General features: G+C 36.2%; 1 protein-coding gene across 1 annotated transcript; it reads left to right on the top strand.

The window, feature by feature from the left end:
• Nucleotides 1-37685: 37685 nt before the first annotated feature.
• On the top strand, nucleotides 37686-120449 carry LOC114357162 (swi5-dependent recombination DNA repair protein 1 homolog). Its single transcript, XM_028310660.1, has 3 exons — nucleotides 37686-37802; nucleotides 43036-43400; nucleotides 120143-120449. The coding sequence occupies exons 1-3, from the start codon at nucleotides 37686-37688 to the stop codon at nucleotides 120447-120449; spliced, it is 789 nt and encodes a 262-aa protein (XP_028166461.1).
• The last annotated feature ends 23730 nt before the right edge of the window (nucleotides 120450-144179 follow it).

Below are 144179 nucleotides of genomic sequence, written 5' to 3'. Positions count from 1 at the left end.
ATGCAACATTTATGTCGGAACACGATTAAAAAAAATATGAAAACAGCGTTTTTCACTTACGTGATTATAGACGACATTAGCCCAACGGAGAAGACGTTGGACTGGCCGACTCGAGATCCGAGGAACGCTGGTTCAACCACTCCACCGTTTGACTATTGTGGTGAACCTACTCGTAACACAAGCTTTGGGAATAACGGGACTATATCGCATAACTCAGTGCAGTTTAAATCTTGAGTGAATTACTTAACTTTTGTCTAGCTCTTCAAAGTTACTATCATAATTTCAGCCATAGGATGCCCACTGCTGATGAAAGTTATGCTAATTAATATTAATTTACGCTTGACGCTGAAAAGGTTTATTTACTGCCCAATACTTCATTTTGATTCCTTAGTGAGTCCTTATTTTCCATACCACACCGGCAAAACGTATAATGGAAACAGACCCCGGGAAGCGCACGGCAGCAAATGGTATACATGCGCGTATTTACATTTCATTTGCCAGCCTTTATTTCCTTACAAATGGATCTTGGGAGAGACATGCTGCGTCTTAGAACAGATGAGATGAACTATCTTTGGAATTGAACGAGTGTTATGTAGCTAATATTCGTGCAGCTACTTTGTTCTTGGTCTAGTGGAACTTGTGTTTAAGTGAAATACACTTGAATGAAAACTAAAATTTTGAGGCAAAAGTAATACGTTGATCGTAACAATAGTAAAGTTTTTGGACGATGTATTCATAAAATTTCACCTATTTATTGAAGTACTAGCGGCCGCCCACGACTTCGTACGCGTGAACCCCGTTTTACCCCCTTAGGGGTTGAATTTTGCAAATTTTGCCGTGAAAACTATCCTTGGATTTCAACGAACATTTAAAAAAAAGAATAAATAAAATTGTTAAAATTGGTCCAGGTGTTGTTGAGTTATGCGCTTACCAACATTTTGCAATTCATTTTTATATTAAAGATGTAATACTGGTAATACTAGCGACGCCTTGGTTTCGCACCTTTATCTTGATTTTGCTCTAGCTTTTGCTGAAAACTGTATTAAAATCAATTGTGTGCTATGTAAAGATAACCTAACCATCGAAACCATTGCATAGAAATGTTCTCGCAAAATATGTGCAAACGCGCTTAAAATAATACAAAAATGGAATACCAAAACCATCTGTTTTCTCCATTTCCATGGTTCAGTCTTAGAATATTCTTAGAAAGTCTATTCCTGTTAAGGTAACCAGGCATTAGGATAGAACAGGACATTTCGAACGCTTGTTCGCCATAATCAGTCTGATTAAAATTAATGCGAAAATTGGTAACGACGGATAGATTTTATTTTTACTCTTACATGCGAAAACTCCTGATAGATTTTGATGAAGCTTTATGTTGTTTAATGTTATAAATCAAAATAATAATGAGTCTTCTATTTATTGGAATCCACGTAGCCAAAAGCCCAAAACCGAGTAATATAATTAAACTTAATACAAAATCAGTGATCAGCACAACTAAGTAACCCTAGAAGGGTTTCACCATAGTAGCCAAATCTCTGGCTAAACTGACTGACCAGTCCAGCATCCCGGTAAGACCTGGCTTCAATAACTGACCAGTCTGGTATCCCGGTAAGATCTGGCAACCCTACTCGCAATTCCCCGGGGAATATTCCAGAATGCGCTCGTTCCACGATTTACTCCCGCTCAGATAGCGCTCAAGTGAATCGAGTGGACCCGGAGATCTTAGATAACAATGCAATTTACACAAATACACCCGGATCTTGTTTAAGGCAGACTGTACTTTTAAACTGTCTCCTAAATACTCGGCTGACTGTATTAACGAGAGCTGGACCTGAATTTACATCACAAAAGACAGGGGTTAAAATTAAAATAATTGTTAAAGGAATGACAGTCTAATTTGAAGAGCCCTTTTAAGTTTGTTTATGTATTTTTGGCAATATCCACAATTTCCACAATTTATTGAAATCCGGACCAAATTTCTTAACGTACCTACTAGGTACTCGTAGACTTCAATGTGCTTCTTAGATACATTTCTTCTACCATCACCTTAACATTTCAAATAAAAGTGTCTCACAAGAATATCATGTAATCCAGTAAAGGCGAGTAAGACTGTAGTTTCTACATATAATCCGTTCAAGTCGCCCCCCATTCCTAGCTACATTGACAGCTCGATTCGCTCGTAACGCGGGTGTGACGTTTCGCTTACCGACGGAGGCGCAAATGTCGCGACTTTGCAAGCGTCATGTTCCGCACGCCAGCCGTATGCCAAGCGGACAAATTGAGTGTGTGGGGCAGGGGCGGACTTGGATGGTATTGGATAAATAAAAAGTTAAAAAGAGAGAAAAATATTTTTTTGGCACAAAATACACCATAAATCAATTTAACATTAAAAAAGAGAAAATTAATGCACCAAAAGGAGACCCGTGCTCAGTATATCCTGGCCGCTCTGAGAACACATCAGGACACTGATTTTCAGCAGGTGACTCGGGCACTGGGAGCCTATCTATCTAACTTAAATTACCTTCAAACGAAGTTTTATTTTGAATTTTAATGACTTCATACAATCAATTGGGTGAGTTCACCAATATACGTTGATCATGCTCCTCAGTAATAATATTTCTTGATCGCGAGAACAAAACATCGCAAGTAGATATTTGTTTTGTATTTATTAATCTCTACTTTCTATTGTGTTCGTTTCTGACTGTTGTGGACGCCCTCTGCCCCATCTAAGGGACATAGGACCATAAGTCAAGTAAGTCAATCTCTACTTTCGCAATACGGCCCTGGCACGACGACGTGAGACGTGACGCGACGTGGGCCTAGATTGAATGGAATTCGAGATTTTGTGATTATTTTCAGTTTGATGTTTGGAATTTCAGGTGCACTTCAGTAACTAACTCACGTTCTATTAAATATTGGTATAAAATCGATGAAAGTCGAGTTAAAGTTTTTATTGTTGTCAATTCTGGTGTAGGACTACAAGGTCTCACGTACCGAAAAGAGCAGCGTAGGACGTTCACCCACAAGGTGGACCCACGACTTCTTTAATGTATCAGGAAGGCGCTGGATGCAGGCCGCTACCAACCGGCCGTTGTGGAAATCTTTGGGGGAGGCCTAAGGCTGAAAAGATAATGGTGATGATGTAGTCAATAACTACTACTAGCGCCCAAATTACGAAGTACTTGCTTGATAAAGAAGTGGTAGAGTAAGGAGAAAAAAATTACCGCTGTGCATTGTTTGCTCTTAGAAAATAATGCGCAACCTTCAAAATGAGCTGTTAATATTAATCAGCTTCTTATAGCGCCAAATAGCCGTGCCCTAATACAAAATAAGAGGAATCCGATCCAAGCCGTGTCCGCCTGACGTTTATGAGGGTCGGCAACTCGGGAGGAGGTAATTTGATCCTCTATAAAACAGTGGCCTTAAATTATTACCTTGCTCGCTAATATCTTAGTCACTTTAGATTTTGTTGTGGATATTAATTTTGATAGTGCTTGTACAATGTTAATGAGATGGTACGTTTAAAAATAGATCGTAGAGAGAGTCGTTTTTAGTCCGTGGGTTTTCTTTATTAACCTTTGAAATGGTATTTTCAGTTAATAAGAACTTTAAAGCCTTTGAAATTTCGCTTAAAAAATGCTCTTTCGGTTCGTTAGGTTTCTTTGACTGAATCTCGGAGCTAATTTTATTTAGGTAAAAAGGTAGAATACTTACCTAATATTTCATTTATAATATTTGTACCAAAATACATTTGCGTTGGTTTAGGCGGTTGCTTAGACAGTTTAGGCATTTTTAAATAAACAGAATCTTTAACATAATAAAATTAGTATAGACAACAAAAATCACCGACCTCTTAAAGGTACTTAGCAGTAAGGCGCTGGATGCATGTCGCTACCGACTGGTCAATTGAAATTGAATTGAAATAATAATAATAACGAAAAAAAAATCTGGAAATCATTGGAGGAAGCCCATGTTGAAATGATGAAGATTATGAGGATGAGATCATAACAAAATTAAATTAGTATAGTTTCATTCATATGCTTAAAAGTTTTACTCATAAAGTGTCGTCCCTATTTCGCAGCACTAAAATTGTTCTCAGGTAGTTCAGACTTAACATTGGGTTATAAATTCTTCCTCGAAGTATAAAATTGGAACTCGTTCATAAAAGTTGTCTGCCCGTTGTAGTAGAGATACGCTGGATTTTATGTGTGTCGCAAATAAAGTTCCAAGCCAAAACTATCTTGTTTACATTTATTTGAGTAAGAATTGCATTTTTATGGTGAGCCATTAAAATGCGCTTGCAATCAAATAGGTAGAGCACATCAAGGTAAACGCAGCGGCCTTATTCAGTTGTAATGGCGGGGGTTTGGCAACAAAATGTATCTAAGATGTCCTGCCGTGTGACATACATTTAAAAAATTCGGAATTTGTATACACTTTATCAATACTCACCTAATACACTTATTGCGTCTAAATCCATATCATAATTTTGCGACGATTTAACTCCTTCACAAAAACTTTACTATGTATGTACGTACAAGTATTACACAATAACGACACATAAAAGACCATTAACCATTTTCATTCATAAAAATTTATACGCGGGCAAAGTCGCATGAAAAAGTTAAAAATAAAAACATTAAAAAATCATTCATACTTTCCATTCATCCACCCTCCACAGAGTCTCAACATTCGACTTGTCCACAATGTGTGTGAAACCCGTGAAACCTTTGGAGTATTAAGTGAAACCGGAACGTATTGTCATCTGCTGTGCCCTACCGGATACATTCCTCGGGCAATTTTTAATAAAAATAATTTATACTATCTATTGCTTGGAATTGGGAGGAAACAGCAACGGAAGGAGGGCGTCTAGCATTGTCGGCGTGTACCGTTGAGTGCCGATCCTTGTTCGCACCTACACGACGCACTACGAACGTGTCAACGTGAGAGCGAGATATTCACTATTTTAAGGGTTAAGTAAATTTAATAACAATGCTTTAATCATTGCTATGTGACGACATTTGAAGTAGGTATTAAATTATAATACAGTGTTGTCTACTTATGTTTGTATAGTGTTTACTAGCCGCCGCCCGCGACTCCGTACGCGTGGATCCCGTTTTACCCCCTTACGGCCGGTTCACACATGTCTCCGTTTTACTGTTCCGTTTTATCGTGTACGTTTTTTTTTCGTCGATGTATGTATTACTGTATACAGAATACTGTGTCATGTGTGAAGTCGCTCATACAACTACATACGCCATCGACGAAAAAAAACGTAGGTACACGATAAAACGGAACAGTAAAATGGAGACATGTGTGAACCGGCCGTTCGGGGTTGAATTTTGCAAAATCCCGACTTAGTGAGCACCTACGTTCCTAAAGAAACCCCCATGCAAAATTTGAGATTCCTAGCGCTTGTAATTTCTGAGATTTCGCTTTTATAGATATAGATTACCCTCAATCAGTGTTTTACATCTTAAGCTGACTGCATAGAAAACGTTGTCCAGTCAGCGTCAATTAGGCGTGACACTCAATGTGGCCAAAAAGTTGACAACACAATCTAATTCCAATAATTATAACAAAGACGCGTTGCAAACTTATTGGCTACTTTGGGTGTCACGAATTATTTGACGCTGACTGTCCCAACATGCTGCTGACAAACATTTTCTAAACAATATATTATATTCATAAATGTCCGGCACCTGATGAAAATCGAACCTACATAAAATGTTGTAGTCAAAAATGATAACCTCTAGATCACCGAGTTGACAAAATGAAACAATAGAGTCATTCAGCGGATAAGTCGCATAATTTGATATTCCGCCAGAACAATGGATTATTAAAACCGCAAATAATGAAGTATTTGCGAAATAAATTGCTACAGAGGCTTGCCGAAGGATACGCGTTGTCAGTGCTCTTTGTGCGAATACAATAGATACTTCGGGCGAGATTTGCTGAAGCTCTGCGGTGGTTGCAAATATTTTTTACCTAACAAAGTCTGGTTTATCACATTTCCCCGTGAAATCTGCGGAGTTTTCAGCTGGATATTTCGTGATAGACTTTTTACGACCGTTTTGAACTGGTCGCCACAGGAACGTCTGTGTTTGTGTGGCCATTCAACGTTGATTTTGTTTGAATTCAAGGACTTTGATGTGAATGGCTAAACAAGCCGGTTTGGAGTGCACTGCTATTCAGAATTGACTGTCGCTAGTTTTGCAGTGAGAGAAAAATGAATAGAATTCAAATAGCCAGCGTTGGCTTGCGCTTCTTGGAAACTGTTACTGCTGTGCTTACATTGAATCTGTTCGAAGTAAGCCAGCAGTCTTGGTGGAATCTGTTGCTACTGGAAGTACTTACATTAAGTCTATTCAAAGCAATAAAGCTAACAGACGGCGTATCTGTATAGAACGAAGCTCAATACCATTGAGGTTTTTGATTGGTTGAATTTCAATAGTTAGACCAATCACAGGACATAGTCGAGTCTTTAGAGTAATTTTGTAATGCTTTCCACAAGTTAATTTAATGACTGATGACCTATGAGTAATAATCGGTAGGTAAGTCAATCATAAAGTTATCTGTTATCTACAATATTCATCATAAAAAGACACAAAGGTAGAAAATTCGTAAAGAGATCATGTAAACATGTTTTGTGGCGTTCTGACTCTCAAGAGTCTCTAACGCATTCATTACACAACAACACAAAACCGAGAGCACAATGGAATCAGAATCGCATTAAAATTTAATCAGAAGCACGGGAAATAAAATTTCACAGCTCTTTCATCTCGGGCGCGTAAGTCTTCGGCGATTACGCAACAGATTTGCATTCCCTCATTATTTAAACGTTTGGCGAGCATTTCTTGTACAGAATAAAGAACGTACAGCTTTATACATCTCTGTTTTGTAAGTATTTTTCTACCTACATTCTCAAAATACCATTATTTCGTAATTATTATCCGAAAAATAAACTATTTTTACGACTACGTGTTACCTAAGTAGCATCACGAAAGCGTCAAACATTATAGATTATTGAGAGTGATTAATATTTTTTGACGCGTTACGTTTATCATCATCATTGTGATTGGCTTCCAGAAACTGTTGAATTCGGCTCTCTTTCGTAAGAACGCTACAGTGAGTAAAGGGAGTCTGGGAGTTTTGTACTTCTCACTACCCTAACTAGGATATAAGTCTACAGTTACCTTTATTAAAAGATACGATTATTACCTAAGCGTATCATAGAGAAACACTCGGTGCCAAACTATTCCAAACTATCACGATCTTTCAGCCCACAAGAAATCACGTGCAAAGTTATTATAGCCATTGATTTGACTGACACTACTGGTGAATATGCTGTGGCACTCGGAAGTCCCGGCATATCGGAGGGCATGATGGACGGGGGATTCCCTGCAACTAAATTATTCGGAGGCACGTTCCGACTCGAGTATGGAGCTTCAGCTTTGTACTGAAATTTTAATTATACGTCACACTCGCCGGCCTCTACATGTTAATGTGAGCGAAATAAAAATTATCACACGTGCGCGACAATTGAGTTTAATCTGCAGTCTGCATAATAATGTTGATGTTTGAATAAAATCATCTGGTTTTAAAATGGGGAAAGACAACATGGTTTATAGACTTTTAGTTTGGATTCAGTTTGTCATTATTAAAATGAACCCATTCAAGTACGTACTTTCTGAGAGACACGATTAGATGAGCCTTGTAACGGATTTTTTTTGGGAGTAGGTAGTATACCGAATTTCGTGCTAACTGCTGCTTAAGTTAGAATAAATAAGCCGTATTGACGCACAGTTACACAAAATACTCTTTAAAATGATACAAGCTTCTGGGTCATTAGTATCTAGCGCTCATACCTGCTTTAATTTAACTTGGTATATAAATACTTGCCCGCAAATACAGCTAGGTAGGTCAAACAGTCCTTATAATATGATGTTTGAACAAAGAATTAAATGAATTCCAACTTTAGAACATTCTGGAATGTCTGACCCTGTAAAAGCCGCTCAGGAGGCTGCGTCGGGAGACGTTTGACAATGCGGGGCTTAGCATTAGTCAAAGGATGGTCAGTCGCCTTTGATGATGCATGTCTGTGTGGAACGGCTTCCTATTATGCCTTGCGTGAATTTATCTCTCTGCTCACATGGTATTTATACTAATTTACTGTTGGACAAACTTGACCTTCATTGGTTGGGTTTTTGTGGCGGTCAAGCTGTATCTGATCCTGGCTACACAGGAGTTGAAGTGGTGGGAACGAGAGGTGGGAATAGTCCCGTAATTACTGTTACTTATAAAATTGGGAGAGGCCTATGTTCAGCAGTGGACGTCCTCTAGCTGAAATTATGATGATGATGATGATGATGATGATGATGATGATGATAATAAAAGTACTAATGTACTTGGATGAAAGGAGACTTTTTCGACGCAATGTAATACATTTTCTTTGTCTCTTTTTATTTTATTTAGTAATTTAAAAATCATGATGACAAATTGTTACGTATTTGTAGTACTGAACGCCATGACATGACTGTTTGTTAAAAAAAATGTAAGTAGGCTCTATTAATACATTATGAAACGGGTAACGTTCAATTTGTTAATGAGATTAAATTAAGCTTCCAAAACGCTCGCATCCATCATTCTCAATTAAAATTCATCACCGAAGTTTGAAAACTTGAGCATGCTGTATAATTGCATAACCGAACTATGACGAAGTTTTTCTAATAACTGCCTCTTAGGTGGAGTTGGGTGCAAGTTGGCCAAACTTGCGGCAACTGTTGGCCGACCCACGTCCAAACTCAATAAGTTGGTCGCAAGTGGCGCCCCCTTGTTGTAGTTTGATGGTGCATGTTTGTTTGTTTTCCATGAAATTATCAAATCTGTGTGCGGCACGTTTTGATATTTAAATTATGCCGCAAGGGGTTCTCTGTAAAACGAGACATAATACTCTTACTTCATTATGGTATTTTTGACACAATTAAATATCCGTATATCCTACGTAAATATGTAGTAAGTTGTTTATGTTTTTTTTTTTTTTTTTTTTTTTTTTTTTTTTTTNTTACCGTCGCCCATAGATAGACACCCGCAGACCCAGGGGCGTTACAGGCGCGTTGCCGGCCTTTAAGGTAAAGATACGCTCTCCTCTTCAAGAGCTTGCAGGTCGTATCCGTCCGGAAACACCGCAGACGACAGTCCATTCCACAGTTTGGTTGTACGGGGCAGGAAGTTTCTAGAGAAACGTACTGTTGTGGACTGCCAACCATCTAAGTGATGGGGGTGGAAGTGCTGTCGGGTAGATCGGTGGCGAAAAGCGGCGGCAGGAATAAGTCCGGATAATTCTTCGGAGCACTCCCCGTGATACATGCGATAGAAGATGCACAGTGAGGATACATCTCTACGCAGCGCCAAGGGGTCAATGTTAGGATAATAGTAAAATATAACTCTGCTCGAGTTCAATTAAATGCTATATCTAAAGCTGAAAATCATCATCATCAGCCTCATAAATAAGTGACTTTTTTAAATAAACCAAAATTTCAACGCGGAAAACTGCAGAAATCTGTTACACAATCTCCACTTTACGTGTGCCTACTCGTACCTACACTAAATGTAGTTTAGACTGTGTAATTTCCGGAATAATTTCCTAACTGAATCCTATTCCGAACTACCTAATGCATTCGAACTCCATTTGCTCAACTTAATTCATTTTACACCAAGAAGTTTCATATTAAAATTAAACTGGCCATTTGTTAAAGTTGTATGAAAGTAGGAAATAAAAAAATCTGTGTAATGCTAACTTTTTTCCCGAAAACGTAACTGCCAGCAACATTTTTCTTAAAAAAGTATCACAAGAAATAAATCGTACGATCCATCATAAATCTGCGTGAACCGAACAATTTTAACAACCAATTCGAATTTGGAACGCAACGGAAAAGCGGGCACATTTTTCTTACAACGTTGTCAATCAGTCAAAGGCGCCTCCGCGTCGATTGGAACTCCCTTTCGACCACCTGAGCCCTACTACTCGTGAATGCAATAATGTGCTAACCGACAAATAAAATTGCTTACCATCGAAATGGAATAACGACATGTTAGAATATAACTGACGATTCTTTTAAGGGTGTGAGGTTTTTTGTTAGCACTTCGATTTGGTTGCCATGATTGGAATGATTGAAATTCATTATTTTTAGGTAAAAAGTGTAAGTTATTGGTATCTTCTTGAGCAATGGCCACATAATTTAGTTTAGGCATTTTCATTTATATTCTTCTTTATAATAGAACATTTTTCATTTTCCAGGAAATGATGAAAACCACAAAATGATTAGACTTAACAATGTTTTGCAGTATTCTTTTATGAGAATGGTTTCAGAATATTTCGTATATTCACTTGGCAAATTATGTTTCCTAAACTGCCGGGCGTTAAGGAGATTACGCCATAACATACTTCTGACATAACTTCCATTGAAAGTCTTAATGAAAAGGGTTAACCCAAAACAACTTATCACATTAAGACCACAACTGGCAGCGCCATTCCTACGGGGGCCCATCATGCCCCGTACCTGATATACGTAAACGTGGGTTGAAATTGTTCTCCGGAATTAGGGATGCGAGTTTTTAATCGAAATTTAAGAACAGTTTTACTGCTTCCTGAAAAAGTTTCAGGTAGTTGTTTGACAGGTAACGCCATCTAACAAAAACAGTTTGCAGTGACTTTATCTGCTAGGTGTCTATCCTAGACCTGTGAATTCAATGTTAATAATTAACGTAAAGTAACATAAAAGTAAGTACTAAGCTTTAAATTAACGTCTTGAATCTCGTAGTAAAAAGTGGAATACTCAGCATTTGAACCAGATTATCTGGGGGCACGGCAGTGCCCCCACCAAGTCGAGCAAAAAAGCGGCACGGCCGTACCATCCTTTTCTCGAAGCAATTCAGGCCATTTTCGACCGCCTGTAACTTCGTTGTGGATAAAACTAGAAGGCTGAATTTTCATTAGCTATGCAGGCATTGTAAAGACACGGTATATTTAAAATTTCATTCAATTTGAACCAGTAGTTTAAGAATTATAACGGGTCAAAGTTACTTAATTTTGTCACTCACTGACTGACTCACTGACTGACTCACCGATCATCAAAATTCTAAGCAGTGTTGCCAACAGCTACCAAAGGCTCGTAGCTAGCAATTTAACAGAAAGTTGCTAGATTGAGTATTTTTTTCTCCCTAAAAAGTAGCTAGAAGTAGCTGAATTGCGAAGTAAATAAAATACTAAAGAAATAAAATATTGCAGTTAATAATTCAGCTATAAACTGTAATCAACTTAACTTTAATACTGTGACTACTTAATTAACAAATAAAAGAAGACAATATTAGGCCAAAACCAGTCAAACGAGGGAATTCCCAAAGTTATTCCGCACCGATTAAGTGAGTCGTATCGTATATTGCTAATACTAATTTTGTTTGTCGGGGATGCCGCTACCTTAACTTTGTAAAAATATATCATAATCAATGGTTGCTAGAAAAAGTAGCTAAAAAGTTTAGCTACAAGTTAAAAAAAATTGTAGCTGCCTGACATCAAAAACTTGCTAAATCTAGCTATAAAGTAGCTAAGTTGGAAACACTGATTCTAAGGCACTTCTAGCAGACCTAGAAGCTTCAAATTTGGAATATAAGTAGTGTTTGGTGTATGAATCAAGGAAAAACTAAAATATTTGGGGGCACGGTAGTGCAACCGCCAAGTCGAGTAAAATTTTTCAATTTCGGTCCAGTTTTCTAGATACATAACTGCTGTCTACAAAATACAAAAAGAAATGAGATCCCATCAAAAACAATACTTGTCAATCACTCACTAAATAATTTAATTTACACGTGTTTTCATGCGATGGCCAAGTCAATATATTTATGTAAAACGTTAAAGATTTCCTGGCCTGGACTTGGTATTACATGGATCTCACAACTTTTTACCGTAGAACAACTGAGTTGCGAGACTTGGTTTTTTTGACAAGTATTGTTTTTGATGGGATAATTGTTTATGTTTAAGCTAATCAATTAACGATTAGTAAGTAGATGATGATTCAAACTGATTGAATCCTGTCCAGAATTTATTCTGATTTAAATAGATCTTTCTTTAACGCTTAATCGATTCTCAAAAATCGAATGGCAACGAGCATCCCTAACCTAAATTCGTTTGTTCGACCTGCCCGGTTGACTCGAGGCAAAGTAACGAACGTTACAATTGCTCCCATGACAATCGCAGTTTCGGGTTAACGTTGAGGACGCGATTGCAAGGGAAATTAGGCCAAACGTGTTCGGCACACTGGGATTTTGTTGTGATATTAGCATATTTAATAACGCCCAATCATAAAACTGAGTTTGAGTTGAATTTGGGATCGTTGTCAAATATTGCGGGGGCTGGGACTAGGGATGTCGTCTTGATTTTGCTGACCTCGATTTTGCGGGCCGGGGAATCTGTTTATTTTAAATATTAAATTTTGCCAACGCTAAAGCACAAGCTTGGCTTGTAATACGACTTTTTGAGCGAACGATAACACATTAATGTAAACCCTGTCATATCTTTCGTAAGTGCAATTTTCCCATGTTAGAGTCGCATGTGCTAGCAGACAAAAGAAAATTGTATACTACACAATTAGAAAAAATTGAAATAATTTTACCCTTCATAATTTATCAATGCAGGACAATGAAGAAACCAACGGATTACGAAAATAGAAAATTGAAAATGGAAAATGTGTAGGTAGGTAGGTAGGTACAATGTATTTGCTGTTACCTGTAACAACACTTTTGAATGCCAGTCTTTCAACATAGCCTTCATTTTAAACAAAAATAGCTTGATGCGCAATAAAACCTCTTTTACAATGTTAAGCTGATCTCATTTGCGATTCCAGAGTCCGCCGCTCGGTTCGTAAACTTTTATAGTTTCCTTAAACTTCACTTGAGGTCCAACTTTCATGAATTTAATCAATGCAGAACATTTTTGCAATAATTTTTATGAACTAACTTTTTAACTTTGGCATGAATATTTAAGGATTCGATGTATTCCTTGCGAAGTATCCAGACGTACTTAGCATACAGGTAAGTGGATGCTTGTTTACATTGTTTTGCAATAATATTGTATTAAGCAAACTTTGCCTACACGCTGTATTCATAAATAGATAAATAAGCAATATTGAGCATGTTTAATGAACTATGTAGTAACTTGATAATTTGTCATTGTCGAACGAATTCAATTTAATGATGATGCTATTTTTATTTCTATGTGCTATTAAAATGTGAGAAAATTAATAAAAGTAACTTTATGTCGAGCGTGATATGATATTTGGCCGACTGTATAAACTGCGTAAAATATAATTTAACTTTAATTGCGGAAACCTATCTGTAACCGACAGAAATTGCAAACACCTTTATAGCAAATTGTAATTTCTACAGCCGCAGCCTTTAATACTTGTTACGTAAATTGTGTTTACCTTGTTTCTTGCAGGCGGAACCCAACAATTATACTAAAAAGATCCTCCGGAGTAAATGTTTTGTGCCCCGGAGTGCCATTTTGTTTCTATAGAGCAAAGAAAGTGGGGCAAAATTATTTTGACCTTCTTTTTTATGTTAAAAGGTATTTTATAAATAAATGCATTCGATGAATTCCTGTGAAATAGTAGTTCGAAGAAAACACCAAAGTAGGTACAAAAGAGAAAAGGAAGTAATTGCATGGACTTTTAAATCACAAATAAAATGATGTACCTACTTAACTAAGACGTAGTAAGACGTTTACTGAAGGTACACGTCGTGATTCAGTGCTCAGACAGTTGGAGTCTCACAGTTTTCACAAAATGGACCGAGAGAAAAGATTACCATAAAATAACACAGAGCTTACAATTAAAATCGACATCATTCATGCTTTGGAAGGCATTTGAAATCATAAATCAAGTTACTGAAGTACTCGTAGAATAAACAAGCGGTCGTGCCTTTGTAGAAGCATTAAAACCCTTTCTCTGTAAACTGACTAATCGCAACAAATCTTAAATGAACCGACAGCGTCACCTCGGCGCTATTGTATAACTTTTTGCAACACCGGTCGACTGGGAAGTCGAAACTCGAGAACGACTATTAAACTTTACGAGCCGTGCTGTCAGCGTAAACTTTTTAATAAATTCATCCATCCAGCCGACATTACGTGCAGTCTTCTGGCGACAAAAGAGGCACCATTTGAAAGCCATTCCTCCATCTATCAGAGTGACACGCAATCAAACAATACAATAAAACTTCTCTACCGAAAAATACTTGAAAATAATTCCCCATTTAAATTCAGGAGGGTAGGGATGTTGAGACGCGCTAACAAAGGTTCTTCGGAGGTAATAACTGGGAGGTGTGGTGTATTGTGCCCTGGAAAAAGGTTGGAAGGGAACCAAACACCTACACCGGGAAGTTTAAAAGAAGCGTTTGTTTCACCGCTCCTTGTTTTATGTTAAAAAGTTTCATGAATATAACTTCGTTGACGGCGCATTGCTTAATTTATTTTTTTGGTTGGTCGTGCGTATGAAATTTCATTTGCGAGTGCGTTGCTGAACCGTTTGTTTGTATTAGGTTAGCATTTTTTAATATAATTATCATTTGCGAAAAGGTTTTTAGGTATTTTTTAATGGACGACAAGGGAATACTCGACAAAGCCGGATTGCGAGACATGGCAGGAATTTGTACACAATAAATGTATAGTCACACTTTTTAAAAGGGTAAATAAAACCAAGTTTGGAGCACCATCTTTGGAGTAATTTATAAACATTATTGTTGCTTTTTGTGCACTACATCTTAATTTTTTTCCAAACAGTACAAAGTTAAATTTTATTAAAATACGGTAATAGCCTTTAATGTATGTACTTTAGTGTTAGTTAAGTACTTTTATTATATTTTTCGTAACTTTATCAAAAAAGTTCATAGCTTCTCTTCATAGATTCATAGATTTAGTGCCAATCACAGGGTTCGAAAATATCCGATATTTATTATAAATATCAAAATATCGGATATTTATGATATATATCCGATATATATCAACTTTGATATATATCAATTTTGTATGAAAGCCATAGTATTATTTTATTGTATTATTCATGAATACTATTGCATATGTGTGACATAAACATGTTTTTAATGTTTTTAAAACTTAAAATCAGACAAATAAAGCAAAAACATAAAATTTCTTTTAAATCCGGCAAAATTTACAAAAAAAAAAAAAAATCTTATGTCAAAAAGTACAAATACAGTAACAAATTTTAAAAGTTGATATATATCATCAAAACCGGCTTGATATATATCGGATATATATCCGATATATATCTTGATATATATCCCTTGATATATATCCTCGAACCCTGGCCAATCATAAATAAAAGCTTCTTCGATCTCACGTTTACGTTACTATCCAATATTTACCACAATGTTTGTCCCCGACATCTACTTAGCGTATTAAACATACTCGTATAGACGTATAGACATACTCATATAGACGTATATACACAGGACGCAGATGCGCAGTGTCGTTACACTTCGGAACTCATAACCGTTATTGAACTCATCATCGCTGTCGTTACGGTGATCACTATGCTGCTGTGTTCCCTTTGCAACCTAATGTGGAAAATATAAAATATGAAGTTCTATAAACAATACCTACCCGGCGATAAATATTGCACATCGACCTTTAGAAAGAGGCAATCGGCTAATTTCGGTTTCGTAAAGCATTATCACTGTCGCACTTGAACAATGACAGACGATGACGTTTTGTCAAAGTGTAAACAAACTTTATTTTAAGTGAATTAAATTGCTAAAAACTTTTTATAGTCGTGAAAGAAAAGTGGTTCGCAATGTGTTAAAGTATTTGTCGAAGAGAAATACTAAGAGTTCGGACAATATTTTCATTGAATAATGTTTTGTCAATGACGTTCTGTCAATCGTATAGGTAGTGTGCGACAGAGATAACGCTCTACGAGCTGAAATTAACCGATTCTCTTTCCAAAGGTCGATATGCAATATTTATTATGTGTAATATCTAACCGTATTGAGGATGTGTATTCCTGTGCGTTTTACTTAGCGAAATTTAAATATTTAAATCTTAAAAAACCTGAAAAAAGCAATATTGTGTCAGGTAGAAGTTAATTATTATTAAGAAAGGCTTATTTTCAGAGCTTATTTCACGATGCATTACTTCGACTACTATTTATTTTGTTAATTGCACTCAGGGCTGATTTTTCAATCATCGGATAATAATTTTTAACTGAAGAATAAGTTTGACACATTGACAGTTTCAGCATGGGAAAATGACAAAATGACAAGTTTATTCTTCAGACAAAATATATCCGACGATTGAAAAATCGGCCCTAAATAATATATTGTGTGCAAAACTTTAGTAGCTGACTCGTTTTCAAGTTTTTGTTATGAGCTTTGGTTTTGTTCGTTATGGTATGTTGTAAGCTATGTTCTGTACAATTTAAATCTGATACAAATACTGAAAAATATTTTTCACTTCCTAACATAGCGAACACGTTACACTCCTAGTAAGTAACTACATTTGCTGGTTAAAATAGAGAGTATACCCGGTGCATAGTGGAGCAAGTCCTCACGTCGCATGCCTAAAGCCGTGGCATTACAGACAGCGATTATCGCTCTCGTATGCAGATCGCGATTGTTCACAGACGAGCTAGTTATTTTATATGAGTGCAGTCATGTAAAACTAAACTGATGTTAAATAAAAAGTTGGTTCTGAAAATGTAACATAATATTTTTAGTATGTTTTTTCTATCGTGAGGGCTGTATCAACTGGGATTATCAATAGAATGAGAGACTCTCCACTTAGGTACGTGTTCACTATTTATAAAATAAGATACATAAACAAAACATCTTTCATTGTTAACTTAGATTAACTCATTATTTTTAGGCTTGTCTCATGGCCAAAAGCTCTATGCAACTCTTCGAGACAACATTTGGCAAGTGTTGAGAAGAAGCGCTGTAAGAAACTCGGTTTATTCAAACTCAGTTATTAACTTTACACACGACATAACGACATAAGCACTTAACCAGTTCTAGGTTGTCACTAAAAATTTTTGTATTAAATTCGGAGGTGTATAAAATACCTACTTAGGCTGAGTTGCACCACCTAACTTTGACCGTAATTATAACGATAACCGGCTTTTTGGTATGGAGTTTGACGTTTGTCAAAGTTAAAGTAAGATGGTGCAACCCAGCCTTAGTTCTCGTATTTTCAATTCATAATGTTTTTTATACGAACATTTAATACATTTTTAAAGTAAAGAAACCACCAACTAAACTCATGCAAGTAACGTGAGGTTGGGAACGCGGCAGAAGTTAATAATGTGTTTGCTTTTAATTTCTGGAAAGTGTACTGAATATAAATTTAGGTTTCATTAAGATTTCGCGAACTAAGCAAATTGGTTTTATAGTTCACGAACGAAAATCATTTTACTTAATATTATTCTTTTGTTATAATCAGTAAGTACATTTTTGCTCAATTACTTTAATTATTTAATCAAAGGACCCATTGTAAGTAAAAATGAATTATACAATAAATTGTTCTTGAGTAGGTACTCGTATCTATTAACCTCTAAATGCCATTAACTTTGAAAATACATTATTATTATTATCGTCACAAATAGAAAATACATTTATATGGCATCTCGTTTATGAAATGTCCTAAGCTCTCTTTTACTGAAAACATATTGTGGATCGGAGTCCCGCGGGAAAGGTCTGCAATTAGATGGACCCGTAGGTAGGGACACAATAAAAATATAACAGTACATAGTAGGTTCATAAAATAAACGCACACATTTGAATTGAATAATTTAAATTGCTAAGCTAATTATTTACACATTTAAAAAGTGGAATAATATTAAATGTTATTCAAAAATTAGCCATTAAGATTGTATTAGATAAAATAGTTTTATGTCAATATAGCTGTGATAGCTAGTATTTTTAGCCGGCTATGCAATATTGTTCATTGAAGCTCCGCTCTTGGTTGTAGTGTGATGTTATAGCCTACCTCGATAGTTAAAATATCATATTTTCTGACATCCAATGAAACTGTAGGCTGATTAATGATGTTCAAACTAAGCCAGTCGTAGCATAATATGACGGTGTATGGGAGCCCGCGTACAAGGCAGCCAAGACCGGATTGGCTGCCTAGTGCGGGGGAGGCTCAAGTGAGCTGTCTGTATTTCCTTAGCTGTGGTCATAAACAAAAGCCGATTACACCGTGCAGTCATAGACCCTCTGCCTCGGAGATTAGATTCCGAATTGTTCTATCTATCAAACTTCTTACACTCAATTATTCAGGGGGCAATCAAAAGCAGTAAGCTAAAAAGCATCCAATGAAATATAATTTTATTGTCATGGGACGTGTCTGAGCCGGGATTATTGTCTAGAAAGAATAGCAATTTTTGCATCGATATTAGAGTCGTAGAGTTCTTGTTTATAAATGTGGGATGTTATCGGAATAACGGTACTTGGGTGCGTTATACATAAACCACATTATTTTATTACTTTTTTCCTTAATAATAAACTTATACGGATAGTGAAAATATGATTGAAATTGAAAATTGAAAACGATTTACCTACTTGCAAATTAAGTTATTAGAAGACTACAGCACATTTTGTTATCCACGCAATCTTAATGGTAAAAGTTCTTTAGTGAATAGTGTTTTTGCTTTGATACGTATGAATAAGTACAAAAGTTAGTATCGTTCGTTTCAGCCAAATGACGTCCACTGCTGGACAAAGGCCTCCTCCAAGGTTTTCCACAATGCACGGTTCTGCGTTGCCCGCATTCAGGCTCTTCCCGCGACCTTTACGAGATCGTCGGTCCACCTAGTATCTTCAATAGTAATTTATTCAAGGTTCAAACTATTTTCAAACATTACTTCACAAAACCTCACTCTCATCACTTGAACTCATTATTCTAACTACAAGAGTTCTGTTTCCATATTCCTTTAACAGTACACCTTCGCAAGACGCCGGTAAACATTGTGCCACCTTATGCGGTCCTAATAAATACGTTTTTGCAACAAAAATATAGTCGAATACGCAGCAGACTGTACACAAACGCTGTTCATGTAAATCTGCTATATTTTCACGATTCAAAGGAAAAATCTCAATCGTTGAAATGCAACTTGCTTGCCTGAAACTTCGTGTCACGACTGAAAAAACTGGTGTAGACGACGTTAAAATACTGCCTGGAAGTCGCTGTAGTGTGGTGATACGGTGGTATCGATGAAAGTGCCATAATTATAGTAGGTAGAACATTATGTCCTTTGTTTCTTTTAAAATCTTTAAACAATTACTTTAATACGATGTCATTGTAATGAAATAAAAATTCTTTTTAGTATTTAGAAACATGCTTTTGTATGTGTCTAGGTATTTTCTTATTATCTAATGGACAGAAATTAAAAAATTGACATCTAGCCTATTATCAGTACCCAAACAGCAAACATTAAAAAAATGCATTAACTAGGCTGAAAAGTGAAAACATCTCTAGTATTTGTATGTTATGCTACTTTTTGTAGAAAGTATTTTTCAATTCTTTGCCTGGAGGTCTCACTGGACAGTGCTCTTTATTCCGTGTACCTTTTTCAGAAGTGACGATTTTAGGCTGAATAAATATTTTGGTAAAATAATAGATTCTAGATAACTTTGTTTTACACCTTAGCAGAACTTTGTTTTACACTGTATAAATTAATAATATCGATATCGATTACGGTAATATTTTTAATAGCCGATAGTCGAGTATCGATGATTTGATGATGACAGCGCTACTTTCTACTAAAGCATTTGCATAGTTAAGCGGCTGACAAACATTTCATATTAATCTTAAAAAACAGCGAAACTCGCCAAGTATTTTCAGATGTTGCATTTTAAAATTGACTTGCCCTACTTTCTTGCTTTCCATTCCAAACCTGGAACACGACTGCGTTTTAATTCCAGCGAAACGTTCCAGGAAATGTATACTTTGGGATTTTTATTTTTAATTCTCTACGTAATACAGATTTTAGATCACGCTTGTCTTTGAAGGAAACTTTTAAAAGTAAATTAAAGGGGAATATTAAATGTAGCTGAGTGAACAAGAAATTTTAATACATTTTCGTTAATGTAATGATTCAATCTTTTACTATGTGCAATGCTTTTAATCAAATATAAAATATTATCTCTACAAATCATAAATATTAAAAAACAGGTAATTCTTAATGTAAAGTACGAGTATAGTTTACGGTTCGACGTCGAGATGGTTATAAATCAAAGTTCAGTATACCTACCATGAGTTTACGTGTGCTCGCTAGCGAGTACGTCAAAAATCTCTATGAAGATTTTGTTTTTTGAAAGTAGCCGCTAGGTTCGCTGCACAATATGTCATACAATTAATGTCATTTTTTTACGCAGTCGCTAGCGAGCACACCTAACGTAAACTCATGGTAGGCACACAGATACTGATAAACAGTGTGCCTACCATGAGTTTACGTTAGGTGAGCTCGCTAGCGAATACGTCAAGAAATTCTATGAAGATTTTATTTCTTGAAAGTAGCCACTAGGGGCGCTGCACAATATGTCATACATTTAAATGTCATTTTTTTACGCAGTCGCTAGCGAGCGCACCTAACGTAAACTCATGGTAGGCACACTGGTTTGTATTTGGTGCACCAAGAACTAGGGCACTATATTACATTATTGTGATCGAGTGCAACGGAAGATGGATGGAAACTGCATACAATGCGAGACTTGAGAAACTACTTTTGATATTTTAGTCCATTTAGAAAACAGGATATTTAGAAAATACCTACCATTTCCCAGACCGCGCTACTATCGTATCACATTAACGTTACTTTTTTTCAATAAAAACCGATGATCGAAAAGTTATCGTTGAAACAATGGGATTATTATTCAAATCCATTTTTAGGAATAGGTGTGCTGAATGTCAATGCGGCGCGATATTTCATGGCTCCCTCCTCTCTCTAGAGCATATTGAATCTGAAATAAACCGCTCGGAGGGTTGCCGGGTACAATGGCGAGTATGACAGCCTGGGCCTCCCAGGTGCCTCTGCGGTACCTTTTTATTATTTACACCGCATTTCAAGGAGTGTTTGCTTTGAGCTTTACTTTGATTTCGCGAAAGTGGCGAAATGTAAACGTGTGATCTGAATACGGGAGGTACTACATCCCTTTTTATGGTAAGTGCTTGCTGTGTTATGTTGGGGGGCAGATAGGTTCTTTTAATGGCCGTTTCAGTAGAGCTTTTGTCTTTATGGAGAGCTGTTCAAGGTCGGCTATTTCAGCAGTGTAAGTATCTTTTGTGTGCTCCCGGAGATAGTAATCTTGTGAATAGACTACCTCTGAAGCGAGGTACGTTTCCATAAATTTTGTAGGCTGTACTAAACGTTTTGTGTATGAGCTATGAAATAGTGAGTACCTATTGCGGTTAATAAAAAGAAACTTAGGCAGCTATAAAGTTTAATAGACCTAAATTAAGGGGAAAGTTACAATATACGAGCAAGTAATAATAATCATGTATATTCACTAAAATGTGTGTTCCTCGTCAAAATATTCGAATCCTATTTACGTTTAATCTGAATTGAAACACCAAACAACATTCATGAATAAACACTGACATGTTTATCTTACATTTCCGCAGACAGAACGAGGAACGTTTATACCTAAAACTGATGCTCGTAATTGAATGACGAATAAAGGTTGGCAGTGTTGGGTTTGATCCGCTCCAAACCCAATGAGCGCACACGGCGAATTACACCGAATTAGCGCGAAGTGAACACGAGAAATCGCACAGTTATTTACTACGAGTAACAACTCTCTGAAACACGATGTTAAATTCCAAATGAATAGGCCCCTGTAAGAGAGCATTAACTCAACTCCGCGTAAAGTACGGAAACGCGCTCCAACGCTTCGCAATTATTGTCAAAGAATATGGAAGCTAACAGAGAAATCGTTAAGGTATAATATGATTCTCGTAGAACTGAATTAAAAGATATTTGTTCGCTTGGCCTGGTCGGTCCACCAGGACCGGACTGATAAGCCAGAACTCACAGGTTCGGTAATTAATTTCTGTCGCCATGGGTCTTTTCTACGCATACTTCGCTGTCTGGTACCAATTTCATAACATTTTGATTTTTGTCGAGACAACAAATGGGATATGAAATGAAAGTTTCAGACAATGAGAGAAAAAGTAGAGCTAGGACTTGTCTGTAAATTGTTTTAAAAAATCTGGTATTATGTTATCTGCATTCATACAATTTTAGCAATTAGACACAACTTCATGTACTTAGAGAGAAATAGAGAGAGAGAGAGAAAGAGAATCTAGTCGTAGGCAAAAAAAGGCAAGTCAGTTCTGTCCAATGCTTGCTCTTTGTTTTAAAATCAACTCTCTCCCGGAATCTGCGGGCGGCGCACTCGGCCCGCGCTGTTCATTTGTCACTGGAATTACAAAAAGCCGCGGTCCGAGCGGCGCTGTCGTCGCTTTAATGAGTTTCACTTCGCAAATGACGTTTCTGTTACTCAAAAATAAACGGCAGTGATAATTAATGAAATGCTTTTAGGAGCCAGATGGTAGTTTGCAGTTGCCTGTTACGTAAGCGATTGTATTGTTACGACTGTTTGTGGTGGACTGAAATACGGCTTGCAACTTAAAAGTAACGTATTTTTTCGACTGTACCTACCCATGAATTGATGAATTTTAAATGAACAATTGAACAAGGTTGATGGTCATTTTTCACTACAACTTTTTTATGTACTTACGTGAAATTACATTACATTACGTAACATTACAGTATTCATTCAATAATTTAAATAGGTGTGACTTAAGTTTCAAATGAAATTGCTTTAAAGCGCACATTTAAACTTAGATTCTCCAATAATTACCAGGTAAATTCCCAAGTCATTTCAGAAGCGGGGTTCGAAACAGCTCCCAAAGGGCTTTCTCACGCCCTTCGACTTATCTATTTCCGATTAAAGACAGAAATAAATTTCTCCAAAGATACATCTGGAGAAACAAAGCGGAAAACTTCACAGATTAATTCGTTAGATAAAATTTCACGCCTGGGATGGCGTAAGTACTTTAGCGGACTCTTCGGATTCACACCGCGTTTATAGAGCTAGAAAGTGTAAGAGCTTGCAACACTTTTATATTTTCCCAATTTGTTTGTATACCCCTTGCCTCTCTAGATTTCTGTTTGTCTTTGATATGAATTTTTATACTTATCCTTTATGAAGTAGTCTTTATGTTCTTCTAGGACCGATATTTGACTGTTTACATAACAAATAAACATACAAACAAAGAGATTAGGAGAATTATTCGCGCTTAAAATTAGTAGATATAACCTAAGTAGGTATTATTATTTGACAAAACATAACATAACATATTTACGCACTAATCAAAAGATTTTAAGCGTCCATCGTTTCATCAATATTGCTATGATTTTTCACGGATCTAAAATGTTTTGAATAATTTCTCACTAGTGATGGAAATGGCAGGGTGTAAAAATATTTTGCCGCTGCAAAACTAGTCTGTAATCGTCAGTCACATTTCAAATAGATATTCTGTATTTTTCTTTTTCCAATGACAGAAATGAAATCGCTTTTGCCTCCATTGAATAAGGTAAAATATTTAATACTGATAAGTTGTTTAAAATAAATGTTACTAGGAATTAGATTTACATTTAGTCATCTGTGATAGCGTTTGCCATTAAATCTTGGTCCCTTTTTACAAAAAAGCTAATAATCTAATTTAGATTGTTTATTTAATGCACTAACGAACCAAAATACTCGTAGATTTACAACTTACTCTAAAAATATAAATTCAATATTATAAAGTGGATTGTAATGTCTACTTTTTAATTTGGCCCGCGAAGCCGTGGTCCCGTGGGCCGCGTCTTTTTTATGGCTTTCTTACAAAGCAAGCGCTTTAACGTCCACTAAGAAACATTTTATCTTTTCCTAGTTTGTCTTCCCAAAGAAAAGGGTTCATTTACTCTGTCACACACTCCTGATAAAAACTCAACCCGTTTCAACCTTATCTAGTTCTTCCGCCCTTCTGCTTTAATGGAGTGGGATGAAATTGAGATGTGGTAGAGAATAAAAATATAATGTAAAGGACAATTGGACTATCATAGTATTTTATTATAGAGGGATGGTCGCGGAATTAGTGGGGTGCCGGCGCCGGCCAGACGAATCTAATAGCGTATGAAGATTTTATGGTGTCATGATTTATTCTATACTGGTTTAATACTGAGGTTTGCGTGGTTTTTGATAAAAAATACTAACTCTGTTACCTTTACTCACTTAAATTATTACTCTCCTCTCAGGATGAAAGGCTACGACATCAATAAATGTAACTTATCACAAATTGTCAAAATGAAACTTTGATAATACTTTGTTTAGTAGTAGGTTTAAGATAAATTAACGATTGAGTATTGAGAGAAATATCGCTACTATCAGCCAAAATGTGACTGTCTAGATTCCCGTAAAATTACTATGGGAATTATACATAATATCAACTTCAATGTTAATTTGGATACTTAATCGGTATTAAAATAGTATCTTGAATGTTATGAGTTTTCTATAAATAAATAAATAAATAAAAACAAAAAAAAAACATATAGGCTATAAATTATGACGATCTGTGACAAAGTAAATTTCACGCGGGCGAAGCCGCGAGCGGAAAGCTTGTCTTCCATAATTGCTTCAGTAGTTCCAGGTAAATGATACTACACAAACAACTTATCTTCTTAGAAGTATGATGAAATGAGACAAGAAAAGCAAACGATCTCATGCGGCGAAAATAAGACTCGATTTTCAGTATTGAAATTGAAATGATGTTTTGCTTGAGTTCTACTTCTCTTATTTTTAATATTGTATTGTCTGGCCGAAGACAGATGTACCTATTTGCCACTTAAGTACAAAATCGAACGGAATTGGTTCCGTCCGGTAAAGTCTGAGTTTTTATCCCTAATGTATTTTCTACCGGGAACAAAGAGCAAAACGAAAGCTGTAATAAGAGAATGAAGATTGGATTTGCTTTGTCAGGAAACTATCAAAGGAAATAATAAAATAATCAGCTACACAAAGGATTAATGTTTCGATTGGTTTTTCAGTATTTTGTAGTCAGATACAGAGCCATTGTTATTAGTTACCGTGTTTTGTTTTAGAACTAGATAATGCATAGGAGTATGCAGTAGACGTTTCAAGACAAAAGGGACTGTAAGGTAAAATGTAACGCAATCGACTAAGTGAGAAGATGTACTGTCATTTATGAATGTTGTCATTTCTATATTTTTCAAAATTTTATTAATCAACACTAAGCATCCTATTGGAATTAATTACGAGTACCCATATTTTACTGGAAAGTGATTTTAGAAGTCCATTAAGCATGGCTATTTATGCGGAAATTTAAAAGTGGCGCCCAACGTGGTATTATTTAAAAACAGCTAGATCTAACTACACCATTAATAAACATGCTGACCACACAAAATCATTTATTAAAGTCAAAACAGTAAATTAATAATCATGTTTACTTATTCCGTTTGCGGAGCAATTGAGCGAGTTTGATGATTTTGTTACCGTGATTTAGATATTTTGCTTCGGGATGTTCACAACGAATTGAAATTACAGATGATTATCATAATTGAATAACATTACCTTATGAAAAGCCACGTGGATAAACAGGTATGTTTTTTTAAAATTGTGCATGCTTTAATTGTAGAGTTTCGAACAGAGCACATAATAATCAACTGAAATACAGGATTTACGTAAAAATTTAACAATCGAATTCAAAGATAACATAACAATTGCAATCGATATTATTTAAACAGTCAAGGCACTTTTTGGGTTAAGCCGAGATCAAAATTGTGAAATTATATTCTAGAGCTCTTACTGTGAAATATCAAGTGAAATTAATTAAACTTATTGTAACTTTGCTTGAGAATCAAGGCTTATAATACACCTCCCCAAGGTATTGTTCAATAGACAAAGCTATTGAAAAATGATGTTCATTATCTCACGCACTTGTACATCAAAATGAAAAAGTCCTTTTCAAAATCAATTACCCTGTCAAACGCAACGTCAAAATTAATCCTTACGAATTAGTGGGTCTACGTCAAAATATAACGGTGGGGGACCGTTGTCGTCAGGTCTCCATTTTGCAGAATGCCCGATAATGGTAGCAATTAAAATGTATGGAGGCTTTACTGCACTGCCCTGCGCGAATTAATTTATAGTCGGCCGAAATAACCCCCCCGCTTTTGCCGAGCCTCCCCTATTCCGGTAACCTGTTAAGGTTATGTTTTTATTACACGTGAAAGCATGGCAATCGGTTTTAATTACGAAGCGGGGATGACATCGAATAGCATAATGTTTAGATATGAGAAATGTGTTTTGATAAAGTTATTTATAGGTATTTACCTCGTTAATTGTATTTGATATTGAGTTATGTTTTGAACCTCATTTTCAGTTATCATAATGTGGTGTGGCTGAGGTTAAACGCGAGCTTAGTCGGAAGTTACATAAAAATTAGACTTGTAATTTTATTAAAAGTTTAATAAACTAAGATTATTTATTATATTATTATTAGCTGGTAGCTATTATGAAACATTGGTATCATATTTATTTAATAAATATTTTAACACCGACCCGACATGCACTTTCAGAATGAATCGATCAAATCCTGAAAATAATTTATGACAGACAATTTGTAAGACTATAATGTATTTTAGATGTTACATACTTCAATAAATCCACGATTTTCATAAAATGTTTAAGTGTCCGTGCAGTACACATAATTTTAGAATGTCATAGTCTGGTTTTGATAATAAACATCCTTCTCCAATTTCGCAAGTATAAAATGGTTACAAATTGCATTAATTCCAAAGCCTTCTAACCATGAAAGCCTGAACCCTCAACATTACCAATAAGACGAGGCCGCAGACAGCGTAGGGTGAATACACCCATTTTGGGCACTTGCCACCAGAGGGCAGCAATTAAAGCAATTGTGAAATACGTCCCAGCTGTATGGTAATCCCGTCCCATATCAATTTATTGTCACCCTAAACAGCCGTTTTGTCCGCACCTCCTGTCCTCCCAATTAGTGGCTGCGTCAATGCCCATAATGTCTCAATGCTTTCGATCTATTGGCAACGTTAATTCGTAATGGAAGTAATTAATGCAGTGAGTTCAGCGTGCATTTTTGGTTGAGGGCTTTGGTTGAAGGATTATTTGACTATTGGCTTCTGGGTTTTAGATTTTAAACGTTCCTACAGAAGTAGTCGTAAGCCATCTTGGTTTACAAAGGATTTGACAACTTTGTTTCTTTTATTTTTCAGTTTAGTGTGCTATGAAATAAGAAGTATATATCTACGGGACTTTTACACCAGCCGGGCTAGGATGAGCGCCGTGATAAAGTCTTAACGATGATTTTAGACGATAAAATGTATGGGCTTTCGCTTAAAAACGATAAAATGGCGCGATAAACGCTTATCACGGCGCGCATCCTAGACATACTGGACACTGCTTGATCATCAAATTGGTTTCGGATATTGGACTTGTGAGGAAATTAATCTACAGGTTATTTTCTAAAGCCTGGTCCGTGAGCACGTAGAATTTAGTCCAATGACCCCAAGCTACCCATATAATACCCAGCGATAAGGATAGGTAGCTTGGGGTCATTGGACAAAATTCTACGTGCTCACGGACCAGGCTTTACAGAAAAACCTACAAGGTTATGTCTAGCCACAAGTCTAGCTTAAAAGATGAATAGAAGTTGCAATATTAGGCTCAATCTAATTGAAGATTGAACCCACTGTATTTATTTTAATTACACTTCATTTCAGGCGTTTAGTCATACCCGATTGGGAATTGAGAGAGAAAACCTTAGAATCCAAAGCGCAATTAGGTATTGGATCTCCCGTTTGAATTACGCTTTAAACATCAATAAGTCGCCTATTTATCGTTTTATGAAAATCAAAGGCTTTTGCTTCAATGGCTGCAGTTACAAGGTTACATTTAAGTATACATTTAAATGACAAACTATAAGATTGCTAAAGCAGCAGAACTATAGTTAGACTATTTCAGCAAAAAAAGTCCAATATCTTGATGTGAGAAATAACAAAGAAACTTTATACCGATCCTTTAAAAGGAAGTCGTGGATGATTTTGGAGTACTTATATTAACAGTTTTTAGTGACTGAAAGTAGTCTTACACTCGCCAAGACCCCTTACATTACATGTACTCGTAAGATTTGGACTAAACTTACATAACATTTCGTTTTCAGTCATTGTATCCTTAAAACTATTGATGTTAATCTCCTTTATTATAAGCAGCAAAACACTCATCACTTAAAGTAATCAAACGCCTTCTAACTGAAACAACTAAATAGCTTAACGACAAATTGCAATATGAATGGAAAGCTAATGATAAATATTTTCATAGCGAGCCAATTAGGTCGGTTGCCACAGATAGGGGCCTTCGAAAGCGCCGTAATTCTATTAAATGATTAAATAATTCAGCCGAGTTCAAAGGAGATGCGCTTTACAAGTGGAACGAGGCAAATAGAAGCGGGGGAGGAAAAAACGCACGCATTAGTGCTGTTCGGTGATGCTAAGTATCGATGTTTCAAAACCAAAAACTAAAGTAAAACTTGATACTTATTTATAGAGCCTGCACATCAGTAGCCAACCTATTTTTAACTTGTTTTTTTTTGTTTAAATTAAATAAGAACCTTACGCTGCTAATTAAACCAATTGCTTCTGAATAGATTTAAGATTGTCGTTTTGGTAAAAACTCAGTAAAAAGTAATATCTATGAAAATAGAGCCCATATCTACTTATTTATAAAGCTCACTAGATAAAGCCAGTAACGAAAATTATGTGTACAAAAACTCACTTATACCTATTATAATTACTAACAAAAGGTAGCAATAGCAAGTGAAAGCTTCAAAAGTTGCTTATCTATTTGATACCTAAGTACAAATTATTTGCAAAGTAATCAAGAACATGTTGAGGTTTTCCACCTGTTAAGAGCTACCAGAAAAGTGCTCTGTGATGTAATTATTTGACAATAAATTGAAACTATCGATAGATCACTTGCACATCACTCAACTAAATCGCTGCGCAATGGCTTTTGAACGAAGGGTGCAATAAGGTGCACAAATTAGAGCAATTTAACTTTGGAACGTGTCACGTGACGTAATATAGTGCACCGGAAATGCAAGGCGGCGCTAATGTCGCTGCATAAATCATTCGGGCTTCGAAGGCTTCGTACGATTGCTTGCAATCAGGTAATTACATGTCAGGTGGTAGGTAATTTAGTGGGTAGGTGAGCGGTCAATTCTCCAACGCGGGGGTAAAACTGACAAATGTCTTTTGATCCAAATTGATACCTTTACCACAGCCTTTACGAGTGATATGCCAATTAGAGAAGAAAGAGTCAATTTGGTAATGTCATAAAAAAATATTAAAAATATGATCGCAAAGGAAGTTATTATACATGAAAATAAGCCTTCATCTTTTTGCTTATTTGTATAAAACGTTACGACTTGGAATACAAGTTTATTCCATTTAGAACTGTACTAATATTAGTGGAACCTAGGAGTATTTCTTCAAATTTAATCTCTGAGATGATTTAACGAATGATCTTTCAGAGGGCGTATTTTTCAGCAAAAAGGGTTATGGCAGGTGAAGTTGATTAAAAAATCCCACAAAAATAACCGGATATCTTTTAGGTCGGGCACGGTAATAATATTTGGTTCAACCCCCTTTGATTTCGGTTCGCCACCGCCGGCGGGAGATTTCCAAAGTAATTAGGCGAAATTTTTCTTTCGAATTATGGCGCAAACATCCCATTGAGCTGCAGATAAAAGATTTTTATCTTTTACGATCGCCGATGTAAATAACAAACTCATTCCTTTCGATTTTACGAGAAAATGGGAAATGATTCCAGTAATTTGGAGCGGCGATTAGGAATTGACCGAAAAACATCGGTTTAAAAGTTCAAGATGAATCTCGTTAATGTTGTTTATTTCGGAAATGCGTTTTGAATTAGAGACCATTATAAACATATTCCTAGAAGTCTATGAAGAACTAAAATAATCTCTCTTAAGAATACATGTTTTTACGTAGTTTTATTCGTAATCAACTTGACCTTACCTAATTACTTTCAAAGAAAAGTAATGTATTAGTAGATCATAAATTAAAGTCAAGCTCAAGTCGAAAGTTAAATGGGAAAGAACATCTCCGTCTGAGAAGTTCAGTAAAAATCGAATTAATTCAGAAACCACTTGGATCGGCATCGGTCGGTCCAAGTTCGAATTGCCATTGTGTAACCTAAATACTTTAGTTTTGTAACATTGACTATCGATTTATTTATTTTGACTAGGAATGATTTAATTTGTCTTAAATGACATCACTATTTCTAAACTTAAATAGGTATTAACAGAAAAATATTTACAACAAGATTATATTGTAGGTAATTGATATTTGTAACCTGCGTTTTTCCTGTAAATTAGTAATTTTATCAAAATAAGATATTTTTTCATACTTAACTCAATGTATGCAAAAGTGCCCTTTGGATTTACAATGCCCCAACCACCAATTTCAAGACACTGCACGTACAGTCAAAATCACATCAGACTTCGCATTTTTGTTGAAAAATAGCTTGTATTACAACGAAATAAGACGCCACTATGTTTAGCTTGATGTGCTGTCGTCGTTACGATAAATCGTCGCTTATTTAATGAGTTTCCTCTGTCGTTAAGCGTCCGTCCCCTGCAATAACCTACCGTGACGCTATCATGGTGGCGTTATACAAAATGGCCTGAAACATATGTGACGAGATCTTGAGATATGAGTGGTAAATCTACCTACCTATATCTACATAGATAGAAAATGCTTTTGTATATTAGGCACGAAGAGCACCTATTTGTCGCTACGTTGAGTACAGTCTAAAAAAATTGGTGAAAACTTGGAACCTTCTGCAATTATAATTGCAACAAAGTTTCTTTAAAACTGATGTAGGTAAACGTGTTACAGAGTGGACTGTATAAAAACCTATGAAGATTCAGAGCTGATGGAAACTGGGAGCTTTCTTATGTGTCATAATAATTAAGTAGCTTATGGTAAAATATTGTTTATTTGTGAAAGCAATAAAAATATTATTTATTTATTTAGGAGAATTAACAGAACTGTTTTAATAGCAAGAGTACCTAAAGTGACTACTGCCTAAAAAAGGGGACAAGATTTTCCGTATTTTGATTTAAAAAGTAAGCCGAATGACAGCAAAATTAAACAATCCACGACTTCACGAGTTAATGGCAATAGACAATATTGCGTGCTAGAAGACACGATAATTATTATATTAAACTCTAAACCTGTTTGTCTATTTGTAAAACGAAAATGAAATATAAAAAGGCTTCTAATAAAACTGTATGGAAGTTAATAACTGGGTTGATTGACGTTAGTTTTAGAGTCAAAGGAATATCACGAAGTTTCCAACTTTGCTTTCGACACTTGCATTATGGATGTAAATATTTGATGGAGTTCCTTCGGTTGTTCGTTTGTTGCTGTCACATTAAGAATGTAATTGTAGGGCCTAGGCAAACGTCGAAGTTCAACCGTCTTTATTTAAGGGATGGCAAGGAAAAACTGTTATTAAGTATACGTATACAAGGCTTATTTTCCTTTTCTTAAGATTTAATTATTGTATTTTTAGGACCTAAGAGAGTAAATAGTCCTGAAAACAATTATGTGATAAGTATGTAATTAAGGAAACACGTGTAGAAGTAAATTAATTTGAATTATCCTACGCAACCTCGTGTAAGTTTCACTACCGAATTGCTCGAAAGTATTTAACAAAAACTACAAAATAATGTTTCTCTTAAAAATGTTTCATGATTTTCCCAGTTTGTACTAAGTACTAGTATTAGTACTATGTACCTAAGAAGTGTGATAATAGATTAATACACATTGAAGTAGGTAATTAAACAGAAAATCGTACTGTTAATGTGAAAAAAAAAATCCTTTTTACGCTACAAACAGGAAAATTCTGGATTTCAGTTTCAACACGCTAAGCGATTTTACTGCCATTGTATTTAATCATTAAAATACAGAGCTTAACGACACGATCATCATTAAAAGATTATGATAACTTACCCAATTATGAATAATAAAAACTAATAAACATTTTACTGCCTGGGGTTGACAAAATTAGCATTATAGCAACCGTTAAATTCCAATGGGAAGTGACTATTCGACTTAGAATTTCCCTTCTGTGATGAATAGAATTCGCTCAAAGGGCCCCAAAGAAATATCATTAATGAAATCAAAGACAAAACACGCCTTCCAGGGCAAAAAGCTCTGATTAATGAAGTATGAGGGAATTCCTATTTGTAGGTAATAAATAGGGGTCTAATACGATATCACTCGACATTTTATTTGAGTTTTATTAAGTGAGTGGTATGGTAGTATTCTACTTCTTATGAAATCGTCGTGATTATAATTATGTTACATTTTAATCTGATCACTTTAGTTAGCTTCGTCGTTTAAACCAAATATATCGGCCAAAGGTCCCAAGGATTTCCACAATAACTATTCCTGCGATGACCGCATCATGGTGCTTCCCGTGACCTTTACTAGATCGTCGGTCCAGCGAGTTAAGTAAAATCGTATAAAAGACATTTAAGACGTTTTAATAACATACCTACTTTTTATATTTCTAATTTATAAACGAACATTAGTATTATTAAAACAAAGTTTTCTAAACTAAAAAATGTTTTAACGCACACGAAATATTTCGAATGCCACAGCAATAAGCCCCTTTCCAGACAGGCTGGGAAAGTGACAAGATCCTTCAAAGGCGGCTCCCGCCTTGATTAATTCGAGGGCCCTCCAACCCAGATTAAAAGTCGCCAAACCACCTCCTTCAAGAATGTATGAGCTTATTATGAATTATTAATTCAGAAGAAATTCAAAGAATGCCTTTATTACAATTAATTTGCTTTAATAGTCTTCGAGGGTATTGCTAATTTAATGCTAATGAAATGACTTAAAAGTTTCATTAATATTTGATATTGTCGTAAAAAAGTCTCGTTAGAAACTTGATTGGGATGGAATGTTTCATTTAGAAACATAAAAGGTATGAAATAATTACATTTACTAAGAATCCAATATAATAAAGAAAATCTCCCAATATTGTGGATCGTCGTGATACTAGTAGAGATAGAACTAAGAAAAAGATTTACTATGACTTACTATTTAAGGATTTAAACATTGGCTCTTTAATCATTATGTTTTTGGGCATATAACAGGAGTAAAAATGAGTCAACTATAGCTGTGTACATTGTCGTTGTAAGCAAAGACCTAAAATATCATAAATTAAACCATTAGCCAAACAATAACACAATATCCCAAACAATAGAGCACTCAGTACAGCCATTGTTAATCGCCACGTAAATCTTTCATGTCGTAATTGATCACTCAATTTTATGCAACGCAGCGTTGTCGATAAAACTATTAAAAACATATATTATGACGGCATAAAGTCCGTTGTAAGCCTTTAATCGAGTAATAAAATAAATTGTGACCGCGGTCCCGGCGGCCTCGCAACAAAATGTCAATTTTAATTTCATACGATAACAGCAACAATATGTTTACAGGGCAACCTGAAATGGCGGATAATTGAGGCGCACTGCTGATGCAAATGTTGTTAGTTATGACGAGTTACTTACTCACATTCGAAATGAAACTTTTTCATACTATAAAGCTTGTTTTTCTAAAAAACTCTGTGGCCTTAACAACTGTTGATTTTATAGTTCCTTACGACAAAGCAGCATAAATTACTTATTGCGCTGCGTATCTACTGCATGCTGTGCCAGTTTGTACTTGAATACATTACGGTCACAAAATGATAAATGATCTACAAGACGTGTTTCAATAGTTTGATTTCGATTTCTCACCTTCTTGTCGTTACATTAACCAATAAATTTTGCCTATGAATAGGTATTGTATAAAACTTTATATTATTATTAATAGAGTATTCTCAACTTTTAGCTTGGGCTTTCCTCATTCAATTATTACTTTAGACTAGATCCACAGTTTACATAAAGTTTAGCATTGTTGAGAATATTTAGGCGTAAGGAAACTGTACGATACACGTGTACACACAAAATAATCAATTCATTCATAAATTCAGTGAGTGCTATGTAAAGTCCTCCATCACAGAATACGTTATCAATCACACCGAATGGAAATAGAAAACATAAAGCTCTATTTACGACTCCATCCATCATTGTTGCAGGTACAGAACGTAACAGAACGTAACGTAACGTAACATCGCAGCTGTGAAGCATCGCGATCGCAAATAGCTAGCTTAGCGCAGCGCTAGATTTGATTAAGCTGGCCCAACGAGCCGTGTGATTGGCTCGCTCGCAGCGCAACTATTGTGTAGTTTGTAAAGTACCGATATTCCTTTTTATTGCAGTGTGCAGTGGAATTATTATATTCATGATGGATAAATAGAATGTCAAGAATAGAACACAACTACGGTATTGTAAAGTTGGATCTAACAATCATAATCCTGACGTCCACGACCACTCTGTCAATAGTGAAAGTGAAAAAAGTCAGTATTTATGTATAACAACTGAAAAGAAGTAGTTGAAATAAATATCAAAGGGGTGAAATAGGGGATGAAGTGAAGATGCTACTAACACTAAACCTGGCACCCTAGAGTGGCAAAAAAGTAAATAGTCACCCTTAATGAAAGGCGTGTTTGGTACAATAAATGCTGCCCAGTTACACTACGACTAACTAGCACTGACAATACCAATAAACAACATTCTGGAGCTAACATATTTTAATTCTATGGAATATAGGTAATGTGAATAGTGCGCATTCAATATATTTCGTATCGCCTGATTGGTTTAGTGCAGTGCACCATTGTGATAGTGTAATGAACCCAATGTTTCATGGGGCCATCATGGTGTCTCACCGCAACTGATTGTTGACCATTTTTGATCAACTAATCATGTTTATTGGAACAGTTAGTATGAGGGACAGCTTGCTGATTGCTTATTGATTATGATTAATATTTTGCTTCAGAATCTTATTACGGTTACATGTTGATAATGGAGTCTCCTAAAGATTATAATATATCGGACATCAAAATAATATATCCTTTTTTTATGCAAAACAAGGCAGTTATTTGACCACAATCGCACCCGATGTTAAGTGGGATGCAGTCTAGGATGGTACATATCTGCCTTGTAAGTGCCTATTCACTCTCGCCTTGAAAATGTCCTACTTCTTCTTCTTTAGCTTCGACTTTCTGAGTCCTTTTTACTCTTACTCGTATTTCAGTTAATATAGTCAATGCCTTAAATAACAAAATCATCTTATATACAGAGCTAATTATTTTATACAGTAGGTATTTTGTTACATGTTACATTCTAAACCATTCCATCAGTATTTTTCCTACATTCACCAGTGTCAGTAGCTCGCGGCACAACGTGTCATGAAACTCGAGCTGCTCTTAATTAACGATACCAAGTTTCTTGAGATAAAACCTACCTACCCCCGAATACAAACATACGTGCCCAAACTCGAAAAGTAAAAGGATCCCAATTCGCTGTATTGGCCATACTGTGAAACCTAACAAAGACAGGGATAACGTTTGATTAGACAGATATACGAAAAAACTACGGAATGAGATGGTCTTTTGGAGTTCAACACAATTCTAGCACGATCTTATCAAAGAAGACTACTTAGAATCTTTTATGTAGACTAGAGCCAAAGTTTGTTAAGATGTTTTCTTACTATACTTGAACAAACAAAAAGGGTTCTAGGTACTACTCAAATACAACTTTTTTTTTTATTAAACTCTCAAAAAATCCCCATACAAATTGTTGTCAGGTCATCAGTCTGTTATTTTTTTTTTTAGAATTTTTAAAATATTTTGTTCTTCATGTGTGTAAGTATTTTTGTTTGATTAATTCGATGGGTGCCGGGAATAAAGCCACACAACAATACAGATGTGATGTTCTTTGTTGCTATGAATATTATTATGTTAGGTATTGTCTCGATAGTATAATCCGACTTCGAGAGCAAAATTTATTTTCTATTGTTTCTCTGTAAGGGATTATTATGAAATTTATTTAAAACTGAATTCGTCTTATGAAGTTACGTAAGCTGAATCCAGTTTAAACAAGGCGTAAAGGTTTCATGTTAGCCTATTTTTAGAACAATAAAGGTATTTTCTATTCGCCCAGACCACGCAATTTAAAGAATAGCTTTTCTAATAACAATATTCAAAATCAATCATTAGTTATTGAGATAACAAGCAAGTGACGTACCAAATTCTTAAATGCTCTACATACTCTGTCACTTTTGATCACTTTTTGATGACGTATAAAACATTTTGTCATACATATTAATCCGATTTAAGTCGCCTCCTTGGCTGCGCGACGCTGGCCACTAAGAAAAACTGTGTTCTTTTTTCATCGCCGAATATCGACATTCTTTTGTTTTCCCCTTACCCGCTCGACCCTCGATTTTTGACACCACGAAACACACGGCTGAGTTTCACCACCGATTTTTGACGTTTGTCAAAGCTAAAGTAAGATGGTGCAACCCAGCTTTAAACAATAATAATTAATTAGGCCCATTGAGCCCAACATTCTGTTTGTTACTTAATATCAGCCATTTATTTAAACAAGAATAACACCTACCCAACCAATACCTTTACCTTCTCACCTAGCGACATCAACTATTTCGATTTTATACGTTTCCCATTTTTCAAAACCGACACAGTGCATTCAGCTCTTTCTCCGACCGCATATTCGCAAACGTAATTGCGTCGAACAATTTATTGCATAGTTGAGTCCAACGTTTTGTAATTACGCGTCCAGCCGTGCTGTGACAGAACAATTAACTCTTGGTCAAAATGAGAGCGTTTGAAACTGAGCTTCGATTAGTGGTTGAGCAAGCAGTGCAATGGAATGAGCATCATTTGGGTATTCATAAAATTTTATTTGTCTCATTATAAAACGGATACGTATTCGTATGTAGTTTCGGTTATGGATACGGTTACGGATATAGGAATAATATTATACAGGTTTCGGTTTCGGTTACGGATATTTGTTAATTTCGGATATCCGAAAGTTTCGGTTACGGTTACGTATATCCATAACAACCCTGGTATACAGCTCTATTGCGTTTTAAAAAGCTGTCACCATCTAGCGATTCAAAAGGAAAATTATGGACAAATAGACATTTTCATGACGACGTTAGGGCTTTATACTGCGTCGTGCACTCGAATAATAAATTATTCCAGCTACCTAGTTAACTTGTACTACGACAAATAGGTAATTATTAATAGAACACTAACATTTCAGCTATGTTTTGTTTTGCAACTAAGTACTCCAAAATATAAAAAAAGAAACAATAAATTGTGAAATGAAATCGAACACAAAAAGAAAAATAAGTTTCTTGGTGGCCAGGCGCCCGGCCAACAAGGAGTTAGGCTATATGCCTTTTCGTTTAAAACTAAATATTCTTCCTCGAGGACTGCGAGTACTTTGGCTCTATCTGCACGTAAACATTAGTCCCTGGCAAAAATCGAACCAGCAACTAAAAATGGTGGCCCGTTCCGCGAACTATCAGTGCAAGGATATTGAAAAACAGGTCGCATGTGTTGTGATATTACCGTGTAATATCACGGAGTTCAGAGTTGTCGTGTGCGCTGACGTCGCGGTACGTGACCATTGTCGCTGGACGCGCGAAAGCTAGCTAGCACTACAAAACTGATATAGTCTGTGTACTAAGTATTTATAAGATCGGGGAGGCTGGAGATTTGGTTTCTTTTGTTTATTTATTCAAAAATAAAATTTAGTAAACGTGTATGACATATTATGTAACATACTAGTATAGGGAATATAATCAATGGTAGGTGCTTAATACCTTAAGAACAATGGATAAAATGTGTCAACAGTTTTAGGTTTATTTGGACTTACACGTTATGAATTTTCATACAATCCTTAGTATTTTTTTTTTAACAAAATCAAGTAACCTTATTAACTTATTACTTACTTAAAAGTTATTAAATTGAAAACCTCTTCCTAAACCATAGACCACCACCAAGATTACAAGCATCCATTTTGCTTTGCCATATCGGAATGGGAAAGTTATTTTCGTGGCTTCGTCCTGAAAAAGGAACAAGTCATGTTCAAAATAATTGGACTGCGCGAAGTGAGGCCACGTGAGTGCACCTATGCCTGTGCATCTGGGATGTCCTTTTGGCGCTTGAGTGCTTTGTAAACCTTGTCACCGACCTTTTCAGTACTACAGTGGTCTCTACAAATACATAGCTACGTCATAACAGATACTAGATCTAATATGTAACACAGTCACAGTGTTTGTGTAAAACTCCAAAACGGCTTGATCGATTCTTACGAAAATTAGGATAGGACGTAAACTATTGTTCATACCCCTAGATTAATAAATAAATAAATAATAAATATCTTTGGACAATCTCACACAGCGCCATCTAGCCCCAAAGTAAGCAATTAATATGCTTGTGTTATGGGTGCTAGCTTAACGGATATACTACTTATATACTTTTTTTTTAAATACATACATAGGTATTATACATAGTAACAGCCAGACCCGTCACAGAAATTAAAATTCATCATTTCAATTTCTGCCCGGCCGGGAATCGAACCCGGGACCTCTCGGCATAGTAGTCCGTTCTGAACCACTACACCAAACGGCCGACAATTAAAACAGATCAACAGATCAACTAGATTCAAACCAAAGTTTTCTAGATCAGCTAGTAACGTAATAGAAATAATAAGAAATTGTAGCAAAATAGTATCCGTGTTATAAAAATTTCAATTCTGTAACTTTTCACTGCGCAAAGGCTAAATAGCCCCGCAAAAAGTTATGTTGAAATTTTTAAAGTGAATTTTTTCACAAACATCAATCTTACTTGGAAGGAAAACTTTCTGAAATGGGGTCAAACGGTTTTCCGCGAAATGTTGTAGCAGACATTTTATACATTCCTCCACAGAAACGCGGGGAATGTTGTAAAACTTTTAACACTGCGAAAACTCTTTTTGTTTTTCAACGTTAATGCAAGAAATTAAGACAAGTTTTGAGGAGAGTATTATTTTCGACTTGGAACTTTGAACCATAATATCAGATAGCTGGAATTAAAAAACATAACCCTCTTTCTAGCACAGTCGGGTAAAAATAGATCTGTTGATCTGTTTTAAATAAATATGGAACAAAACAATAACAAAAATTATGAATGCAATCAATCCGGGCGACGTGGAAATCACTGTAGGAGGCCTATGTTCAGCAGTGGACGTCCTGTGGCTGAAATAATGGTGATGATAGTAAACCTACCTACAGATTAGTCAGTCAGAAAATATTCCTACGAATACTTATAAAAGTAAAATTAAAAACCGTCCCAAATATGTTCACCTCTTGAATCTAAAAAACCAAAAGGCTGCACTCAAGAAAATAAAGCTCTCCCTTCACGTGCCCATGAGAGAGTAAATAAAGGAACGTTTTCATCATATCAGTAAATTGTCTGCTCAAGCATTCATTCTAAAACAGCCTCCCGCGAGCAAAAATATTGCACTCATATATTTCCGAATGCGTGTTTGCTGCGGTGAAAGTTTTGAATCAGTTACGTTACATTGTGACTAGTGGTTTTTATACTTAATACTAAGTATGACTATAGACAGCATTATGTAATTCGTTAAAGTACCTATAGAAAAAACACATCCCAATGTGGGGTGTGTGGATTTGTCATTATTTTCAAATGGGATATTCCACTGCTAGAATGCTATTTTGTTGAAAATCAGTGGAATATCCCATTTGAAAATAATAAATTGAAAACAAAATAGCATTCTAGGTTACAGTTTTTATCAACAATAAAAATATTAACTGGAAGGATTTTCGTTTAACGATGACTATAATGATTTTGATACACGTTTAATAAACGACAATTAGTAATATTTTGACCTTAACCTCTAATGAATACCTATAAATCTAAAACAATAAGGCTGAGTTGCATCACCAAACTTGGCTTGTAACTATGACGATAAACGGCGTATTTTGTATGGAGATTGACAGATTTTTGACGTTTGTAACAGTCAAAGTAAGATGGTGCAACCCAGCCTAAGTGTTACCCTATTGGTAAAAGATACAGGTTTAGCCTTTAATAGGAATGACTGATTTGTAGTTTGTACAGCAACATACGAACTGATCTCTCTGTGACTGAAAAATGGGTAACACCTTGTGTCTCTTCCAAACTGTTATCTTGGATTGTGTCATTTTTGTCGCTGTTTTTTGTAAAAATGGCGAACAAATGAGGCGATCCGTGATGGAAACAAACTGTGTTATGTTTCCGTTGTGCTCACGTAACGGGTTTTAGTTTTCAAACGATTTTGATATAGGCCATAAAATATAGTTTACGTATTTTGATATCGGATTTAATTTATAACGATATTTTCAAAAGTATTTTTCAACTTCCTTCTTTCTAATTTCGTGCTCTAGTACTAATACGGTTTTAGTGTTACTTACAGTAAAGGTTTCCCTAGCTTTGTACCATTCAAGCAATCTCGACTCAACTCGAGCAATCACCACTTATTATCAGGTCGTGGATTCAACTCCCTTTAGAGAAGTTTATTTTGTCAAGCTCCAATCAAGTTTTAATATTATTCGTATCAAATGAGGTGTAATATTTTCTTTAAAAACACAAAATCCCTGCAATAGTTTTCCAAGCAAAGCGCTCCTGTCTGAATTTAATTCCACTTCTGGAACATGGAGTGAAACGTTCGCAAAATCAACGTACGAGTATTTCGACAAAGTAAACCGGGAACTGTATGGGAATGCAACAAATACCGATGCCGGAGTGCACAGATACTGAACTGACTTTGTCAAAAATGTAAGGCTAAGTTTAGGTTTACTGCCGTGGCTGAAAATACAGGTTAAGCTTAGTTTATTTTAGAGTTTAGAGCTTTCGCTGAATCAAATCTTTCAATTTGTAAACTAAGCCCCGGTTTATAAATTGAAAATTTTAGCTTGAGCGTGATTGTTGAGCATTATATACATATTTTGTAATTTTCTATAACAGCATAAACCTATTGTAAGATATTTATATTGTGAGATTAACTACTTAGGTCCTTTATTGCAAATCTTTTTAAAAAAATCTTGAAAGTATTTCTCCAGCCTCTACTAAGGTCAAGGCTCTACCATTTTGCAATTTATCAACGTATCCAAGCTTACAAAATAAAATAAAGTTTCACAAAATCCGACGATGTAAACACTTGAACAACAAAAAAGGAAGATTGGATCGCGATCCCATCTGAAGGTCTGTCCTTTGTGTTAGCAGCGCAAGATCACAAAGCACCAAAAGATGGCCGATCGAGACCTATCAATTTGTTTAATTGGAATCTTCTCTTTGTATTTTTTCGTTTGCAGAGTAGACCCATTTAGATTTAATGTTATTTATTTTTGCTACTCCTTGTATCCACATTGTTGAGCGAAATGCAATTATATCGTCCCGCGCCGTTTTGCTTTTACTTAGTCGTCTGTCTCGATGTTTATTTCAGTTTTAATTTTGTAGTAATAAAGTAAGTAGTTATAGCGATTCTGTTTAGTGTTATATGATATTTAATAAGAATATATGTAATAAACACTATTTTAGTATTGCTTACCATGTTTCACGGAGCATAAGAAATAGGTCCTAGTACTTAGAAACGTAAAACTTGTATGTAACATTCGGGCCTAATTATAGCTGAAGTGAAAGGAACATCTTAGTAAAATCAAAGTCTTTAGTCTTATATGTTTGTGTTATTGAAATAATTTTGTCCAAAAAACTTAATTATAATCGACGAAACTACTCGAAACACACACATTATGCAACGTAGTTTGAGAGTTATTTAATTTTGAAGTTGTAAACAGCGTGCCAAAATGGGTAATAGGTGTTAAAACCATTGGGCCAAAAGTGCTTGCACCAACTTCATCTCGCGGGAACGTGTTGGTGCAAATAACTGAATTTTCTACCTCTGTTTATTTTTAGAAGCGGATTCTTTTACGTTTGTTGTTAGTACAGCAATAGTACTTACTCTACATGTTTATACATATAGTTCACACCTAATTGTTTAAATCAACGTCGAATTATTTTGGTCTGAAGATAAACAAGTAATTAAAAAAAGTACTCGTATTACCAGCTGCTATCGTAGCAGATAAAAGGCGGGAAGTATTTGAGAGTTATTATTAAGACCACTAAAATAATGTAGGTACTTATTTAAAAAAAGTCCTTTTACAAATAAAATTAAACAATTTAAAATAAATCTTGCAGGTTTAAAAACAAAATACGTACTTTTGAATAAAACGTCAGTTGGTTCGTTCAGTTGTTATCTGTATTGTATTCAGTTGAAAACTGTTATATCTGTTGGCCAGCTTCATGAAACAATGGCCTCAAAAAGCGAGATCGCGGCATTATTACGTGCTTTATTTATTACACGGCATTTTCCTTTGTTGGCTGTATAAAGAAAACAGCTGGAAAGGATAAAGGTGCGAAGTTATTGTTTGCCAAAATTAGCTGTCGGCCAGATTGATGTATCGTTTTTGGTGAAAAAACGAGGAAAATTCCCGCTGGATTCGTGACGCGTCTGATTGGGAGCGGTGATCATTTGGGATCATCGTAATGCTGAGATTTTATCGGAATTTTTTCAGCCTTCGCCTGTGCTAACGTTTGGAATAAAAACATTAGCGAAGGTTTTTTGGCTATACGAAGTAGTAAAATAATGTTACTTGGCAAATGTCATCCAACTAAAGCGATGATTGATATCTTTGAAACACAAACTACAATGTCTTTCAGCAAGTTCGAGTTTATGTTACTTTAATAATAATGTAATCAACAAAATTGGCACAGACTCAATGCAAAATTGAAGCACCCTACTATAGGTAGGCCGGTTNCAATATAGAAGACAGCCAGGGCGAGGTAGATACGTCGAGAGGTACTCCGACGCCGCGCACGGCACCCCGCGCGAGCACAACATACGCCGGTCCCCGAGCGCCCACTTATACGGCGCCGGAATCCGCCATACGGCCCCCGCAGCCGCCGCCACCCGGGCGCCGCCGGCCGTCACGTACGCCGCCCCCGCCGCCGTCGTCCCCGCCGCCGCAACCATCACCTGACGCCGCCGCCGCCCCCGCCGCGAGAAAGTCGCGTCCCACATGCACGTACTGCAAAAGTNTTATATCATCCCCGCCCGCACCCCGCACGGTCCCCGTTCTCGTCCCGCCCCTGTGCCCCCGCGTTCCGCAGGCGAGGTCTCATTTAACCGGTCATACTATAAATACTATAATTACCTGGAAATCAAATTTATTTATTATAAGGCAATACATTAAGTAAAAAATAACAAGGCAATTCAGATAAAATTCACGCCTCGCTCATTATTTAAAAATGACTCTTTATTTTTCAGACCGTGATAACTTGAAACTGCGCTCCCGAGGAACTTGGGATATTACGGGGATGACCCAAAAAAGTTCAACTTTAATGTCTGCGACTCTCCGTGTGGCTGAGGAACCTTTTTATTGTTCGACAAAGTGTTATCTTTGTGATCTGTTGAAGTAAACTGCTGATATTAGGGGAGACCGAGGTGAGTATAACAGCGCGCGTTTGTTAGCTCGAGACTTGAACTAAAAAAACTCGCACTGTACGATCTTACTAGTAGCAGGCCTGTTCATCTCCGCGAGTTTACATCAAAAACAAAACACGCACGATGGCCCACCTACAGGATACTATTCGACAAGGCCTCACATACGAGCGAACATTGACTCACGCACGCGTATTCTTGTGTATGATGGAAGAAAATAAAGAAAATGGTGTACTAAATACTGTGCAGTATTTAACTGCCTAAATAATAATAAAAACACAGAATGTACTTTTTTAAGAAGTTGCGTCAAGACACTGAGAGGTAAATAAGTAGTTAATATTATTCATGATAATTCATGCTAAATCATGTATTTCCTCCGCCATTTTCCGCAGTTTGGCACCTCACGTCACATCATTTTACCGAAGTCAGCCCTATAGCTTCGGCGCAGTGCCGATCACTGACGTTTGTCAACAAAATGGTGCTTGACTCTTGAGACAGGCTAAATTACACCATATTGTTAATGACATTGAGCATAGGTACATTTTTTTAAATACCTTCGCGAAGTAAAACTTCTGTACGCAGTACTTATTATTATTCTGTGCTAGTAGTTAATAACAAAGTCGGCCGTTTGGTGTAGTGGTTCAGAACGGACTACTATGCCGAGAGGTCCCGGGTTCGATTCCCGGCCGGGCAGAAATTGAAATGATGAATTTTAATTTCTGTGACGGGTCTGGGTGTGACTATGTATAATATTTATGTATTTAAAAAAAAAGTATATAAGTAGTATATCCGTTAAGCTAGCACCCATAACACAAGCATTAAGTTGCTTACTTTGGGGCTAGCTGGAGCTGTGTGAAATTGTCCAAAAAAATAAAAAATAATAATAAGTTCCAAAAAATCGACAATATCACAACTTTCCTCTATTTTAACTAACCCCGTTATAGAGATTGAAAATGGGCGTTATGTAGGTAGAGACCTTATGGAGGAAGTAAGGATAGTAACCACTTTAAGTAGGTAGGTACATTATCTAAGCTTCTGATTACAAAGCTATCTTAGAAAAGAGTGTACCTACCTAAAAATAATGAACCTAGGTATGCGTTCATTATTCTCAGATTTAGTTTATAATGCTAAATGTGTTGAGTAGGAAATAATTTATCGATAGTTACTTCAGATCACTTAATAAAATAATAAACACACTCATTTCGTCGCTTGCCTCTCTAACTGACGTATCTGACATTTTTTTCGAAACTGAGTTATCTACACTTAACTGAGTTATCTTAATCATTTTCGCAAGACAAATCGATTTGTCTAATCGCCTAAATTTTTTTCCAAATGTCAGTTACGTCAGTAGGGCCCAGTTTTTTGATTCATAGTTAAAATAACTAATTGTTAAATTTTGCTACTAATGGTTAAATATTAACAAAATGTAAACAATTAGTTAAAAAATTTACTATAGATGACCCACGCTGAACTGTCCCGCCAAACTCAATGACAGGGGGGCGCTACCATCGTTCAACTATATGGTTTCCAAAATGGCAAAAATATGAACCAGCGATCCGGTATTGACGGTGGCGCCCCACTGTCAATGTCATCGACAGGACAGTCCAGTATTTTGGAACTATAAAAGTCAAGCTAACCATTGTTTGAAAAACATTTTTTCTGATATTTAACCACTTGTCATTTGACATCTGTCAAATTTGACCATTGGTTATTTTAACTACGAATCAAAAAACCGGGCCTTAGAGAGGCAAGCGACGATTTGTTTCTTGAGTTTTGAATGTGGACATTTCGTATTTGCCTGTCAATACATATTTAACTGTTGTTCGGTTGTTCAGTTTTCTTACTATTCTAATTCTGCCAAAGCAACTAGGTCTGCCTGTCTGAAACGTATTTCAGAGTTGTATGGTTTTAAGCACTTGATGAGGCCATTTAGATTAGAACACCTTTGATATAGCTCATATATTCGGAAAACTCATGATTACTTTTTCACTTTCTTTGAATTGTTCCCATTCGTTATTTACTGATCATACGCATAGGCGTTTATTAGTATGTAAGTAAGTAATAAAGTATTTATTTATTTAGAACTCGCAGACCATACATTTTTACATAGGTATTATATTGTCTCCTTCACCTATGTTAAAGTAGGGTAGACCGGGGACAATAGTACCATTTTTTGGAAATTGTTCAATATTGAGAAATCTAATGAAATATAACTTATTCTGTTAGGATGCTGTAAAAACTAGACTCTTAAGCTACAAATTTAAGCATGCAGAGTTGAACTATTCTTTCGAATACTTAATGAAAAACCAATTTGAACTGAACGATGTCTCATGTTACAATTGACCCCTACAGCGGGTCAATTGTACCAATAATATATGAGGCAATAAAAGTAGTTATGTTTATCTAATCATCACCTTTATTGGTATTCTGTACTCTTAATCTCCTACAATCATCAGTATTTATTAATTGAGATCGAAAATATTTAGGAACAAGTATGAAAAATCAACACTTAAGTTTAAAAACAAAACAATAAAATTTCTTCCATAAAAATGAAAAAACTAACTGTTTCTACATAATATGCCATCTATTTGGCTCGGATATTGCTTCTGAAACAACAATAAGCATAATAACAATGATAGAAATATCAAAACTGAAAAATCTATTTTTGTATGAGGGTACAATTGACCCCTGGTACAATTGACCCTGATTATTTATATCTACTACTGCTTCGACTTTTCAAGATTTTTTCATAAGCCTGTTCATGAAGGAATAGATCCGTTGAACCGCGATCCGTACTTTTGACTCTACGCCGAGGCATCTAAAACAAAACGTTCAAATACTTAGTTACTTACTGAATTAAGCTAAAATGTACATATTCAGAAGGGTTTAATGCCTGGTAGGTATGCCTAACATTGTAAAAATAATAACCACGTGAATGTTTTATAATAACTTATTTTATTATAACCAATTTAAAATATTATGTAGTAAGTATAAAATAAGGTTCCGGGGGTTAATTGTACCACGGGGTTGATTGTACCGCTACAATTGACCCCATTGAGACTGGTACAATTGTTCCAAGTAGGTAGTCAAGAGAACTTCACCTAAAATTCAGTCATTTTCACAGTGAATGCCAATTATTCGCTGTCGATACAAAGTTTAAAGTTGGATAAACTATTGACAACAATACCTTGTAACAAATATCATATTAGGCAACTTATGGGCTCATATATTTGACGTAAAAACTTACTGCGGCTGGGCAAAAAACAAAAATCCTTCCTGTACATCTTCGTTTCTCAGCGAAAGCGCCGCCGACTGGTGAGCGGATGGAAACACAAAAAGCGCATATTCTGACGCTATGCACACAACCTAACGTCGCTTGTATGAAGAAATATCGCCGATGGTACTATTGACCCGTGGTACTATTGTACCCGGTCTACCCTACCTATGTTTCATGGCCTAGGCTCTCAGATTTAGTTTAACAAAAATAAGTGGTTTGGGATCTTACTTCAATACAACGTAATAGGCATTACGTAAACATCGCTAAAAGAAAAACGGAAAGGAAAAAAAATACAAATACTAAAACGGCCAAAGTATACTAATAAAAAAGTGTTCAGTGAAACACGACGTAACTTTTACTGTGGGAATAACGTTTACGTCTCTTGTCCGAAGGTTGAGGTCTAATGACCGAACTTACCCTAATGCTTCTTTAAACGCCTGCATAACCATTATAGCAACGGTATACGGCAAATAGTGATGCTCGTAACTTGTCATTAGTTATTAAAAATATCGATGAAACTGTTTTTGTTCGATATTTTAGAGCAAATAGCGTATGATTTTTATTGTCTGTATTTCTGTGATAGGTAATCTGTGTGGTGTTTTTAATTTTTTACGGCGACCCCAGTGCCCCAAAGGTCCTTGCTGAAAATCAGTGTCGTGGCACCTTTAATGTCACGACTAATGCTGAGCCAGGGAACTTTTTGGCACAGGGAACTCTTTATTTTAATTGGGTTTTTAGTTCTATATTGTATGTTTTATTTTGTATTCTGCCTATATTGTGTATTGAGCCAAATAAACAATATTCTATTCTATTCTATGATCAGTAAATAATAAATGGGAACAATTCAAAGAAAGTGCAAAAGTAATCATGGGTTTTCCGAATATAAGTAAGGTATGTTCTAATTTAAATAGTCTCATCAAGTGCTTAAAAACCATTACAATAAGTCCTAAGCAACACATTCCAGATAGGCAGACTTGGTTGTTTTGGCTGAATTAGAATAGTCAGTCAGAACAACTGGTATGAAAATAGTAAATTTAATTTTATATTGACAAAACAAACAAAATACGAAATGTCCATATTCAAAGCTCAAGAAACAGATGTGTGTTTATTATTTTATTAAGTGATCTGTAGTAACTATCGATAAATTATTTCCTACTCAACACATTTAACACCCGATAAATGCCTATCGCACATTCACATCACTAACGTAACTTATGTTCCCAAGGCTGTTGTTTCTCACGTCTATAAGCCAAGAATAGGAACAGATTAAGGAACTAAACCGCAAATTCAACGGAGTGTAATGAGATTTCGTTTGTTTAAATTGAAGGTCTGGATCGAGTTTCGTTTCGAATTGGATTAATGTCTTGGCTTGCAGCGGAGATACTGGAAAAACCGACAGCGCTATACGTACTAGATAATGCGGTGTTGTTTTTGGTATGAGATAGGTATTAAAGATATAATAAGAATTGAAATTCTTTGTTTTCGAGAATTTGATTTGTTAATTGTATTTTTTTCTTTATTATTGAAAAGAATTGCCATTGAAATTATTTAAAAAGAAGTTGTATGCGTGGCTTCTAGATAACAATTTTTATGACATTAAAGAATTAATTGTGTAAAAATAAATGTTTAAATTACCTATATTGGACTGTAATATTACCTACTTTGTTTACCTACTTTATTATTATGTGTGACTTATATTATTATGACTGGATTAAAATTGTTACATGCCATAATTTGGCGAGACATGTTGAACTGTATCATCAATTTTGTGTTCCATCCTATGTACCGTGTTTCATGTAATAAACAATTTGAATTTTGAATTGAATTTGAATTGAAGAAATGATTTTTGAAAAACTTTGGAAACTTTTCTTCTTCACAGCTGGACAATATCCCACAAGGATTTCAACAATGACCTGCTCTACGCTGCCCACGTTCAGCCGCTTCTCGCCACCGTCACAGGACTCACAGGTCATCGATCCATCGAGTGGGAGGCCTGCCTAGTATTTGTTACTCTATAAATAGATTATCTCCCTACATTGTACGATAGATTACGTACGCTTAACTTGGTCAATGCCTAAGATATAGGCGTGACACGGGAAAGTGTTTTTGGGACGTCAAACGTCAGCGAGACTTCAAATGTGCTTCAGATTTGTATGCTCTGTCACGTCATAATATTATTACGTCCTTGTCACTAGAGATGGGTTATACTAGGTAAATTTGATACTAGGTGCACCTATTCCTAGTATTTATTAATACTCGATCCAAATACCTATTCCACCTAGTACGTAGTAATTTAGCATACTTGACGCTACTAGTGCGGACTAATCCACGTAATATGACTAAAATACAATTTTTTTTTTGAAAAGATACAACCGTAGTATGAATAATGCAATTTGAAATTGAATAATAATTCCTCCCTTCATACTTCAACAGGCTTAGGACTGTCAACTTAAAAGTTGGCGTATTTAAAAGATATCAATTTCATAAAAATATTTACATATTTTTTCTTATTTACATGAATATGGTTTGACAACGTTTGTGTGCGTTTGCTTCGTCGCGCTCAAATTTGTTTGGTCAGACAGAGACGGAGTGAATCTCTACGTTCGCACATAAGCTTAGCGAGAAATACTAGGTGCGCGTAATACACGACTACGGATTACGCAATAATAACCTCTATTACTTTGATGGTAGGGTCGGAAATCGTGTAATTTATAAAATACTAGGTGGATCAAGTATTTAAAAAATTGGAATAGGTGCCGCCTAGTACTGTAAAATACCTAGTGTGTGGATCTGTTCTAGTAAATACGTCTCATCTCTACTTGTCACCCCTCCCGTGCCGCTTCCAGACCTCAGGTATTGACTGAGTTACCTAAGTGCTAGACCTATAGCACTTGCATTACAACCCCAATCCACTAGCCATTTGCCAGTCCGCCGCTATTTGCCCTCACAATGTATTTAGCATCGTAAACTTCACCAATTCAATTAATGCCGGCGAAAAATGACAACACAAACCTTTTGATGTTCGCGCACACATGGACCGCTGCAAGCGCTTTCAGACTGTCGCGAATGGTGCACTTTCGGGATTATTCTGTCTGTATTATACAATAAATGCTCGATGTTCGGGTGAATCACTAGATTTTCCGGAAACGTATTTTATGTGGGTAAAAGATTAAATCTGATAGAAGGTTTACTTCTGAAGAATATTTTAAAATATATGCAAAAATAACAATAGATTTGCTGATCAAAAATTGCACGGCAGAGTATGTAGTTAATGTTCATGAACTTCGACTGAATGGTATCATGAAACATTTAACAACATTGTTTATTTATGCTCCACTGGTAATTGAAAATATTTAATTTGCTACAACACATAAATATACAACCGAAACAAAAGATAAAGTAATCAACGTAGCAAAAAGCAAGGTAAATACGAGTCCCAGTTCGGAAGCAACATCACCGTTCGGCCATTTTGTTAATTTCACACAAAGCGGAACATTTGTGTACCAAACTGAATTTAGCCCGGGGCAAATGGACTGAGCGGGACAAACCGCAATAGCGCGGCTTGTTTAGTCTAAAACTACGAATGGGGCTGATGTAGGTACGATAATGCAATTATCAGGGACCATAAGACAATAAAATATACGGCGGATAATATGTCGATGCTTATTATAGTCTCATAGGCCACATACAATAACTTTAGAGCATGGAATGGTATATTTTTTAAAGAAAAAAAAAATGTTACCAGAATTAAAAACAAATTCTTGTGTTTTTCATATTGCCTTTATTTTTTATACCTCTGACTGTATTCTACACAATTTTCTTTACCGTTTTATAGCCGTATTGTAGTATTTTACTTTTTGTAAATAATTTGCAATAAATGTTAATTAATGACCTTGGGTGAGGCCTTTGTCCAGCAGTGCACGTCATACGGCTAAAACGAACGAATTTGCAATGAAACTAATAAAGTGAAATAAATTAAAAACAACATAAAAATAATTCATGAAACTATGAATTATAAACGGTTTAAATAAAATAGATTTAATTAATATCCTAAATTCCAAGAACCCTGTTCGAGACGTTTCAATGAGAGTCCATGTTTTCTGTTTTGGATGACAAGAACGGCCCATTAAAACGTCGATGTTAAGATTCTAGAAATGACTGTTAATAAAAATCAAGATAAATAAAAAAGTAAGCTTTAACAATTTATTTTACGTTTGTTTATTTTAAATATAATTATGAAACACGAGACATTGTTTTAAGAAATAGAGATAATAGAAAATTTAAAAATGCTTGGGTCAAAATTGTCAATAATCGGGAGTTTTTCATTGTACATCGATTTATTAAACGACAATATAATGTGCTAATCGTACAAAATAGAAAAATGCCTCGATAAAAATTTCGTGGGCTCATCCTAGGCCTACTTATTTTTTTTTTAATGTGGCCAGAATCAGTATCATAATAATATCATAAACTCCATTAATTCCCATCACACATTCATCTTCCCTTTGTATGAAAAAGTCATTTGTAATTCCACGTGTAAACTCGTCACACGGATTCATTAATCTCCGTACTTATCTTATTCAGTAACTTTATAGGATTCCCAGCTTAGAAGGGTCAAGCCTGCGTGTGATATATGAATAGAGGTGCCCTTCTTTGTCCCCAGATAACCACTAGCATTGTCACTACGCGCATTAATCATTAAAATTGCGGAATTGCCCCAACCCGGAACTTTCGGCCGTGATGAAACGTCCCAGACTTGATCCGAATCTGCCCCACTTTAGTTTAGTTACATTGTATTAAACTCGAGAATCTTGTTACCGGTTCCAAATGTAACATTGTTATCTTTTATAATAACAGCCATTCTGGATGGAAAACTGTTTTGGAAGTTTCTGACTGAGGATGATAAGTTTGCAAACGTCCGTAACTAGGAGTTGTAAGTTAAATTGAGTTTGAATGTAATTATGTTAAAATAATATAAGCACTAGTTTTGGCTGGACGTTTTGGGTGTCCAGTGCTCCAGTGTTCAAGACTCATGTAGTTTGAAATCAAAAATGCAATAGAAACTTATAACCCGGACTTCTGATTGGGTGATGTTCTTTGCCCTAGTGTTGTTTGACTTTATATTCATTCGTTCGTTTGTTTGTAACAGCCAAATTAAGTCCACTGCTGGACAGAGGCCTCCCCAAGGATTTCACTAACGTCTTTATCTTATTAGTTAATAAAAATACCCGAAACAACAAAAAATGCAGCCGGTGTAGCATGTTTCATTGTTATTTTATTTACCACTACTCGACTACAACAATACATTTTCTCCAGCAAAACTGATAGGAAATTGATAGTAAAACAATTGGGCTGTAACAAAGATACGACAAGTAACCCCTATCGCTCGTTCGGCTGAGTAAAGCTTTTTCATAAGCTCGCTTCACGCATGACCGCGCAAGTCAATAGCTCACGATGGAGCTTCACTACCTGCTCGAGGAAAATAAGCTCTGCACTTACGAGCAGTTGTTGTATAGCGAAATCATAATACGAGTACACGAGTATGTGCAATATCGTTTAATACCATTCCCAACGGCGTTTTTTATTTTGCAAGTATTTTAAATTTTCAGTTTAGGCTATAAATGAAAAAGTTTTGTTACGATACATTATAACTTAGTTTGGTTATAAATAAATGATAAACGGTTCCTCTAAAAGTGTAATAGTTAAATTAATGGACAATTAGCGTGTTGGAATCACACATGACTGTATTCGGTTTTTAGTGATGGCGTTAAAGAATGGTCTTTATCTATACTTTTTTGAGGTATGATTTGATTAAAGCAAAAAGCGTCTATCTAACATAGCACAGTGCCAGGTCTACGTGACACTGCCAGTGGTTCAGTGTCCTGAAACATGTTGCGAAGGATTGACGTCACGCGATACACGTTGCTAGCTCTCATTCATTCTCAGTCATTCGGAGAGTGAGCGCACGTGACAATTGCTTTTCTGATATTTCACGTAGTTCCGTAACATGCCTTCCATTCGTCTCTATTGCATTCAAGACTTTACTTAAAACATAAACATGTTTAAAGTAATAGGCAGATACCAGATACTACGAGTAAGTACAATGATTTTCAAGTAAGTTAAGAGCTAAATAGTTACCTCTTTTTAACTTACTACTTTAAGGCCCGATTCGACCAAACTTTTATCCGAGAATAACTCTTGGTATACTCGTAAAACTCATAAAACTCATTTATTTCTGTAAATAGGCACATATAACTGGCACATTGACAGTTTCAGTATGGGAAATATGTCAAAACTGACGATTTATTCTAAGACTAGCGGCCGCCCGCGACTTCGTACGCGTGGATCCCGTTTTACCCCCTTCATCTATCTTACGCGGTTTAGATTTTTTCATACAAATGTTTTTTCCCGCTAACTCCCGTTCCCGTTGGAATTTTGCAATATCCTGTTGTAACTAAGCTTTAAGTTTACTAAGGTACCTGCATGCCAAATTTCAAGCGTCTAACTTAAGCGGTTTAGATTTTTCGTACAAAAGGATTTTCCCGCTAATTCCCGGTCCCGTGGGAATTCCTAAGTATCCTATAACCTGCCCAGGAGTATGAAGAATAATTGTACCAAGTTTTGTTAAAATCCGTCAAGTGGTTTTTGTTTCTATAAGGAACATACAGACAGACAGACAGACAGACAGACAGACAGACAGACAGACAGACAGACAAAAATTTTACTGATTGCATTTTTGGCATCAGTATCGATCACTAATCACCCCCTGATAGTTATTTTGAAAATATATTTCATGTACAGAATTGACCTCTCTACAGATTTATTATAAGTATATAGATTATTTACTCTTGTTTGGTCGAATCCACCCTTAGTTAGGTATCAAAGTGTAATGTACAGAATATTATTAAAGTCATTTGTTTTCGTTGAACTTTTTGGGCCTTGCAAAAATAAAAACAATCTAAAACTGTTGACGCAACATCCTCAAAGATAATAAAAACATAACCGGTTTAGGAAATTGGATCGCCAATGACGAGATCACCTCTTGTCAACGTTGTAAAGGATCATGGCTAAGGTGGAAGGCGAAAAATTTTACGATCAGCCCAAGTTACAGGACATAGAGGATCGAAATATTAGAATTATGTTATAATTAGGTACTTATTTTCTTTTTCTTTAAATTTAAGTGCTTTTCTTTAAGTGCTTGGCTGGCTCATCATTTACTGATAAAGATATGAGAATAATCTTCATTGCACATTACAAAAAACTAACAACGATTATTATGAAATCCATTGCAAAGTTATTGCTTGGAAGCGATAACTTCTAGACAAAAAAAAAATTCAGAGAGTAGGTAGTTGTTTCAGATAAAAGTAATTTATATTCATGAAGAGAAAATATTTTTCAGGTTTATGATACGTTTTTGTACCTGTGGCTCGCAAAATTCTTATGGCTTAATCCCAACCCAAACCTTTCGGGTTACTCTGGATTCGGGTCACGAGTTCCGGCTATGGGCCGTGTCCAATAGATGGTTGCTCATCCCGGATCAATCGGGAGATGTTCTTAATGGAGATTTTACACGTGATTTCCGGTTCGAAGCGATAGGTGTTTGCGAACACCATTAACCCGCGAAAATTGGGCTGGCTCGCTTTTCACGGATTTTACGGAGTTTTTATTAGCCCACATTCTGAGGTTGCAGGATTGAGGAATTATTGAGGTTGACGTTTGCGTGCGGACGTTTTGGGAAATGTGCCAGTTGAATTAGCGACTTTTCCCGCGGGGAATTAGGTCAGAGAGACTTTTTGACGTGCATACTGGCCGTAAATCTAAATGAACCAATTTTGTAACCTATTTTTCTCCATAGTTCGATTTGTTTCTCAAAATTCATGACAGTCTTCGGTGCTCTACAAAGAAATAGCACTTTAAATTGCGGTGCTCTACAAAGAAATAGCACTTCAAATTGAAGAAAACCGAAAGTGAAAACTTTTTGTTTACTTGAACGTGTTAATCTCAGGGCCTAACTACTCGTTCGATTTGGAATAGTCTTTTTTTGTGTTGGATAGCCCATTTATCGAGGAAGGCTTCAGGCTTTCTATGACGTACCCTACAGCCAATAAGGGCGGAAAAAAAGGAAAATATTATGAAAACTATTTTCACTCGTACGTAGTCGCGGGCACAACTAATCTAAATATAAAGTCCTGGAGCCAGACATCGTGAAAAAGCCAGCACATTACAGTCATTGGATAAGCGCGTGTGAAAAGAAGCAAACAATGCTCAAGCACGCTATGATCCTAGCATGCATGTTAGTCCAAGAATCATACAGTGACTTCTCATTTCAACTGGCTATTTCCTTCTATAACACTAACGAGTTAACACACAAGAAAACGTTTAATTACAGGCCCTTAAAGACGTTTTTCATTTAGCAATCTGGCCATAACGGATCTGCTACGTCACTCTAGGGTGAATGACGTTTTGTATAAGCTCTGCACGGAGATTTCTGCCGTTTATTTTTTCACGGCAGGTGATGGATGGCCCGCTGTTTTCTTCTGTAATTTCCTGACACTAATTGCGGTGAGCATCCGTCATGGAGAATGAAAAAACCAACGCTTAATGCTTCGTCCGAACTTGAGACAGATATAAATTCCTTTTCGCGTTCCAAACAGGTATGTAATTGGTATAGAAAGAAACGCGGGAAGATAAGGAAATGAGAGAAGAAAATTATGACTGTTGCTTTATCATCAGGGAATGTAATAAATAAGTATGGAAGAAATGATGAGGCAAACAAAAATATTTTATCACTGCGTAAAAGAAAATAGGTTAATGAATGAGATTCGGTCTTCTAGTCAATTTAATATTCGTTATCCATTACTTTTCGTGTCATCAGATAAAACTTGTCGCAAATTAGCACCCATTACAAATGACATACCCAACTTATAACGTAAGATAAGATGTCACTGTTAAGCTTCATGAGCCATATCACTGCTGAAATTTTAAAAAGTGGATATTAGTTACTACGATTTATGAATTTAGGATTTACTCAATTGTTTAAAAAATAGTATTCAACACACAGTAAACGATTTATAAACTACTTTCTGATAACATCTAAGTTTCGTTGATAGAAAAATAATATTGTGCCAATAAAAACCTTGGTACGTCTGCTATGTCGTGTGGAATAGTAATATAGCGGATCAGGAGTATAATATTAAAAGATAACATCGGCTACGCTAAGAAAATATTTGATTGGCTTTCGGGAGACGGCGGGGCGGTCTGATGAAGATCTATCAAGATTTGTGTTCGATAATATGTGCTTTCTGATTCTGTTGATAAGATATAAATAAGAAGTAAAGTAAGAAAACGCTCATACTATAAATAGTACTAAGTTACTGTTATTTCGGACCTATGCCTATGCGTCCAAAGACCGGCCCCTTATAAAAGGTACACGTTAGTTTACATAACTTTAGACAGATATATTTAATAGTTAGTTTAAAGTAACCACAAGGAAATGTAATGTTGAACTGGTGTTCAACATTGCCTGTTACTTTTTTTGTTAGCAAAGAAGTTGAGGTTTGTCTTATTTGAACAACTCTATTTTTAACCGAAGTTGGAATGAAATAAATTTTATTTTTTCTTTCTCTCACAATGGTTGCAGTCGAATTGATTAAAATTTCAAACATTGTACAAAGGAATTATAAATAAGTCAGGAATAATATTATTCTACATTTCGAACTCTAACCGTCTCTCATCCATTTAAAGAATGCTTAATCTCTTTCATAAGACGCGAACTCTAAGCAGAAAAATCCGAGGAGATAAAAGAAAAGCATTTTCATTTAGATTGGCAGTAAAGTTGGAATTGAGTTTTGTTGATGTAGCTAATCGTATTCTTAAGAAATTTATTCTGAAATATTATTTTGTATGAATATTTATCACATTTGTACCAGTATTTATACATAATACGTTAGAGTTTGTTACTTACAGGAGTACATGGACCACTTGCTAGTTGCCTGTTGGCTATACACATTTCACGAACGTTTAGGTTACGTTTTCAAGTATATTGATTTGTATGAATAATTTAGGTCGGTACATTACTATATTTAGGTATCTACGATAGTCTTTTTTTTGTAAATGTCTAAAATGTATGATGTAGGATAATTATTTTCGATCACAACAAGGTCTAAATACCCTGACAAATTCACTCGAAAACAATTTCTTAAACATGGATTTATTTAGGATTGTATCGTTGAACAATTTGAACATTCTTCTTAGTACGTCCATATATCATTAGGGAACAAGCAAACACAGGTGTTTACATGCCTGTCCCGAAATCAAATCTCCGCCTTTATCCTGTAAAATGCAAATAAAAGAGCTCCTAGAATCAATTCCGAATCTGCCTGCGAGAGTAGTGATGCGCCACCCATTGAAAATGTCGTAAGTATTCGGTAAGAACTGAAATGCGAAAATTTTAGAATTTATGAAATATCAAAAATCAACGAACAAAATTTGTTATGTAATGAAAAGCTGTCAGATGTCGCAGGTTCAATCTTTGTACTTGTGCCTGTGTGCCTACCACCTAACATGAATTTCTCATCATGAACAAACATAATCGGTTTGTTTCAATGTACTTAGAAAATATATTTGGCATTAGTATTTTTTATCGCTATCATATTTCAAAGTTTTGCTTTTGTCCGTCCCATTTGTTATTTGAATGTTAATGAATTATTAATTTATTTAAAAATCTCAAGATTGAGTTTTTAAAGATACTCGTCCTTTTAAAACCATACTTAATCCAACAGTAAATCCCATACAAAACTTGCGCATCCCTACCTGAACACTTTATATTCACCACAGTCAATGCTTCAAAGGGATCATTACGATGTGAAATCATTTCCATACAAAAATAAGATAAATGATACTTGGAATGCATAAATTCGCTTTCATGTCTTCAAATTTTAATTTTATCGATTCTTTATCCGTGATGGGACTCATTTATATTCGTTGATTCATTTGAACAACTAAAGATTCGGAATTCGCTGCCTGCTGCTTTCTTTCCTGAACACTATAATCCGGGCCTTTTCAAGGCAAGAGTGAATAGGCACTTACAGGGCAGATATCCACCATCCTAGACTGCATCTCACTTAACACCAGGTGCGATTGCGGTCAAATACCTGCCTTGTCATGCATAAAAATATAGTAGTAGTGCAGAAGAATAATAATTCTTGATTTGTTATAACCATACAAGGCACAAATCACATATAATATGTACCCGTCGACCCTCCGACACGAGTCGCTGACTTTGACTAATTTTATGTCAATTGACAAAAGTCATTTTATCGAGGAAAGCTTTAGGCTCACCTTACAGTTAATAGCGGCGGAGCAGTGAAGAAAAATGTTGTAAAAACGGGAAATATTATTCAAACTATTTTCACGCGTACGAAGTTGCGGGCACAGCTTATTCATAATTAAATTATTTAAACCACATTTCACATAAAGACTAAAAGGGTGTTTTGACACAATTTCATTTTATAACTAGCAATCTAATCATCTCCATGTAGCCTTGACATTAAGCGTTTAAATTTAATGCATATCAGGAATGTCTCGGGCGAAAGTTAGATGTAAACATGGCCTGAGTTTCAGCGGTCAGGTTTAAAATATGAATATAAATTGAGAAACTTTAGGGTTGCTCAAATCCAGCGAAACTTTAAAATTATTAACACGACACGGTTACAGATTTACGAGCCATAATTCTATTTCAGTATCTTAGTGATTAATGAGACTTGAGTGTGTGGAATTGTTAGTTTGTTTGGTACTTCAAACCTCACTTTGCATATCTACAAAAGAGGGGACTAATTAGGTACTCATTTTTATTAAAATAAAAAGTTGTATGTCCTGTAGTCAGTAAGAAAGGAAAAGCGACTGGCTTCTGTGAGCGAATCATGTGATGGTGTGTGATAATCATCACTCATCATTATTTCAGTCACAGAACGTCCACTTCTCCTCCAAAGTGTGATTACCAACGTCTTTTAACATCAGTTAGACTAGATCGACTTTTCGGATAAATTCTGTTAGGGTATCGTGCGTGTTTTGTCTTAACACTGCAGTACACGCGCCCCTTTTTTTACACGAATGCACGCGCGGCCTACTCTGGTAAGCCAATTTAAAATCACTGTAAATCAGTTTGTAAGCAATTTATGAATAGAATAATTATGTAAATGATAAAAGTGTTTATTATAGTTATTTTATTATCAAAGTTTCTTTATATAACTATTTGGGATCAAACATTATAAACAGATTTAAAAGTTGTAAATTTTTTGGACCAAATTTGCACTCTGAGACCAATGTTAACAAAAAAAAAAATCCTGAAAAAATATGATTAGTTTTTTATCTGTCAATAGTATTCATGACTTTCTACGGCCTGGTACACGGTGTAAATCCATTTGTTGCAAGTCTTTCATAATTTTTTTGTCGAGTGATTTCGGGCTTTTAAGTAGACCCGCAGTTTTGACTGCCAATTTTAGAAAAGTGCGCAGACTCTAGCGACCCAAGCTTTACTGGCTTACTGACAAATTTAGTAAACGAGGCTTTCCTGGAATGCCAGCTCTCTGGCGCAAGTTTTCAAAAAGTTATAGCGTAAAATGTTACCCTGGTCTACTATAGTAGTCCGCGCGTGTACTCTAGTGTTAATATGATTGGAAAACAATCTTAGCAGTTATTTCACTACCAAGTAGTAGGTACGGAGTTAAGGTATATTGTTGAATCGTGTCGTATGATCCCTACCTATCACGATGACGAGGGTGAGAGACTTCGTTGTACGTCAAGTAAATGGTGGATCAAACGCTATAAATACAGTAGAATATGCACAAAGAGGCAACTCTACTCAGGATAACAACTTTAATTCAAAAGAACCATGTGGACGACTTGTATAATTCGTAAGTCATTTATAACAATACATATCAAAAGTCGACGAATCATGTCGGCGGGTCTGGTTAAAACTGAATACCTACTACATCATCATCATTATCATCATTTCAGCCACAGGACGTCCACTGCTGAAAATACGTCAATGACTTCCATATCGCACGGTTGGTAGCGGCCCGCATCCAGCGCCTGGGACGACCACCCACGAGGTGGACCGACGACCTGATAAAGGTAGCAGGAAGGCGCTGGATGCAGGCCGTTACCTACTACACAGATTGCATAAAATGTATATCTTATATCACTGACAATAGTTCAGCCATTAGTTCTAGGTATTTTTGATATTCCAAACCCATGTCGCTTTTTTCTTTATTGTATTTGAACTTTTCTCACTGTACTCGTGGCGTTCAAAGCTTTGGCCAAGAATGTTGTCTAGAATTTCAAATTGGAAAGGGTAGTGTTGTAAGTGCAAAAGTTTTTATTTGTTGAAGGATGTGGCTTTGTACCAGTCTAAAGATAACGAGACCGCATCTTTAGGAATCAAGTCTCAGTCTTTGCACGTATGATTCAATATTAAATTATTGTTTTGCCGCGGTTTCTGTTAGTTATCATTTCATAATTTAATCATTTTATAACTAAATGTAGCCTGTAAACTTATTAATGAAATTAATCATTGTTTTGCCGGTTTCTGTTATCGTTATCAAAATTGAATAATTTTATTATTTTATAACTACAGTAATGTTAAATTCATTCATTACAATAACATTGCAAATACATTTGAAAATAATAAAAAAACAAATTTTCGGCTGCGTGGTAAACATTTTACTACAACGTCGACCCGTACATAAACTCCTTTAATCATCGCTCGTAGCAGTTACTACGCTGTAGTAGCTACAGTGCTACGAGCTACGAAAGTCGTTATTGTAACTGTGTAGCAGTCAGTATCACAGTCAGATAGTACATTGTTATTGAAATAATACATTGTTATTGTTGGGGAACTGATGTCCTCATGAGTCATTGAGCTGTCTCAGCTTAAATCATTAATACTTAAACAGTAGATAACGAAAGCTTTGAAAGAATATCACAGTCTAATACATACTTGTATTATTATTCTGTGATGGTACTTAAAAACCTACTAGGTACCTAATAAAAATGTAAGAATCGGGATAGAAATAAGGATAAATGATGATTCAGGCTCAAGAAGAAAGGAAAACGACATATTAAGAATTTACATGAGATAGTTACGAATAGAAAGCTGACAAGACGATGACAGAAGACATAATATAAAATCAAAAAATATATGAGTGTAAACTATAAATGCCTTTGTCCAGCAGTCGGCTGAAACGAACATCACTTAGCAAGCAAAATAAGTGAATTATCACCTATAAACCCATAAATTAGCCTTGATGAAGCGTCATCGATTAGACAAACAATAAGTTTTTAGCCCTAACAAAAGTATCATCGATTAGGCAAACGCTAAGCCCCGCTGATATAAAACCGCAGCTCCAACAGGAGACAATTGAAGTTCTGTACCTTTTGTATCACGGAGCAAGGGCTAACACAGTCAGATCACGTCCGCGTCCCCGTCCCGTCGCCAGGATCTGTTTGACGTCCCAATCAGTCGCAGACAGTAGACGAAGCGTTTCTACAATCGCTAGTTTCCTCCAGAACGACACGTGCATTTTATTTTTGAAGGGGAATTTATGTAACGGGAATTCGCTTCTGAAATAAAAGACGATGGGAGAATGTTTACTGATGAAAAACAAGTGAATTTGAAAATTCTGTCAAGTAATAACGTTATTATAAAATCGACACTAAAATCGTTATATTTAGATAATAGACGTGTTAACAACACCGCAATTGACGTGCTTTTTAAAACTGTCAAAAAGAGACTCCCATAGATTTTTTATGGCGATACAACCAAATGACGTCACTATTTTATGACGTCATTTGGTAAAAATATTAATTTAGAGGTAATTCAAAATTAATTTTTTGAGACCAGAATGAAATGTCTTTTAAAAAAAGTTGTGATTTTGAATTATTGGGGAATGGTGAGTAGTGCGGTATAGGATAAATGCTCGTAAGTATAAACTTTAGAAGGCATGATGGAAAAATTATATCTTCGATTTCACAGAAGCGTTCTTGAAGTAGAGACTTTTACCATAATTCTACAAAAGACTTTTTATGATTAACCACACCATCAAACCATCACGTGAGCGAAAATACATCAAGCTTTTGTCACCCTCAAATCCATTAAGATATTGAATCCCGCTGATAAAAATATTATCGCCTCAGAGAAACGTTTCTCGCAAAAAAAGGAAAAAGATAGGAACATTTTTCACTATCGTTTATTATATTAAAGAAACAATAACCATCTATCATGAGTATTTTATAACTGGGTCAGTAAGTATCCGGAAGAAATGTTTTTGTACTCCATAAATCACTTTTGACGTCCAATTTTCTCGACCTTCACGTAAGTTTGTCACGTTTGGATTGTGTGCTTTGAGAAGTACCTAACTCATATGGGTGTTAACTCGTTTCAGTAATTAAGGAGAAATTAAGACTATGATTTTTCAGTGGCTTACATTTTATAAAAAATATTATAAAATTATTATTATTCTAATCGATTAGGTAATATTATATTTTTCGAATTGTCAATTGACGATTACCTTTTTTGGAAAATACATATATTTTATGTCCTATACGTACCTAGATGTAATAACACATAATCATAGCGATCAACTACCGTTTTAGAAGCTCCATTCAGTTGTTTTTCGAATAAACTCACTACGATTCGATGCAACGGTGACGCACTGGCTAAACCCCTAGATTTACATGTCGCATACGAATCTAGAGTTGTTCAAAATACAGTAAGAGTTACAAAATCTACTCATTGGTGCCTTATAGAGTATCTACAGGTATGACAATAGAGCTGATAGTGTTAGAAACGACGCCGTGGTCAAAACAAGCGGTCGTTGTAATAAAATTAAGGGTATTGTTTGGCGTGCTAACATCGTTAAGGAAGCAATATTGGCTCGGGGTCACGCGTTTAATAGTGCCGGCAATTTACTGGCTCACCGAATGACGTGATAATGTTGTCAAAAAGATGTTCATGTTGTGAAGGTATCGGGTAAAAATAACTTGGTAGTATTTATTACACCTTATAAAGTAGGTACTGTCAATATTCTTTTTAACTTTTTTTGAAATTAATTTTGTTTAAACTATCGTCAAAGTCAGTTCAACATACCTACTTGTACAAAAATATTCCAAGGATGTTTGGCTTATTTTCTAAATTCAATACTGGAGTAAACCACTTCACAAACTGAAAACGTTTCGACCAAATTTGTGTAAACATTATAAAGTATATTCGACACTTAAAAACGATATCTTGCTTAAAAACGGTCAGTAATTACGGTAAACATGTCCACGTAAGCACAAACGGTTCCACTTCGGTAATAGGATTACCAGATTTTATTACTAGCTGCAGAAATATCGTTAGGAAGGCAATTTTGGGGCAGATATTGGCTATTAGCGTGCGGTAATGCGTCCTCGATATTCATGTCCCTATAACGTTCTAAACTTGGGCATATTTCTGGTTCCATCGGTTAAGAGGAGTTACGGTTAATGCGGGCTTTGGAACAACAAGTTTAGTTGGCACGCTAAATTCGATGCAACGACTTGATCGCCCACGGTTGTAAATGCGTTCGATCGCGGTAATTTACGACTGATATACCTACGATATACGACTGTTATTGAACTCATTCAGTGGATCGTTTCTGCGATTTAATTTTTTTTTACAGCAGGTAACTAAGTTGATAATTAAATAAATTCATTTTGGAGATTTAACTGTTAGAAATTTTCATACCTCATGTAGGTACGACTGTAGTTCTGTAAATATTTTAATGTAATTTAATTAAAACTTCCTTACCTTTATTGCCGCTGCACACGCGCCGCAATCGCCGCGCGACATTGGCCACCTTAAAAGAAAAAAACCTTCATTAGTTTTTCATCGCCCAATATCGTTTTTCTTTTATTTTTCTCTCGCTCACGATTCTCGAATTTCTATGACATTGTATACTAACTAGTCCACTTCTCGATTTTGTAAATAATTGTAATCGAGTATTATTTATATCTACGACACTACGAAACACACGTGAAAGAAAGACAACATTTTAGCCCACTTCACCTATTCCATAATTATTAAACATCAACATCCAAAAAACTTTTTTCAGAACAACGATCACGTAGGTAATTGATAAGCATCAATCGTACAATCACAATTGAAAAACCTAGCCAACTAAGTACAATAACTCAATAAAGCTCTAACGAAATTGCCCTCAACTCTTCAGTCCTTCATCTAGTTACCACGTCGCATGAAAGTGTGTTAATTCAATTTGAGACAAGCCCTAACGAGACGACCTCACTTATCCGATAACTTGGAGCCATTTTATATCGTGGATTAGGTTCGACGATCGATCACAAAAACAGAACTATGTTCAGGTAGCCCGATTATTCTGTTCATTTAAAAACTGTAACGAATTGAAAATAAATACCCCCTTAGGTACCATAAAACGCGCGTTGAACACGAGATTTGAATGAATATTTCGTACATAATGGAAATGTCATTATAAATTGGTGTTAATCGCACGTTTAAAGTATTTGTCGTAAGGCCTTGAAATAAAGCGCTCCAAAATCATGTTCTTAATTAATATTATGGCGATAGTAAATATTAATTAAACTCTAATTGAAGTGTTAACTAAGTACGAGTAAAAATCTTAAAATTCAAGTAATAACAGTTCGAATAATGTTTTTACGGCTTCGTTTCATAATAGATCCTTAAACGAGGTTGAGACTGAATTTTGAAGATATTTTTATTAAGAGAATTGGTACCCTGATCTCATTAACTTCTTAATTAAGGATCGAGAACGTGATTGGCTTACTAATGTTCGGGTCTAACGAGTCAGGGATAATTATTATCGATAAATATTTTAAATAAATATTGCAAGTTTTATGGTTTGAAAATACTGTAGCGTTTTAAAGAGGATTGTGGTTCGTAAACAATTCGAAAGAAAATACAGTAGATTAAAAATTCAGATAACTGAATGAGTAAACTCAGATTGCGCAGAAATAAATCTTTTCAGGACTATCTACGTAATTACCTTTAATTACCTCGTGAAAAAGGTAATTTACTGGAGTTTTTCACGATATCTCGAAAGAGATTACGTTAATTTTGTAGGTAAACCTTTCCACTTTAATTTTCCGTTCCGGTCGCTTTAATTATTTTCAGCCCCTACTCAATGAGTTCATTTAAAAGTGCGTAGGGCCAATTAGGTCGTTGTGTAGATTTGTTAGAGTTGCCGTTAACCCTTCAAAAGATGAGCCTTTTTGATAAAGCTGTGATAGTTATAAATCACTAGATAATAATTAGACGATGAACATGCAAGTAGTACAGTTTGAATATTTCTTACTTGTCCATAAATTATACTATGAAGTTAGATAAAATGTTTTGTTATCAACGTGTTTGGCTTACCTCTTTTACGGACGTCCATATGGCGTGTATAATAATAAAAGTTTATGGCGAATTAAAATATATTTTAAGATAAATAATTATAATTATTTACTAGTGGTCCCATAAATAAAATAAATAAATATTTTCTATATCAAATTATGAACTACCTCTAGCGATTCATAGCGTAAACTTATTATTATTAGATTGTTATTAACATCATTGTTTATGCAATTAATAATTGGAGTAAAGAGTATATTTTTAAAACATTTAATAAAACAAAATGTTTATAATAAATTCTAATAATAAACGTAAAATTACATTACAATCCCCGGGCAGTTAAGGGTTAAATCGGCGTCCCCTTAGTGCATAGTTTTATAGCAAACTTTTGGTCCCAACGCAATGATTACACGGCACATCCCTGTTCCCGTAATTGCCGCAAATTTTGGGACAATACCTCGCTCCAATCAGTTATGGTAATGAAGCGGACGTATCGATACTCATGTGGATTTTCCGTTTGGTCATCAGTCCGTAGAGTGACGTTTGATTTCGAATTGCGATTTTTTCGAACTTTTTATTCCTTACTTTGTGGAGTGTCTGAGTAAGCAAATGACAGAAGAATTTGTTCCACTTTCTGGCTCTAGATTGAGGTGAGATATTGAATAATTATGAAAATTAGATGAAAAACCAAAATTAGAGATGAATGAAGTCGGGATATGGTGGATCTTTAGAAAGCTTAAAAATAAAGGAATGTTTATAAAGTCTCAAAAACAACATGACTTGCATAGAGAGGCACAAACATTAATAATTAAAGTTGCAAGTCTAAAAACAGACACTTATAGAGTAGGCGCACACCGTTGATTTTTCGTCGGCCGATAATTTAGTCGGGCAGTTGATCAGTATGGGCATGTATGGGAGTGCGCACACTACGCCGATTCGATTTGGCCGATTCTTCATACAAATTAAAATCGGGCACAACTATCGGCCAACTAAAAATCAACGGTGTGCGCCTACTCTTAGCAAGCGATTTAGCACAACTGTCAAATCGAGGGCACGTTTCCGAGACATCCATATTTAACGGTTGATTCACAACAGATCCGATTTAATTTCCGCGTCTATTTGAGATGTTAACAATTGCAAACTATATAATTAAGTCCGATTAAACACGTCAACGCTGGAATGCCGTGCAATGCTCGCAAACACTCTGTGCGGTCCCAAGGGCACCCTTCCACATAACATCGCTAAAGTTATCACACGATTCGTTGGGCCCGCGCTAATGAAATTAACCCCCATTTACCACAGCGAAAATAGAGCAGATAATTAATTATAAAAGATAAAACATTTAGCCTAGGCGCAGGCCACCGACTTTTAGTTGGCCGATAGTTGGGTCGGCCTGTTGATCAGTATGGAGTTGTATGGAAGTGCGCACATTACACCGATTTGCTATCGGCCGACTTTTCATACAAATTAAAATCGGGCCCAACTATCGGCCAACTAAAAGTCGGTGGTCTGCGCCTAGGCTTAGGATCTTATTACAAAAAAGTTAAGCACACGTTGAACATTGGTTTAAAATGACATTCCCATACTAAATTACATTTGAAACAAGTGTTTAAAACTTTTGGTAGTCCCATATTCTTCTTATGCAGACATATCAATTGAAATTATGGTTAGTAGGTAAGTTAATTTATTAAAACATGACGTTTGTAGATTTTTTCTGAAGTTGGCATAAAATGTTCATCTTAATGATAGATCGCCCGGTGCTTTGTCCTGCTGGAAGGCTCTTCTGGAAGGACTGGTCTTTTGTTCTAAACGTCCTGCCAGAAGATTATCGCAAGTCCTGCCCGCAGTACGCAATTTGTACGTGTTTGCTTGCTGGTCCTTCCAGCAGTACGGTGACCTTCAAATTTGAACTCATCCTCACCAGAAGTAGTAAACACTTGGTTAGTGTTTATTAAATAAAAAGTCATGTCGTAGAATCATTTTGTTTAACCAGTATTTTACTTTTCTTAATATATTATAAACTTGTTTATCTTCTTTCAACTTAACTAATAGGAACTATAATAAGGAACTTTAAATTAATTACTTTGGTACGTCACTTTGTATTAGAAATTACACCTATCACTTACAAATACACTACAAATTAAAAACAAAAACAAGAAATAAATTATAAATGTTTGATTAGGCTGGAATACTTCACATTCATTATAATATTATCGCCAAAATGTTGCCGACTCCACGCCCGGCGCGTCAAAATGTGTCGCGCGAGCGCGAACGCGCTGCCCCCGTGTATACTCGTGCGCCATCGGGCTCCGACTAACGGTTAGTCGCGTTTTTCGATCTTGGGCACTATTGGGTGAAAGAGAGAGAAACACTCTATTTTTTCGTGTAAATTTGAAATTTGTACAGTATATTTACGAAACTGTGATCTTTTAATTTTGCGTCCTACCGGAAGTACTTTAAGTCCTGCTGGCAGGACTCCGGGCGATCTATCATTAATGTACTCCAGTCTGTCGCGCTATCAATACTTATCAAGCTGGATAGAAATCTTGGAACAAAACTGTTATCGGTTCATTAATGAAATAGGTGTACCTACCTACCTAAAATCACATAAGGCACATTTTTTTATGTGACAGGAGGCAAACGAGCAGACGGATCACCTGATGGTAAGTGATTACCGTCGCCATAGACACCCGCAGTCCCAGGGGCGTTACAGGTGCGTTGCCGGCCTTTAAGATGAAGATACGCTCTCTTCTTGAAAGTTTGTAGGTATTTAACAAAAAGTAATCTATAAATGGCCTTCATAAAAGAGATTCAGAAAAAAACTTTATAGTGCCATAACTCAATGCGCTGTCTGTTCTGCTTTGCACTAAGACTTTTGCCCCGAAAACGAAACGCTGGTAATGAGATCTTTCCACTGTAACTATACGTGTTAGCCGCCAGGAATGACTGACCTCGTCTCATTACCGGGTAAAAGGGAGGATGATGCTGCCTTTGTAACTCGCCGAGTTACTTTTTTGATGTCATTAATGTAATGTTTCCCGGTTTATTATTCATGTAATAAGCTAGTTTTCCCGGTAATTTTCCGTGGTATGCAAGTAATTACTCATATTTTCCCACGACTCTGTTTTATTTCTTTTATTTTAGTTTGTCGTGGAGAAATGAATTTGGAAGCAATCGCAGGGCTCTCGTCTCTTAGGCTGGGTTGCACCATCTTACTTTAACTTTGAGAAACGTCAAAAATCTGTCAAACTCCATTCAAAAAACCATCGGTTATCGTTATAGTTAGGCCCAGAACACGCGGTGAAACGCAATCGCAACGAAACTGCAACTTCTAGTTACTTTTGAGTTGCAGTTTGAAACCGGTTTGAAATGGTCGCGTCATGTGTGGTCTCTCAACGGAATCTATGGCAGAAACTTAGATGCAACTCAAAAGTAATTAGAAGTTGCAGTTTCGTTGCAATTGCGTTTCACCGTGTGTTCTGGGCCTTACAGTCAAAGTTAGTAGTACAACTCAGCCTTATTATTGTAGAGAACATCTGGAATAATGAATCATTAACTTTATTTTCGACTTATTATACAGTAAAAAAAATCCTAGATACCTACATATTTTTATGAAACTAGTAGAGTGAAAATTTCCTGTTTTCTACAAGAAGACGTATATTATAAGTTAGCCTTTCATCAGCGCTACCGTGATATAGGGTGTGAGCTATTTTAATTTTTATCCGTATAAAGTTTTGGGAAAAATAAGGAGTATTTTCCAGATTAATTAAGCTTAGTCCAGTTTAGACGTGGGATGTAATTTGCGTGGGTCCCAGGAGAGTGAACTTGTTCTAACTTTTTCTCTTTCGATGCCCGAGTTTTGTATCGGCGTCCGTTTCGTGAATACTCAAGTGATTAGGCTAAAGGGAGGTTAAAAGTTGTGTAATTAACCAAAAAATAGGTCTGCTTTTCTTTTACTGATTGTAGGTAGGTATTTTGTTGGAAATTGCTCACTCATTGAAGAAAATTAAAAAAAAACATACATAATACGACGTGCGTGATTGCGAGTATAATGCGTCCATAATGGCTAGGTAGGTAACTATACATATTTACTATTAGACCACAACGGTCTGTTAGGTTCAAATTACTTAACACAGACGCATTTTCCCTTGTTCAAGGACAAAGAAAACAGAGTAACTTACTAAAATTGAATGAACACAAAGAAAATAATTTGCAATAGTGCCCCTACCTTTACAATCAATGGTCAATCCGCCAGCTCTTTGAATTCCATTGTAAACACGTCCTGGTACAGTAAAATTAAAAGCAGAAGGCCCTCTAATATCAAGTCATCAATTTTTCCTTCACATTTGACTACATAATTATGTAAGTAGGTACATCATTCGTTCGTTCGTTCGTCCACGGCTGGACAAAAGCTGAACTTCACCAGATCGTCGGTCCACCTAGTGGGGGGCCTGTATTATTGTTACTGGAAGTTTATTATTTTAAGTATACGAGTAAATATCCGACGGATTAGCAAACTGAAGTGGCAATGGGAAGGGCACATAGTACGCAGAACTGACGGCCGATGGGGCAGAAAGGTTCTGGAATGGAGGCCGCGTACCGGAAAACGCAGCGTTGGACGTCCACCTACAAGGTGGACCGACGACATCGTAAAGGTAGCAGGGAAGCGCTGGACGCAGGCCGCTACCAATAGATCAACATGGAAAGCATTGGGGGAGGCCTATGTTTAGCAGTGGACGTCCTATGGCTGAAATGATGATGATGATGATGATGAGTAAATATCCAAAAGTCATTTATGGAATACTGTTATTTATCGGTTATGCCTTATGGGATACGTGGGCGAATTACTCTGCGAATACAATACAAAGTTCATCTTATATCAATTCTTAATCAAATTCTTTGACGTTTGCACTGAAGAGCCTTCTCTATCTACCTCTATAATGTGTTCCGTCTCGACAGGGATGGGGCACGAAATTAATTATGGATTTCCCCATCTTTGGTGGGTTCTTTTGATCACAATGGTCCTTGGATCCATTAGGTGATTTCCAATTTCCTGGTTGCACGCTGCAAACGTGTCACAATGAAAATTTTTGATGGATTAAACACAGGACTTGGTTCGGAAAAATAGATGTGACGACTTTTTCTTCTTGCTTTCTTTTGTTTGTCTGATTGATTTGACTGATTTGACATGATTTGTTAAAATCATTGGAAGGCTGGGTTGCACACCATCTCACTTTAACTTTCTGATCTGTCAAAGTTCATACAAAAAACTCCGGTTATCGTTACCTAATGTTACGGTCAAAGTTAGGTGGTGAAACTCAGCCTTAGCTATAAATGCATAACAAAATTCATACTTTTGCGAAACTTTAGTTGCAATATGCTTTTAAACAACATATTGAATAAACTAGCTTAGGTATAAGTATTATAACTTCTTAAATAGGCAACTTCAATCAACGCTACTGACATTAAATATTACTTAGTTGAGAAGTCTGGCGCTAGACAACGCCGCGACTCGTCCCACTGGCTTGAGACAATGCAGTTCACTAAGTACTCTTCGAGGGTCTTAAACAGACCCCGAAGAAGCTAAAATACTAATAGTTTCGTCGTCAAAATGAGGTGCCATTGCCATGAACCTGTATATTAAGTACTAGCTTTCATTTTCAGATCAGAATTAAGGGAAAGGTCGTATAAAGTTTCTTACAAAAATAGGTTCGTGTAAATACGTTTACGCTCAGTTTTCTTAACCTATGTCTTTCCCTCTTTATTTATCAAGCTAATAATGTGTAGAAGGAGATCCACGCAGTAAAAACACTTCAAAAACAGAGATGTTTTTGTGACAAAATAACGAATGTTATTCTCTCTTAGCCTGTAGAAACAAACGTATCTTTGTTGCCATCGCTGTCCGAGTGGAAACCGTTTCAGTATGACCAAATATAAAGAGAGGTCTTCGTAACTGACAGGGCGTGTGTAAAAAAACACTTGGCGGGATTACCGAAACGGAAGCGGCCCTTTGAACAGATAATAACGTTTCAGGCGCAGACGTCGCCAACGGGACCCGGGACGGATTTGTATTATTGCAATTCTTGAATCGATCGAGTTTGACACCTGGATATCTCCTACTCTGAAGTCGCTTTGCACTAATATGCGAATATGTGTATTCGTAATAGTGTTAATGACGCATCATCTGGGGTAGTGGCGTGTGAGGCGGGTCGTTACATTCCCTATAATATGGTCGAGTGAAGCGATGGCTTGTTCACACGTCATGTCTGTGAACAGGCGCTGCCTTCGGGGACTGGTCAAGGAAAGATATACCTGACATAAAATATATGTGTCAAAACGCAACAATTAACCTAGAAATTAGCACGGCACTAAAGAAATATATTCAAGACTGCCACGCGGTCTCGTGCTAGATGGGCGTCTTAAAGGCCACCTTCTATCAACGGGAGCGCGTGGTAAGTAACTTGCTTCTGAATGTATGTAACTTCCTACTTTTTTATATTTTTTATATTTTTAAACCGGCAGACAGACTGAGTTTTTTGCGGCGCTTCTTCTCAGCACTTACCAAATGTTTGTCTCGAAGCGCTGGTAGGGCAAAAAAAGAATGAGAAATGTATAGGCTCCTTAAGAGCATTTGACGATTTGCAAGAACTAATTTAATTAGTCTAAACAAATAAAGATAATTTTTTGATCACACCCGCTGATGTAATGCAATATTTTAAGTTTTCCGTTTCTACTAAATATTGCCCACAGCTGGACCACATCCTTCCTCGAGGGTTTCCACTACGACCCGTCCTACACTGCCCGCATCCAGGTACTTCCGGGAAACTTCGCCAGATCATTATAAAAACACATAAAACTCAAACCATTTCACTAAACAAAAATTTAGTTTTGTACTTTCAAGTCTCATATCGTCATCATTTGTTTCTGTTTCGACTTCAAACAAAATTAAGTGCGCGAAAACTCTCGAGTGTTTCCATCATACCACTCCCAAAGGGCTATCCGTGTCGCTTCGGGCCAGCCAGGCCTTTGTTCTCCGGATTAGCAGCCTTATCGCCCACCGGAACTTATCGTCGCACCTTTGACCGGGCGGTTCATAGTTTCCGGAAACGGAGGAGACTCCGATCGGAGCCATTTGATATACGGCGTTGTGCTAATGAAGGGCGGAAGTATTACAAGTGTCCGGAGGTAGTTGGGTGAGTAACAATTAATCTACTCTGCTGTAGAGATCGTAATCGTTCTATTCATTCCTAACTATTGGCAATCAGATGAGTAAAGCATCTTGTAATTCGTTTAAAAGCGTTAGCTTTTTGAGTTCTGAAACGGGACCTACTTGAAATTAAAAAAAACTTTCTACGATTTTCAGGTAGCTCTAAATTATAGCTAGTACAGTCAGCGTCAAATAGTTCGTGACAACTAAAGCGGCCATAAAGTTGACAACACAACCTTATTCCAATTGTAACAAAGACGTGTTGCGAACGTTTTGACTACTTTGGGTGTCACGATCTGAATCCGATCTAACTATGATCGAAGTCACGATCACGAGTGATCTAACTATGTATTTGATTCTAACTGTACGTAAGTTTTCTTCAGGAACATTTTTCGGGTCTGATGAAAGAACAACAAACTTTTTATCACTTTTATCAAACTATGTATTCAAAATTGGCCAGTTTACAACTTTCCCAGTTACTTTCAGGTCGGCTCGTATCTTTATTAAATACAATCGGTAGAGGCTCAAATGGGCGACCGTAAAAGTTAACTACAACCAGGAGCACCTTAACAGTTTATGAGATAAGTTCAAACGGCCGAGGCTCTCGGGGGCCAATTCTACATTCGGTACAAGCTCTCAATTACGCGTGCATAAAACACTGGTTGGTAACATATTCACATGAGGGTTATAAATCATGCCAGTGCGGTTTGCCAACCAGTTTCAATTTAACTTTGGAACGGGTCTAAAGGCAAACGTGACGCCATTTAATTTTGTCGGAAACTTTCGAAGTCGAATGCGTTTTGTAAGTAAATTACTTTTTTGAGAAGTTAGATTTAGGTAAGTAGGTATTTATGGGATGAAATGGGCATTTGGGAAAAAATATTTTTTCAGGTTGATCCTAACTTTATGTTATTGATTAGCACTCCTAAGATTCTCATTAAAATGGAATTATTAAAATATTATACCACCTACGATAAATAAAAAAGACATGTCTTCAAGTTTTAGCTATTAATTTTTTACTGCACTTTCATTACTAAAGTGAATTGTACCTAGATGAGAAACAGAATGCCTATGTACTAGTGCTACAGTATGGAACTCATACCTACATATTTTCAGTTAGTAATGACGTAATTTCATGAGAATAATTTAATCCCAAATTAGGTAATCCCGTACACAAAATCCTTTTAAATCAATTTGGTAGCAACCACAATTTTCCGGTGAAAACCAGATAAGCCGCATCGTGTTTTAGCGTCAAAACATTTTAACGCTAAGTTACGTTTAATCCAATCAGTGCATCAAAGGTACACGTAAAAACTGTATAGTTCAGATTTCCGGCATACAGAGGGTGTTGTAGATAAACAAAGGCCGAACGCTGAGTGCCGATAGCCGCATCGGAATTGAGCCCATTACGATGGCCTAGGGATGGAAACTGGTGGTTGTACTATCGACAAAATTTTGCTAACTACAGCTATTGTTATCGACACCAGACGACATAGAAAAATAAATAATATAAGTAAATGCCTCTTACTTAGTAGGTATATTTTATTACAAAACCATATCCCACCAGCTCCATTCAAATTTTAGTGAAGAGACTTTCTCAAACATCTGGGGGCACGGCAGTGCCCCCACCAAGTCGAGCAAAAAAGCGGCACGGCCGTACCATCCTTTTCTCGAAGCAATTCAGGCCATTTTCGACCGCCTGTAACTTCGTTGTGGATAAAACTAGAAGGCTGAATTTTCATTAGCTATGCAGGCATTGTAAAGATACGGTATATTTAAATTTCATTCAATTTGAACTAGTAGTTTAAGAATTATAACGGGTCAAAGTTACTTAATTTTGTCACTCACTGACTGACTCACTGACTCACCGATCATCAAAACTCTAAGGCACTTCTAGCAGACCTAGAAGCTTCAAATTTGGAATATAAGTAGTGTTTGGTGTATGAATCAAGGAAAAACTAAAATATTTGGGGGCACGGTAGTGCAACCGCCAAGTCGAGTAAAATTTTTCAATTTCGGTCCAGTTTTCTAGATACATAACTGCTGTCTACAAAATACAAAAAGAAATGAGATCCCATCAAAAACAATACTTGTCAAAAAAACCAAGTCTCGCAACTCAGTTGTTCTACGGTAAAAAGTTGTGAGATCCATGTAATACCAAGTCCAGGCCAGGAAATCTTTAACGTTTTACATAAATTATTGACTTGGCCATCGCACTAAATAATTTAATTTACACGTGTTTTCATGCGATGGCCAAGTCAATATATTTAGTTGAGTGAGTTGAGTTCAAGTCTCGCAAGACTTGGTTTTTTTGACAAGTATTGTTTTTGATGGGTAAAATTGACAATTTCACTTGGTTAGCAAGTGAATTTTCTGATTTATTGTAATGACAGCATATCAACTTATTTCAAAAAGTCACATTTCTTCAATTCATTTCGGTTTTTTTTTCTGATCGGTTAATTTCGTTATCGTCAATACTATCGATATGAGTACTTAAGTGGAGCAATTTTATTGTATTATCGCATCCCTGTGCCGCAACAGTCGCGGCGTAATGCCGACCAATGAGCTGCCCACCGGCAAACATGGTCACCGTGGTTGTGTACTTGTGTTGTGCTAACAGGGGATATCATTGCAATGGAAATTCTTACCTGCTTGTATTGTTTGCTGTCTACCGTTGTACTATATCAGGTCAGATTGGTGCCTGCCTAACTCACACTTACTTGTAAATTACGTACCTACATCAAGCTTAATGTTGTTGTAATTGTGCAATAAACATATTTGCAATAAACTTAATTGCAACAAAAGTCATCATCATCGTTTCAGCCACAAGACGTCTACTGTTGAACATAGGCCTCGCCCAATGATTTCCATAACGGCCGGTTGGTAGCGGCATCCAGCGCCTTCCTGCTACCTTTATGAGGTCGTCGGTCCACATAGTACGCAGAACTGATGGCCGATGGTCACGGAGTAAAGGCACGTATCCGAAAACGCAGCAATAAAAGTGGTTGCAAAGAAAATACTATGGGAAATGCGAGAGCGCTCTATGTCTACATCCCTTGTTAACAGAGTTCAATGAACGATTTGATTTTAAAACTTAATAAAATAGAGAAGTGTATCTACATCAATTAATTGACGAGTTTTACGCTTCATTGTTAGGTAAACAAGTGGAAAATAAGCACCCTTCTTTTTAGTTCTATAAAAAGCAAGATTTTGTTATTTGGTTACCAAAAATATAATGTTATATGATAAACTTCAAAAACCACGAGCGCGGTTTGAAAACAAGAAAACATTTTAAACATAGTTATTTTAAATCCGATTACCGTATCAAGGGTGTATAAACGTGTGTAATTGTAAGCTCAAACATGGATTCAGGTAAACAGTGACCGAGCGTCGAAGGCCGAGAATCGAGTGTCGAGAGACGAATCCCATGACTGGATAGCCGAGAGGATAGTTGCGACTGCTGCAACCAGATCAAGCCTTTATAGCCCTTGGTGCTTGTATGCGTGTGGTAGTGGCAGGCAGCAGCAGCGTTTGTTGTTATAAGAAACTTCTTGTTTTGTACATCAGGTAGTAGATATTTCTGTTGATTTTAGCTACAAGCAATGCAAGCTAAGAGCTAGATGAAAAATAAAAAAATACTTGTTATCCAGCTATGCTAAAAATCCTTCTAGACTAAGAGCTAGTGAAAGATAGACCTACGTTATTTTACAGAAGCTGAAAGTTTATCAGCGCATGCTCCCAAGTCCTAACATAGGTATGGATGTTGGAGTATCATGAAGTTAGGGGCATTATGGCTTAGGCAGTTACCCTAAAATGCAGTCATTTCACTGTCTCGTTGGGGTTGTCAGCAAAAATCTGGTATTACAGTCTAATGAATATACAGTAAGGCCCAGAGCAGACGGTGAAACGCAACTGCAACGAAACTGCAACTGCTAGTTACTTTTGAGTTGCATCTAAGTTTCTGAAACTTTCAAACTGGTCGCGTCATGTGTGGTCTCTCAACGGACGCTATGGCAGAAACTTAGATGCAACTCAAAAGTAACTAGCAGTTGCAGTTTCGTTGCAGTTGCGTTTCACCGTCTGTTCTGGGCCTAACACCTATGGGCCCATGACAAATTGGGCGCTAGCGACGCCCGTTAATTACGTGCGTAAATATACCAATTGTTAAATTGCATTGCGTCGAGTAAGACCGCGATTGCAGCGGGGTTACCTTTGACGAGCTCCCCTAGATTTGTAATTAGTTGCCTAATGTGCGGCTGTGCGTGATGTTATAAGCGATTTGTGCTTAATGATTAATTTATTACATTAGAACTAGTTTTCGTTATTAAGACTGAGTTGCAACAACTTACTTTAACCGTAACTATAACCATAACCAGTGTTTTTATGGAGTTTGACAGACTTTTCAAGTTTGTTAAACTTTAGAGACAGTTAATTGATAAGCTATTTTTTACTATTACTTTTATTTTAATGATTAATATATTTGTTTTTTCTTAGAAACGTATTACATAATGTAAATTTTAATTGTCATTGTGACAAAATATGTCAAAAAATTCACCTAAAAACATTTCAAATGAAGAAAACTCTATGCACCATCTAACTTTGACAAACGTCAAAAATTGGTCAAATACAAAAAACGCTGATTATCGTTATAGTTAACGTTAGGTTACGTCAAAGTTAGGTGGTGCAACTCAGCCTTAGATAATTCTAAAATAGCAAACTTATTCAAATTAGGACAGTCACAAAATTTGTCAGACATATTGAATCAACAAAACAAAAGACACTGATGCACCGTATCTTTACGTCCTTTTATTGATCCACAGGGTGTGTACTAAATATAAAGTTCAATAAAAGTCCCCTTCTGATAGGAAGTCCGGGATTTATCGGACTAACCCCATGTAAATAAATAAAGCGGAAGAGCATGCATTTCTTATGAGCGCGTCGCGAGCGGGTTAGAAAAACTATTGATTTCACATTCACGGCATTGTTATGATTGATGTAATAACGTTGGGTAAACAGTGTTTGGTAAAGTGACAATCTCCTTGTATTCGAATTTACCAGAATAACCACTTGACAGTTTAGTGTTGTAATTTATTACTGTAATATTAATTTTTGAAAATGTGTTTGTTTGGATTGCGTTTTTAGAATGCAGTAATAATTATCTGTCCACGAGTACGAAGTCGCGGGCGGCTGCTAGTAATTACATATTATAAAATTCGGTGATCCACATGCCTTTAAAAAATATGTCTGCCAGTATCTGACTTTGAAAAATAGATCGTTTCATCCACGAAGACGCGCCCTACCAATTTTTGGTCGAGGGAAGCGCGGGGTGCGGGGAGTTTGATCCGAGCAATCGACCGTCATTATTGTAGTGTGCGTGTGTACTCATAGATAATTAGCGTGTACCGATAACACTCAAATATTAGCGGAAGAATGGTGGGGCTTCGTGGATGAAACGATCTATACCTACCTACTTACTCAAAAAGGTTTTAGTCATAAATCAAACGTAATTGATGTGAAATTTTACTTTTTAAAATTTCATTACGATAGCAAAGAAAAAGCTGCCCTATTAATCACTAACAAAACCCACCTTTCGGGAGAGACGTTTTAAAATCCCGAATCTCGAATGTCGCAGGACTTGGCACGATTTATCTAAGTCGTAAGTTCAATCAGATTAAAGTACATTTAACTGTAGGTAAAAGTTCAATTTGGGGAAACCGGGAAAAGAAATATGGCGTCAGGTAGCGGGGATTCAATTCAATCAGTTCCCGGTAGCTCGGTGATTTGATGAGATTGTCGGAAATCAGAATAGGTTGAGTAAAAAAAACTTTTGTATATCGCCTGGTCTAATGGAAATATCGTGTTCGACCGTTCTGTAACACTGCTTATGTGCCGCATGATATTGTGTTCTATTTTCGTTTCAACTCTTTCGCACACCGTTTTTATACAGGAGGTAAAAAACCCTGATAATGAATTTATTATTTATGAACAAACCATAAATTCAGGCACTGCACTTTGGTATTTTAATAGGTGACGTTACAAATCTATTTTACTCAAGTTTTTCGAATGGTGTGACGACATTATACAGTATTAAAATAGTATTAGGGACGCTGTCACCCTTTAATTTTTGTTGTTGGAAGACTCTACATTTAAATGCAGGAAAAAATATACCACACGTAGGAATAGACATCATGTCATTACAAAACGGTTGCATTTTTTATATTACAGGGGACCAACATTAATAATGTGATAGTAATAACTAAAATTAGCTTTTTTTTTACAAAACAACAATGTTCGTTTGGTTAAAATTAGATAGGTACGCTATTTATGTTCCAAAATGTTCCGCAATTGTTGTTGCACCGGTGAGTTGTTGTATCGTCGATAGCTAAAAGATCGAACAGCAAAAAGGCGGTTACCCCGGTTGATTTGTCAACATCATTGCGGTGTGCCCCGCTGTCGGGCAAATAAATTGGATTGGGGCTAAAGTACTCACAAACGCTCCATTACCTATAGACCGAGTTTGACACAAAATATTTTATACTAATACTGTTGAGGCGACCAAATTATGAATGAACTTTCGGCAAAGTAGACGAACTCTACCTCTGTTCAAAATATTTATGAAAAGCCTATCCCGGTAATTTGTTGGAAAAAGGCACACCACTGTGCCTAATCATACGATTTTTTCTTCAACTACATTACAGGATTTTCCTCTGCGTTTTTTCTAGGGCTGTAAAGCTTTTTGCACCCCCTAGGGAACATCAATTTTCAGGTAGATTAAACCAGTTATTGCTTTCTATTCCATTGGAATATTAATTATTACAATATTCCGAATGGAAAGATTATAAACTGCAATTTAAATTCCAGAATGTTGTAAAGGACCTACTTATTTATTTGTTTTTAGACCGATTCTACAACTGGAATAATTGAATTTTAATATCATGAATACTTCGTATTGCATCGACGTTGTACAAATACCGGCATATAAAATAAAAACATTGTCCGTCCACCCCACTGCGTCTTAGGAATGCTTATTCGTCGTTCCCTACCAAGTTAAGACAACAAAGATACAAATATCTGGTATTTATCGCATTCCAGTCGCATCGCGTGCTGCCCGCTGCCCGGGGTACAAGCCCCAGCATTTCAGACTTTGCATTTTTGTTGAAATATAGCTCTTATTATAATTGCATAGATGTCATAATGTTCAACTTGATGTGCCGCCTATACCTACGTGGTCTCAATATTGCGCCTACATTTACATCTGCGTAACGTGAAACGTGACGCGTGGTGAATTTTTATCAGATAGTTTGGGTTTTCAGCTTGATTCTACACTTTAGAACTACAACGTTGCATTATGCGTAGATTTTAGTCCAAAAGACATCGTCATTATAAATGCATCTAGTTGGCCCAATAGCTAAGTGAGATTAAAATTGCGTAGATTTGTTTGAAAAGTGTATTCCTGTCTTAAGTTTACTCCACTACTTAGGCCACTTGTAATTTTATTACTTGTTTCAGTTGTGCCACCTGTGTAGTAAGTACTTATCTATCTGGAAATCTTGTAACCTTAAAAGATACAAACGTCAGCTCTACACCATTACTTTTCTTAATGACACAAAAAAGATACAACAAAATCGCTGGAAAAGTTGCAAATTTCAATCCCCTTACCCTATTCGTGAAAACAACAATGGTTAAGAAGGAAACGTCACTAAATTAAGTAAACAAACTTCTTATAAAAGTGCTCAGATAGGGGGCCGGCAGACTCGCGGGGACAATGAAACCTCTACAATTGCCCATTCGTGAAGTTACGGAGATACGGCGGGTGGGGACGAATGGTGCTTGCGAGGCGGTATCATGAGGCCCCGTTTATTGAGGATGACATGTCAGTGTGGACGCGGTTTATAGTAGCACTGGTGGACAGTTTAGCCGTCCCAGTTGTAGGCTGTGAAAATTAATAAACTTGGATGTTACAATTACTCGCCAAATAAATGAGAGAGTTAAGATTTTTTCTTAGAGCGTAAAAAGCGAAAATGAGTCTTGAATAGATTCCTAGATCAAACCTATGATTGACAATGAAAACTTTACATTATCGTTAGATTATCATAGATCATGACGATCATTATGTTGTGATAGGTAAGTATAATTTCTTGACTTAAGTAATAAGACAGTAAGTTTTATTCACGACAGTTCCTACAAAACCAGTTTAGGGTTAGGGTTTACTTAAATACTCATAACCGTCAAAACAGTGATCTATACGCTGGTTTAGATAGTTACTCCTTAATTTCAGCACAATAATAATTCATCCTCACCTCTGATTATGAAGCTTTTATCTAGTTTCATGTAGCCATTATCTCTAAACATGTTAACATGTTTTACTCGTACCTTAATCGTGTACAAGGTTCCCTAATTTACCCCACAAGTAATTAATCCGTAAGAGGAATGAGTTATGCTTAAACTACTGTCGTCTGTACCGAGTTTGGACGCAAAAACATATGCCAGTACATACCTGGTGCTGTATTAGTGGGATTACAACTTGTACTCGTAGTAGGGGAAGTATTTTGCAAGTAATTACGAATTTGCGAGAAACGAAACTGTACCTTATAATTGTACACAAATTATTATAGGGAGGAGGAGAATTGCTTGAGCGATTAATTAAATATTGTAAATTACATTACTAATTCTTCATTAGTGTTTCTCAGTAAACAGGTTTTAGATAAGGATTCCATTTTTAGATTGATTATACTAATACCATTTTATAGAGGATTGATTAATGGAGATGGGCATTTCATTATGCATACTTTAGACAAGGATTTTTAAATAGCGCAAAGCATTATAATTAAAATCTGAAGGTGCTTATGGACCTCGGTGGTATAGATTTCATGTGTACTTACATTATACATACAATTGTATCATTACAGGTGAATGCTCACAGTAATGGAGAATTTGGAAACACAATTTCTTAATTTTTTATTAAAAATGAAGACTTAGTAGGTAATTTGTATTGCACAAATTAATAATAGTTCCGTTAGCCCTTCATGGTAACCTATTTTTGTAAGGTTTGTCCTAACTCTTATTTAAAATCTTTATTTGACCTAGCTTTTTTACTACCATAGTTCTGAAATTCACACGAACTTTCATCGCGTGGCGAAATGTAAACACGAGTAGAAAGGGCTCCTCGCCGAAATCCTTTATTATTTACAGCCTATTTTCCACAACTACCCGTAAGGACTTTGATTCGCACGTTTGTGCTGGCGACCCGAATACAAATATTTGTGTTTGTATTCCATACTAGCGGCCGCCCGCGACTTCGTACGCGTGGATCCCGTTTTACCCCCTTCATCTATCTTACGCGGTTTAGATTTTTTCATACAAATGTTTTTTTCCGCTAACTCCTGTTCCCGTGGGAATTTTGCGATATCCTGTTGTAACTAAGCTTCAAGTTTACTAAGGTACCTGCATGCCAAATTTCAAGCGTCTAACTTACCTAAGCGGTTTAGATTTTTCATACAAATGTTTTTTCCCGCTAACTCCCGTTCCCGTGGGAATTCCTAAGTATCCTATTGCCTGCCCAGGAGTATGAAGAATAATTGTACCAAGTTTCGTTAAAATCCGTCGAGTAGTTTTTGTTTCTATAAGGAACATACAGACAGACTGACAGACAGACAGACAGACAAAAATTTTACTGATTGCATTTTTGGCATCAGTATCGATCACTAATCACCCCCTGATAGTTATTTTGAAAATATATTTAATGTACAGAATTGACCTCTCTACAGATTTATTATAAGTAGGTAGATAATGTACACCTTTCCAGGATTTAGGGGGTTCGCTACATCCAGTACTTATAGGTAAACTTTTTGCTTGTTTTTGCATGAATACTGTAAATAGATATTTTAATACCTAGTAAAAATGGTAAAGAAGGTCAAATGGAAAGTTTCACTTACCATTTTGAAAGGCAATAACTTCAGTGTTTGGCACTTTAAAAACATTAGGCCATAACAAGAACGCCAAAACACTCAGTGGCATATTATTATGTAGTTGTATTAAGACTCATTTTCTACAAAATATCTAATATGCTAACTGTACCTTCGATAGGTTCCAAAAAGGTATCTGAAAATCACATTCCACGGGCAGCTGCGACGGTACCTAACGATCGTCTTTGAATTTTAAACACGTGCGCGCTCCATAAAATCTTTTATATCCGCATCATTTACACTTAAGCCCGCCATTCATATTTTGAATGGAAATCCTTTCGCATAGTGAATATTTCGCCAACTATTTACGTGGAAGGGTCAGAAAGCCGATTAGAGATCGCCTTAGGAAGGAGAAAGCTTTCGCTTGTAATCCATTAATGTGAAGCTTATGAGGGCATGGACTTATGATAACTCGTTCAGGAATATCGGTTCGGCTGGCGGTGTGAATGGGTGAGCACCTTTATGTTTGGAATGTGATTACGTCAATGTTTTCGCCAGAAATCGGGTAAGGGAAAATTATCAAGTGACTGGATTGTGAGAGTGGTTATTTAGTTTATAAATGAGGATTTTCTAAGAAAGAATACTAGCAAAAATCTGATAAGAATTAGGCACATGAGATGATAAATCACTAACGCCCGTATTCACAAACGATGCTTGCTTAAGTGAAGTAGCAAATCGAACTAGAGCTCTGTGATTGGTTCGTGTGTCACCTTGTGCGTCCACGAACGAGCACTGTGTGACCTCATAGTAATCTTTGTGAATACGGGCATTAATGATTTTGTATTAATAACGTTAACGGTAATTATCCTGCTTTCGCCTCCGAGATTTAATTTACCATGTAGTACCCCTGTACGACAACCCAATCCGCACACAATATTCAGCGCAGTAGTAGTAAAAAACAAAAGAGCGGGCAACCCCACCCCTACCACGCTGTGGGCTCGGTGTCCGAGCGGTCTCATTCCTTTGTGCGCACGCGCAACGACCGCACGCAGTATAAGAAAAATACTTAAGTGACGTCACCAGGACGTTTTTACCGACAAAAAACGTAATTATTTTAAGTTGTACAGTGAAGTGACGAGAATTAGACCCAACACAAGGTTGGTTGTAACAACGATTTTGTGCAAGTGCTCGTACATTTTTATTATAAGCGTTGTGACACGACGCGTGACTTTGACCCATTTTAGCTCCGAGTTAACACGCGATGTTAACCAGTAGCCATTTTTTTGCTCCGAGGTAATGCGAGATGTTACCCAGTAGCCATTCTTTTGCTCCGAGGTAATGCGAGATGTTACCCAGTAGCCATTTTTTAAATCTCTTCGGCGAAAACAGGATAATTTAGATCGAACTTCACTTGGTAAGTTCGTTTGATCATTTAATTATAATGTTTAATCCAAAGTTCACGACTAACCACTTTCACAGGCTTCTCAACATCGAACTAAGGAGTTTTGTCGACCTTATAATACTAGAATACTACTAAAAATTTATAATAATAGTAATATGATACCAATGTTATTTAAAACAAAAAACCATCAGTAAAACACCTTAATTATTTATCTACAAGATACTCATACTAATATTATTTAAGGAGTAAAAGGCTTTCGCGGTTCCTTAGTACAGTATTTGCAAATAAAATCACGTGTTATTGATCCAAGTTATCTCGACTTTATAATAGACAACAGTAGAGTAAACGAAACTAAGAGGTCTAGGGAAAACTTCGGAAATTTTAAAAACAAAGTTGAGAGCTGGCGTGAAACTGCGAGAAAACTTAAAAGCTGGTTAACTTTGGAAACGTACGGAGCTTTATTTTGTTGAGCCTGAATTAGTTAACATCGGTGAAATTTTGATGAAACTGCTAAGTATAGTAACCAATGCACAGGAATCGAGTGCTAAAATTTGTATCTAAAACGTTTTTAAATGCAATTATCATAACTAAATTATCACAAAAATTGTATTTGCTTTTACCTACCCATTATAAAATATGCTTAAAATTGATCAATTTAAAAGAAATTATTATATCTTACACTAGCTTTCCGCCCGCGGCTTCGCCCGCGTGGAATTTGTCTATGACAGAAAAACTATATCGCGCGCGTCCCTGTTTCAAAAACCGGGATAAAAACTATCCTATGTCCTTTCCCGGGACTCAAACTTATCTCTGTACCAAATTTAATCAAAATCGGTTCAGTGGTTTAAGCGTGAAAGTGAGACCGTTACCAGCCGGGCGATATGGAAATCACTGGGGGAGGTCTATGTGCAGCAGTGGACGTCTTATGGCTGAAATGATGATGATGTTGATGATGCGACCGTTTGGGGTTTGATGGGTTAAATAAGTATGCTCGATGCAATAAGGTCCGTATGTTCCATACCCTAAGCCGACATCAGACAACACCTTGGCAGGCACTCCGACGAAATTGGAAGAGAAAATAAACAGAAAATTTCGCGTGGAAGATTACACCTACGGAGCTGGATGCAAACGTGATTTCGGCTAGTTCCCGACTCGATGGCCGTGCTAATATTGCAGTTTTACACTTTCGACTGGCTTAATTAAACTCCAGGTTAAGACATTTTAAGGTAAACATGAATGGAATCCATATGAAGAAGATTGTATCTTTGCCAGGCTTTGGAAAAAATAGTTTTACTACTTACATGTACGTCTTTATTACCTACACATAAATTTTATTCAAAGTAACAATCGACTGCCTCAGACAGGACTAGAACCCATGACGTTTCAGGCGACAGGATAGAATAAATTTACAACCACAAGACTGAAAAGATGGCAATCACTACAGTTGGACTAAAGATGCTAGAAGCTTGGGACTGAATATTAGAAGACCGGATTGGAATAATATGTGAATGAATAAAGACCGAGGGAGAGAATTTACTGAAATACATAACAATACAAGACAAAACATCTTATCATGACCCAAGTCGATTGCGATACAAAATGGAAAAAAAGACAAAATTCAGCATCCTAGATGCAAGAATCACGACGTCAACAGTAACAACTCATCGTAAAATAAACCTTCTCTTCTGTTTACAGCACAACCTTACGATTTTCATTTCAGGCCGGTTGTTAATGCTTATACGGCAGGGATGTTATGTCCCGCATATAGCCGCAGCAGGCCAGAGTCCCGCGTCCCGCGGGATGATGAAGGCGCGTAATTTACTGTCCCGGCTCCTCTGTGACAGATGGCTAGTCGTGTCTTGGTACCAACATGGATGGGGAAAATTTGGATAAGGTGCCTTAAAAAATCTAAGATCGGAAATGAACATAAAGAAGATTAGAATTCAGTTTTTCTTCAATTACGCGATGTAAGCCAAATATTAAGGAGTGAGTTAGATTTTTTGTTTTATGTGGTGAGCATTGACCAACAGACAGTTCGCAAATTGTTTAGCTACATAATTTAACCCATTCTCAACTCCTGGTTTTAAAAGTCCTTTTATTTGACGAGCACATTCTTTTAAAAACATAACCATCCTTCTGGCGCAGTCGGGTAAAAAGTTTGACAAAGATTGACATTACATTTTTGAAGATTAAGCCACCATCATACCATTTGATATACCTTTTTTTTCGTCAGGAAATGCATGAAATTGCATACCCACTGGCCCGGGCGAACCAGTGGGTTATGTGAGGCTTTCCCTGCCATATGGGCAGGGCCTACTCACTAAAATCTGACGGTGTCCTCTCGAAGTCTTTGGGACGGAGCTGCGAGTTATTGTCCGAGCTAGACGGCCTGGACATTCTTTCGCGGCTCCGCCCCAGACTGTGGCTCGCTCTGTTGGAGCAAGCGACAACTGGCTTCAGGGGAATAGTACCTCCCCTGTTCTTCGCTACCGGTGCGCGCGAACACATGCGCGCGCCGCCGCCACACCATCTGATATACCTACCATACCCCTAAATAACCCACCCATTAATGAACATTAACACGGCGTACTGATGGTACCAACAAAATAGTAGTGGGTGACTACCATTTACTACTACTTTAGTATTTACTAAAGGATAAGAGGAAATGCCGCCTCCAAAATCACGTGCAGCAAAAATGTTCTTCGTAGCTCCGCCAATTTAAATGTAGGCCTCATTTACTAAAATATCCGGACCATCTGCGACCTCATGACTATTTAAGGAGATTTATCATCGTAGGTTGGATTTCAGGATCTGCCAGAATATTGCGGCCTTCAGTTTCATAAATGAACGTGGAATATGATTGGCAAGTGTATGGAATAGTTTGTTTTACTTGTCAAATAATACCAGTTGAAACACAAAGGTTTATATTCACAAACGATGCCTGCTTAAGTGAAGCAGCAAATTGTACGCGCAGCGTTGAATAGAGCTCTGTGATTGGTTCGTGTGTCACCCTGTGCGTCCACGCGCACTGTGAGACCTCATAGTAATGTTTGTTAATACGTAAGCTTAGCATGTTGTTGCGAAATAGCATCTATTACAATGAAACTAGATCCCAAAGTATTATTCGATGTGCTTTGGTGAGTTAAGATTAGGCAATTAACTAGCTTGGTGGCTAGAGACAGGTAATTTTCAGTTGACTCTTTCAACTACTAGTAAAATCACCAATTTTTAGGTGTCTCTACCTAAGTGTGTACTCCTCTAAAAGCTAAAAAAGCATAGATGTCTAAAGCTAAGGTTAATCCCCAAGAAAAATCCTGCAACATCTCGTAAAAAAACACATTTTAAACTTTTTTATACTTTCATCCACCTCCTTCTAACTGGATTATTATTACGCTATTCTCCCGACAAAAGTGGCATCACGTTTTCATCGCATATTTTTTGCATACTGGATTACCGGGTCGTTTATTATAGCCGGATATTTTGTCTGTAGCCATGTCACGAGCCGGAGATAATGGGCGCGTAAAGGAATGCTCATTGTTGCATTGACAATCCTCTCTATCTCAACGTTTCACGCCTAAAGTGACCACTCTTAAAGGTTCATCAGGACATTTTCTTAATTAGTCATCTATAAATCTTTCAACAATTAAAATTCTAAATCACGTAGGAGAGAGCAATGCGTAAACCGATAGCGCCGCGCTCTCTCTGAAATTCAAAATGCCCAAATAAAAAAAAAATAAAAAAAAATTAGTCATCTATAAAACAATGGTAATTAAAAAAAATCTGTTCGAATTAGATGTGAACCATACAATACTGCAAACTATAAAACCGCAAAAGTGGGATTTTCTAATCTAACATTCTTTGCTTAGACTTAAGTTCCACAGTGATTTGGGATTTGGAAGATCCAAGCATAAAAGTTATAAAAATGGAAATATAGGAATTTCCTGATAGCTACAAAGAACGTGGTGTCCCTACTATTCTCGCTCGATGCGAATTATCCAATAAACATAATGAAAATTTAAGCCTAGCGCTGACGATCTGAGAGACGTCGCCTGCAGATAATCCGCAGACAGCCCCGTGCTGTGTGAAATGGACTTTATATTGTTATCGACTTATACAGCTGTGCTCCTTTGCCATTGTGGTATTTAGATTGTACTGGAGTATCTAGGTATATTGCGCCAATCAACTCTGGACATGCAAATTAGCCCATCTGATATTTTATAGATATTTATAGATATTAAGCTGAGGTATGGGTGCGGCACCTATAGAGTTAAAATGGTTTTTGATAAAATAAATAATTATTGAAACTCAATTTTTCCATCACCCGTTTTGTATGTTTATTCATCATCAAGTGAATTGATTACAGTGACAAATAACTAATAAAGAAATAATGTTAAAAAGCTATTTCCTTTTAATTTTGAACAGCTACATATGTTACGAAGTAACACATTGCAGCAAAAAAATCATGAGTAAATATTTATTAACAATTTGACTAGTTTTGCCAACGGCTTTTTCTGCGTGAATATTTCACAGTTAGGCAATGAACTTGTCATTGCCTAACTTTAACCTAACATACTTGTAAAATGTATTTTTGTGTGTTTAAGTTAGGTACTAAAAGTAATTCTAAATGCTTGAACTCTTTATGCATAGTTTCTATAAAACAAACTTACTATAATCGTAAACAGGTCCAAAAAGTTTGCTTTTTGAGGGAAAAAAATCACACACGGCAACACATTCCTCCACAAGAAGTAGCACACGTTGATATGCGGGAACACCATCCGGTTTTATTAAAAGGAAATTGATTACGCGAATTAATTAGCGGAGACTTCGTGTAACATACGACGTGACATGATTACCCTAATCCGACAGCCTCGTTAACGAATAAAACATTTACAGCCCCACCGGGGGCCACCATGAATATTAATATTGCTTTCTCCACCTGAAAGTATATTTCATTAAGGAACGATCGGGGTAAACTTCGGAATTGAGCTTGCAAGACATTCCGTTAGTTCAACAGATGGGGAAACGGAACTCGGCGCATGACATGATTATGAAATTTTAATAATTTCACGTTCATGTACGAAGACGATAATATTAGGTTACGTATCTTTTAAGAATAGAAAAACATGGATAGGAAGAAATGGTAGGAAAGTATTTACGCATGAAAATGAAAGAAAAGTAAGGAATTTTGTAAGACCTGAGTGTATACTGTATGGGTAACGATATGTAATCGAAATAAATACCTACCTAAATAAATTGTATTGTACTGTATAGCTTTAGCTAATAAATGCTATGACTCTCCACAATACACGATTTTTTTTGCAATTGATTTAGTTATTATAATTATAATGTTATAGTGATCAAAGTAGGTTATATAAACTTGTAATAAGACAGTTATAAAGGCACTATCATCAATTTACTCAGTCTTTCCTTTTTAAAAATTACTTACCTTCGGCCGAAAATCGAACAGGGCTCTAAATCAGAGATAACGCTCATGAAAAATGGCGGTAAGCCTCTTAGAAATTTTCCCAATTACTTTTTCCCAGCGTTTTGAAAGCTTCAGGAAATGTCAGGTTACGCTTTATCTAAACAGTTTTTAATTGAGGAATTTAAATTTACACTTATTTCCTGCGCTTAATACAATGACCTAAATCAGTTCTACGCGCTAGCACGAAACCACGGCAAGAATATAACAGCCAAACCAAACACTTTCTTCAAATTCTTCACAATAAATAAAAGAAGTTCAGGAATAGGTATTATAGGTATGAGTAAAACGACTCCGGCGTAAATAATAAGTATTTATTCGTATAAAAAAAAAATGTTTCTAACATGATAATGAAAACATTAATGACATAAAAATCAAACAATCACTAATATTCCTTACTAACCGACTTCAACAAAAGAAGGTTCTAAATTCGGTTGGTATGTTTTTTCTATGTATTTGTAATCAGATTTACATGATTATTTTTCTGTTGGATGCGTATTTTATTTGGTTGGGTAATTTTTATTTAATGAGTATTTTTGTACTTTTAATTTTTAGTTTTTTGGACGACGTAATTTTTACGAAGTTTTTTATGTGAAATCTAGGATTCTTTTTTCGCTCGATAAGAGATACTTGCTAAAATTTAAATAAGTGGTTTTTTTTATGAGCATGAGTTACGAACAGAAATATTTCGGAGTCGATTCCTTTTTAATTACCGTTCCTGTTTCTTGTTCTTCTTCTATATTTCATGTATGACAAGAAACAACAACGAAACTTCTATCTGAATGTAATCTAGAAAAATCATACTGTAATTACGAAACAACCTATTACAGATATTTAAAAAAATGCGTTTAAAAAACCAACTTCAAAAACTAAGCCCCTTCTCGGAGTCGCGTAGTCGGTGCTAGTCTGCCAAAGGACAATGTTCGTTCTCCATACATTGTTCGCCTAAGAACCAACAATTTTGACATATTACTACCCGAAAGCGAAATAATACGATTCTGTGTGTAAGAACAATGATTNCTGTAACCCCATAAATAAAGAGCCATGTTATCGAAAAAAGAAAACAATGATAACATATAAAAACTATGAAGAAACAAGTAAACACTCTAATAATAATGCTGTTATTGTACTATTTTACGTAACATGTCAAGCGCCCATTGTACTAAACTTAGTACAGCATCATTTTGGGAGTTATAGCATGAAAAAAAATCCATGAAATGAACTTTTCTAGGTATTTTTTATTAGAATATGTTGTTAGCTAATACACAAACAACATATTTGGTATTTTGTGTAAATTAAACCTTGCATAAAAAATTATCAAGTACCCACTAGAGGATACGAAAAAATCACTGAAACGAAATCGCAAAATACCCCCTTAAAATCGTATAATTATGGTCTGTTTCATCTCAGGATATAATGCATACACCTTTGTTTACTGATTGGAATTATTTCCAGAGTAAAAATACCCACTAAATCAGATTTATCGTAACTTAAAGTTGTGTACTATTTATTGTACGGCGGGCGTTAATGGGTTGAGTCACATAAAAAAACGAAATCTATTCTATACTATATAAAGCTCGATTACCACTGACTCACTGACTCACTGACTGATCAGGGGTATTTTTGGGGTATTTAGAGGGGAGAGGGGTAAAATTTTTGGTGTTTGTTTTAAACTAGATTTTTCGACTGCCAGCTTCACTAGATTTTTTGAACCAAAAAACAAAATGGCGGCATTTTTTGAAACATCAACTTTTTTGTCTCTGGTCCTGAATTTTTTCTTTTTTAGTGGTTTGTTGGGGTTGCCAAGGTGTGTTAAAAAATGTGAGAAAAAAATGGAAAAACAAAATGGCCGCGCCGCCATCTTGGATTGAAAACGCGATTTCAAGGTGTTTTTAGGGAGGTGTCACTCCGAGGNCGGTAATGCCTCGTACAGATTTTATCGGCAAAAATTATGGAACTTGATAGGTTTTAGACCATGCCACGCACCAAAACGTCCGGAAGTTGTAATAGTATTATAGAATAAACGTTAAAAGACTTATTTATTTAATTTTTCAATGCTTAAGTGTCCATTAGAATGAATGGGTGCTTAATGTATTTAAAAAAATAGAAAATAATTATGATGGGTTAATGTTTTTGGGCGGTTTTTAGGCGGTTTCTGACAATGTCCTTTCAAACTTATTAAATTTCCCGGCATCAACTTCAAATTATCAATCATTATTTGTCCAAATTATATAAATAACGTAATTATTTTTATATTTTTTAGTGGTCTTAGTTTTTGAAGTCAGTTTTTTATATAAATATACATTAAAAATAACTAACCTTGGTTTTCTCGAGCAGTATTTCCACCACTTAACACTTTAAAACACTTCTCAAACTTTCCTCGACGTCTGTTCACAGCGGAGGTTGAATAGCGACTGACTGTTCGGTGCTCGAATTGCAATAAAGTGAACAACCGAGTGAGTAATAGAACTTGAATGAATGAATGAATGAATCGGTGGAGCGATTTGCCGGATCTGACGTCAGTCGATTGCTTATAGAAATTTTACTTTTTTTTTATTATTATTATTTTATTTATTTTTTAGTAAACAGTAAGATTTTTTTGTTCTTTTTTTCTTTTAATTTTAAGTATTAAGTTTGTGTTTATTGTCCTAAAAATGTCTGTATTTTAATAAATAATGTTATTCTAATACAAGCAATATTTTTTTTCTTTCTTTCTATCAATCTTATTTATTATCCTATTAACCCATTAACGCCCAAATCAAAACTACTGTCAATTTCACATAGCCAATGTTTATTTTCTATATAAAAATACTTTAGAAATAATACTAAACAGGAAGAAATTCNGGGTCGTGCAAATGACATTTGACCATTTTCATCTCGATCACCTGGCAACACTGGGAGCTACGGGGAAAAGTATTTTTTTCGACATGGGTGTCTTTAAAGTTAAGGACGGACAGAAGGAGATATGGCAGAAAATATCCAAAAATGGGGTTTGGTCGGTAATACGACCCAGATTATGGGAAAAATCCGAAATGTCAGAAAATCAAGATGGCGACCGAGTGAGCAGCCATTTTGTAAAAAGTTTCAGATATCTGATTTTTCAAATGCATTTTTCGGGCAGTTGGCAACATTTGGGAAAGTCGGGTTGTATGTGGCGATTATGTAGTTCGTCAAGGAGTATCGTTTGGAAAAACAATGATTCCCAGTGTTGCCATACTTTAAGAGTTTTAGTCAAAAAATGTAAAAAAAGGAAATAACGACTTTCGGTCAAAAATTTGGATGACGCCTCCTGCAAATAGGTCAAACTAATGACATTTGACCATTTTTAGCTCGATGACCTGGCAACACTGAGAGTTACGGAAACTCAAAATTTTGGGACATGGGTGGTTTTAAGGAATTGTTTTACGGGATTGGGTGAAGTTAGAAAAAAAGTAAAAATGGGGTTCGGCGCGGAAAATGGTCCAGATTAAGGCAAAAATGCAAAATTTTTTAAATCCAAGATGGCCGCCAAGCGTTCACCCGTTTTCCTAAAGGAACTAAATTCTCCATACAAATTGTATGCAGGGGGGCTTAGCTAACGTAGAAAAAGGCGAGGCCGAAGGCCGAGCGATAGCTTAAAGCCCAAGAGTCGCCATAAATTAATTTTTAATGCGTCAAAAAACGACTAGAGCTCAGTGACAGACATAAAGGCGAGGCCGAAGGCCGAGCGATGGTTCAAATCCTGACAGTCGCCATAGATTTACTTGTGTTGCGTCAAAAAAGCAAAAGAGCACAGTGACAGACAATAAACGCCCCCTGTAATTTTTGCGAGGCCGAAGGCCGAGCCCCGAATGCGAGGCCGCAGGCCGAGCGCCGCGTAGGGCGAAGCCCGGAGCGGCCAGCATCGCAGATCTAGCTTTTGTAGCCCAAAGCTAGTTTATTTATTAAAGGTTCAGTTTGTTGAGGATAATTTTCAAAGGAAATTTATGTCGCAACGAGAGCTCAAAGTCCTTAGTTTACCATCTGTATTCTCCATCACCGTTTCTCATATAGAAGACATAATCTATCGTTAGATAGGCGATTTGAAAGAACGAAAGAAAATAACTTTATTTTGGCAACAACAACTTTTTTTGTTACTAACAAATTGGTTAGTACACAAGATCGCGTGGAAACAACTTCATGTAAGTGATTCCATATTTTTGCTCGCAAGTGTAGAAAATAATAAAAAAGAAAAGTTAGCCCTTATGGGGCACTTTACATTCTCCTTATCTTTTGGGCCCTACCAGCGCTTCGAGACAAACATATGGCAAGTGCTGAGAAGAAACGCCGGAACAAACTCAGTCACCACTAATTGCCGGGAAATATCTAACGCTAAGAATAACCAAATTGGAGTACATCAAATATGTGCAGACTGAACTGACCACGCATCCTTGTCATCAATATAGTCTCGAACCTTGTAGTACCCTTTGGACATAAGGGGAACAAATTTAAGATACATATTTTTTATAATTGTATCTTAAATTTGTTTATTGGTAATTCGACAAGGTTGTGTGGTATTTTGTTAAATATGGTAATACATTTCCCCAAGAATGAATTACCTATTTTATGCAACCTAAAAGATGGAACAGCAAGTTTATTCTTATGTCTCGTGTTAAATGAGTGGACGTCGCTTTTCTTAGTAAATAAATGTAGATGTTTACGGACATACATAATGTTATCAAATATATATTGCGAAGCCACAGTCAATATATTGATTTCTTTAAAAACTTCTCTAAGCGAGTCACGTGGTTTAAGACCGTATATTGCCCGAATAGCTCTTTTCTGTAAAATGAAAATTGATTCTATGTCTGCTGCTGAGCCCCACAGTAAAAGACCATAAGACATAATACTATGAAAATAACTAAAATATACAAGCCTTGCTGTTTCAACATCAGTCAAGTTTCTGATCTTTCTCACCGCAAAGGCAGCTGAACTAAGTCTTCCCGCCAAGGCAGCAATATGGGGGCCCCATTGTAATTTACAATCTAGAGTAATACCTAGAAAAACAGTAGAGTTTATCAGTTCAATACGTTCATTATTTACTGTAATATTTGTGTTAACTTGTGTAATGATCCGTTTCTGGGATGATAAGACAGTGTGCTTCGTCCATAAAACAGCCAAAGGCATGGCTAAATTCTGTCCTGGTTATTATATTTAGGCTACGGGCTCCTCCTCGCTATTAGGTTAATAAGGTGTAATTAAATTCGTTGCAAGCGTGTTTTGTGTTAACAATGCACCGGGTTGTATTGCACGCTCTTGCAATGTCTTACCGTTCTTAATTTTAGTTTTAGCAACGTAGCGCTTAATGTCTGGCTAGCTTTAGCTTAAATTGTAAGGGTTTTAATTTAAACATCTAATTTTAACATTGATTAATGAAGGTCAAATGTAAGATCAATGAATTCCCTACCTAAATTATTAACACTAGGTACGTTAATACTTTCATGAGTGTTTTTGTGTGTAAATTCTAAGATCTTACCTTGTTTCCCGTACTAAAAGATTGGGATATCTTTAGGGAAAAGGTAGATGTTGGAAATGCCAATAAAAAAATAAAAAATCAACCTAAGTTGACATATCAAGTACAGTCAGCGTCAAATAGTTCGTGACATTCAAAGTAGTCAATAAGTTCGCAACTTTTTTGTTACAATCGGAATAAGGTTGTGTTACCAAATTTTTGGTCACTTTGGGTGTCACGAATTATTTGACGTGTATTGTACCAAAATTATTTAGAATCTTGCACGAAAATTGCTATGTTCAGGCCATAGTTTATTGTCTATGCTCAATTAGTTACTGCTCAGGTAAAAAAAACGCTTAAACGTGCCTTCTGCAAAGCAACCGGAACCTTACCTGACCGCAAGTTCGCTGCACCGGAAATACGGTCATTATTTCACTGCTATCTGTGGTGGGAATTGATCATGCTGCTTTGTTACCTGTGGCAAAGTAATTTATAGAGCCTTAAGCGGATTCCAATAAAATCTATTGTTGTAGTTGAAAAAGTTTCTCAAAAATAAATCTTAAAGTATGGAGACGACACATTATTATGACCTACAAGTATGTGGCATTTACTTATTTATGTTAATGACTGTACATAATAAAATAGTTTACACTACATAAATATTATTTAGGTATTTTGGGAGAACACTGATTTTCAACTTGCTTCTAAAAAGCAATCATAAACGAGAAGCAATGAAACCATATTCAAACTAAAACCTGATTGGCTCTGCTCATTGAGTGTATACTACCCATATCGAATAAACTTAATTAATGTATGTATTTGACTCGCAACGAGTCAATCATCAGGTTTCTATTCCCGGATGAGGCAAGTAAATTTTCGGAAATATTAGAATAAAGGAATGTTTTGAGTATTTTTTTTATCTACAGTATTATGAGTACTTTCCCTTCAGATGGCATCACAAAATTCCATTCTGTGTATTGAAATGAACGTCATCCGTTTATCATCCATCTAAAAACATCCACTAACATCTTAAACTAGTGATTACTTCGTCTGCAACAAAACCCAAGCTTGCAGGCAGGGTAAGTGCACCAACAATAAGGCTATAAAAACTTGAAATTACACTCGGTCTATTGTAGTCGTCTCGAGAGCCCTCCGCATCCTCGCAGACAATATGCATATTCACCCGACTCCCCTCGTACGTGAGTGCGTACAAGAATCACGTATAGCCGAGGAAATATTATTCCGAGATAAAATCTTATGGCTTACTAGCAATAACTTTAATAACCGGCAGGAAAACTCTCTATTTTATTGTCTGTTTATATAAACACATACGTTTCGTTATAACTGTCTAGGTATCACACTATGTTACCTATTTTTGGTTAGCTCGATCTTTATTTTATTTTCTTTATTGGGAAAACATACAGCATTTTTAACCGACTTGAAAAAAGGAGGTGGTTATTATGTTCGGCTGTATGTATGTTTTTTTTTCAATTAATGAAACGATAAAAAGCTAGTTTAGTGTTACATTGATGGCATAACACTGGCTTACAGCTCAAATCAGTATTTTTTTAATATTGTTAATAATTATAGTTAAACGAATCATGTGTTCTTCTGACTTTCATTTTCTTATGATACAGTAGAGGTGGGAGTATGATTAGATAATTAGTAGAAGTTTTCGCCCGTATTCACAAACATTACTATGAGGTCTCACAGCGCGCATGGACGCACAGGGTGACATACGAACCAATCAATTCAACGCTGTGCGTTGGATTTACTGCTTCACTTAAGCAAGCATCGTTTATGAATACGGGCGTTATTTCATACCATCAGATAAGTAGGTACATTACTCAGTGACATGATGCAAAGTATATTATTTACAAGTACCTAGGTCTCTAAACAAGTATTATTCTCGTACAAAGATAACCTGTATTTACATACCGATGTATATGTAAATACTTGAGTATAATATACTCGTATTTCGTATCTAATTTCACTGGCACTTATCAACGTTTTATGCAGATGATAGCTTTCGCATTATAAGGCTGGGTTACACCATCTTACTTTAACTTTGACAAAATCTGTCAATCTCCATACAAAAACACCGGCTATCGTTAAAGTTACGGTCAAAATTAGGTGGTGCAACTCAGTCTAAGTGATTTCGTCTAAGGATATTAAAATAAGTATTTTTATGATAAAGTGGCCTAAACATTAGATAATTTAGAGGCAAATCACCCTCGCGTTTACGACTGCCAATGCGCACGTCTCGGCACCTTCAAGACACCGATAAGGGCAATTAAAATTTTCACTACGTGGCGTGACTTTCAGCATGCGTGCCATATTGTAGGGACTGTTAAGGGAAAACGCAGACGATCGCTTCTTTGGGATGCCTTACACTTAGGCTGGGTTGCACCATACTTAATTAATAATTTTGACAAACGTCAAAAATCTGTCAGACTATACAAAAACACCGGTTATCGTTATAGTGACGGTTAAAGTAAGGTGGTGCAACTCAGCCTTAATGTTAAGCATAATACCAAAGTGTGATTTTAACTGATCAATAAAATTTTAGGCTAGACATTTGAGTTATGGACAATGGACATAATATATTGGTGAATATACTTTTTTAGTGAACGTTATTTTACTTTCTTCCTTTAGTGTAAGCTTGTCTGTTTTGACACTGACATAATATTGCGGCTCCACTAGCATTCCCCGTAGCTAGATCTTAGCTACAGGCAGGTTTAGGGCAGGCGAGCATAAATAACACATATTCCAGTATATCTAGACTAGAATAAGGTTAGTTCGTTCGTTTCAGTCGAATGACGTCCACTGCTGGACGAAGGCCTCCCCCAAGGATATGCCTAAATTGTAAGACCTAATGTGAATGCTAATGTGGTTATGCAATAAACGATTGAGTATTGAGTATCCACTAAGACCAGTATAAGAAACTGACATATCCGATTTCTAATCCTTTAACATAAAATTACTAATCATTTCTGACGTAATTTTCTATTGTTTATCCATCCAAAAACCAACTCAAACGTGTGTCGTCGTGTGTGGTTGGCTTTATGTATAACAGCCGGCGGTTGGCAAACGAGAGGCCTCCCTTCATCTACTTAAACGGCATTTCTATTCATATCACCGTGTATTTACATTCCATCCCAGAAGTAATGCAGCTGGAAAGGTTGACTCCCATTCTGGCTTGGCATTTTGTTTTTTTGCAAATAAAAACCTTTTGCGCTTTAAAATGTGCGTTTTAAGAATGATAAAATACTGATACTATAGCTTTAACAGGACTGGTTTGTTGTGGTAAATTGATATTTATTCTTTTTTTTAAAGATATTTATATTCCTTGGTATACATACCATGCTCCATACTCATGCTGTGACTCCTTAAGTAATTAGTTACCACCTATTCCTTAAAAACCTATTTATCCACAAAATAATCGTTCATTCGTTCGTTTCAGCCAAATGATGTCCACTTCTGCAGTTGGACAAAGGCCTCCCCCAAGGATTTCCATAACTACCGGTCCTACGCTGCCTGCATCCAGGCGCTTCTCGCGAGAAGGTCGCGACCTTCACCAGATCGTCGGTCCACCTAGTGTGAGACCTGCCCAAGCTACGTCTTCCACTAGTAAAATAAATTCAATGTTCTATAGTACTAAATCGCTTCTTTTTTTTTCAATAACAAGATTCACGAGGGAATGTAGTCGAGAGAAATGAGAATTTAGCTACAAGAATTTAATATTAGAGGTATGAGGCACTTCAGATATTTGTATTCGGAATGTTATAACAGAGGATAACTTACCAAACCCAAGACGGGATGTAAGATATTTTTATTCTAATCATAGTATTTTTATACCTCTAAAAATATTAGTAATTGTAACGTAAAATCATTACTTAGTATCTAATTTAAGCCATCTACACTAATATTACAAAGAGGAAAACTTTGTTCGTTTGTTTGGTTGTAATGAATAGGCTCAAAAACTATTGGACCATTTTTAAAAATTCTTTCACCATTCGAAAGTAGTAACATAGGTAGTAACATAGGCTAAATTTTATTTTGGAAAAAAATAGGCGGGTCCACTATAGGCTATAATGTAGTCCACGCGGGCGAAGCTGCGGGCGGAAAGCTAGTCTTTAATAAATAGGTACTTAGGACATAATATTATTATATTTTGGCCATTTTTCAATCATTAAAGAATCTTCTTCAAAAGTCGGTACACCTGCCAAAGTGGTCGTGGTCATCATAGTGAATCACGATGAGTCATTATTTGCGATTACGGCGCCATTCCTCGCAGACTGCAGCTTTCCTGCAGAATCCAGAATACCTGCTTTGAAATACTGGAGTAATTATATTTATAAAAAAAACTACTTCACTAATACTTCAGCAATACAACATTTTTATTTAAGTATTCTTGAAGAGTACCTATTTTTATAGGTGAAAAAGTTTTATTTTACTAAGAATAAGTATTTATAGTGTAACTAGGTGTAAAACAATCTCTAATTTTCTTATACTGAGTAGATGCCATTTTGGTGCGTGTAGGTTTAAGGCTATTCTGTTTTTTAGTGTTTAAGTTGTTATTTATTTGAAATGCTTTTTAAATACTAGCATCAAATAAATACCTACTTTTCGTTCTTCTTATTTCTTTCTTTCTTTCATAAAGCCACAAAAATGATATAATGACACAAACTACTGAGATTCCAGATAAATCTCGGCCAAAGCACAAAATCTCTTACTTTCATGAAAGATTCCAGAAATCGGCAGGCACGTTGTCGCAGTGCCATTAGCCAAACGAGCCTCCATCCCCCGAATGGACTCTTCCGGTGCGATCTGAACGAAAATACGGATTATAGAGACATTTTTGACTCAATGTTTATCTGCTCTATATTAGTTTTGTTTTAGGGGACACCGAGATGAGTTGTAACAGAGGACGCATCATAGTGCTATGCATATTTATTTATTTAACAATCCATCTAACAATTAAGGTTTCCCTAATGCGATAGAGTAGATTAAACTTAATAATTAAAATTGCCGCTGTCGTCATAACATAATTACATAGAAGATAAATATACGTCTAATAATGTTATATTTATTAGCGCATGTATTTTGGTGTCAAATATTTTTTTCTTTCTTTTATAGTAGAACAAATAATTGTAATTTTGGTGAATTCATTCAGTCAAAGTACCTACCTATAGGTATTTACTAAGGTATACATTAGGTAAACAAACTTTTATCAAACCATTACCAGATAATAAGGGTTAATGTACACGTACGTTAACCCTTATTATCTGGTCTTGTTTTAAATATGTGTATTTAATTAAACAAGAGCGAATGAATTAAAATTTGCACTTGGCAACATGACGATAAGGAAAATGTGGTAAAAACTGTATAGTTACTGGACTGGAGATATTTGTTGGACGCGTCTTCCAGTGTGACCGGTCGCAAACCAATTTATTACAAAAACATGTTTTAAATACCTGCTCAACCAGTTCCATACGCGTCACCAGACCAGTGTTTACATATTGACCAAAACAATAAAAATAATGTATGATTAATTCAAATCTGAGAGCCAAAGCACATGATGCGTTGCGTACTCATCGCAAAGATTTCGTCGTATCGCGCGGCGCCGCGCACCGCCAAAGCGCCGTGGTAGCGTGTCAAGCCGAGTTCAAGTAACAGAACTGGCGAGCAGCGCCGTGTGTATTACACGAACCATTTGGAGCCACTTTTGACCCTCATAACTCAAAAACTATGTCACATAAACGCATCAAATTTGGCTTATATGTATACATATAAGGTCACCTCCAAAAGATAGACGAAATTTTAATAGGGCATCTAATTATATAAGAAAAATTGGACCCTAGCATTAAAACAAAAAAAAAATAGGCTAGTTTCTGTTTTTACTTTTCCTAACAAACTAAATGTAATATTTTAATTTTTAAACCCTCTCTGTCATTTTCACATTATTTACATAACCTGCTGGACGTGACGTCCTTGTACACGGATGCACTGTCTGGCACGATCGATGCCATGCCTCCAGACCGCACTGAGCACTTCGGGTTCAGTCGACATAACATCAAAAATCTCGAAAACTAGCATTCTAAAAATATGGTTGTATTATCTAAAATGAATTAATTTAAGATGTTTTATTTGTCCCTTAAATCTCGTCTGTCTTTTGGAGGTGACCTTATATTGAGATTTCTATTTAAGACGAAGCAGCGACACCGCTCTGAATTTTGTGGCTCCGATGTTGCACCGCCGCGGCGCGACACCGCAACGCGTCGTGTGCTTTGGCTCTCAGCCGTTAACCGAAGCGAGACCTTATAGACCAAGGACATTGACTAAGACTGGTCAGACAACAACATTGAATCAATTTGAATTTAAAACTCATCATTAAGGTTGGTTAGTGTTGTTGCTATGTTGAATATTTTTCGCTATGTATTTGATACAAACGAATGACGTCTGTGAGGTGTCACATAACGTCAAACGTCAGACTGCAGTTTAGTCAACGAATATTGGTCCTTAGTCCAGTCATTTAAGCTTAAATTAGGTAAGAATCTCGGAATTAGAGATACCCAGCTGTAAGTCTGTAAATACTTGTATATTGACACCCTAAAAGTTGTCTCAAAACCTACATATGGTAGGATGTAAGCAACTATTAAATTTTAAGGTCAAAGGTCACAAAAATCGGTTTTTTGCGCTTTTTTTGGAAATATCTCATTTCCTATGGGTTTTTTGCTATTTGTATTAATTATCAATATTGTAGAATACTAAATTCTCTACAAATTTTGTTTAAAAATTTTTTTTATACGGTGAACCGTTTTCGAGATAGAGGGCGGAGAGCGCGCGGTCACTGCATCACTTCAGGTCAACTTAAGCGGTTTAGGTTTTTCATACAAAAGGATTTTCCCGCTAATTCCCGTGGGAATTTCGGTAATTACTTGTTGTAAATAAGCTTTAAGTTTACTAAGGTACCTACATGCCAAATTTCAAGCGTCTAACTTCCGTTAAGCGTTTAGATTTTTCATACAAAAGGATTTTCCCGCTAATTCCTGTTCCCGTGGGAATTCCTAAGTAAACTATAACCTGCCCAGGTGTATGAAGAATAATTGTACCAAAATTTGTAGAGAATTTAGTATTCTACAATATTGATAATAAATACAAATAGGAAAAAACCCACAGGAAATGAGATATTTCTAAAAAAAGCGCAAAAAACCGATTTTTGTGACCGTTGACCTTGAAATTTAATAGTTACTTACACCCTACCATATGTAGGTTTTGAGACAACTTTTAGGGTGTCAATATACACGTATTTACAGACTTACAGCTGGGTATCTCGAATTCCGAGGTGAACTTACTATAATGACTGGACTACCTATGATTTCTCTTTATTGCACCAGACTGTAAACAAATTCAATACAAACAAACAATGAAATCTTTCCTTTTTATAATATTTAGTGCAGATTATGCATTAGTGAGAATTAAAGGAAGTTGAATTAAAGTTACATCTTGCCAAGATAAAAAAAAATATTTTAACTCCAAGATGATCTTGGAGTTATGAATTTAATCAAGGCCTTTTGTATCCAAAGGAAGGCGCTCCTGGCATCACACCCATATGAAATTATGAATCTAACATCTAAAAGCAAGATGCAGTAGTATAGCTCTTCAATATACATATAGCAAGGCTGTTATTCTTTCAATAGGCTGCCGATAATGGCATTACTCCAATATTAGTTACAGGAAAACCATGTTACGAAGCAATTTCGGCTTCGCATATTGCCTATTAGCAAGTGCCACACTTTTTTCCTACTGTTTCGCTTTCTAGTTACAATACCATTAAGAAGTAAATGCCCCGGACCGAAAAATCTTAATATGTTGGAAAAACAAATTAAAGCATTAGAGTTCGTATTAATGGACTTTAGCATGTTAAAGTATTTGATTGCAGCACAGATTGTAGGTTACTGTAGTTAAGCGACAATATTTTTAAGGCTTACCACTTAACTTTAACCGTAACTGTAACGTTAACCGGTGTTTTTTGTATGTAGTTTGACAGACTTTTAATGTTTGTTAAAGTTAATATAAGATAGTGCAACTCAGCCTAAGTAGGTAATAAGTATTTTAACGGGTATTTTAAAATTATTAAAAAATACTTTAGTTCATAAAAAAATGTTCATTCTAATGTTGAAAATTTTTTTTCAAATCGGTGCAATTTTTGAGTTTAATCATTACAAACATTATTAAAAATCTTTCCTCTTTATGTTAGTATAGACAGATATCGTCATAGATATTAAATAATACTTTCCATTTTAATACAAAAGCACTCGCTAGCACATCAGCCTACACAATCCTGAAACAAAATAGTACCTATTACAAAGACATAACATACCACACCCCACCATAGTGTTTAGCTTGATGTCAAGCGTGCATTTTCGCTTCTCTCTTACACCAATAAATAACATTTCGCTCGCAAAGTTCCATCCAGGAAAGAATGGGATTGTTACAATCCATTACCGTTGTTACCGAAATATGGCCAACTCAATTTCCTAACAAAAATATGGCAACTTAGCGAATCGTCGCACCTGCGCTTGAATAACGCCTTTCCTATTCTCTGTAATACGTTTAATAAATCTTTGAGTTCCGAACATATTCATATTCCATCTTAGGCTTCTCTGTACCTTTAGCACGAAAAACTTTCTTCTTCAAATCGTTTCGTATTTAACTTTCTTACCCAAAAATTGACAGTGAAACGAAATTCGATACCCAGCCTTCGAATTCGTACGAAACGTGACGTTTTTTCAAAATTAATTTCGTACTGCTATTTTTTCTCATAAAGTTGTCCAACATTGAAGTGTACCATATTATAATTATGAAATTTATAGGAGGGGGCTACTATTAATACTGGGTTATTTATTAGTTCCGATTTCTGGCACTTGACAATCCCAACTAATATTATAAATGCGAAAGTAACTCTGTCTGTCTGTCTGTCTGTTACGCTTTCCCGCTTAAACCTCGCAACCGATTTTGATGAAATTTGGCATAGAGATAGTTTGAGTCCTGGGAAAGAACATAGGATAGTTTTTATCCCGGTTTTTGAAACAGGGACGCGCGCAATAAAGTTTTTCTGTGACAGACAAAATTCCACGCGGGCGAAGCCGCGGGCGGAAAGCTAGTTCAGAATAATCTGACTTTACGCCACGTTCACTATTCGAACTAGATGCGAAAGCAAATGTATTGTCACAAGGTTCGTGCTATTTTCTTAGTTCTAGTTACGGCCGTGGGGGCTCTGTTTAAGTTGCCATCCTAAATATTTCGATGGCGATTCGAAGACGAAAGTTTTTCGTGCTAAAGGTACTGATCGAAATCGCCGTGAAATATTTGTCGTAGTCTGCTTTGTGCGCGCCTTCCCGTTAGAAAGTTTATTTGAATTTTCAGACTAGTTTATCAAATATTTTAAGTCGTTTTGAGGTGGTTTATTTTTCTCTATGCAGGATTAAAATACTTTATATTAATATTTTTCTGGTTAGAAAGAAGACGTAAACGTAAAGTTATAATACTTCACAAATCTGTTAAACTCCATACAAAAAACACTGGTTATCGTTATAGTTACGGTCAAGGTTAGGTGGTGCAACTCAGCCTAAGTGATTTTCAATTCTTATCATTCGGGAATCGAATCCAACCGGGGCTAAGATGGGCGCTGTGATATAGGTACTTTATCGACGTCAAAATGTATGGAGTATCGATAAAATGGCGTGATAACCGCTTATCGCGGCGCGCATCCTAGGCCTACAAGACATANGTCAACAAAAAGGATTGAACTATCTTTCGCAGTAATTAAATAATCTCTGGGTGTTGCTTAAGATAGTAATTCATGCTTCCAAAATCTTAGAAATTTGCACGAAAATGTAAAATGGCTCTTAAATGTACGCACTTATAAAAGTCACGAAGAATTCTTTGTGAATTTAAAAAAATATACAGGGTGGCCAAAACAGTGAGGTCTAAAAGAAAAATTTAGATTCCTTACATCAAGGTGTACCTAAATCACCCCCATGTATATTATACGATTGTGCTTAGTTTAGGAGATAGAGTTAATTTTGTGATATTTTAAAAATTTATGACCTAGTAGGCTTTAAACATTTTTATCTTTTTTTTGGGTTGACTTTTTTCAGATTTCTTTTTTTCGAGAGATTTGTTATGAATTGCAGATGTTTGATAAAAATAATCACCTTCCTATCTTTGATTCAAGATACAAAAGTTTTGATAGAAACATTAAAATTANATAATTTTAATGTTTCTAGCAAAACTTTTGTATCTTGAATCAAAGATAGGAAGGTGATTATTTTTTTCAAACATCTGCAATTCATAACAAATCTGTCGAAAAAAAGAAATCTGAAAAAAGTCAACCCAAAAAAAAGATAAAAATGTTTAAAGCCTACTAGGTCATAAAATTTTAAAATATCACAAAATTAACTCTATCTCCTAAACTAAGCACAATCGTATAATATACATGGGGGTGATTTAGGTACACCTTGATGTAAGGAATCTAATTTTTTCTTTTAGACCTCACTGTTTTGGCCACCCTGTATTGTTGAAATGTATTTTGAGTCAAGATCTTTCTTCAAATATTAATGGAAAGAACGCAAGAAGTTGTTCAACACTAACGTTTAAATTTTTATGCTATACATAACACATAACTATTTATTATTTATTTTGATTGATGTAGGAACTATGCTTCGTAGTATGTGCACTTAACTGTTTCTGAAAGATGCTGACTAACATACATAACAAAAAAAGAATAATTAAAATAAGTAAAATAACTACTTGTTGCCCTTATTTTTTTACTAGTTTTTGTTATAAAATGGTATGTCACAACAGCATATTTCTATAGCCAGAGAGTTAGACTTGATGTAGCGTCATCCGTACTTTTAAAACAATGACAAACATTATTTAAATTCCTTTTTTGCCAGCATAAAAGATGTTAGATTCTATACATTTACAACATACAACTTTTTAGAATCCATATTTACAAACTACTAGAATTCTGATTCCCATACAAAACTGCCTGAAATAGCACAAATCGTATGAAAACCTCTACATTCTGCGGGAACCGTTCAAAAATACGTTTCTAAATATGGAAAGCAAACGAATGCTACTGGAGTGGAATGCGACGGATCGCTGACAAAGAATGCTCTCTATTCAACCTACACAACAGCAAATCAGACTATTTTCATTGCAAAATAGATCCTATTACAACTACATAAGACCCCACAGTTTAGCTTGATATGCTACTGTCTGTACCAATCGGAAAACTTTCAACGTTAACAGCAAAAATGCAAACAAAACATGAAAGCGACAGTGAAAAAAGTTTTGTGAGTCCTAGAGCTCGCTTTGGAAACTTCAAAAAATATCTAAAAAATCTATAATCTATACTAATATTATAAATGCGAAAGTAACTGTCTGTCTGTCTGTCTGTCTCACTTTCACGCCTAAACCACTGAACCGATTTTGATAAAATTTGGCATAGAGATAGTTTGAGTTTTTATCCCGGTTTTTGAAACAGGGACGCGCGCGATAAAGTGTTTCTGTGACAGACAAAATTCCACGCGAGCGAAGCCGCGGGCGAAAAGCTAGTAATTAAATAAAGAACTTAATTACAAAGAATCAATCGAATCGGTTTGTAAACGGGATGCATAGCTCAACAACTAATCACAAATTAGAGCAAGACAATACAAATAGATCTAATAATTTCCTAGAGTTGCACTTGCACCATTCGAATTAGTTGTACTCGTAACTTGTAGACATTCGTTTTCCATCGAGGTAGTAACTAGATAGAAATCCAGCCAGGTATAAAAACAAACTTTCAGTCTTCAATCAAATTACAGCTCAGTTCAAAGTTAAGTTTTGGTGCTCTAGTAACTACGCCCATAATTTGAAGAGAAAAACATTTCATCCAGGCTAGCATTAACAGCACGATATAATCTTATCGAGTTTATCTTATTGTATCGATTTAATCATTATCAGATCGCGCAGTAGGGCAGGGCGTTGTTAACTTGTTAGTTAGGTCAATTACGTAGGCTGTTTGCAACAAAACATAGGCGCCTGCATCAATCAAAAAGCATTTCGTTTGGCACATGTATGTACAGCCGCGATACCTCAAGCTTTACACGGTGGTATCCTATGTCCTTAGTAATAGAGGTGATTTTACATCAAAAATGTATAGTCTGATGTACTGTTGACTGGAAATGAACCATCTGCATTCAAGCAGTCCTCCAGCAATAAAGTAGTGGAGTTAGCAACATAACGCTTTAGTGGGCTGTTGGCTGAATTAATGAGATGTGGGCTCACGTGTGGTCCGGATCGTAGGTACGACTGCAAATCGACCGGTTATCGGTTTAAGGACGTTTTATGGCCTATTTTATGATTTAAGAACAATAGCAGCGCCTTTTGTTACAGTTTATGGAGCGATTTTCGGATGTGATGTGTCACGAGCGCGAGGCCTTGGGCGAAAATGTTTCTTCGATAATTTGTCAACACAATAAATATCTATTGTATAAGAATGTATTTACCATTGCAAATTATCTGCGTGTTAAACAAATAAAAAGACCTAACTACTTTGAGTGGAAAACAGATAAAATGTTCCGCAGTTTTGTTTCAAAACTGAAATTAATTTCACTAAACATGACAAGAAAAAATATCTACTATCATTTCATTAACCCGTTGAACGATTGTCGAACACATGAGTGCACGAATGGTTGACAATAGAATCGCGCAATGGGTTAAAAAAATTTTTTTTTTCATATTTTCCAATCTACATTCCTCAATAATCAGTTCATAAAAGTTTTAAATTATAGTTACTCTTTTTATCCAACTTCATCGACACTCGCACGGCTTTAACAGAGATCTACAGATAGGCGCGTTAATGTGTCAAAATACGTTAACTTTTTTAAACCACATATTCAAAACCCGAACAAAGTTTGTAAAATGAATAACGCATACATTTCCAAGCGGATTAAGCGAAAAGTTTTTGAACATTTTTGAGTAAACAATCAAAGCAGGCAAACATATTACCGGCAGAACGAGTTGGATTTGGCCTGACAAAACGTTGATAGGCCGGGCGTCCCAAGTAATCCTAGGAGATTTAGTGGCCCAGGTAAATAGGGCTGAGCAACGCGTGGGCCATTCAGTTTTATGTCCCAAAGATTATATGGCCACGTCGTTTCGCTGCCTTTGTTTTTTGTACATCATAAACCCGTTATGATTACTTTGTGCCCTGAATTGGGAGTCAGGAAATGTATGAGGCGAGGTCAATGGAGATTTTTATAGAGATCCTTTTGAAGGACGATGATAGGTTTGGCAAGATTATAAAGTGTTTATTGAAAACAATTCATCGTTTAAAACAACAGTTTCAATGTTTAAAAACTAAAAAAAGGTCTTTAGCTGTTTCTACATCGTCTGTAAAATGACGAAGAAAACTATAAGTAAATGTTTTTATGAGAGACACAGTAGTACTAATAAGATAGTAGGTATAACGTAACTGTTATCCTAATAACAATATTTTAAAACACAGCAAGAGCTAAGGCATAAAGCGCCATTCATCCTCCAAGGTTGATCGTGAAGATGATTAGGCCATATCTTGAAATTAAAGTAGGGAAATCATAATAATGAATACAGTAGTTATTGTGTTTGCTGATGTTTGACCCCGTTATCGTGGCAAGCCCCCGCCGTCATCGCTTCGCCGACAAGCCATCTCTTATCTGAGCACAATGACGTGTTTGATTGTACAATCCACAGCACATCAGAATATACACTTTCGTTGCAAATTCGCCCCTATTCCACCTACATACGATGCCACAGTGTTCAACTCGACATGCCATCATCATTCCGTTCCAATGTTATGTTTTACATTCATTCCGTTAAATATTCCACACCGAAATTTCTCGACACGAATTTGTTCAATCTCAGTCATGCAAGTAATATTTATTCGAGAACGCATGAATGAACAAAAGGATGATGATCATCGTATTTTACATTGAAATATTATATTAATTACTACAAGAAAACAGGATACGGGTCATTACCATAACTTTGAATGAAATTTTCTGTTGCTTCGCCAACTCGACGGGAATGTGTTAAAGAGCGAATATAATCACATTCATTTCCCAGCCTTCCGCAGTTTGCGGTAGGTACATTTGTGGACGTTAACGTTAAGGTAACATGGCGAAGTTTCGAACCCAACAATAATTGCTATTCCAGACAAGTTCGAGAAATGGAGGTTGTTCACCCATCGAAGAATTAATGGCAGAACTCACTAATGCCCTAGCACTTAATCTTGCTTCTCCGATACGACGTAAACAATATTAAAATATTTTCTTCAACCCGACAAAGCGTCGTCGTAGAAATAATGGTGCTTATTCAAGACTTTCTAGATGGAAAATGGTTTTAAATTCCAACGACATTACACAAGTACATTTCCTAGTGTCACCGCAATTGACCTCTGAAGATTATAAGCAAAAACACATCGCGCTATCAAGTCATTGATCCAAAGCACCTTCAGATTTATCATATTGAGCATTTCAATTCGCTCTCAATTAGTGCAATTTGCGTGTCAATCAACGTTGGGAAGGGTAAATGTGTTTCGAATCCCCTAATCCCATGTCAAGTTGATAATATTCACCGCGTGACCGACGCCGAGGGTCTTGCATAGCACGTGCTGCGTGAGAATGTGTGCGTACAGTTGTGTTTGTGTTGCGTTGCGAGGAGGGCGGGGAGGCACGAGAACTGATAATAATTATTAGTCTGTAGCAATTAAGAGGCGCCAGATATACGCCATGGATGAGATAGCGGCAGACTTGAGAGGGTATAGAGGCCGCCAGACACACCTCGACACAGTTCCGATGGGATCCCGGTGTAACACTTTCTGCGAAAGCAACTGTCACAATGCAGAGGTTTGATATTGGATTATTTGATGTGAAAAGCGAAGCCATTGCAATTAAAACTACGAGGAAAAATTGTTTTAGGTATTAATGATACAGATAATAATCATAATCAAATCTATATAAATCAAAAAGCGGGAAAATAAAAAGCATTCTCACTTTTAATATACAGAAATAATTTAATCATATTTCAAATTAAACGGCGCTCTCAAAGTATAATTTGAAAAAATACAAATAAAATGAAGAGCGGCACTTCAAGTAAATTCATTAGCCAGAGTGCTCTTCTGAGATAACTGCCGTTTCACGAGCAAGCAAACAATTTTCTAGTGGAAAATTTACTACAAGTATTGTTGTACTGTTAGACCGGGCGGCGGAGACTATATTTATAACAAGGAACACTTGAACAATGACACATCAAGATAAAGCCAATCATGATTGTCCTGATTGTAAACGATTATTAACTTGAATAATAATGTATCGATCGAATAAAAGATAACATCTAATATTATACGAGTATATGCGGATAAAATACGAGTACGTTAACCTGAAATACTCAGAAAGATACCTAGATAGATAAAGTATGTCAACTTTTTGTCTAATAAATAATCGTAAAATATCTCAAGTTATAAGTTATAGCACACACCGCAAGAACTGGTTATCATATAAAGTTTTTAATTTTAACTATTAAATGCAATCTTGTTCGTGTCATTGCGCATCTCATAGGGATCTCGTTTAGAATCATTTGAAAACACGGCTCCGTCGCCCGGTCTACAAGCGTTGCGTGTCGCCACACATTTATTACAACACACTGCCATATCATCAAAACGTTTTTCTATGTTATTAAATAGAAAATGTCGGCGCATGCTCATGTAAACACGGGAAAGTTTACAAACTAAAGCGTAAATAATGATAAGATAACGCTACTGTTTTATAACGAATCCCGATTCGTTATGGTCACGAAGCCATTGCTTCATTGTTCGCCGGTTAGGCCACTCACTGCCGATTGTCTATGCGCAATACACTCTTCATTGTCTATGTAACAAGTAACAATTGCCGGTAGACCGTGTATTCATTAGAAAATCGGTGATTACGTAAGTGTATAAAGTACAACAGACTTTTTGTAGTGATTCAAATTTCTTTTCTGAAAAATTTCAAGGATATTTTTCTCTAAAGCGCACAATGGTAAAATGCTGAAAAAGTCCGCATTCCACTTAATACTTATTAAGCATGTTACCAAAAACAACAGTGGAAGATAATGCTCTCTTTATGCCGGTATTAATGTAGAAACAAACTACAATTAAGCAAAACATAACCGCCTCAGAACGTTTAAACTTGCATTATGGGTGCCATCAAAAACCGCTTAACTTATAGAATCATCATCAACAGTAGCTAATGGAATCATTCGAGCAGCTATGCGTATCAATATTTGCAGTGAAAATTGTAGTAATGAAACTTAATCGCTCCGTCAATTAGGAGACGGGGACCAAATTGACAATTATAATTAATAACATTGCCTTGAACGTGAAGTGTATGCCGTTTGCCTACGTCCCATCACTCTCAGTAATTGCTCTTTAGACTCAAGCCAAATTGGACACCTTCTTATATCAAAACTGGACAAGAATATTTACTGTCTTAGATATTCTTTATTACGTTTTAAATATTGTTTCTCAGTGTTACAAATACTTAAATAAACTTCTAAAAGACCGTCCGTAAAACTACTAACGTACTCGTACATAGACATTATGAGTAAGAAAATCGCTAATTTGGAAAGTAATTTTTTTTCCGAAACGAATAGTGATTAATAAAATAAGATTATAAATATTGTGATTGTAATGAACTGAAAGTAACATAACATGTTGTATAAAGCAGATAGACGTTGGAAATCAATTGACTCTACATATAAATAACAGTGGCAACCATATTCCAGACATTGGATTAAGTGCAATTTGGTATTAGGCTCATTTAGCTAAGTCTAGCTTAAACTTTTCTCTTAAGCAATTTTAATTCACATTTTACATCAAAGTTGATTTAAAACCGGAGTAAATATCGCTCGTCAGCTAAGTTTCCCCGGCCCTTTGTCAACCTGTAATACAATACCGATGTTAACAAAGAGCTGAAGTTTGTGTAAAGCTATTAAAAGTTGAGGTGAAAAGTTGATCTGGAGGGAAAGAGAGCCATCAAAGTGAAGAAACAAGAATACGCGACAGTTAAAAAAGAAAATACTAAATAATTCTCAACTGTTACGTCCAATAAAAGAATAAGAAATATGTAAGTAACCCAAGAGGAATAAAAACGTAACAAAAAATATACTTAGTAGGTTTTAGTAGCACAAGCTAAGACAGTTCTTTCTTTTACTGTTCTTTTTACATCGCTACTTATCATAGAACATTTCATTTTATTTACGAATACAAATACTGCTCGTTTACTTATTATCGGCATGGATACAGAATGATTCTCCCGTAATATCAACTTGTGAAATTACCCTATCATTTTGGTATATTTTCGTATGGATACAAAACTTATTTCCATGAAATTTCCGTCATGGTCCTATGAAATACTAATCACGGGTATCCCTGGTCCCCTGATCAGTTGGTATTGATATGAAAATGGTTACCTCTACTTTCCTTACCCTATTCCCATGAATTATTCAACGTGACCAGTGATTTGTCTTCATTGAATACAAGATAACTAATGAGGCATTCATTTCATCAATTGAAAGTGATGGTGATTAATACTGAGTTAGCTTGCTATCTTTATTTAATATCAGGCTGCTCTTTTGCATTTATTCAATCAGGGGTTTCATCAGCCTTTCTTATAATTCTTTAGACTTAAATCTCTTGATATTGAGCAGACGTACCGGTTTATATGCTTTGCACCGTTTTTGGTCATTTAAAATTTTTAACTAACTTTAAAGCATTATGAAATTACAAAACTTTTGTATTTTCATATTGTATCTTTATATTAATCTCCTGTTGCAACTATTTATGAAATAATTTTAATTTTACAGTAATTTTAATGGTAAGTAAATCAACTTTAAGTGGCCAAAAATAGTAGTGGTTACAAAGGGGGTTACCCTTGATAATCTTTGTATTATTCCATCTATTGATGTATTGTTTGTCTTTTTAGCACGCACAGTCTTTGTTCTTGCAATCTAATTGAGAATGTTACTAGGTATGCAAAATCACTTGAAACCTAATTTACAGTTAAGCTTTTACATTAACAAATACATTAGTTTTTATTTCATTCAAAAATACCCAGTAGTTACGATTTTATAGGCATTCAAAGTTCGCTTAAATATTGAGTCCCGCCGACGGTCACGTGACCCCGCGTGACGTACATTCACAGTGTCCGCTCACTAGAAAACGGATATAAACATACTTAAATACATTTTCTTTTGTAAATACAAACTTATTATACATATTAACACCCAGACCCATCACAGAAATTAAAATTGAACCAAACCCAAACTTGATGCGATTGTGTCGTTTTATTGCGAATTACCTTCCAGCTTCATCATTAGACCCTGATTACTATATAGAATTAAAATACTCATCAATACAAAACGAACGAGCCCAAACTCGATGCATTTAAGTCGTTTTATTATAGAGTTCCTATGGCCACCTTCCAGCTCCATCATCAGATCAGCTCCATGTCATCATAATATTGCATAGTCATCCAAATCACACGTGTTTGCGAAATTTCAGCTTAATCGGTTGCCTGGAAGTGGGTCTTAAATCAGCTTGCAAGATTCCACCCATACAAATATGAGCCAGTCGCTGTAATATGACGTCACGCGCATAAAATGGCGGGCCGGCCGCCGCCCGCACTTTTAAAATTCAATATCTTGGAAACTAATTGACGTATCGAAATAATTCTTTCAAGTGTATTTTTTATTTTTAACAGAGAATACAGAAAGCTAAAAAACAAAATTAGTGAACATTCTTCATTGTTATGATCTGATACGAAGAAACGAATATCTATTACGATAATCATTCTGTTTTCTTATACCACCTACTTATACTGTTTAGACCTTAATGATGTTATGCTCCTACTGTTGTGATTCCTTGTAGAACTGCGCAGTATATGTTTGCATTGTGTTTTATTTGTTTCACGATGGACAGGATATTTACAAATACTGTATTCATCGAATACTTAAACTTAGAAATTCGACTAAACAATTTTGATGCGTGAATTTCTGTAAAATGACGAGAATTATTTGCTGCATTTTTTCGGCCACTACGTTTTTTTTTTTTGAAGAATAATACAACAAATGCAATAAAAATAATATGTAATCATCTTTCTGTTTGTTGCATTTATTCTAGATGACGGTAGAATTTTGCTTCACTATCTAACTAAATAATTATTTACTATTCCTATTCCGTACTAACAAAGACCGTACTGAACGCTAGATAATGAATAAACACAATTACATTTCAAAGCATCTGTAACTTGGTGTTCATCGAATTGCCTTGACCCTTGCAGAATTCGAACCCGCAGACTCTAATTTAGCAATATACCAGCTGCCGGGAAGTTTCCATAAGTTTTGAGGGTATACTACTCATTCATCTTCTTATAGCTAAAGCATCAATTTTAAGCAGTGGCGGATTTACCAATAGGCCAAGTAGGCCAGTGCCTAGGGCGGCAGATTTAGAGGGGCGGCAAATTTAGCAAATTTTTTTTACAGAAAAAAAAATTATAATTATACGTATACACAATCCATATTGTATAAATAAACGATTAATAAACGCACTGTAATATATACTTAGGTACTTATGTGATCATGAATTTTAAAATATTCCAATAGCGTTTCAATAAAAATAAAATTTAATAAACAACTCGTAACACAAGATCTTCGGAGCCTAGCACGAGCACCATCTCTTCATAACTTCGTGTATATTGTTTTACAGGGTGGCTCAGAAGAGAATTCACTTTTGAAAATTCAAGGAAACGAAAACTGTACATTTTTGTAGAACTTTAGCTATTGCAATTTAAAGGAAATTTAGTGCATTTATTTTAAAATTTACTATCTTTTATCAATTTTATCGTACATGGGATTCCCTTGACGTTTACAACATTCGGTCAACATACATCAAAATTTTGGAAAACTTTCGTAAGCGCTTCTGCACACGACGCCGCTACCGCGCCGCCGCCGCGCCGTCGCCGCGCCTTTGCACTGTTTATACGCGCCGCGTGAACACCGCTGCCGCGCCGCGCGCGAAATTATGATTTGACGGCGCGGCGGCGGCGCGGTGGCGGCGTTGTGTGCAGAAGCCCTTAGGCCTCAGCCTCGAATTTAGCGGGCAGCGGGGCGGCGGCGGTAGCGGCGCGAGAGCGGCAGGATCTTATGCGTAAAATCAAATAGACCGGTTCTCGAAAACAGCGGCGCGGGAGCGGGCAACGAGCGGGCAGCGGCGCGGGAGCGGGCAGCGCACTCCTTCTTTTGCCCACAATAAATCGAGCGTTAGGAATAGAATCGAAATAAAATTGTCGCCGTTGTTCAGACATTTCGTTTGCGAATAAAAACAAATATCTCGACAACACAACCCCGAACACAACACTTCGCCGCTAAAGTGCCGCGCGAGCGCCCGCTTGTTTCGAGAACGGATCTGCGTTGCCCGCCCCGCTCCCGCGCCGCCGCCGCTCCTGCGCCGCCGCCGCTCCCGCGCTGCTGTCCGCTAAATTCGAGGCTGAGGCCTTAGAGTTACCTCAAAATGGATTCAGGATGGATGAATGCTGCAGAGTTTTTGGATTATTAGAGTATACTTTGCTCATAAGGTAACCCCACAAAAAGAAGTCTGCTGGAATGAGATTAGCGCTTCTTAGAGGCAGTGAGATTTCACCCTTGCTTAATTGTTGCATTGAAAGGATGATTAATTTTTGAGAGCGCTATACTGGATTTCAAAGCTGCAAGATTCGCAAGGTTATGACCGGAGCACTTGGTTTCATCAAGATGGGGCTGCGTGTCACACTTCAACTGAGAGCATTTAGATGGTAAGAGACATGTTCCCACAAAAAAATAATTTCAGGCAGGGGCATGGAGGTATTAACACTTTATAATCCAACAACCATGCAGCAACTGAAGCTGAGCATTCGGCAATAAATTGAAAATAGGTTTCGAGGTGATTCTGACAAACGCATTCCAAGATTTTGATGTATGTTGATCGAATGTTGTAAGCGTTAAGGAAATCTCCTGGGCGATGTAATTTAATAAAGGTAAATTAAAAAATAAATTGCATTAAATTTTCATTCAATTGAAATAGTTAAAGTTCTATAAAAATGTACAGTTTTCGTTTCCTTTAATTTTCAAAAGTGAATTTTCTTCTGGGCCACCCTGTATTACCAAGCCTTGGTCTTTCTGTTTACCTATAAGTAGTTCTTAGCTCATTATACTGGATATAGCACTTCGCATGGCTCTGTGCACACCGGTGACAAATTTTTCAGGTGAGAGAAGCTTTTCTTGCTTAGGTAAAAGGGGTTAAAAACTATCTACGATCTACTTTCAAGTCAAGAAAAGCTTAATGCTTTATCTCTTTTGTGCATAGAGTCAGAACTTATGAAAAAGATTTCATACGACGATATAATTAATGATTTTGCAAATTTAAAATCTCGCAAGAAAATAATGTAAAACTTATTTGATCTCATTGTCTGTCACCATTAACTGGATTGTTAACATGTTATATTTTAATAGAAATTGTTTGTGTTGTTTTTAAACTGTTAAGTGCAATAAAAAATATTTAACAATGTTTACTGACCACACATTATTTTGTCTGTGTTCATATACTTAGTGTAGGTATTTTTAAGTCATGCCTTTCCCCACCTTATGATTAGTAGGTACATGCTGCTGTTTTTAGGTCAACATTAAACTTCAGTACATAGCGGGTTGCAATAATAATCTAGTAACTGACAGAAATATCATTAAGTTCACAATCATACTAATAACGGGATTAAACTAACGTATTGAATTTCAAAAGTCAGTAGGGGCGGCAAAAATTGAATGGCCTACTAGCGGCAAATTTGTAAATCCGCCACTGATTTTAAGGTTAATAGTTAAAATTTTATTATTTAACACGTGAACAGTTCTAGTTGTTGGATTTAAAAAAGAATACCTTTGTAATACACTAAAACGCCAAATCAATCGTCTCATACATCATCAACAAAAGCATAACCTTCCTTCTGGTGCAGTCGGGTAAAGAGTGTTAAAGTTGAAAAATTTTACTTCTAATTAGTTTATACTAGCTGACCCGGCGAACTTTGTTCCGCCTTAATGGCAATAAATAAGCAGACTTTTTTTTTATTTCGAACGGGATAAAAAGTATCCTATGTCCTTCTCCTGGCTCTAAACCACCTCCCTGACAATTTTCAGCTAAATCGGTTCAGCCGTTCTTGAGTTATAAGTGGAGTAACTAACACGACTTTCTTTTATATTATACTAGCTGACCCGGCGAACTTTGTTCCGCCTTAATGGCAATAAATAAGCAGACTTTTTTTTTATTTCGAACGGGATAAAAAGTATCCTATGTCCTTCTCCTGGCTCTAAACTACCTCCCTGACAATTTTCAGCTAAATCGGTTCAGCCGTTCTTGAGTTATAAGCGAAGTAACTAACACGACTTTCTTTTATATATATAGATATAGATTATTGGTTAGTAAATAATTATTTTATCTAAGTACATACACTAATGTTATAATAAAGAGAAAAGATTTTTTTATTAAAATAGGAAACTGCTGGTGCTGGACTGATTTCAAAAAGTCTTTCACCATTAAAATCCTTCCTACAGTATATCTGACGAATATAGTAGGCGGTACAGACTTCCCCGGGTCAGCTAATTACTAAAACTATTAAGGGAATACATATTTTGAATAAAACATGAGCAAATAGCAAAAAACCTTTTCCCTGACAGCAAACTTATTTAGGCTGAGTTGCACCACCTAACTTTGACCGTAACTATAACCGATGTATTTTGTATGGAGTTTGACAGATTTTTGACGTTTGTTAAAGTCAAAGTAGGATGGTGCAACTCAGCCTTAGTTGCAAACTTTTAAAAGAGCAAAACACGTAACAAGTACCTATTCAAAACTGTATAAGAAATGAGATTTCACTTGGGTATTCACTTTTACCTGTATCTGGCTAGTTATTTTTCCGCTCTATTAAACATCTTCAAAGCGACTAGACATGATACCTGTTCGTTCAACTCACTAACTACCACTGTATCAATGTTTATAACGGAATTATAATATTTATAATGTCGTATGATAATCGACTGATTGATTTTGTAGGATTAATAAGGACTATGGAGTTAAGGTAAATACGTCGTTTTGAAACATTTATCTAGGTTTGGAAAAACCCATTTTGCTTGTGATACGATTGCATTAACAATTTTATAATAATATAAACATTGTATTAGATAATTTTAGCTCATTAGTGAACTCTATGTAAATAAATTACTCCAAATCAAACTGGGGGAATCACATTGGGATTTTTATTGTTTGTATTTAAATTTTTTACATTCCAATCAGGACTTTTGGGACCAAATTTTTAGAAATAGATCCAAATGTTGGTTTTGGATTAGACACAAACAATATTTAAATTAGTGATTATGCAATGCATAGTAGTCTTCAAAACACTTGAAAAAGCGAAGTTTTTCATATTTAAATTCAAATCAACGCTCTACCTCAACAATAATAATTATAATGGATTGACAAATCTGTTTTATTTTCACCTCTCACTCCTATAACAAAAGGATTAGATTTTAATAAGCAAACGGCCGATTTAAATATTGCTAATGGTAGAGATGGTGGAAAACCTAAACCCAGTAGGTACTTTTATTGATCCAAATTTTTCCCTATTGAGGTACAAACCTTTGTTTTGTATTAGACACAAACAATATTCAAATAAGTTTCTCATCTTTAAATTGATATCAACGCTCTACCTCAACAATAATAAATAATGGATTGAAAAATCTGATTTATTTTCACCTCTCGTTCATAGATTTTAATGAGCAAACAGCCGATTTAAATATTGCTAATGGTAGAGATGGTGGAAAACCTAACCTAGGTGAATACAAATTCATACGAAATGAGACATTCAATTAGAAAGAGACACAAAAAATTTTGCTATCATAAAAAAATACAAAATTTTGGAATTTCAACAATAGCAAAACGTGTAAAAAAGTTACGCGTCTTGAAATTTGTAATTTTATCAGTCCGAAGAGCGTTCTAGAGACCTTCAAAGTGTTCAGCTGTGCACTACTGCGAGGCGATAATGATAATTAAGCTACAATTAGTGTAATTGACCGTTTTTTAAGAAGGTTGGATTTCAAATTGCCTACTTTTCGAAGCGATTTTACGAGTGCGATGATACCTTTTTTGTCATAATGCTTTGGTCAGTGCATATGCACTAAAATACAATGGTTAGGTAACGTGAGGAATGTTTATGTTACCACGTTTGTTGTCAAGTACACTACATTGAACGAGTAGGTATTTCTTTCTACTGAACAATATTGACTGTTTATATTACTGATCGACTTCAAATGATCGATAATACTGCTTTTAAAGCATACAATGTTAATGACATTATGTTATTATCTTGTTATGAGATTGCTTTACTCAATGCTCGGGTTGCCAACCTTTTCGGTTATTACGCGAAAAGATTACATTTTTATGACATAAAAATTATATTACACGTTATTCTGTCGAGATGGAAATTTAATAATTTAGTATGAGATGGGTTGCTGCACATACCAAGAATCTAAATATTACGTTATGCGACACGTACCTAGCTAGGGAGAAGAGTAAACTCAGACCATACAATAGGCATAAAGGTTCGCGTTATAAATGCTTTAACATACACACAACAGAACACAGATCGTCGGTAGCTATGTACACTGCATGTATGTGTATCGCGCACATACGTCGTGTGCGCAATACACACACGCGCGGCCGTCAATAAGACCACGTCAAAGTTTGTTTGTATTTTTACAATTCTTCAAGTTTTACGTCTCAAACACAGCGTGATACCTCTCGTGGTATCCTCTACTGGACAATCAACACGCCTTTTAAAGTTTACATCAAAGAAATGACAGAACAAGTGGATAAACGGACAGCGAGTATCGTAAATCAACCGGGGTCATACTTACAGATAACGTTTCTCGGATTCAACGGTCGAAGTTAACTGCACAAAATGTTATCCGTCAACAAAAACACAAGAGACGTGATGCAGGCGTGCATACACTGAGGCCGTTAACCCGGCTCCGGCGGGCTGCGTTTCGAAAACTTCGCGGTGAAGCGTTTAGAGAATATTCAAAAATAGACCGACAGAGTCGTATAAACGCGCGACAGTGCACGTACAAACGATGGCACGGTGTACTCCACGATACGGCTCGAAATTCGAAGCGAGAGTGACGCGCGACAATCGAATCCGCCCGAAATTGAGTTGAAAAGTTTCCAGTGCACAAAGTTGGGATCGCGAGTCGGGGCTCGGCGCGACAGGGACGCGGCAGCCTCGCAGCGCTCGGAACACGACTGGCGGCTGGCGGCCCGTGGCGCCGCGCCGCGCGCCGCGCCTCGCGACAGGAACACCCACACACGCGCGCCGCGAACTCGCGCTCACGAGCCCACCACGCACACCAACACCCTCGCTAACTGATAAACAGCATAAAAACACAACACCCCGCGACTGCACACATCGTTTTCCTGTTGCATTAGATACAGAAGCAGAAACGGGTGATTACGGAACTCGCACACGATTCAGAAGAACTCGACTTGACACATACTGCAGGAATCTAGATAATGGGCGAGCAGTTGCAAATTGCCTTAATCTGTTTCGCGCTTCGGGCGATCCTTTAGTTCGCAGTTTCAAGCGCGTCTTATCAAAACACTTCCAGTCATGAGCAAGAGCGAACATAAACATCTAGAATACATGCGAGAAATGGAATGGTAGCGTTTGTAGAGTTAGAAAACGCAGACGCTACACACCCACGTAGTGTGAAATCATATTATGACACAGACAGGAATACAATAATTTTATCAACAGCAGACGCGATAGGAGACGGACACAAGTAATGAATGAACTTACAGAAGCCAACAAAACAACACTGCACAAATAGAAGTCACTCACACAAGAGCAACGTTGTTCGATAATGATTAAGAGCAGTTGGTTTTATTACAAAAGCCCTAATGAAATGATAAGGAACTGATTTCGCAGTTACACAATTGTGATTGCCTGCGTGTGATAATATAGTTGTGATTCGATCATTATAGGTAGAGTGATGTTGATATTTCGTAATGAATAAAAGTCCATGTGATTGTCGAACTTTGACCATAGAAACTAAAGTATCAACAACTGTTGCTTTGTCTTCTGATTACTTTTCGTGTAGACACCAGGATGAATATTCACCGTCTAATCTTAAAATACTCACATATGTGAAACCGTTTATTTTTTCGACTCGTGTGGAAATTACCTGAAACCAAACATGATTATTTAGCGCTTTTTTCACTCGCAGTTTTTATTGTTTCATAAACAATAACAGAATCACAGTACACTTCAAAGTTTTGGGAGAATTCCTTAGATCTTGGATAGTCATTTGTTTGTAGTGACGTCACTGATCCCTGACATGCATTCGTCCAGTTTATTCGTGAAACTTTCCACAGCTTTCAAATAAAATGTTGAAGAAAGGTTTATTGAGCCCTTGGGAATTGTGACGACTCCTGCTAGGATACTAACAAACAGACTTTTGTGTTTTAGTAATTTTATTTCTCTTTTATTCTTTCTCTATTAAATACGAGTCACTACTATCCTTTGATTTAGTTAGTTATTTATTTTATTTATGTTGATATATTCTGATTTTTTAAAATATGTAAAATCCTATCATACTTTGGAAACCTGCCGACTGATCTATTAGGTAAATCATTAACTCCGCCCATGGTGAGTGTAAAATTTTCATTGTGCAATAAAGTTTTAACAAAATCAAGAGTTTTGTAAATAGTCAAAACGTTATCCTTGAAAATCTTACGAAGCGCCATCCACTGTCTAAGCAAAGCTTGTACTGTCTATAACAGTCTGGTAATCCGATATCATACCACATAGAAACATGCAGAACAGTACAAACGTACGTCTGTGTGCTACAAACGTTTCTATTGTTTGTGTGAAAAATCCAAAATTTTCATTTTCTAAAACTCCATGTATAGTTACTGTCTTCAAATTATTTTTAAATGACAGGGTTCAAAGAGTGCACATTCAAAAACGTAAAGTTACCTAACACATATTTCAACACGTGCAGTATAAACGATATTTTGGTTAAATAAACGATAATATACAGCATACTTTATTGAAATAGACTATTGTCATCAACATTCAAATATTTACATCCATTCCAGCTATGAAAACATTTTTCTGGACATCCATTTACCGTGTCCCAAGCAGGAGGATACAATAACCTTCGATCAAACTTATACTCCTACACACGTTCCAACAAAAAGAAAAAGGCATTTGGCGGGCCACTATTTTTGGAATCCGCGAAACTCACATGGCCCTTTTCATAGAACTCTCAAAACGAACACTAATCGTGTAGGATGTGGGCGTTACATTGCTGGTGTCAGACTTTACGAGCCAGTAGACATGGCTGGCGTGTCAACTTCAGAGAGTCAAGTTGAGTCAAGTCTGCAACGCCCTATCCAAAGTGGAAACCACCAAAGAATTTAATTTTTACTACATCGCCTGTCCCTCCTGAGAACCAAACCTAAAATCTCTTGAACCCCTCCAAATTGTAGGTAATATTTGACTAGCTTTCTCATTGTCATGCAATTAACCTTAAAATTAATTATTCAAATACTTATGCTATTTATAAGTGGTGAATAGAGCCTCAAGCAAAATAGCTCTTGCTTTTAAGACTAGTCAACAGAGAGAAAATTCGCATTGCATGGCGATAGCGTGGGCGTTTTTCCATTAGCTGGCAGGTATGGTTCAGCAAAGATGGACTTGGAAGTGTAGAAAATTTATGTGTACCCGCTATTCCCTGGCGATGATGGTGGCCAAGTTTCAGGCAAATAATTTGACCTGCCTGATGGTAGTCACCAACGGTAAAAACTTGCTGAACTGATATAAAGTACGTAAACTCAACAATACATCATTGGGAATTTGGGAAGTATAGGACCGCTACATGATCTTGATAACAATTGCATTCATACTTGGCAAGAATTGCCGATACTTAAAAAACAATAAAATTATGCCTTTTTCTACGGAAAAAGAAAGAACTATTTTCATCCCTGATTGGGCAATTTTGTGGTCTATTGTAGCTAGAGAATGTCATTATAAACTTTATTCTTGCTCTTCTGACACCTTAAATCTGAATATAATACCACTAGCACAAAAAAAGGTTTATTTGAAAGAATTGGGTTCCAAATTCTTTATACCTACTACATATGAAGTTGGACCAGATGTCAAAGCAAAATGTATTCATTCAGGATCGCTTCCGCCTCGATTCTCTGTAGAGCACAGTAGCTAGAACCATTATCGATTCATAATGATTCTAGCTACGACTACATTAGGAATAAGGGCAATATAAAAGAAAAACGGTAGGATCGCTTTACCGCTGTACAAAAAGGGTGTAATTTGACACATTTTATTGTGTTTGCTTCCAAATAATCAATGTTATACATTACAGAACGAAGCTGAAAACTCGATCGGATTCAAGCTCCAGCACTGATTGAGGCTTTTGATTGGTTGACCTTCAATAATTAGGCCAACCATGTCAGGAATTAGATTTGGTTAGGTATCAAATTATGTATTCATTCATTTAACCTTTCTACAGAATACCAGCGTTCTAGATTCTAACCTAGCGCATGACACATGCTGGGTGATTGCCCTTCTGGTTCAAAATTAAAAACAAGCACAAGTAAACATCTGTTTTTCTGATTATTTTGGACTTAATAAACAATTTTTCTTTCTCTCATTCCAGATTTTTCATCAGTGGTGCTTGTTTGCTAAGCTTGCGATCAGTGGTGGTCAATGGAAAAACCACTGTTGAACCCCTGTCATTTACTCCAGATTATGTCTCCCGCATAACAAAAGATACGGTCCCACTGCATCATTCTTCATTGTGCTTTAAGTCTTATATTGACGACTATTTGACATTCACGAAGTGTAATTTTAACGCGAAACATTTGGAGCAGCCAAATGTACGCGGTCGGAAAACTAACACATTGATCAAATCATGGAGCAACACCTGTTTGGAGTTGACATGTTTAAATTAACCTGAAGTCTTTCCAAAACGATCTGACCCGACGTTTCTTGAAGCAAGATTAATAAATACTTACATATTTCATATTATTATCATGTACCACCTTGCATGTAAACTTATCAGCAAAGTGGTCAAATATTTTTTCGAAATAACAGTCGAAGCAGCTACTCATTCATTACTGCACTATGATCAGACTCTACACATTTGTTACAAAATAGCATCTATTAGAATTACATAAGATACAGATCCGAATATCGTTCTTTGCTTGCTGTTTACTATAATAAAGATTAGTAAATGTCTTAAAAAATATGTTGGCTAATGTGATAGATAGTTCTAAGCGTCTACTACTGAACAACAAAACCGATGTTTTTTGTTAAAACTTTTTTTCTTTCTTTACCTCAGTAGCAGGTACGAATACCTATTCAATACAATAGGGTTAGGAGAATCCTAACGAATTTACGACTAGGGAACCTAGACTTCTGGAATTGAAAGAAATAGGATTGGTTAACTATTTTATTTTGCTTTGAACTGTGAATAACTTCTAATAAAAACTTTGTCTAACCATTTCTTTATTAGTTTTTTTCCAATACACGAAAAGTTTAATTTTGCAGAAAAAACATCGAATATTTTTCGAAATCAGGCGCATACATAAATTAACCACACCAATTCCATTACATTGAATAAATAAAAGATACATTTTAAATTAAAACTCTACTAATATTTTTGTCCCCCACCGAATTATAGTTCGTCTGTTAAACTGATTTTTGAACACGATTTTAAATAAACACACATTTTAGTATCAAAGAAATAATCTACAGCGGAAAATTTTAAATGATTCTCATCAGATTGTACGTAGTAACAAAAGCGTATCACAAGACAAAGCATTCAAAGGCGCGAATGGTTGAGACCAAAGCCTTTATTTTAGTTCACAGTGATTTTTTCAACAAATATTTCCATTAAAACGAGCGAACAAAGTCATTGAACTAAAGCACAATGCAAAAGATTTTCATAAGACTACAGGAATATGATTAAATACAAAAAATATGTTTTAATAAGTGGCCAAAATGGAGTTCCTAACAGTTATTAGTTGAGCAAAGTTCAGCAGTATTCCTTGAATATTTAGTTCATAGTTGAGTCAAAACAATAATAATATGTTCTTGTTCAATTCACCTTGGATATGAAGTTCACTCCTAATATTTTCTTTATAGTAAGAGCTATATTGTATGGTCTAAATCTCCTTCTATTAGCCACGAGTGGTATGATTGTGGAGTGGACAAAGTCTCTTTTTCCTACTGTACCTATGTATTACGAGCAGAGTCCATACCAGCTTGCTGCATTAAACTTTAGTGTAACTTCCAATTCCAAATCCACAGCCGCATAGCAACCTATGCCAATTCTCAATTTACTCGTACCAAAAAGTAAAAGATTCTAAAGGTAGGGGAGACTGAGGAGAGTTGTGACATTGTCGATTATTGGCGATCTATGAACCATCAGCGAAGTGTGCTCTTAGTGGCGAAAAAGCACAAGTCCATCGCCATCAACATAAGAAGCAGAACTAACAGCGAGCTCGCAACAGCGCGCATTTGTTAGCTCGAGACTTGAACTAAAAACGTGCACTGTTACAAGCTCGCTAGTAGTTAATAAGTTCCAAAAAATCGACAAAGTCACAACTCTCCTCGGCCTCCTCTATTGATTTAATAAGGTCAAGTGAAAAGGCTAATCCGGGGAAGAAAACAACGTGCTACAAGCTAAGTGGCATAGGTTTAACTCCTGGCAAGAAACCGACTCCACAATCAGGCTTTATCGAGTTAGGAATGTAGGTCATAGTGTTTTTACAGTTCAACTGCAGTGCCGATCTGCCAAGAAAGCTGCATGAGAAACAAACGACCTGTAGACAATGCATTATCGCTTGTCTGAAGCGATTCCATTTCTACAGACTTTAGCAGCGACTGTAACGTTCAGCCAAACTTCTCTTTTCTGTAAGTAGGCTTTTAAAGCACTTTTACATTTTCCAATTGTATACCTATTCTTCTTTGCATTAACCCTGCCACTACTTCGGGACAATTATGAGAGCCAGTGCTGAGAAGAAGCAGAACAAAAAAACCTAGTCACTATGTTCCACCACCTCTTTTCACAACATTATCATATGGACTGGTATATGAGAAATTTCAATATTCATTTTAAACAATTTATCTAATTACTTCATAATAGTCCTTTTTCATTTTAGAACAATCAGACAGCTTTCGACAAAGGACGGGGATTTGAATAACATTTTGACCTGTAGGCCTAAGATGCGCGCCGTGATAACTTTTATCGACGTTAAAATGTATGGGGAAAATCGACAAAATGGCGTGATAACCGCTTATCACGGCGCGCATCATAGGCCTACTGAAATATTATATTATGTATTCGTACTACTACTATACATCTCCAAACTTGATCGAGTAGCTTTTCACTCACCCAAAGAAAGAAGTTTTCTACTAACAATTCGTTTATCGATTGAAACTTTGTCTAGACCCTCCAGTTTCATTGTTGGCATTGGTTAGCATCATTTATCATGCGCCCCCAGAGTCAGAGCGCTCGGTACAGATCTGTATCTAAAGTGTATGAGATACATTCGGACTTGAATAAAAATAAAGGTGGAAAGGAAATTTATTCATAGAGAACTCTTCGGGAACAACGGTAGTGTCTGTGCTTTTGAAATATGTACTACACGAGTATTATTATGAATAATGTCTCCCCGTTCGCTAAAGCTAAGTGCTTACAGACGGATTGCGCTACATCTTCGAATGCTATGATTTTTAAGTTTTAACAGAAATAAAAAAGAAGCCTTCCCGCAGAGGCTGAAAATAAACAAATTGTAACTCTGTTATTAACAACTACACACATTTAAAAAAAAAAAAAAACGAGTAGTTCTATCTTATCTTTTTCTTCTATCGCATCGCTTGTAACAATAAACAAAAGTCCCAGCTCTGGTGTCTAGCTAATGAACCGCCATATGTCCGACATTACTCAATCGGGCCTTCATATGCCCTCCGAAGGAACTATGGAATATTATTTCTTTTTCGGACTATCATTCTTGCAATATTAGCAAACTGGGAACAAGTCCTAAGTAAAAAATGAGATTTTACATTAAGTGTTGTTCCTGGAAATCGAACCAAAAACTTCCAAGTGGAGAGCCTCGCTCTCTTTGCACTTTGACTACGAGGCGCCAACCTTCTTCAAAGTATGCGCCCATTTTTGTTACATATCTAGTTAAAAGAATCCAATGATTACTATGTAGGCCTTTCTCGGTGTTCAGGGCACTTATACACGTCCCAAATATAGCTTGCCCTACCACCAATCCGGGACAGCATATCGCCGGGTCTTGAAAAGAAGTGGCGGAAGAAACTCAGTCACCTTTGTCAGCCATACATAAAAATCCATGCTTTCATTGATTCTCAAAATGCGGTTCATTTCCAAAGAAAACCCCTAGTCTGTATCACAACGGGGACCGCCGGGAGATAAATAAGCCTAATTTGTTTAGGCGATATTATTTGCAAGGCGTCTTTTTCAGCCTCTGTAAGACGACCAACCATTACTCATTTCGGACCCTTGTTAAATCTTTCTACTGGCACTCGGAATTTATTAGGGCATTGAATGTCAATTAGCGTTACACGATATGAAGTTGGATTAATCTTTGGGTTAGGAAACTTAGGGTGGATTCGACCAAACAAGAGTAAATACATCTCAGAATAATCGTCACTTTTGACATAATTCCCATACTGAAACTGTCAATGTGCCAGTTATACCACGAGTTATTCTCGGATAAAAGTTTGGTCGAATCGGGCCTTAATGTTTTGAGTGCTTTACGTCAGATCTATTTAATAATCTCAGTAAACACAGGCTTGGTAACTTTTTCTTAGCTTTCTAATCCACCCGTTTTTGTTTTCGTCAGTTTTCAAAACATTGAAATAATTCCGAATCCTTGAACTTTTAAGATAGCGAAGTTAACTGTATTTTGTTGCTATATTTACTGAATAATTAAATAGGCAATGACGCCTGTCATCGAATTTATTATATTTATTATTATTATTAATATTTTGCACGTTGTCACTGATCTCACCTCTAGAAATGGAATAATCTACACTCTATATTCAAAGTTGAAGGAAACGATCTTAGTGGCAGTGAGCCAAACACTGAAGTGCTTCAACTACCTATGTATTTTATTTATTTTTAGTTGTGGCTCCGAATTAACATTTTTCTGCTCGATCATACCTAATAATATGAGTTTTCTAGTTGTGTTGTGAGTAAAATCGTTTTTGCTTGAGATAGGTCAGTAACGCTGGATATTTAAAGCTTATACTCACATCTTCTACCCTTACGTGAAATTCAGTTTGTCACAGAAAAATTAACTTAGTTAACACCTAGCGTTGTAATTTGAGCAATTAACTTAATGTCGGAATAAATTATAGCCTGTATTGTTATTCTGATGTATAATGATAGATCGCCCGGAGTCCTGCCAGCAGGACTTAAAGTACTTCCGGTAGGACGCAAAATTAAAAGATCACAGTTTCGTAAGTATACATTGTACAAATTTCAAATTTACACGAAAAAATAGAGTGTTTCTCTCTCTTTCACCCAATAGTGCCCAAGATCGAAAAACGCGACTAACCGTTAGTCGGAGCCCGATGGCGCACGAGTATACACGGGGGCAGCGCGTTCGCGCTCGCGCGACACATTTTGACGCGCCGGGCGTGGAGTCGGCAACATTTTGGCGATAATATTATAATGAATGTGAAGTATTCCAGCCTAATCAAACATTTATAATTTATTTCTTGTTTTTGTTTTTAATTTGTAGTGTATTTGTAAGTGATAGGTGTAATTTCTAATACAAAGTGACGTACCAAAGTAATTAATTTAAAGTTCCTTATTATAGTTCCTATTAGTTAAGTTGAAAGAAGATAAACAAGTTTATAATATATTAAGAAAAGTAAAATACTGGTTAAACAAAATGATTCTACGACATGACTTTTTATTTAATAAACACTAACCAAGTGTTTACTACTTCTGGTGAGGATGAGTTCAAATTTGAAGGTCACCGTACTGCTGGAAGGACCAGCAAGCAAACACGTACAAATTGCGTACTGCGGGCAGGACTTGCGATAATCTTCTGGCAGGACGTTTAGAACAAAAGACCAGTCCTTCCAGAAGAGCCTTCCAGCAGGACAAAGCACCGGGCGATCTATCAATAAACAATAATATTGTAAAGTTTCATCAAAATTCTTTCAGTAGATTTTGCGTGAAAGAATGAACAATCCATCTATCTATTCTCAAAAACTTTCACATTAATATAACTTAATCCTACTGATTATCACTTGTATTCGTACTGTGAGTGCTTGATAAAATACATATACCTATCATTCTTGCTTGAGATAGGTCAGTAACGTTGCAGATATAAAGCTACGTGTTTCGTGTGCAGCTTCATAATTTTAAGTTATTCCCACTTAAAATGTTATAGAGCTAATCCTAATGCAGCCCGCGTCACTGCGATGCAGCGGTGTGAATTCTAGCATGCGATTGCATATAAATTCTGATTTAACTTTTCAACACTGTTTTTGCTGAATGCTTTTAAGTATGACAAGTGAGATAAGCTTTATAAGGTCTGAAATCTTTTTAATTTTAAGCGTTTTTATTGTTCCAAGTTTACGTCCAGCAGTTGACTACCTAAGCTGAAATTACTTTGATATTTCAAAGCAATAAGTACTTTATTTTAGACAAGAGTCCATGTTTTGTATTCGATTTATAAATGACTCTATCGTTAATATCACTTGTATTAATATAAGTTTACTTAATTACTCGGATCAATCACTCATTGGAATTATGTAGGTTATTCTAGTCTAATCTTTTAAGGGTGGATTCGACCAAACAAGAGTAAATATTAATCTCGGAATAAATCGTCAGTTATTCGTCATTTTGACATATTTCCCATACTGAATCTGTCAATGTGCCAGAACCAGAAGTTATTCTCGGATAAAAGTTTGGTCGAGTCAGGCCTGCGTTACTATGCTAAAACAGTTTTTTACAGGGCAATGTAATAATTACCGAAATCTACAACGCAAACGCTCGATATTATTTCATTGTCAAACAAACAACAATAAACATGATGTATCAGTAAAATACGCGTATCAGGTATCTTCATATCGCCATCGTATAACTTGCGAAGCACCAATATTCATATGCACCATTTTCCGTTCCCACGAGGCGAGGTGTCAGCAAGATGTTACAAGTGAGTACAGCATAATGGAAGTAAACACAGCAGACTGGCAATCTGCAATCTACCGAGTGAGTTTGTTGCGGCGCTTCTTCTCAGCACTTGCCAAATGTTGGTCTCGAAGCGCTGGTAGGGTAAAAAGATTATGAGACATGTAAATATTTGACGATTTGTAAGTACTATATAAATAGTCTATGCAAATAAAGAAATTTTGACATTGACTTTGACTTTACCTTTAAATTAGCGCAGAAATACAGTAAATATTACCTGCTCTACATTTTTATTAGTTACTTTTGAAAGTTAGTTTCTTTGTGGTAATACAGGTTGTATATGAATGAAATATTTTTTACCACAATAGACCAACGACCTCATAAAAAAAAGGTAGCAGGAAAGCGCTAGATCCAGGCCGCTACCAGCCGATCATTAAGGAAATCATTGGGGGAGGCCTCTAATGTTCAGCAGTGGACGTCCTATGGCTGAAATGATGATGTTGATGATTTATTACCATTTGCAATGTGACTGCATGAAAATTAACCATAAAAATACAAATTCTAAAAGACCATACAGAAAACGTGCGAATAACATTTTCAACACGAACATGATAGCTGAACAGTTAACATTAAAAAAGCAGTGTAAAAACATCTCAATTGGAATTTTGGAAAGGAATGAACCTACTGCGGTCATCTAATTGTGGTTCTAGCACCGGCTGTATCTGGGCAATTTGGGTGGCAACTGCGACTAAGTGACAGACATTTGCAAAACCGTTCCCCTATCTTCGCTGCGTGTCATGACTCTACGGCATGTATTATGAAATTGAGCTTAGGAACGAATGTACGACAACTGCACATTAGGCTAAACACTGTGGTTCTGAAATAGTCGAAATAAGTGCTATTTTTCAACAAAAATGTGCGTGTATAGTGTGCTGTTAACTGTATATACAGTCAGCGTCAAATAGTTCTTGACACCCAAAGTAGATGGACCGACGATCTGGTGAAGGTCGCGGGAGGTGCCTGGATGCGAGCGGCACAGGACCGGTCTTTGTGGAAATCCTTGGGAGAGGCCTTTGTCCAGCAGTGGACGTCTTCTGGCTGAAACGAACGAACGAACAAAGTAGCCAATAGTCTTTGTTAAAATTGTAATAGGGTTGTATTTTGTCAACTTTTTGGCCACTTTGGGTGTCACTAACTATTTTACACTGACTGTAGGTACGTACGTAGGTATACTACGAATATATTAAATCCTGTCATTGGAGTAACTATTGAAACTCAACCAATGAGAGGCTTTGTATTTAATGTTGAATGTCGTTTCGTAATACGGGTCGCACATTGCGTTTGGTAAAACGAGTTAGTTTAATAATACGAAAACAAAGCTTAGAGCGAGTGGCAGTTATTAAACTGAAATGTTGCATGGACTGAAATTCAGGGTGAGGGCAACAACATACGTCATTTGTGCGTTGTGAAATTCAAGACACGTACGAGTATTATGTCAAAGTGAAATGAAATGTTACCGAAAACTTCATTATCACCTCACAAATTACAATTTACACTTTATACGATACAGTTAAATAAGTTTGTACAGCAATTACAAATAAATCGAGTAGTTAGTAAATGTGTCTATATTTATTGCTGAAACCATCATCAAAAGTAGGCACGTTAGTAGAAATGTAAATAAGCGTTAAACGAAATATTCAAGCGCTCTTTTTAAACCAGTACAACCTTTTTTCGGATGTCTATCTTTCAGCTTCAGGCTCTGTAATGTACTTTGCACCTAGAGACGTTTTACCTAGAATCCTCTAAATAAATTCTTAGATGAAAAAACATGAATAAATTCCATTCGGGCGAGAACTTCTGAACAGTATTTTATTCTCATCTGTGTAGTGCCTCGTTGTTCAATTTCCACACCATGTCGCATATCCAATCTCACGTGTGTTCACAAAAATCATGGCCAGACGTCTGCACACGACTTTAGATTCTTGCTGTATGATTTCAGAGATTACTTTGGTATGACGTAAGCGCAAGTTTTCCGATAGTATGCCGGATGTGAAATTTTCCACGGCCTCTCCAGGATTACCCGTTGCGGCGGGTACATTTCATTCACGTATTTTTGGCCCACACCGCTCTGTAATGGTGCCATCAACTTGTAAGACTGGGTTACCGACCCCCGTGTGGCAATACAAACAAACAGCTGATCGATATATCGCTACTGTGATGAAATCGAACCGCAATCGTTTACGCTCGCGGGATTCTTATTGTAGTTCACTTAAAGTTCAGTTTCATATGCAACGGCTGGTGGTGGCAGTGCCAGTAGTTTTATGGCGGCAGATCGTTGACACGACGCCTGTTGTTGCAGTGCTCGTGTCGTAAAACTTGTATGATATATTGTCGAATCACAGAAAGATGTGTTTTCCTGAAATAACCGACACAAGCACTGAAAGTATTTTATACTTGAAGTTATAGCGCGTGCATGCGTACTCGTACATAATGGCCAATAAAATCGTTACGTAACGCGGTAACAATACCGCATTGCACACATTGAATGTTATGAATATTACAACACAATATTATTCTAATACGTTAGCTAAATAGCAGTAGCTCTACGTAACTTATTTATGATAATGATTACAATAAACGGTACATCAAAACATACTGAGCGAACATTATTTTGTTTAAGATGGCGATTATAAACAACAATCGAAAACCTAGTTTTTTTACTTATAATAACAGTGAAAAACTCATTCTCTATCCTTGGTTTTTTAGTCTATCTTTAATCACTTGTAATCGGTAGACTTACAAGGAATTTGAAATCCAGACAGTAAACATCAAAAGTCATACAGCAGTTGTGTTAATAATGAGTACATTTATTTCTCGGAACGTTCAGGTAACCTATAGTTATTTATTTACTTAGCATAATGCGCACTAAAAATATAAACAATATACTTAGTACTTAACCTGTTTAGAATTAAAAACTCAACACGTATTCCCATCGAGTGACAATCTAATTTAGCTAAAACGTACGTGCTCGACTTAAGGTGAGTATAGACTAGAGCAGTGTTTCTTAATCTGTGGTTCGCGAACTCCTGGGGGTCCGCGATCATATGTATGGGGGTCCGCAGCCTTATCTATGGATCATTTAACAATCATAAATAAATGCCACCAAAAGTCTCGTAATAGAAATTTATTGCTGTTTTTTTTTCAAGGGGGTCCTTTTGTGCTTGATTTCCTAAAGGGTTAGGGCCAAAAAAGTTAAGAAACGCTAGACTAGACCATTTCTATGTAATATAACTTTCAATTTCAAATTCAAATAGTTTATTCAGTACATATGTCCTTCCCAGGGCACTTGTACACGTCCCAAATATAGCTTGTCCTACCACCACTTCGAGACAACATTATGGGCTGGTACTGAGAAGTAACGTTCTTAACAATAGCCTACAATACATGTATTTTATTTTATTTTATTTTATTTATTACGGTATACCAAGTATGTAAGTAAAATGTACGACGTTTGGTTTATGAAAGGGTTAACTTAACACTAGGTCACTAGAACATTTAACAGATCAACTCGTTCTGTTACAAGCAAATGCTCTAGCTAGTCTATACTCATCTTTATGGTGCTCGCCATAACTCATGGTGTCTGTACGACTCATTAGTCAATACACATCCAATTTGTCTAGCCAGCGCCAGCAAATTGCATTTCAGACTGCTTGCCACTATGGCAACTAATACAGTGAAGTAATGCTGCATTGCACATTTGCTTATTTATTAACGACCGTACATAATGATAACTGATGCAGTAGGTTCCCTCAGCTCTGTGAAGGGGTCGGACTGGCGGACTGGAAGCCACGATAGCCGAACGGTGAAGGGGTCCGACTGGCGGACTCGTAATCCACGGGTTCGGTCCCCGCCGCCGGTCGACTATTGTGGTGAGCTCACTTGTGACACAAGCATATTTAGCTTAGTACAAGGGGCTAACGGGAGTATTAGTAATTTGGGCAATACAAATTGCTAATAATCTTTTTTTTAATAAATAAAAAATTTAACAAAAACTTATAGTATTTTCTATTTCGTGATAAAATGGCTTGTAAAAGTTGTGAGTCGTTAATATCAGTAGGCACATCAAAGAGACGAACTTAATTCAATTAAAATAGCAAAACGACTACTCGTATAGCATTTTCATTTACTCCTTGTCCTCCTACGTTCCATTGATTAATTTCGTTGCCGGTCCAATGACAGTTTAACTTTCCTCCGGGACAAACTTGACCTTCACTGGTTGGGTTTTTATTGGCGGTCAAGCTGTAGATGGCTACACAAGAGCTGCAGTGGTGGGAACGAGAGGTGGGAAAAGTCCCCATTAGTCATAAGATAAAGAGGTGATTAAACTTACTGGTTTTTTTTCTGTTATGTGGCAACAGAGTACAAAAAAACCAGCTAGACAGCGGAACGAAGCGAAAGCTAAACAAAAGACGATAATATAGAAAACTAGGTTTCCCCTCACTCGCTATATTAAATGAGTTGTTTACAAACTGTACTTTCTTGCAAGCTTTCAAGTATTTTGTTTTGTATTTTGCTGCAATACATTGAATGATTGAAATCCTGTAATGACGCATCTTGCAAGTTATTTAAAAAAAAAAAGTAAATAAATATATTGGGGTAGATCTGTAGTCTATAAACAGTAACGTGCATGCATATGTCGCAGGCAAATTGTATGATTCCGCATTTTACAAACGGCGTCGTCAGTTTACAAACGCTCGCTGTTCTATGAAATGCCGAAGGCAAATTGGCGACTCGTTCAATTGATAAAATTTCGACTATGATTGTTGCAATAGGGTGACCATCATAAAACACATGTTGGACAAATCAGACTTAATTTCAGAAATCAGGTAGGTATCTATTCAGGTAATACAAACCTAAAATACTAGCTACTCCTAAAGTAATTAAAATATTTTTTGGTAATATAAACAACACTAAACTAATTTAAACTATTGACGTACCTATAGGTAGGTACATAAAACTGACATAAAATAAGTTTCGATAGTCAGTCCTTTAATTAAGTCTTACATTTTAATTATACCTAGAAGAAGTCTAGAAGACAACACAATATTTTTTAAACCAATAATATTTCGCAGCAGTCCTCCACCAGTTCGAGCACTAGATTCCATTGTCACCTTAGCGTTTTTTACGTGCCGGATAACCTCAAAAACTATTTCATTTTTCCATAGCTTTTTCACTGCTCCTATTTGTGAATCGTAAAATATGTTTAATTCACTAAGTATAATAAATGTCTCCGAGTTATCTCTCGTTTTGGCGATTTGCCTTGGCCTGCAAGATCACCCGATCTGACCAGTCCAGACTTCTTTCTTTGGGGTTTTTTGAAATCTCGGGTGTATGTGAACAAGCCACAGACTCTCGCAGCTCTAAAAGAAAACATTCGTCAAGAAATAACGAACATATCGCAGAAAGTGTTACGGCAAGTTATGCAAAATATCATAAATAGGGCTCAAATGTGTATCAACTCTGGAGGTCACCATTTAAAAGACATCATCTTTAAATCCTAATGGTACGAAATTTAATGGCACAAATATACATTTAAAAAAACCTAAATCTAGTTTTCTAATTTAGAAAAAATGTTATAGCTGAACCAAATAGGGTCTTTACTTTTGCGCCACCCGTTACAAGCTCTGGCACAAATTGAGACTATCATTTGGTTATTGGAGCATTAAAAAACATCTCGAATCATGATAGATTTCTATTCTGTTGCCATATAAAACGAAGAGATGAAGTTCCTGCTGTTTAAATATTATTAGGTTTGTCAGTAATAATAGGGTGGATATCATTATTAAAGCTGAAGAATTTGTTTGTTTGGTGGAACGCGCTATTCTCAGGAACTACTGGTCCGATTTGAAAAAATATTTTTGTGTTGGATAGCCCATTTATCGAGGAAGGCTTTAGGTTATAACATCACCCTACGGCAGCAGAGCAAAATGTTGCAGAAACGGGGAATATTTTCCCGCGTTCGAAGTCGCGGGCACAGCTAGTATTGTAGAAGATTGTTCTTTAATTGTGGAACAAGCCTCGCCTATTACTGGTGGGCCGCGTGTTCCGAAAACCTCGCACCACGTTGGGCGCCAGTTTAGTACAATCACCAGCACATTTAGCTAGACTGTGATATGTTAGTTAGTTATAATAGGGGTGATATTGCAACAACATATGTACATATGTAGTCAATTTTCTGTTGACTGTATACCCTCTGGCACAGACCAAATATTTCAGGTTTCACGCTTAGATTACGAGTAGTAATTATACTTAAACTAGGCTTAAAATAGATCTTTTTTTTTAAGTATATTATCGTTATAAATTTTTGTTTCAAAAAACATAGTACAAATTACAATTAATAACACTTTCAAAGTAAGATAATCTTCACACTTAACGACTTATCATAACTTAATTATATTTATAAAATTACATTGTTTATTTAACGAAATACCTACAATACAATATTTGCTTGAATTAACAGCGTTAATTCTCATTTTCATTTTCAAAGGACTCAATAATCGTTATACCTATGATGTTATAATGTACCCGGTCTATGTTAAACAATGGCATTAAAACTTGACTTTCAAATGTTAATGTAGTAAAATTTACCTAAAATTACCTTAACGCGAAAGTCTTTAGTTCATAAGCCTTAATTGAAATGTAAAACTTTAATATTACAATTTCAGTTCCATTTTCTTTGCAGACAGCTCTGTTCAAATTCATACAAACTCGTTATACAAGGATTACATTTATTTCTAAACTAGCGGCCGCCCGCGACTTCGTACGCGTCGACCTCGTTTTACCCCCTTAGTTCGTAAAAATTTGTTGTTAGTTATCAAGTTATCATGTTGATAGATGGCGTTTCACGGCTTCCCCCGCATGAATATTTAGAAACGTCAAAAGCAGTAGATTGTCCAGCGCTGTAGATTTTTAACCAATGACGATAGATGGCGCTTTTTAGACACGTGTTATTTATTTATTGAAATTTATTTGTCACATAATATCGTCATAAATTATAGCCTATATGCATAGCTGGGCACCGTTAATCAAATAGTTAACTTCGTTAATCGTTAATCCGTTACTAAAAAAATTAACTTCGTTAAACGTTAAAACGTTACATTTCGGAAGATTTAACGCAAGTTAACGTTAATCGTTAATCCGTTAACATGTGATATTAAGACGAATAAAATACCAATAAATTCGAAAGCTTGTATCCTCTGTAGAATTTATTCCTCTTTTATGTTTGCGCTACAAGCTTTCCAAATTGTTTGAACCTTGCATAATATAAATTGTGGATTTTTAACTTCTTAATTAAGAAAATAAAAATCTAAAAAAAACATAAGATGTACATTACTATAAAAACTACCAACGAAAATTGATTTGAACGAGATCTAGTAAGTATTTTTTTTTATTACCTCGTAAATCGTAAACCGCTTACCTATTACCGCGTAATCTTTCATACAAATAACTTAAATTAAAAAAAAAATATTAATCAATGGTACGGAACCCTTTGTGCGTGAGTCCGACATGTACTTGGCCGGTTTTTTTTTTCGTTTTAGTACAACTGCATTTCAGAATAAAAGCTTGTTTTTAAAAAAGTTTTTAGTTTCGTAGCAGGTTTTTAAAATTTCTAAAGCTTATTGTATATCATCTAACAATGGATACTTTAGATAATACGTTTTCCTACATTCTGAATTATAATAACTATATCGAAGATGATGTGGTTCGCGCATTTCATGAAAAGTTACTTCGGTGCACATCATTTAGACCGCGTGAGCTAGAATTATTTCAACACCCTGAACTGATTGAACCTGTACCTAAAAATGAGACGCACCTTCAAGTAATTTATGACGGTGACGTGGGATTAGTGGGGCACTGGAGTTGTATTTATTACATTAATGGAATACTGCGTGTGTACGATAGTCTTGTTGGTGTTCTAGGAAAATCGCAAAAAATATATGTAAAAGCCTTGTTTCCGTATCTATCGGAGTCATGTATTCAGTTTCCAAGTGTTCAGCGACAACCGAATACTATTGATTGTGGTTTGTTTGCCATTGCTTTTGCCACCTCTTTAGCTCGGAATATTTATAAATACATATATAAAATTAATATTCATACATAAAAGTACAAGGCAAAATATCGGGAGAGTTTAGGCTCCATTCACCAGGTGTATAAATTGACATAATAAGTTTATTATATTTGCTGCTACGGAACCCTTTGTGCGCGAGCCCGACTCGCACTTGGCCGGTTTTTTAAATTATAATTTTATTATACAAGACAAATCCAACAAACCCAAACTCGATAAATTTCCTCCGTTTCGTTTAGGAATTCCTATGGCCACCTCCTGACTCCATCATCAGGACCCTGGACATCATCTAGTACTAAAGTGCTCAAAAAGATAAATCCAACGAACCCAAATTCGATGCGATTCCGCCGTTTCATTTAGGAGTTTCTATGGCCGCCTCCTGACTCCATCATCAGACCAGTTCAATGGTACCATAACTGTAGGCGATGTAGGTCGATGGGTGAACGTAGGTGATAAGATGAAATGAAAAGTCTAGGTAGGTATATGTTAATCTGGGTTATAAACAATAATACTATAATGTTTCAACAAAATCCGTTCAGTAGTTTTTGCGTGAAAGAGTAACAGACATCCGGAGTCCAGACATCATGACATCCAAACTTTCGCATTTATAATATTAGTAGGATGTATTTCGCTGAAAGCAACCATAACCTCAAACTATATTAGTTACATTGTTGTTTAAGTGGTAACTACGTGAAATTACAGCTTATGTAATATTTTGCTTTGAAAGAAAGTAAATGATGAAAGTGGTGAGGGTCGCGGGATGTGCCTGGATGCGAGCGGCGCAGGACCGGACTTTGTGGAAATACTTGGAAACAAAGTATATCATAAGCCTTTAACGGACTTTTTTCTGTAGGTGTGTAGGTATGGTAGGTATGTAGACTGCATTAAGCCCTATACAGTTGCTAAGCGAGACGAACTAAATACTACCCACATCTGTAATGTTTCATTAAATACTTACAAAAGTTTTCAAAGCTTCAGCACTATTGCTCAGCCTTTCGGATGAACTTTAAAGAAAGTTTTCCGACTCCAGTTTCCGTGCCCAGTTCTGTACGGATCAATCTCTAAATCCAAGTGGATACTGAGAACCGTATTGCTAAACGAAGCTGAAAAAATAGGTTCAATTTCTAGAGTAGTGGTGAATTTGAATATTAAGAAAAGACAGAATCTACAACTGAGACTGAATCTACTTTTCAATGGTTTTGTAAAGGTTTCTTGATTGAGATTTTTTACTTGAGCGTGCTTATGGATGAATTTAATATGAAAACATACTTCATTCGAAAATGAGCACGTTCAAGTTGAAAGTCGCAATTCTGAGACTGGGCTTAAATCTTGTATTTGAAAACGATAGCTTCTCATATAAATAATTCAACACTCAAAAATAGAATAAAGCCCATGCAGTTTTTCATTTTAAAAACTTTGATAAATTGTTACGTCACTAAAATGATAATGTGCACATAAATAATCATATAATTTTCCATTTGAATGTACCTATCTCGATGCAGTATGCATATCACGGTCGGACGACAAATCAAAAGCGCATGAATTCATACATTACAAACAGCTTTAGTCACCGGAGAGAAATAAATCTCATTATATCCCGATTTTAATCCAGTTTTAATAACTCGACTCGAGTCTTTGTCGCATTATTATGCTAGCATTAATAAATACCTTATGACATTTCACAGTCCGTGTGCTGAAAATATTCGTTATGACGAATATAAAGTGGAGAAGTTTTATGTATATGCGGAATTTTAATCATCATTTTATTTTGCCAATGTCTTTCCTGAACGCTCAATCAACACAAATTGCTTTCAGAGCCGCTCCCCCTTAATGATCCAAATAGAAACCCCCAACCAGCTCATAGTCTAGTCAATTTGAAGTTTAAACTAATGCTGCGTCCACAGTTCCACACATAACTAATTCTTTTAACAAAAAAATTGTATGTTTGTATCTGTTGCCTAATACCCATAGTACAAAAGCTTTCTTAGTTTAAAATAGAGGTAGCAGTGTAAAATGTCCAAAAATATATCATTATGTGAGGTCTAAGCTTGGCCGAAAGTACTACGACCAATCAAGATTAAGTGACCGACCACACATCGGTGTGGTGATGTGGTCCAATACTCCTTCCAATACTTATGATCTTACTCAAACATGGATTCAGGCCCTTGATTAGTTGAATTTCAGTATTTAGTTAGACCAACTACATGGTAGAATATGACCGAAATTGAATCGAGTTCATTGTGTTATAATTTTATAACACAATGAACTCGATTCAATTTCGGTTAAGGTCAAGATTAAAGATTCAAGTTTAAAGATTCTTGAAGTTGGAGGTTCATTTGAACCTCCAACTTCAAGAATCTTTAAACTTGAATCGAGTTTGAGCATCGTTCTCCTAAGATTTATGCCCTTTTTCTCCATTAATCCTTAATTTTTAAGTGACCCCTATGGTAACACATAACAGGAATTTTGATTTCGTGGGGGTCACTTACAAGTTAGGGATTGATGGTGAAAACGGGCATTAATAACATAAATGTAATGGGTGTATTACCGCCAAAACAATATCTTGCTTCAGATAGAACTAATGTGTGAACGCGATACGATAAAGTTACAGTTTAGGAGGTAATATTAGCCCAACAAGTCCATTCTAAACTAGTGATACTTCGTAGAATAGAGGCCCGTCCAAAATAGATAGGGTCTATATCACCTGAAGTAATTTCATAGTTTCATTTACAATTTTGAAATAGGTTTTAGATTTTCTCGGAAAAACCCTATGCCAAATTACATCATTTCATACCTGACACAGTCCGAATGAGCGAAATTCAAACAATATGCGAAATTTGAAATGAAATAACATCAAAAAGATACTTACGCATCTGCATAATGTAAATCAACATCACTTCACAAAAAATATTCACAAAATTGTTCGTAACAACACCACACCATAGCCACTTAGATATTACTCCGTCACAATTTCCCAAAGAAATAATGTTTTCTATTAATGATATATTTTTCCCCGCACACTTATAATCGAAACACGTTAGTCCCCCGTCAATGTTTCTAGAACTTTGCCAGATTGGCTTGGAATGGCCACAGGGATGACGTCCCATGGAATTTTCCAAACAAACAAAAACAATATTATATCGGTCATAGTATCGGCAATCAAAGGCTCGTTGGTACTCCTTTGACCATAAACCACAAGTTTGTTTACTTTGAAAATATTTTCATTTACATAAACGGCCGCCTAGACTTGTGGTTCGCGAACCGAAATAAAATGCTAGAGACCACGCGCACTGTGATACCTCATAGCAATGTTTGTGAATACGGGCGCTAGGGTTCGATCCCCGCACAATGCAAAATATTTGTATTGGTCAGGGCTTAGATTAATAAAACCTAGATGGATAGTCTTCATACAAACGCTTCGTCAAGAGTGAGGCAAAAATCTTATGTCATTAGTGTCAATTTTGTTGGGGAGTGTAGACAGTGAAGGCTATTTTCCCGAAAGTAGGGAAATTTTTTATACGTTTTTAATAATTTTATAATTAACAAAAACAAAACGCATCATGTACTTACTTATTTATTAAATTCAAAGTACCTACCTAATAACAATAAGATAAATCGACTTAAAAGTCTCGATTTCATAAAAAAGGAAGTGTATTTGTACGGCGAACAATTGGGAAATAAATTTTCTTGTTACTGGTATCATTCCCGTATTTAATTTTTGAAAGCCAAATTCAAGCAAAATACGCGTCGAATCGTAGTACTTACTTATGAAATGTAACACTGGTCACTTTCTTTTGTTTTTCTGATGTATTTTAGACACCCTTTCACAGCACAAACCGTTTTAATAATTAAAATTCGTCGGACGTGTTTACCAATTTTTCACTTTGACAGTTCATGTGACGTTTACGGGTAAGCCGTGCCGGCTCCCTAAAAACTGCCTCACCTTTCGTGCACTGACTATCTATCTAGGTTTTATTAATCTAAGGGTCAGGGTATTTTCGGAGAAATAACTCGCTTTTCCGCATTCGAGTAAAATATCGAAAATGATTTCTAAGAACAATTTTGTTATTAGCAAAAATAAAAAGGTGACTCCTTCCGACTTTTGGGTAAAGCTACGAGGTAAACACTGACCTTGTACGGATGGCACATTGAGGTAACTTGGGACTTACCTCAATGTGGATATTATGTGTTTATAATAAGTCCTATTTTGCAATAACGTATCCCGCACCGTCGGCCGTTCAGGGTAGTGTACACATGGGATAATTCCGCGAACGCACGAAATTCTATGAAAGGGGTGAAACACTACTCTAGTTCTCGAGAAAGGGCTTTCTATTTTGATCCAATAATAAACATTGGGGTAGGATTTTGCTTTCTTCAGATATTCCATGATTAAAAAACCTAATAGTAGGTAGTTTTTGGTAAAGATTTTTTTATATGGTAAATATCGACTAAAATGCATTGTCTCATGATATCGAAATATAATTAGTGGCTAAAATTAGGCAGATTTCATTACACAATTTAACGGTCATAGGAACCAGCTATACTTTTTATAAAGGTTTTAAACTTTATACAAAGTTGTTTTGTGCATTTTAGAAAATCGAAGCTATTTTCTTTCGTCATGTCGTAAACGTCATACACGGAAATAGGCGGAGTAGGATTGAGCACATAAAACAAACAAGATTATCAAATTGCATTCATAATTTAAACAATTCTTATCGCTATCATAATCACAATTTTACATGCTCCGTCTGCTTACTTAAACAAATACGCCCGTATTCACAAACATTACTATGAGGTCTCACAGTGCGCGTGGACGCACAGAGCTCTATTCAACGCTGTGCGTTCGATTTGCTGCTTGACTTATGCAAGCATATTTTGTGAATGTAGGCGTTTTGTGGCGTTACTGCCGTCCATTTTGTAACGTGTTAGCATAATATACGAGTAGATGCGTTTTCAATGCGAATAGTAATATGATGTAAAGTTAATATCCAAATCGCCATTTGCGAAAATTCGCCACACCTCTGATACACGTGCCCTGCAATCTACAGCCTGATATTTTATTTACGCGATATTAATGGAAGGAAGAAACCATTTCAAGAAGCTTTTTCCTCTATACAATTTGAATGGAACAACTGAGATTTTGCGAGATGATTCTGCCATTTTCAGACAGGCAACATTATTTTAATATTTATGCTTGCAGTGTATAAATTACCTAATAGGTACATATGTTAAAAAATAATGATTGGGTGAATCAGTTTTATTCATTGTCCTCCTACTTTCAGTTTCTTATTTAAAATTTCTGAAAGTTTATCATAATTTTTGATTGATCATAGGGAATATAAAGGCTTGATTTCTGTATCTGTATTTTTTGTTCTGTATTTTTGGTGAAATATAAGATTGAATTATACGACTCCCTGCCTCAAGACTTTCCCCGTCCTTGTAATCTTAAATCAATCCTCGGTCTTGTTAATTCCCCTTTTTTAGACATTCTATCAAAATTCATCCTAATTAATAAAATAAAATTGTAATAAATGTTCATGTCTCCCCCTCCCCACTAACTCTATTTTATTTCCCTTCCTTCCTACTACTCACTTAGGTACTTGTTGTCTGTTCTCTTGTTTTTTTTTTGTGGTTTTATTATGTATATACTAACTGTGTTGTCTTATCTGTGCCGTTGTGTTTGTCTGTTTTAGGTGTGCACGCTAGACTATACCTAATAGCACTCAACCCAAGGTTTATAACTTCATGTAATGGCTATGCTCACGTGACA

The sequence above is a fragment of the Ostrinia furnacalis genome, unplaced genomic scaffold, assembly GCF_004193835.3.
Source record: "Ostrinia furnacalis isolate ACB-3 unplaced genomic scaffold, ASM419383v2 OfSCF3056, whole genome shotgun sequence".
NCBI lineage: Eukaryota > Metazoa > Arthropoda > Insecta > Lepidoptera > Crambidae > Ostrinia > Ostrinia furnacalis.
Note: the sequence above shows the minus strand (reverse complement) of the source record. Positions and strands in the feature narration are given on the sequence as shown.